The following is a 128,528-nucleotide window of genomic DNA, read 5'->3' as shown; positions in this document are numbered from 1 at the left end:
TTGTACAAAAATCTGATAGGGGGACAGCTGGCTGGCTGCAGACTCCGGAAAGAGTTTCAGTTCAAGTCTAAAGGCAGGCAGTCTGTCTTGCAATAACCCATAATGAAAAAGAATACATATATATATATATATAACTGAATCAGTATGCTGTACACCAGAAATTAACACAGCATTGTAAATCAACTCTACTTCAATTAAAAAAAATAATAGGGGTAGGATATAGCTCAGTGGTACAGAGAGTGCTTAGCATGCTCGAGGTCCTGGGTTCAAACTCCACTACCTCTGTTAAAATAAATAAATAAACAAACCTAATTACTGCCTCCCCAACGTTTTAATTAAATAAATAAAATAAGTAAAGGCAAGCAGTCTGGAGAACCAAGAAGAGCTCGTCTTGTAGCTGAAGTCCAAAGGCAGTCTGCTGACAGAATTGCTGGCAGAATTCCCCTTGGCTTGGGGGAGGTCAGGTTTTCGCCTTCAACTGATTGGACGAGGCCCACCCACATTATGGCGGGCAGATCTGCTTTACTCAGAATTCACTGATTTCAGTGTAAATCTCATCCCCAAACATCCTCACAGAAACATCCCAGAGTAATGTTTGATCAAACATCTGGGCACTGTGACTCAGCCAAGCTGACATCTGAATGTAACTATTACAGGCAGTAAATCTATATTCAACTTACTGAGGGACCTCTATTCATTTTCATTCCTCTCCCTGGATCCTGCGAGAACATCCACCAAGATCCACTCTGAGGGTATGCATCTAATGATGCTGAAGGATCCTGCTTTTATGTCCCATGAGTGCTAAAATATCTTGGGGAAACTACCAAGCCCAGCTGTCCCCTCTACGTCCCTTGGGATCCGGCTATGTTTCTGGAGCCCCATTCCGGCAGCCATTGGGCTCTCATTTTTTATTTATTTATTTATTTATTTATTTATTTATTTATTTGTTTGTTTATTTATTTATTTATTTATTTATTTATTTATTTATTTATTTATCTATTGGTCGGGGGAGGTAATTAGGTTTATTTATTTATTCTTAGAGGAGTTACTAGGGATTGAACCCAGGACCTCATGTATGATAAGCATGCGCTCTACCAGCTGAGCTGTACCCTCCCCCAAGGGGCTGTACCCTCATGACCCAACTGTGATGTTGCTTGGACCCTGACAAAAGTGGCCAATGTCCACAACAATGCCTCCCAGGACTCTGCTATACTTTTCCTTGGGTCCCACTTCTGTCCCACATGAAGATACCCCAGAATTCATTTAGATGCTCTCTGAGCCCTAATATAATGTTCCTATAGTCCCACTTTGAGGCTTGTTGGCCCATTAAGATGGCCTTAGGTTCCAACAGCCACGCCAGCATCCTCTCCACTGCATCTGGGGTCCCATCGCACACCTCACAGCTCTGCTCTAATAACTTTAATGCCAGTGCCCCTGGAGTCCCACAGGAGCATCACCAGAGGCCCCTACCATGTCCCTGGGTCTCTGATAATCTCAGGCTTCCACGCCCAAGCACCTTTGGTCCCTGATAGTACCCTGAGACCCAGTGATAAGGTCTTCAGGAGCCTACACTAACGTCTCCTGGAAACGGCCACCCCATCCCTGGAGTCCTGCTAAATCAGTCCTGCCTCATAGAACCACTGCCAGGACCACTCCGGGATTGTGACCAAGTGCCCTCAGCCCCAGGCCCTGCTCCCCGCTGCTGAGCCTGCGCTAATCCTTCTGTTTCCATCGTAAAGCCGAGCAAGCAGGGCTCCCCAGGTCCACTCCTGCGTTCTCTCTATTACTGTCCCTCACTGGGTCCTGCCCTATCCAGAATTTCCCCACGAAAGATAGATAGACAGACAGACACAGAGGGATAGGTAGGTAGGCTGGCAGATAGATAGGTAGATAGATAGATAGATAGATAGATAGATAGATAGATACATACATACATACATACATACATACATACATACATACATACATAGGAAGAAAAATAGGCAGATAGCTAGGTAGTCATGCAGACAGACAGACAAATAGATGGATGATAGAAAAGTAGAGATAGACAGAAAAAACAGAAAGACAGTTATACAGATGGACAAATAGGTAGGTAGGTAGATAGGTAGACAGACAGACAGACAGACAATTAGATAAAAACAATTAGACAGACTCCCTAGGACCTCCTATAACATCCCTACCAGGCAAGAAACCTTCAGCATTTCCCAGGAACTTGCTATCAGGCCCCCCACCATCCAGCTAGATTGCTGCTCCCTCCTCCTGAAATTCCACTAAAAGAGGGCCTGAGGTCCTGCTCCATGGCTCTGTGTATCCCCTTTTGATACCCTGGCTTCTACTCTAATGGTTAAAACACTCCTCTAGGATTATTCTCTACTGCCTAGGACCCTAAAACAATGCCCCTAGAGCCCTGATGACAAATCTATGGGTTCCTGCTGCCATGCTCCCAGGATCCAAGGGCACTGGCCCTTGGAGCCTTCCCAGTGGTGCCAGGTCCATCTGTAATGCTCACATCTGGCTCAACTCTCCCTCAGCTCCTGCTTTACCTGTGCCTGGGTATCTCCTCTAGGTGTCCTCTGTCCTGCTATAATGTCCCATTGGCTGTCACTTCAACACTGCTCAGGCCCCTAATCTATGGTCCTGCCAAAAAGTCCTTTGGCTCCTGATAACATGTCTCCAGAACCCTGCAATACTCCCCCTGAACGCTTAGAAGGCCCCCTGGATCCTGCTAAAATGGGTCCAGTCTTCCCTCATATGGCCTTGAGAGTCACCAAAATGACCTTGGGGCATCCTCTCAAAACCCTCTGGGCCCTGCCAGGACCGTATTAGAAAGTCTCCAGGACACTAATGAATTCATCTACAAGATAGAAACAGACTCACAGACATAGTAAACAATCTTATGGATACCAGGGGAAAGGGGGTGGGAAGGGATAAATTTGGGAGTTTGAGATTTGCAAATGTTAACCACTATATATAAGAATAGATTAAAAAAACAAATTTCTTTGGTATAGCACAGGGAACTATATTCAATATCTTGTAATAACCTTTAGTGAAAAAAATATGGAAATGAATATATATATGTATATTCAGGACGGGGACATTGTGCTGTACACCAGAAACTGTCACATTGTAACTGACTGTACTTCAGTAAAAAAAAAAAAAGAAAAAAGAAAAAAAAAAAGCCCCTAGCTTTATCGTGAGGTCTTTTTTTTTGTAGGGGAGAGGTAATTAGCTATTTTTTTTCCTTACTATTTATTTATTTTGATGGAGGTACTGGGGATTGAACCCAGGACCTTATGCATGCTAGGTATGCACTCTACCCACCCCACCACCATGAAGTCTTTAGAGTCCTGCTGAAACATACCAAGGGTTATTCTGTGGCCCCTAGAGCCATCAAAATGTCCTAGGGAGCTCTGGGAAAATTCCCACTGGCTTTTACCCATGTGTCATGCGTCAGCAGCCGTCCACAATGGACCTAGATCCTTGTGTTAGTGTCTTATGGCTTCTGTAACCAATCACCCAAACTTTGTGGCTTAAAACAACACAAATTCAGTATCTTACGGTTCTGGAGTTCAGACATCTAAATCGGGTCCACAGAGCTGTATTCCTCCTGGAGGCTCCAGGGGAGAATCCATTTCCTGGACTTTTCCAGCTGCTTGGGGCCCCCTACGTTCCGTGGCTTGTGGCCCCTTCCTCCATCTTTGAAGCCAGCATCTTCTCTGCCCTCTGACCTCTCTGTCCATCCTTATAACTCTCTCTGAGTCTGATCCTCCTGCTTTCCTCTTGTAAGGAATCCTTGTGATTACACTGGTCCCACCTGGATAATCCAAGATCCTGTCCCTTTCTCAAGATCCCAAATTTAATCACATCTCAAGTCACATCGTCACCAGATTTGGAAGACGAAGGCATAGACATCTTTGAGGGACCACTCTCCAGCCTACCACGGTCATAAAGGATGCCCTCTCTTGCCCCATTCTGAGCTCCTGTCCCTCCTGTTAGAATGGCCTCAGGGTTTAGCATGAGGCCTCTCAGAGGTCAGCCTGAACATTCCCGGTAATATCCTTCCTTCTTGCTACAAAAGAAAAAAGCCCTCAAAGTCCCTTAATGCCCGCTGGGAATCCTTGCTAAGTGTCCTGGGGTTCTGCTACATCTTCATGGACAATTTACAGCAACTGCAGGCTGTCTCCTATCTTATCCCCAAGGTCCTGTGCTCTAAGGGTCCCTGCTTTTGCCTTCGGGATCCCCTGGGGTCCTACTATCTTGTCCCCAGCAGCCCATCATAAAGCAATAGAAAACCCCAGCAGGACGGTAACTAATCTGCAGGGCCCAATGCCAAATGAAAATGTGGGGCCCCTTGTTCCAATTTTAATTCAAGCAACTTAATTTAATTCCATTTTCATTCAATGGAGCATTAAACCAAGTGCAGGTCCCTTCCAAACAACTGCTCTGGCTGCCTGGAAAACCCTCGCCTGAAGCTGCTTCGGTCCCTGGGGACCGAGGACTACAAATGGCCCCAGGCAGCTCTGCGTTGTCTCCCTGAAGGGCCATCTTCACATCCGCCTCTCCTCTCTGTCCCTGCACTGTAGTGCCCCCTTAGTGCCCCCTACTGACGCCAGAAGGCAATTACACCTGGGTTCAAAACCAAAGCCTAAAAACAAAACAAAAACTCCACAAATCCTGCCTCTTCCAGGTGGGCTTCTCTGAGTCTCCATTTCTTTATCTGAGAAATGGGTAATAATTGTACCTACCTCAGTGGCACAGGGCACATAGCAGGGCATGGGAGTAACCTGTTCCCCTTAATGCACCCCCTCCACGAAGCTGTTGAGGTCCCCAGCATCACACTAAATCGTAAACTCTCAGACACCAGCTCCTGGATCTGTCTTGCTCACTCCTGTCTCCTCAGGGGCTAAAACAAGAAAGCCTTTGCAGAATGAATGAAGCCAATAATGAATGACACTGGACTGGTTTGCTATGCCCCTAAAACTTTTCTCGAATGGTCTTAGGGTCCTGCAATTATGTTCTAGCAAAATCTTTTTAGTTGTTTGTTTGCTTTGGGAGAGAGGTAATTAGGTTTACTTATTTATTTTTATTGGAAGTACTTACTGCGCATTGAACCCAGGACCTTGTGCATGCTAAGCACGCGCTCTCCCACTGAGCTCTACCCTCCTCCCCTGTTCTAGCAGAGTCTATACCTACCCTGAAACAATCCGTGGGTTTCTGTTGCAATGTATCATAGAGCTGGCACTTATTATGTTAGACCCCAGGATTTTCCCCTGATGGGCTCAGGGTAGCGCTAAAATACGGCAGCAGGGCTGCTCCAATACACGAAGCTGCTCCAGTCCCATTTCTCCAGACTACTCACAGACCTCAGGGCCAGTTCAATGAATGCAGGTGCCAGCTACGCACATAACACCCCTGGGCTGGCTATATCATCACCTGAATATTGCAACCGCCAACGGGACCTGTTACAAGACCCTGAGGTCCCACCATAATCCATCACTCCTAGGTCCTGTTATAACAGAATACCACAGGGGGCTTCAACAATGCTCACCAGTCTGGCTATAATAGGACATTCCTGTAGCCTGCTATGAGCCATGCAAGGCCATGATTCATTATGATACAACCAATAACTGCCCATTAATAGGTCTGAAACCCGCTGTCATTGTAAACCCAGGACCTATGAAACTGCTAGTTTCCCTGAGAAATTGCATAGCCACTTAGTGGCATGCAATGGAATATTCCAGAAACATGATAAAATATTCTCAAGGTCCTGTGACAAACTACCAGGATTTGCTAGAGTAGAACTAGGATTCCACAACCATGTAACACCTCTGGGGCCACCTGCCAAAGACCCTGTCCTTGGGTCTGCTGGGCCTTTCTCTGACAATAGGCTCAAGACTGCAGCATAATCACTTCCCTAACAAGTGTCACTTACAAGGACTAGTTCTACCTCAATAACACGTGTGAGAATATCTCATTCTCCCAATGCGGTGGGGGGCAAGATTTTACAGATTAGGAGACTGAAGCTCTGTGGCTGGGAAGGGGGCTCACGTCCAAGGTCACACAGCTAATGAGCAGCAGGGCAGGAATTCGGGACAGAGCCTGCAGTCTCAGGGCTTACACGGGAGGTTTCTGTGCAAGTTCACTGCTTCCAGTTACTCCAGGCCTTGATACCCAGGGTTCAAGCCCGCCCCATGAGAATGTGGGGACTGAACTTTAGATGAATTTGTTCACTCAACTAAACACTTGTAGAGCACTTACAGCTGGCCTCAGACCCTGGAGATGCAGACACCCCTGCCTTCTTGGAGCTTGTATTCCAGGGGTTAACTGGTAAATCCATCAATATGCAATATACAGGATTTTCACCAGAAATACACGAATATACCATGAACAGGTCTGTTGTAAGACAATAAGGTAGGGAAGGGCGACTGCCAAGGGTGGGAAGTTTTGCCAAGTGGAAACAGGTCGTGAGGATGAGACTAAGGAATGAGGGGAGGGAGGCAGGTGGAAACCTGGGATTAGAGCTTCCCAGTAGAGGGCACAGCCAGTGCGAAGGCTCAGAGAGGGGAGCTAGTCTTGCGGGTGCAGGGACTGAGGGACAGTGGCAGGAGAGCCATGTAGGCAGAGGGGAAGGTCTGAGGCTGGGATCTGGGCTCAGCAATTGTGTCTCTAGCTGTCCCTGGGCTCTGAGGGCAGGGACAGTCTTCATCTCACTCATCAGACCAGAGAACTGGTACAGTCTGGGGGGCTTTCTCCTTGGTTCTTGCAAACTGACCCACCAGGCTTGTCAGGTGTCCCCTGATGCACAGCAGGCGCAGGCTGCACCTGACACTAGGCAGCCTGACAATGGGGTGCCAAGGAGACGCCCAGCAACACACCGCTGGGAGGAAACAGGGGAGCTGGGCTGTTGTTGTTGTAAACACGGTGGCCCCACCCCAAACGGAAACACCTGCGGGTGGGGGCTCTTGGAGCGGCCTTGGGCCTCGGATCCCTCTCTGTGTCTGTTCCCCCTCCTCTCCCTAGCTCTGTCTTCTGCCTCCATCTCTGTCCCCACCTCCCTGCTCTCTCTGGGTCCCGGTCCCCCTGCTGGGGGTCTCTACCCCTCCAACACCGGGTGGGGCGAGCTCACAGGCTGAAGCTCGGGGCGGTGCCCCCTTCTGACCTGTCCCTGCCCCTTCCTGCCCTCTTTGATGCGGCCCCACTTCCTCTGGCAGGAACCCCCGCCCTCACCGGGTAAAAAGAAGCCGCTGCGGTGGTCCAGAGGCAGCGTCCCTGGAAGCAGCGGCAGCAGCAGCGGCTCCTCTCTCCTCACGGCCCTGTCTCCCAACCCTTGTACCAGTGCTGTGCCTCAGTCCCTGGTACAGGCATGGGGGGCAGGGACCTGGGGACACCAGCAGCACAAGGCCCCAGGGGTGAAGTCAGCGGGGTGACTCCCGCACCTGCCTTCTATCTCTGTGCCTCCACTCCAGCTCTGGGGCGGTGGCTTGGGTGAGTGTCTTAAATCCCAGTCCTTGTCTCCCTCTCCTTGTTTTTCAGTCTGCACCTGCCACCCTCCTGCTCATCAACGCTGTGCTCTTCTCCTAACTCTGCCTGGCACTCCACGTCCATCTGTACCTGCTCCTAGCTGTGGTCTCCATCCCTGTTCAGCATCCAGCTGAGCGCTGTCCTGAATCTCTCCCTCTCTCTGACACTCAAGGTCTCTCTGCTCCTGACAGAACGCATTTCTGCTGTGACCTATAATCAAGCTCTCCCCACATCCCCTGACTCTCAAGGTCGCTGTGTCTGGCCATTAGAAGTCTCTTTCTACAATTTGCAGGACTCTGTCCCATTTCTCCCCACCTCCAATTTCTCTCCACCCCTGAGGCCCCCCACCTGCTCTGTCCCACCTCCAGGGACTTCCTACCCATTTCTGACTGGTGTGCGACCCCACAGAGCTGGGTTCTGGGATGGTCTCACTGTGACCTGCCCTCAAGGCCCATTTTCTGATACTGGAGCTCAGCCACTCACTGGGAGCCCAGGCAGAGATCCTGCCCCTTAGATGAGGTTGTTCATCTGCGAATGGGCCTGGTGCCTACTCAGGAGGAAGCGGTGGTGGGGTTTGCAGGAGGGAAGGTGGGTGCCGTGCCCGACTCCTTCCTTGCTGGGGAAGACAGTCCCAGGTTGAGGTCAAGACTCATGGTTCAGAAACCGGCAGTTATGAGCTCAAGCCCACCCTCCCCCAACCCTCCTGTGGCGGCTACTTCTTCCTCCCCCTCCCCATGGAGGCCAGAAAGGGCCTAGAGCCTAAAGAACCCAGGAACCTCCACCCTCCCTCACTTCCTCCCCAGAGACTTGCGGGGGGGGGGGAGCTCGACACCAGGTAAAGGTTGAGGCCTTATTTACTCTGACACTGAAAGGTGACAGGGACTAAAAGGCCCAGAGATGAACAGCATCTCAACGCAAGGTTTTGTTTACACCCAGAAATGAGAGAGCAGGAGGCAGGATTTGGTCCCTACTCCCATCCTTGGGCCCCAAAAGATGAAGGAGAACCCCCATCTTTCATACCAACCCCACTTAATTCCCAGGGACATCCCCACCCTATGGTAATGAGCCAGATACCCAGAGCCTGGCCTGTAACTGGGAAAATAACTTTATTTTGTTTGGTGCAGTGGGCAGAGGAGTCCAGTCTCAGAACTTCTGGAATTGTTTCTTGGTGCCTGCAGCCTTGGTGACCTTGAGCACGTTGAAGCGCACAGTCTTGCTCAGGGGCCGGCACTCGCCCACTGTGACAATGTCGCCGATCTGGACGTCCCTGCAGAGTGGGCCATGACTGTGTCACTGGAGGTGGGGGTGGCTCTGCCCCAAGCAGGCCCTGTCTCCAGGTGGAAGCCTCTCAACTTTGGCTCCACCAAAATCCACCCAAGCTCCTATTTCCAGTTCCCTCTACCCCCTAGTTGTTATTTACTGAGCACAAACTGTGTAAGGCACCAAGCTCAAAGCTCTGCAGAGAACGCTCCAATCCTTCCAAAAACAGAAAATCTCTATGTATTGTCTCCTTTTTGCAGAAAACTGGAGGCTCTCACAGATGGTTATGGTGGCTTGCTTACAGGAAACCTGCCCCTACCTCCACACGGCAGCCAGGGCGGGTCCCCCTTTTAATACCCAGGTCAGGTCTCATGACCTCCAGGCTCTTGTGTGGACCACCTGCTCCCCTCTGTCTGGGAGGGTGGCTGACCTGGGCTCCCGGGGAGTGGCCGTGCTCACCTGAAGCAGGGGGAAAGGTGCACAGACATGTTCTTGTGGCGCTTCTCGAAACGGTTGTATTTTCGGATGTAGTGAAGGTAGTCTCGGCGGATGACGATGGTCCGCTGCATCTTCATCTTGGTCACCACACCTGGGGGGATGGGGCAGATGCTGGGTCAGGCCCCGTGGGAAAGGGAGCCATGAGCAGGGCAGGGCATGCTGGGAATCGGGGACCCACTGAGCAGGGCTCCTAGAAGCCCTGCTTCTGGCATCATCTGTACCAAGCAACTTTCTCAGCAATGCCCGTGGTGGGCATCTGAAGACCATCGTGAAAACAGTAGACATCATCTGCCAGTGCCCCCAGTAACCAGGAGTCTGAGTGTCCCCAGCCCCTCCTCCCTCAGATCCAAGAATCTGAACCCAAGCCCCCAAAGGTCCTCACTCACCAGACAGGATCCGCCCTCGAATGGAGACATTACCAGTAAAAGGGCACTTCTTGTCAATGTAGGTACCCTCAATGGCCTGAAAGGATAAAGATCAGTGAGCCTTGCACAGTAGTTCCTTAAAAAGAACAGGGGGCGTGGCATCCGAGAGACAAACTACAGTTCCCAGCAGCCACGGGAGGAACCACTCGGACGTAGGTAGGGCAACTCGATTTGGGCACACGTGCAGGGACACAGGAGTCTCATTCTTTCTCCTGAGGGTCCCCATACCTCCTTGGGTGTCTTGAAACCCAGACCAATGTTCTTGTAGTATCGCGGTAGCTTCTCTTTGCCGGTTTCTCCAAGCAGGACCCTCTTCTTATTTTGAAAGATGGTCGGCTGCTTTTGGTAGGCACGCTCGGTCTACGGGAATGAAAAGGATGCTGGTAACCCTGGAGTAGGGACCAGCCTGGCCTGAGAGCTTCGTAAAACCCCGCCAGATCCCATCCTCTCCGGCATTTACTCCGCAAACGCTGGCCTCCAAGGCCGAGTGGCCCAGACGAGCGTCTTATTCTCCAATACACTCATCCAAATTTACCTCTAATTTAGACTCAACTCTGAACCCAGGGTTTCTTAAGCATTTACGGGCTAAAACACCTTCCACCGCCTGCAAAATTCACCCCTGAAAACCCAAAGATACAGAATCATCCCTCTAACATCCTGGACACCTTTCAGTAAGAATTATTCTCCAAGACACAAAAGACACCCACCCAGGATTCACTTATCTAATACTGGCGACCTCAGAGCTAAATACCAAGAGGACGGACTCCCTGGAATAGCCCTCAGGACTCAGTTCTCCCAGGATTTACCCTATGGCCTAAAGCCTCCAGAAGAATACTCTGTAAACCATGAGTTTAAAATAATTCCAATTCCTTAAAAACTTGAGCTTTAATTACATCCCAAGTGCGGAGCCCCCAAGATTTAGAAAGCCCTAATCTAAATTAACGTAAAGACACGCGCCCTCTGCTTGAATTAATCCCCGCGAAATCAAGGACGCCCAGAATTAACCCCGAAACTGGAGGGAGTCCCGCTCTCCAGGACGCGCCCCTGAAGACTGGAGCGGGCCCCACAGAGTCAGCGTCAGCCCCAAACCCGAACCTGAATGTCCGCCATCTTCCCGGCTGCCTGAGAAAAAGAAAGTCGCGGTTGCATCCGGGTTTCCTTATCGACTGCACAGGGGCGACAGGGGAAGTGACGAAATAGGGGGCGGGACAACACGGTTTGGGGCGGTACTCTGATTGACGGGCGGCCCTACCCAAGCACGGGATTGGGAGACTGCACGGACACTGCGCCCGGAGGCGAAGGGAAGAGGGGCGGGGAAGCGGCGGGCACTGTCTCGCGAGAGTCTTAGGACCTCGTTGCGGGCGGGCTCGCTAAGCACGTTAGGAGGGAGTGACCAGCCTTGAGCCTGTGTTATCGCGAGAGTCATCGGCAGTCGGTCATGTTTCTGCGGGGAGTGGGATCACGTGGGGCTTGGGACCGCGTGGCTGTGCTCGCGAGGGTTCAAACGCGTTGTGGCCGCGGCCATCTTTTTGCGGGGCGGGAGACTGGAAAATCTTAGCAGCTTTCATGCGGTGTAGCTCCGCCATCTTTGTGAGGGGCGGACGCTGCCCGTGAGTTTTCTATAGTTTAATGAAAGTTTTTTTCTTCTGTGACCCATTTCCTCCCCAGACAATGGTTTAGTGTGGCTGGGGGGCGGGGGGGCGAAGTAGGGGAAAGGCCTTCTGCTGATTGTAACAGCGCGGTCCAACAGTATTTTCGCCTATGATGGAAATGTTCTGTATCTGCGCTATCCAACACGGCTGTCACTGGAGTTTGAAGTGTGGTGCGTGCGACTGAGGACCTGAATTTTTAACGTTAATTTAAATTTATTAGATTTAAATTTAAATAGCCTCATGGGGCTAGTATGTACTGCGCTGGTCAGTGCTGCAGGTTTCTAAGTGCATACTAATTTGGTGTTTTACAAATTCTAGGAAAGCAGAATCTAGCAGGGTAACTGCCATGTGCCCAGCATTATTTTTCCCATTTTGCAGATGAGGAAATTGAAGCATAGTTACTTCAGGTTTCGCAGAAAATGAGAGGCAGAGATGAGAATTTAACCTGGGCAGTCTGGGTCCAGAGTTCTTAATCACCTACCTTTAAAGAAGAAACCCTTGAGTCCTTTTTACAGTCACTTCACACTTATTGAGCACCTATTGTGTACCCGGCCCCGTGCTGGGCAGTGGTGGCAACAATCCGGTGTCTCACACTAACACTGACAGCTGTCCACATCCTAACCTACTTGGACCTTGATGTGAGATTTCAAACTCTAGACCTTGGCACAGAAAGGTGTCTTATGCCTCTTTCCTTACTTAAGTACAAAAAGTACATGGCAAAAGATGAGTCTTTCTCCTACTCTTCTCCAAACACCCACACCCGATTTCCTTCTCCAGAAGCAATTGCTGTCATCCTGTTAATCAGCTTGTGATGTGTCTTCCAAACTATTCTACCTTCCATTGAATTTGTATGTGGACAGAGCAAAGTGCAGAACTAGAGGCAAAGCATGACCCATTCATTCCGCAAATGTTTATTGACAATCTAAAGGATGACTGCATTGTTTTGAAAACTTATTCTGTGCTATAATTGTGGTTGTACCTTTTTAGGACAGCTGCACTGTCCAATAACACAGCCATTAGTTACATGTACTTGTATAAATTGTAATTGAAATGGAAAAAAACTTAAAATTCAATTTTCCAGTCATTCTGTTCATATTTCAAATGTTCAGTAACCACAAGGCTAATGGCTTGCATATTGAACAGTGAAGATTTAGAATATTTGTATCAATGCAAAAAGTGCTCTTATGAACAGAAGGCTGGGTGCATATATGTATGTAATATATACGGTGTTTTAAGTTATAGTAACTTCAGAAATATAAATGCTACAAACTTTCAAAAATCATTTGGATGTTTAATTATTTAAATTTCTTTTACACTTGATAGCTTTGTGAACTTTGAATCATACATTTTAAATTGTTTCAGTCCCTCTGGGGGTAGCTTTAAGGACGAGGGACTTTTCATCTTTGAAGGTTTTAGAACATATTATTTAGAACTCCCAGTGACCTTGTATCAACTATATATATATATTTTTTTTTTTTTGAAGAAAAAAGTTCTGGAGTTTTTGTATGACTTGGAAAGGATTTATGATATTTAGCTTAAAAAAAGTAGGACCTAAAGTTACTGTCTACAATGTGTGCTAAATTATGTACAAAAGTAAACTTAGAAAAAAGCCTAGAAGGAAATGCATCACGTTGCCCTGGTGGTTTATATCTCCAGGTGGTGAGATTAGGTATGATTTCCTGTCTGGTTTGCTTAAATGCTCAGTATTTTGCAAATTGCTCAGAGTAGCTGGTGAGATTATAAGGGAAAAGCAAAGAAATCCTTCTTCACTCTAAAGGGGTGAGGGCCATTTGGAGATGTTTAGGTCCTTGGCTTCAAAACATTTTAGTTTTTGATTGAAGTATAGCTGATTTACCGTGTTGTGTTCTAACCATTTTTGATCACACCCCTACACTGTAGGAAGTGCATTCTGCTCTGAGACCTAACACACACCTCTCCGCCCTCTTCTCCCCGCCTTGCCTTCTCCTTTTCTAACGTTTAAGTCTTTTAACTCACCCTTCCTTCCTATAGATCCCCCCCCCCCTTTTTCATTTCTATTCAATTTCATTGTTTTAAGGCTGGTCACAACCCACATTGATGCTTTTGAATTGCAGTGAAGAGCCTTGGTGTCCAATAAAACTTCAAACCAACTGTGGTTATTCTGGGTTTGATGGGGAATAGTTCTCTGCCTGACAGATTTCACATACTGTTTCACAGCAGAAATGCAAACGCTGACCTGGATATCCTCACCCTCCCCAGTGAGCCTGGAAATGCCTACGAAAATGACATTCCCTTTCTATGTATTCCACACTCGAACCTTCTGAGAGTTAATGGTGGGTGTTTTAAGAGGGAAGTTTTACATTTTTAAGCCAAATTAATTTTTGGAAGGATCATGGCTTTGGTGGGGTTATGCTTTTGTTAAAGTTAAGATTTTAACTGTTTAGTTGCTTGTTTTCAAAAGCTGGTGAGCAGGAGCCCCAGGAAGGCTACGGATACGGATACCTCCCATTTGTAACATGGTTCTCAGAGAAAACCTAAGGTGGTGTCTCAGATATTTTAGGGATTAACATCTGCCCTGTGAACTGCAGTAAAATGTGTATTACACTCAGCTAGCCAAGTATTCCCCATTAGTCCCAAGGGCAGCTTGAGTCTTCCCAGCACAGGTCTGGGGAAAATAAAGATGGTCATTCTTGCTCATCATCAGGGATCTCAGACTTGATGGATGACTGAAAGGCTGGGCCCTGGCTAAGTGCTCCCTAATAATTCGTTTCAGGGACTCACCCCAGCAGATAACACACCTTGACACTTCTTTTGAGGGGGAGGTAATTGGGTTTCTCAGAGAACATACTGGGGACTGAACCCAGGACCTTGTGCATGCAAAGCATGTGCTCCTACCACTTAACTATACCCTCCCCCCAGACCTAAAACGTAGTTTTATTATTAGAAGGCATTAAGAACTTTAAAATCCCATTTGCTCTAATGCCTAGTTACCACTTGCAAAATACTTCTACTACAGTAAGCACAAGACTGCCCACCACAGCACAAGACTGGAAGAGCCCACATCCCACAGTGAGGGACAGCAATTCCCTACTTTGCAGCTGAATTAGTGAGACAACTTTCGGTAATCTGGGCAACACTATGCACTACAGGCCATGCTGAGAAATACCAAATCCCGTAGGCAGGCATCTCAAAGTACTTCCTTGGCACGTAAATCTACCAAGGTCAACTCTTCCATGAGGGCAGGTTCTAATCCATCTGTGGAAAAAGCACAGCCAGTTTTATTCTTTAAGCCCCCTTCCTTATCTTGCCAAGGGCCTGGCTCCCCTGGGAGCCACACACACTGCAAAGACGCCAAACTCCTTTAAAAATAATTTATTAGCGTTGAATCACAAAACACAGGGAAGACACAAGGGCGATGCCTGTGACCCCCTGGCTGCACTTCCCTTCCACAAACACCTCTGTAGACACCGGACTCCTGCTGCCCAAGCGTTCGCTCACGTCCTAACAGCTGCAGAGTATAGTAACCAGCCCTGTGGGAGGTTTAAGCAGACGTAGGGGTCCCTTCCAGTTAGTCTTCCAGCTCCCCGTTACCAGTCCTGATGCTGCACTGGTTGTTCCAACTGTCACAAATGAGTTGGTCACAGGCAAACTATGCCTACAGCCCTTAGAGCTCTGTAAAGTCTGAAACGGCCTTTCCTAAACAGCACTAAGGTCCGTCCCCTTGGTGTCCCCAGCCTTCTAAGCCCTGGGCTGCCTGTGGCACCTGGATGGCAGCCCCTGGGGGTCCCCACATCCTATGGCGGCGATGGAGGAAGGGCAGGCCAGGCCAAGCGTGAAGAATAAACAGTCAATTTTATTGGGCTCAGACTAGGAGTCCATGGGTCTTGAGGACCTCTGTGAATTTGTCGATTTTCTTCTCTATATTCTTTTCAGCCTGCTTCCGTAGCCTCTGTGGAGTTAAGAGGAAAGATGGTGAGTGGCTTCCCCCTGGGACCACCCTCATCCCGCTCCCAACCCTACACTGGGCCTTAAGCAGAGCCCTCCAAGAACATAATGAAGACCACCCCATCTGTGAAGTTATTAGCTGCCCGGCCCTGCCCAGGAACGTCATGCCCCTCCAGCACCTGCCACCGCCCTCACCATGAGCTGCTTCTTCTTCCGGTAATGGATCTTGGCCTTCTCTTTCCTCTTCTCCTCCAGGGTGGCTGTTACTGCCTGGTACTTCCAGCCAACCTCATGAGCCAGACGCCCTAGGTAGGCAAACTGGGGGAAGAAGGGACAACTTAAGCTGTAAGGAAATAAGCCTGGGTGACCACAGCTGACAACCTGTCCCACAGGATCCCATGTTTAGTCATCAAACTTCTCAGCAAGCTCAAGACAGAGCTACCCCTGAAAGGGCTCCCTGCCACCCCTGGCATCAGCTGAGCCATTGGCACTTTCGGCACTGCCCACAGTGGCATCCGCAGACCATCGTGAGAAAAAAGCCATCATCTGCCAGTCTCCAAGCTCTCCAGTGTACCCCCCCCCCAGGAAGCCTGTGGCCAAGTCCCATCACTCAGGAACCTGGAACTCACCTTCCGTGTGGGCTTCAGACGCACAACCTTAAGGGCGGCAGGAACCACCATCCGCTTTTTCTGTTAGGGAAGGAGAGGGGCTTAGAGGCCTGGAGTGAAGGACAGACAGGAGAAGGCTGGCTGGGGAAGGCGTCTCAGCCAGTGCTGTTTTCACGAGGCTCAAACAATGTAGGTAATTGCAGAACATCACGGACGCCTGATGCATGGACGCTGCTGAGGAGCCTGGTCTAGCTCACCTTGTCATAGGGTGGCGGGATCCCATCAAACACCTTGAGGCGGTCCAGTGCAGCCTGGCCTCGCTTGGTCTTGTGGGGCAGCATGCCTGTGGGCAGAGGACAGCGGGCTGGCTCAGGGGCTGTGCAAGGACCCCGCTGCCCCAGGCAGGCAGCCAGGCAGCCTCAGATGGTAGTGCATGTGGAGTCATCTCATGGTTGGGAAACTCGAACACGAGTGGGAGAAGTCCTCATCACCGGCCACCCACCTGTCACCACTCGCGGCCCTTGGGTCCCGCTCACCTCGCACTGTCCGCCAAAAGATGCGGCTGGGGGCTCGGAAGTGGTAGGGGCCGCGGGAGGGGTTGGTGTTCATGCGCTTGCGGAGGAAGGCCAGGTACTTCACTGCAAGAGTGGAGAGGGTGTGAGGCCTCAAAGGACCCAGCAGGATACTAACTCCTTCCAAGCCATACAACCATTAATTCCAAGGGCCTGTTCGGGAACTCAGACCAGCACCTTCCACCCCGGGAGAACTGAGTACAGCGCAGGCCCACCCTCTCCAGCCCTTGTCCGCAACTTACACTTGTTTCTGTAGAAATTGCCAGAAATGTTGATGCCCTCACAACGGACAACCACCACCTTCCGGCCTAGAGAGAATGGAAAATGAGGCAAAGGTTAGGAAGCCACTTGCCATCTTACTGCTTAAGACCCAGGAAAGAAACTGGCCACAATGCATAAAGGCAAGGGAACCTCCTGCTCCAGGTCACAGGGCAGTACTGGGCAGAGCTGGACTCATGCTTAATTTATTCAACAACAGAAAATGTTTTGAGCCCAGAGCCTGCAACCTGGGAGGGGTGTGCTGGCAGGTCTCAGAGCGGTGCATGGGGTTGATCTCACGGTCGTGAGACTCAAACGAAAGATGGTGATTTTTGCTCATCACTGACCCCGGATCTCACATCTTGGGGAGCTGAGGGCACAGGGCTGACTTACCCAGAAGCACCTGCTTGGCCACAATGGCTGCCAAGCGGCCCAGAAGATGGCCTCGGCCATCGAGCACCAGTACCTGGTAGAGACAGAATGAGAGGGCTCAGAGGCACTCAGAGCTTTCTGACTCCCCACCTCAAGCAATCATCCCTTCCTGCTTGTTTCACCTACCTCCCAGCGTGCCTGCTAACCAGACACCAGACCCAAGAACTAGGACCTAAAGCTATTTTACAGATGAGGTGGAGAAAGCAAACTGACTTGACTTGGGATTTCAGGGAGGAGCACAAGATACCAAACAGCCCCTCCTTCACATCTTGGCTGCATTAAGGGAAGGAATGTCTATGCCCAGATTATGTTTGTGGGTTAGAGAAGGTAAAAGGACCTGAACCGAGACTAGTACTCTGCCCACTGATCATCCAGGCAGAACAACTCATGATCTGTGTCAAGTTGTAAAGTCTTGACAAACTCTAATTCGGTCTTGGTTTCAAAAGTAGTTTCTAGCATGAATTTCTATCTTTTGGGGGGGGGGATTAGGTTTTTTTTAATGGAGGTACTGGCGATTGAACCCAGGACCTCAAGCGTGAGCTATACTCTCCCCGCAGCACGAATTCCAAAGCAAAGAAAACCGAGGTTCAGAGCAGGTGAAGATCAGCTGGGTGATCAAAAGCCCAGGCTAGCTCTGCTACTCACTACTTCTGCACCCCCGGGGGAACTGCTCATGTGAACACTCAGTCTCTTGTCAAGAGTGAAAATCCCAACTCTTACTGGGTGCTTGTTATACACACTGTGACTGCTGGAAGGCAGTGTAGAAGGCTACAGAATCTAAAGCCAGGCTTCCTGACGTGATTTTTGTCAAAACCCTCCAAGTCTCCATGCTTCAACTTCCTCACTTGGAAGATGATTACCCACCTCAGAAACACTGTAATAAATTAACTGAACTACACAAAATATAACGCTAAGCACCGTAAACGCAAGGACACACGTTTGGAGAAATCTACAACTTGCCTGGATTCAAACCTGATTTTCCTTCCTGAACCAGACTCATCACGTGCACACCTCTTGTAGACCATCCCCTCCTATTTTGTCATACAAGGAACCTGGGCACTCAGCTAAGCTGCTGCTGCTGCCTTGAGGGCCCCCTGGTGATTGAGGACAAAAGATGTCCCAGGACCGCGTAACATTTCATCAGTCCTTTGCTTCTAACGCCAGCAGGCCTTTAAAAACTCTATCAACCCCGCGTCCTCCGCCCCGGCAAAAAGAGTAATTCGTTCCTGAACGCCCTGTAGGCAGCAGCTCTTTCGACCTATTGCAAATATTTCATACCTAAATACCCAGAGGTGCAAAGGAACCCTGATGCGCATTCCCACGAGGCTTAAACAACTTGCGCCTGGGCCAGGGCGGAAGTACCCTCCATCTTGGCCAACCCTAAGCTCCTCATTTTCCCGCGGCCACGCAGCCGCCTTCCGCGTGCTTCCCCATCGCTGAGGACACACGGGTCAAATTCGGCCAAGGCCTGGCCAAAGTTAAGATAAATAAGGCCAAATTTTGAAGTAACTCTTCTTGTGCTGTAAGCCCCAACCGCTGCCCCTCGGAGGAAGAATAATGCCGCATTTTAGGCAGCCCAGGGCCGAAAGGCCGTCTCGACACCTTATATTACCATTTCGGATTCCTCTTACCCCCAGAGCTTTCCATTTTGCTCAGTTATCGATCCACAACACTCAGACGGGAGAAAAGAGGTCCAACCCCGGTCCGGCCTGGACCCCACCCGGCCCCACGCCGCCCCGGCCCGCGCGGAACCTGTACCTGCCCCTCCGCCATCTTCGGCAACCGCCGGGGAAAGAAGGAACCGTACCCGCAGGGTTTCTTATCCCTTGAAACAGGGGCGGAGGAAGTGACGCAACACGGCCGCCTTCCGTCTTTTCATTGGCCAGAGTGTCTTGCGCGTGCGCAGAATGGCCCCAATGGAAGGCGGGTCGTCTCCTGATTGTCCAATCAGTATCGTTCCCATGGGACCTAGGCGGCCATGGCTGTGCGGGGCGAGATCACGTGGGGGTAGTAGGTGGCTCTGCGGAGACGGAGCTGTTCGGTCTTGGTCGCCGTATTTCGGAGAAGCTCGTAAACCTCACGCGAGCTGCCCGCTGTATTTGCAGGGGGGCTGGGGCGGAAAGGCTGGAGAAGCGGTTGTTACCCTCTAAAACGATATTAGGCTGCGGGGCATGTGGTGACCCGCAGTGGGCAACTGGGCTCGCCCTTCATTGCTCAGCCTAGGCTTAGAGAGTTGGATTCGGGTGCCTGTTCGGTTTCCTTGTAACCTGGCTAAATCCCAAGCCGCGTCTGGGCCTCAGTAGCCGCACCTGTAAAACAGGTGGAGATAATCTTCCCTATGAGGTCTAATGTATGAAGGAATGACTTCCAGATGCCTGAGTGTTCCCCAAAGGAGCATCTCACTTTCTGGATTCTAGGCCTTTGCTTTGGTCGTGCCCCTAGCCTGGAATGCCCTCCCCTCCACTCCCACCTTCTAAAATCTGGCTTTCCAGATAGCTCAGGCTGGCTCGGGTACCTCCTCTGGGCTCCCACAGTGTCTATGCTACCTCAGTTAGAGCGTGTCATCTTGTTTTGGGGCTCTCTCGGGTCCGTGGCTTCTCCCCCAAGGACCAGGAACCCTGAGAGGCCTGGGCTGGTTCTGATAACAAGTCTGATCCCAGCATTGCTCTGTACTGGCCCGGGGCCCCAGAAGGCCTCAGAAAACAGATACTGAATGAAACATTGCATTAACTGAAAAACCAAGACCCAAAGTCAAAGTACCCCATTTACAGACAGGACTGACCAGAGCTGGTAGAAAAGGATGATTTATATACAATTTCTTGGGGACAAGGGCTTTGTACAGAGTGGGGAGGGTTGGGCCAGGGCCAGTGCTGGGTGCTGGCGTTGCCTCCATCCTGGGGAGACAGTGACAGAGGCAGTGCAGCCAAAGAAGGGTCCAGGCTCTAGCTGACTTCCTCCAAGTTCCGGCTCTGTGTCCTCTGACAGGTGACTCCTCTTTCTGGGTCTCAGTGTCCTTCTCTGTAAAATGGCGTAATAGATGACTCACTGGGCTGTTTGAGAATCCGTGGACAGAGGAGAGGAAAGCACCAAGCTCAGGGCTCAGCACAGACTCAATGCTAAAAACAACTCTACAGTGAGTGCTCACTGTGTGTTTGGGCATCGCTGTCCAAGAGAACTCTGTGATGACGGAAACATTTTTTAGACCTGAGATCTCCAATACAGCCAAGATACCAGCCCATGTGAATACTGGGCACTCTAATGTGGCCAACAAAACTAAGGAGTTGAGTTTTTAATTTTACCTAATTTAAACTTAAAAAGTGTGGTTAGTGGGAGAGTGGGAAAAATAGGGTGTGGATGGGGAAAAGGGAAGGGGAGACAACTTCTCAATGTATCACGGAAAAAGAAAACTAGTGAAAATTACTGCCCCAAACAAATGCGGCGATGAAAAATCATCCAATTGTGAAAACTGATCCCTGATCCCGTAACTGGAAAACTTCTGTATGTTTCAAACAACTTGAGTACATGAATTTCCTTATGTAACTGTAAACTGCATGAAATACAAATACAGAGCAAGTCTTTCTGATAAAAATTTAGCATCTGAATTGAGATGTTTTGTGAGTGTAGCATACACACCGGATTCTCAAGACTTGGTATGAAAAAAAGAATGTAAAGTATCTCAATAATTTGTTAAGGTATGGATTATATGTTGAGATGACAACATTTTGGATATACAGGGTGAAATAAAATATATTATTTAAAGTAACCTGTTTATTTTTATTTAACAAAGATGTGGCTACTAGAAATTTTAAAATCCCATTTGTGGCTTGGGTCCTATTTCTGTTGGACAGTGTTGCTCTAATGGCTTTGCATGGTCACTTGACTTAACTTTGACAATGCTATGGTAGAAGGACTATTATTAAAGTCTTTTGTACAGATAAGGAAATGGAGGCAGAAGAGTGAAAGGTACAGATGCTGGAACCAGAAGGCCCAGAGTCAAATCTTGGCTCTGTCACTCATGGGCTGTGTGACTTTTGGCAAATGATTGACCTTGCTGGTCCTTGGTTTCAGCCTCTGTGAAATGGGGATAATGATGGCAACAGCTTCTCAGTTCAGTGAGTTAATTTGTAGAAAATTCTAGCACAAGGCTGAGGCACTGAGGCACTCTCTGTATTAGCGATTACTGCCAAATGTTTCTTGTTAGATCCCTCTGGGTTGGTCAGGAACCCACTGGTGACTCCTCTCCTTCCTCCCTTCAGGCCCACCTGCCTCCTGCCCCAACACCTCTTTCCAGGTTCGCCTCCCAGGGCTTGCGGCTGCCCTGGGCAGGATGTCCCAGCTCCCTGGCTTTGCATTGGAGGCCTAGATATTCCTGTGCCATTTTTCAGTCTCCACCCCCATCCACCCCAGCCTGGGTAAAGTTGCTAGAACACCCTGAGCTTTTACACATGTGGAGGGCTTTGCAAAGGTGGTCCCCTCTGCCTGCTCCAGGAGGCCACTGTCTCCTGGTTTGCAGACGCCTGTATCCAGATACCTCCCCCGGAGGCCCTCATGCCCATAGGTCCCCGCTGAGCTCGAGGTCTTCTCCTAATCTCCCTCCTTCCCACCACGTTCCCCAGATCTGGGGTCCTCTGTGCCCGGTCCCCTCGTCCCCTCCCCATCCACCAAGCCTGTCAGTCTCCAGCCCCACCCCTCCTCTCCATCCCCATGGCCCTTGTCCCCGCCCTTGTCCTCTCTCCCTAGATCCTCATTCCAGTCTCTCTCTTCCAATCTGTCCCCCTCCATGGTGCAGGAGGGGTCTTCTTGCATTGGGAAGTGACCCAACCCTTCCCTGCTAACAGCCCTCCTGCGGGCACCCACCCCCACACCAAGTCCAGGGTCCTCAGTTTGGACAAGGATTCTCCTAGACGAGTTAGTGCTGCACCAGCTAGCTGCAGGGACAGCACCTCCTGGGGATCAGAGGCGCAGGGCATCTTGGCTCCCAGCCGCCTCCAAACACCCCTCCAGTCCTCCCCACCCCCTCTGCCCAGTCAGCTGGCTCACCCGCTGCTCCCCAGGGTAGGGTGTCCTCTGTCTCCTTCGCTGGTGCAGGCACCAGGCAGAGGCCAGCAGTAGAAGGGCCACCGGCAGCAGCAACAGCAAGAGGAGCAGAAGAGAGGCCTGAGGAGCCGGCAGGGATGTGGCCCCCAGGGCTCCGGGACTCCTTGGGGGCAGCAGGGTGGAGGAGTCTGCTGGGAGAGAGGAGGCTGGGTGACTGAGAAGATCCAGGCCAGGGAAAGGAAAAAGAGGCCTGCCTGGTGCCGGCTGTGTGACCTGGGGGTGGGGGTGGGGGTGGGGGTGGGGGGTGGGGCTGCTGGCCTCTCTGTGCCTCAGTCTCCTCATTTGTAAAATGGGGATAATTATCATACTGACTTCATAAGTTTGTCAGAAAAGTTAAATGAGTGAATATACAGAACGTGCTTAGAACAGTGTCTGGCACACAGTAACACTGCATTTTATTTTCTGATGGGACAAATATGTTTCAAGTGCTTCTGTATCAATTTGTTTCTTCCTTTTCTTCCCCCAGTAGTCTCTGAGTTCCACCAAGGCGACAGGAGCCGGATTGCCAAGACCTACTACTTAGTGCTCACTAAATATTATAGTATTTTTTAAAAATTTATTTTTTAATCTTTTTTTTTGTTTGTTATTGGAGGTACCGGGGTTTGAACCCAGGACATCATGCGTGCTAAGCTTGAGCTCTACTACTGAGATATACCCCTACCCCCAATAGTTTAATTTACATAAATTAAGTATCTGAGTGAATGAATGGACAGATAATAAAACATGTGAAATGATGATGGCTCACAAAGCCCCACTCCACCTGGCTGCTTTTGTTCCCTGTGGACCCTCACCCCCCACCTTCTTCCCCTCGCTTACCTGGTCTCAGCCCCTAGGCCTCTTCATGATTCCTTACACAGGTAGGCAGGTTTCTGCCTCAGGGCCTTTGCACTGGCTATTCTCTTATTCCCAATTTATAGTGACTTTCCAGCCAACCACCTCAGACTATGATTCATTCACCCTGTTTTATTTCATTATTATTTTTAATCTGGGGGGGAGGAGGTAATTAGGTTTACTTATTTTATTTATTCACTTCTTAGTTGGCATACTGGGGATTGAACCCAGGACCTTGTGCATGCTAAGCAGTGCTATACCCTCCCTGCCCCAACACCCTGTTTTAATTTGCCTGCACAGGGCTTGTTATCCTCAGATACTTTCCTGTTTAATGATCTGTTTACATGTTTATTGTCTGTCTCCTTGATTAGCAGGTCAGCCCCACCATGTACACAGACTCGGTCTTATTCTGTGCCGTGTCTCCAATGCCAGGCACCATGAAGATGGTTAATTAGTCTTGACTGAATGAATGAATGGTGATAAATATAAATACAAATGACAAAGCTAAATGTTAATGACTAAATGATTGGAAAATTTAGGGAGAAATGGAGAAAAATATAATTAGAATAGGAGGTTTTTAACTATTCCTCTCAGAACTTGACAGAGCTGGTAGACAAATATAACAAGGTCAGAGAGACTCTAAATAATACCACGATTGATAGGTGAATAGAATAAGGTTGACAGCATAAGGTAAAGTTGATACACACAGCTTCAACTCTGATCCCACCAAAAACAAACAAACAAACAAAATCTATTCTTTTCCTAAGACCATGTTCAGGTAAAAAACTGATCATCTACTTGGCCACAAAGAAAACCTTAGTTAACTGACAAAGTTGTTTTCACAGGGCAGAGTCTCTCCTTTTATTCCAATTAAGTTACTTCATTTGGAAACTTCAGTGCTGAGCATTCAACATGGCGGCCACTTGCCTCACATGGCAACTCAGCATGTGACCTGTGGCTGGTCTTGAGATGTGCTGTCCTCTGTGTAAAATACACACCAGATTCTTAAAGACTTAGTAGGGAGAAAAGGATGTGAAATACCTCATTAAGTAATTTTTTAAAAATATTGACTATGTGTTGAAATGGTACTATTGGGGGTTAAAATATATTGGATTAAAAAAAGGTATGGAGTTAGTAAAATTTGTGATTTAAATAACTATTTTAAAAAAGGTAAAATTAAATTCAATAACATCATTATAGAATACAGATTCCTGGTTACAGGGGTTTGGGATGGGAGTTTTAGGAGGGAGATAAAGTTCCATGAACTCACACATGGTTCTATGAAGCTACATGTGTGATAAAATTACATAGACACACATACACACTCTTTTAGGCACTGAATTGTGCCCCTCAAAATTTATATGATGAAATCCCAACCCCCCGTACCTTGGAATGTGACCTCTTTTGGAGTCGGGTCTTCAAAGAGATAATCAAGTTAAAATGAGGTCATTAATGGTGGGCCCTAATCCAATATGACTGGTGTCCTTTTAAGAAGGGGAAATCTAGACACAGAGACATGCATAGAGGGGGTGCCCTGTGAACGTGAAAATGGCCATCTATAAGCCAAGGAGAGAGGCCTGGAACAGAGCCTTCCCTCATAGTCCTCAGAAGGAGCCAGTCCTGCTGACACCTGAAAATTAGTAAACTTCTGCTGTTGATCCAGCAGTCCCACTCCTGGGCATATATCTGGAGGGAACTCTAATTCGAAAAGATATATATACTCCCATGTTCATAGAAGCACTATTTATAATAGCCAAGACATGGAAACAACCTAAGTGTCCATTGACAGATGACGGGATAAAGAAGCTATGGGGGGTGTGTGTGTGTGTGTGTGTGTGTGTGTGTGTATACACACACATATACATAGTGGAATACTACTCAGCCATAAAAAGAAAAATAATGCCATTTGCTGCAACATGGGTGGAACTGGAGATCATCATTCTATGTAAGGTAAGACAGAAAGAAAGAAAAATACCATATGATATCACTTGTTTGTGGAATCAAAAAAAAGACACAAATGAACTTATTACAAAACAGAAACAGACTCACAGACGTAGAAAATGAACTTGTGGTTACCAGGGTGGGGTACCAGGGTAGAAGGGGGTGGGAAGGGATAAATTGGGAGTTTGAGATTTGCAGATACTAACTACTATATATAAAATAGATAAACAACAAGTTTATACTGTATAGCATGGGGAACTATATTCAATATCTTATAGTAACCTATAATGAAAAAGAATATGAAAATGAATATATGTATGTATATACATTATGCTGTACACCAGAAATTGACACATTGTAAAGTGACTATACTTCAATTAAAAAACCAAAAAAACCAAAAAAACCTTCTGTTTAAATAGCCAGGTTTCTTTGTTACAGCAGCCCTAGCAAACTAACACAAACACACATGCTCACATATATAACTGGTAAACTGAATGAACTCTGTGGATTGTACTCATGTCAGTTTCCTGGTTTTGACATTGCACTATAATTAATGTTACCAAGAAAAATGTAACACTGGGATGAAGGGTGTCTAGGACCTCCCTGTACCTTTCTTTGCCCTTTCCTATGAATCCAATGTAAAAAAGTTTTAAAAATAAAACAACCAGGGGAGTGGGTATAGCTCAGTGGTAAAGCACATGCTTAGCATGCACGAGGTCCTGGGCTCAATCCCCAGTGCCTCCATTAAAAATAATGCTAATAATAAAAAAATAAAACAACCAATAATATGCTAAAAATAACAAATATTAAACATCCTGAAAAAAAGTTAATTTACCTTTTTCTTTTTAACTTTTTTTAACATGTCTACAAGAACATTTGCACTCAAATATATGGCTCTCTTTCTATTTCTATGGACGAGAAGTGCCTCAGAGAAACAGGCAGGGATGGTTGTTTCCTTCTCAGAGATGGGTAAACTGAGGCCCAGAGGGGAATGAACTTGGGAAAACATGCCCAAAGTCACACAGCTCATGAGAGCAGGGGGTAGTCTGGGGTGCCCTGGCAGAAGGGGTGAGGGGCTGTGAGGGGGGAAGGGAGGTGGGGCGGTGGGCTGGGGGCTGCTGGGAGACTTTACCTGGCTGACACTGCAGCTCCAGGCACCTGGAGAAATTCCGGCGGGTGATCCAGGGCTTCAAGGCCACCAGCTGCTGGGAAGTGTCCTGCAGGAGGTGGGAGATGTTGGCCTGGACGAAGCGAAGACAGCTGGGGAGGGGCTGGGGGCAGGGGAGGGAGACGTCACCACCGCAGCACACCCGGCATCACTTCAGGTCAAGGGTGACGCCTGGGTCTCAGAGAGAGTTTGGACCCTTGCTCCCCCTGGTTGCTGGGGGAAGCATCCTTAGCAACTCCCAGGACAGGACCCAGTCAGACCTGGACCCAGAGGGAGTTTAGATCACCTCCTTCTGGTTGTTAGAGGAGAGAACTCCTTAGCAAGACCCTTCCACTGGGCCTCAGAAATAAACTCAGAATTGGTGCATTGGGCCCAGACACCTCGCCATCCTCCTGCACTTAGAGAAGTGTTACTTCCCAGCATCGGGGGGGGCCCGGCCCACTGGGACTGGGGTTCCTGCTCCACCTCCTTGGGGTTGCTCCAGTCAAAAGAAATCTCCAATAACGCCTAGCAGACCTCTGCTTCCAATCCCTAGGAAAACATCACACTCCCCGCACTTGTCTCCCAAGTTCAGGGCTGACCTGGAAGGCACATGAGGTGACAAAGTATATCTCGGTGTTGACAGCCTCCAGTAGGTCTTGCAGCTGGGACCCAGCCACCGTCTTGAGCCGTCCCATCCAGCGCTGGGCCAGGACAAGGCGCCAGAAGGCCCCACAGAGCTCGTCCTGTGGAAAGACAGCCCTGGCGCTGGGTCCCGTGGGTGGAGGAGGCTGGGGGCTTGGACAGGTGGGGCTAGGAGAAAGAGAGGTTTGCGGGCAGGGACTCCAGGGTCCCAGGGGAGGAGGGGGCCCGGTAGGCACACTAGCCCTGTCCCCTAAGGGGTGGTGAATCTAGAATCTCTCCTTCCCACCTCCATCCCAGGCCCCTCCCTTCTGTGACTCACGTCTTGCAGGTTGGTGGCCACAGTGACTGGGTAATCGTGAAGCAAGTAGTCAGACTGCGGGAGAAAATGGGGTCAGCCTAGCTGCAAACAGGAGGAAATAGAACTCCTGGGACCCAGAGAGAGGGGGACAGGGACTCAGAGATGGGGGGTGGGGGTACCTAGAGAAAGGGATGGGGGGCGGATACTCAGAGAGAGGGGGACAAGGAGACACAGAGACAGAGCCCTAGACAAGGGGAACTCAGACCCAGAGGCAGAACCTGGGCTCAGAATGGGAGCGGGGAAACTCACAAGCTTGCGGATGGTGCTGTTGAAGGTGGAGGAGATGGGGCTGTGGCGAAAGGAGCAGTCCTGGGTCCTGGAGAGGCTAGGGCTGAGCAGCAGCAGCAGCAGCAGGGAGGTCTGCGGGCGGGCGCGGGGCGGGGGCGGCCCTCTGTTGGCTCCACACACGATCCCCTCTCTCGGTGAGGGTCCCCCCTCCAGCCCCCTCTTCCTTCTTTCCTCTTTCTCCTTTCCCCCCCGCTCATTCCATCGCGCCCACTTCGCGGCCCCTCCTCCGTTTGGCCCCCGTGTCTCTGACAATCTTTCCCTGAATCTCTCTCTGCCCCGGTCGGGTCTTGAGCAGTTTTCACCCGCCTCTGCTCCACCTGTCTCGCTCCCCATCGTCCCAACTTGGCCATCTCTCTCGGTTTCCACCCGGGACTTTCTCACCTCTGCCCAGCCTTCTGCTGTCCATGCTCATCTCTCCTGTTTCTCCCTCCTGGGTCCTATCAGCTCCTCCGTTTGTACCCACCTCGCTGTTTCTTCCCCTGACCCCTATCCATCTCCTCCCTCTCTTCCCGTCCATCTCCCTTACCTTTGTCCATCCCCTCCACCCCGTCACCCCATCCCTGTCCATCTCCTCTCACATCTGTCCACTCCAACTCTGTCCAGCATCTCCAACCCTGTCACCCCACTTCTGTTCATCTCCCCCACCCCTGTCCACTCCACCCCTGTCTACCTCCCCCAGCCCTGTCCCCTTCACCCCTGCCCGCCCCATCTCTGTCCATCTCCCCCATCTCTGTCCATCTCCCCTCTCTGCCTTTCCCCCACCTTATCCCTCAGGGATACGCACAGTTGGGTTCCAGGCTGGCGCCAGCACTATCATTTCTGCCGGGGGCCCCTCATGCCTGTGGCCGGATCTTGGAAGGGACAGAAGAGCGAGTCTCGGACCTCCACACCCCAGCCCCTTCCTCCTCGCCCGCCCCTTCACCTCCCCGCCCCTCCCTGGGTCCTTTGATGTGGCTAAGTTTCCGCCTCCTACTCTGTAGGGCTTCCTGCGTGAGCCACAGTTACGGTGAAAACTCCTCATCTCCCCTTCTAAGAACTCCGACGTCCGGTGCCCAGAATCCTCCCCAGGCCAGAGACCCAGGGACCCGACCCCCACCCCTCTCCATTCAGCTCCAGGAGGGGGACCTTGGCTCCGCCCTTCGGGGACCCAGAGCCCATGTCTCCTCACGCACCAGGCTTGCCCCAGCTGGGTGTGGAAGGGGTCGCGCCGGGTGACAGACGGAGATCGAAAGTGAAAGGAAATTTTGGGGGGAAATAGGGAGCTGGGGTGGATCTGGCTGGTGCAAGGGGCGCCACCTGGTGGTGACAGGTGGCAGTTGACGCCGTGGAGAGCGCCTCAGCGGAACTTGGGCTCAAAAGGGCTGTGGTTGGGTTGACCCCCGCGGTGGGACACAGAGAATCGGGAGCTAGGGCTCCAATGCGTATCTGTCTCCATCTAGAACCAGCGCACACAGGGCAAGAAGGAGGTCACCCTGAGTCCTTACTCTTTGCCTTGAAATCCCGCCCCCCCTACCCGTTACCTTCCACATTAAGATTAGTGGTAGTTTCATACTTTCCGGTGCTCAGCTTGTGACTCTCTGCCTCTCACTGCCCACTGACAGTCCAGTTTGTCAGCAAATTTGTCGGCCGACCATCAAAATGTATCCAGAATCTGGCCATGTCCCATCCTCCCCCACTGCCATCACCAAGGGCTGCTGCCACCACCATCTCCCACCTGAGTACCTCTGTTCCCCACTCACATCCCCAGCCTCCTGCCTCAGCTCTCACTCACTAGACTGTTCTCCATATGCAGCCCGAGGAAGCCTGTGAAGACCTAAGTGTGTCAGATGCCAGGGGAGGGTTTGGAGCAGAGGAGGGATGTGATTCATTTAACACAGGATTACATCCCTCCTCTGCTCCAAACCCTTCTCTGGCACCTGCCACACAAATCCAAGTCTTCACTGTGGCCTACACAGACCCACATGATCTGGTCCTGTCCCCTGTCTGCCCTCACCTCCCACCTCTCTCCAATCCAGCCATGCTGGTCTTCTCAATGTGTCAGAGGCAGGCACACTCCTGCCCCAGGGCCTTTGCACTGGCCGCTCTCTCTGCCTGGAATGCCCTTCCCCCAGATTCCTACGTGGCTCAATCCCGATCTCATTCAGGTCTTTGCCCAAGTACATGAGGTGAAGCCTTCCTCGACCACCCTTTTTCAAATTGCATCCCTTCCCAACACTCCGACTCATGTCTGTTTCGCTGTCTCCCTTATCACTTATCACCTTCTGACATATCACTGCAGTTGACTGATCTTTATTGTAGGTTGTCCCCATTAGGACATCAGCACCAGGAAGGCTGCGGTGTTTGTGTACCCTGCTGGATTTCTGGCATCTACAGCTGTATCTGGCTCACAGCAAGTGTTCAATCCTGTGTTAAATGAATGAACAATGGGAGCCTGGCCTCCTTCCTTCAGCGTTCTTGTTGTACGTTGGGGAATGCATCTGGTCTCTGGCTCTGTTTCCTGGGAGACAACCTCAAAATCCTTGGAATTTCCAGATAATTGATAGGAGTGTCTTTGGTATTCATGGGGGGCCCCCTGACCACACCTGAATTTATGCTAATGAGGTGACTCAGGATGGGGACTGGTCAGGACCTGAAAGACCAGTCAGGGGATTAGAGGGGTGGGGCTTTTTTTTTTTTTTTAATTGAAGTACAGTCAGTTACAATGTGTTAATTTCTGGTGTACGGCACAATGTCCCAGTCATGCATATAGATAAATTCCTTTTCATATTCTTTAGAGGCATGGGGCTTTGAGGCACAAGACCGCTCACCTCCAACCTCCTGGGAAGGGAAGGAAGGCTAGGGATTGAGTTCAATCTCTGTCTCCATCTTCAAGTGGCTTTTTCCTCTTCTCACTGTGTCCTCTGTTTATCTCTTGTAAGGAAACTTGAATTTTTATTTATTCATTCATTCTATTTATTTTATTAAAAATTTTAAAATGGAAGGATAGTTGGTTAACAATGTTGTGTTAGTTTCTGGTGTTTGTTTTCTATGTGAGTCTGTTTTCGTTTTGTAAATAAGCTCATTTCCCTCTCTCTCTTTTTTTAGATTCTACATATAACTGATATCATATGGTACTTTTCTTTCTCTTTCTGGCTTACTTCACTTAGGATGACAACTTCCAGGTCCATTCATGCTGCTGCAGATGGCACTATTTTATTCTCTTTTATGGCTAGGTAGTATTCCACTGTGTATTTATACCATAACTTCTTTTTTTGTTTGTTTTTATTTCCATTGCTCTAGGAGACAGATTAAAAAAAAATATGGCTGCGATTTATGTCAGAGCGTTCTGCCTATGTTTTCCTCTAGGAGTTTTATAGTATCTGGTCTTACATTTAGGTCTTTAATCCATCTTGAGTTTATATTTGTATATGGTGTTGGAGAATGTTCTAATTTCATTCTTTTACATGTAGCTGTCCAGTTTTCCCAGCACCACTTATTAAAGAGACTGTCTTTTCTCCACTGTATATTCTTGCCTCCTTTGTTGTAGACTAATGTTGTGGATTTATTTCTGGACTTTCTATCCTATTCCATTGATATATGTGTCTGTTTTTTGTGTCAGTACCATACTGTTTTGATTATTATAGCTTTGTAGTATAGTCTGAAGCCAGGGAGCATGATTCCTTCAGCTCCATTCTTTTGGCTTTGGGGTCTTTTGTGCTTTCGTACAAATTAAAAATGTTTTTGCTCCAGTTTTATGAAAAATATCGTTGGCAATTTGATAGGGATTGCATTGAATCTGTATATTGCCTTGGGTAGTATGGCCATTTTAACAATATTGAGCCTTCCAATCCAAGAACACAGTACGTTTTTCCATCTGTCTGTGTCATCTTCAATTTCTTCCATCAGCGTCTTACAGCTTTTGGAGTACAGGTCCTTTGCCTCTTTAGATAGGTTTACCCTAGGTATTTTATTCTTTTTGATGTGATGGTAAATGTGATTGTTTCCTTAATTTCTTTTCCTGCTATTTTGTTGTATAGAAATGCAACTGATTTCTGTATATTAATTCTTATATCCTGCAAGTTTACCAAATTCATTAATGAGCCCTAGTAGTTTTCTGGTAGCCTCTCTAGGATTTTACTTCTTCTTTTCCAATTTGGATTCCTTTTAGTTTTCTTCTGATTGCTGTGGCTAGGACTTCCAAAATGAGGTTGAATAAAAGTAGTGAGAGTAGACATCCTTGTCTTGTCCCTGATCTTAGAGGAAATGCTTTCAGCTTTTCACCACTGAGAATGTTAGCTGAGGGTTTGTCATATATGGCCTTTATTATGCTGAGGTACGTTCCATCTATGCCCACTTTCTGGAGAGTTTTGATCATAAATGGATGTTGAACTTTATCAAAAGCTTTTTCTGCATCTATTGAGATGATCAAAGGTTTTTATTGTTCAATTTGTTCATGTGGTATAACTTCTTTATCCAACCACCTGCCAATGGACATTTAGATTGTTTCTAGGTCTTGGCTATTGTAAATCATGCTGCTGTGAACACTGGGGTGGGGCATTAGAGTTTTCTCCAGATACAGGCCCAAAAATGAGATTGCTGGATCATATGGTAGGCTTATTTCTAGTTTTTATTTAAGGAATCTCCATACTGTTTTCCATAGAGGCTGCAGCAAACTACATTCCCAGCAACAGTGTAGGAGGGCTCCCTTTTCTCCTCATCCTCTCCAGCATTTATCGCTCGTGGACTTTTTAATAGTGGCCATTCTGATTAGTGTAAGGTGATACCTCACTGTAGTTTTGATTTGCATTTCTCTCATAATTAGCGATATTGAGCATATTTCACATGCCTATCAGCCATTTGTTATATCTTCATTGGAGAAATGTTTGTTTAGGTCTTCTGCTCACTTTTGGATTGGGTTTACGTTTTTGTTACTGAGTTGTATGAGCTGTTTTTATACTCTGGAAATTAAGCCCTTGTCAGTTGCATCCTTTGGAAATATTTTCTCCCATTCCGTAGGTTGTCTTTTCATTTTGTTTACAGAGGAAACTTGTATTTAGACATAGTGTCACTTGGATAACCCAGGATATCTTATCTCGAGATCCTTAACTTAATTAAATCTGTGAAGACTTTTTCCAAATAAGGTCACCTTCATATGTTTTGTGGGTGAGGATGTGGACATATCTTTTGGGGGCCACCACTGAAACCACTGGTTCCCCCAAAGCTGTTGCTCACCTCTGGACCTTTGCACATGTTGCTTCCTTTACCAGGGATGCTCTCCCCCCAAACACTTTTCTAACCTAATTAGATCCTCATCATCCTTCAAGACTGGACACAACTGCTAACCATCAGGGAAATGCAAATTAGAATGACAATGAGATATTGCCTCACATCTGTTAGGATGGCTATTATCAGAAAGGCAGAAATAAATGTTGGAGAGAGTGTGGAGAAAAGGGAACACTTATGCACTGTTGGTGGGAATATAAATTGGAACAGCTGCTATGGAAAAAGTTGTGCAGTTTCCTTAAAAAATAACAAATAGAACTACTTTGTGATCCAGCAATCCCACTTCTGAGTATTTATCCAAAGGAAATGAAATCAGGGTCTTAAAGAGTTATCTGCACTAGTTGTTCACTGGAGCAGTCAGTATTCACAATAGCCAAGATATGGGTACAACCTAAGTGTCCCTTGACAACTAGATAAAGAAGACATAGTCTATATACACAATGGAATATTAGTCAGCCAGGAAAAGAATGAAATTCTGCCATTTGCAACAACACAGATAAACCCAAGGGACATTATGGTAAGTGAAATTAGCCAAAGACAGAAACTGTATCATCTCACACATGTGAGAGAACCAGAGAGTAAAATGGTCATTGCCAGCAGCTGGAGGGCAGGGGAACTGGAGAGATGTTGGTCAAAAAATACAAATTTTAGGTATAAGATGAATAAGTTCTCCTCCTGTACTGTTGGTGGGAATGTCAATTGGTGTAGCCATTATGGAGTTTCCTTAAAAAACTAAAAATAGAGTTATCCTATGACCCAGCAATCCCACTCCTGGGCATATATCCGAAGAAAATTCTAATTTGAAAAGACACATGCCCCTCAATGTTCACAGCAGACCTGTTTACAATAACCAAGGCATGGAAGCAACCTCAGTGTCCATTGACAGATGACTGGATAAAGATGTGGTATACATACACAAGGGAATACTCCTCAGCCATAGAAGAAAAATGAAGGTTATTTGCAGCAACATGGATGGACCTAGAGATGATCATATTGAGTGAGTAAGTCAGACAAAGACAAATATCATATGATATCACTTATGTGTGGAATCTTTAAAAAGTGATACAAATTCTATTTATAAACCAAGTCAGACTCATGGACATAGAAAACAAACTATGGTTACCAAAGGAGAAAGGATGGGGAGGGGTAAATTAGGGGCTGGGGATTAATCGACACACGTTACTATATATAAAAATAAGTAACAAGGACCTACTGTAGTAGCACAGGGAACTATATTCAGTTTCTTGTAATAACTTATAATGGAAAAGAATCTGAAAAGAAAAAATATATATGTCTACATATAACTGAATCATTTTGCCATACACCTGAAACTAACATTGTAAATCAACTACACTTCAATAAAAATTTTTTAAAAAATGAGTAAGTTCTGAGAATCTAATGTACAGCATGGTGACTCTAGTTAACAATACCTTATTGTATACCTGGAAGTGGTTGAGAGGAGATCTTAAGTGTTCTCACCATCAATGAAAAAGGTAAATATGTGAGGGGACGGATGTGATAATTAACTTGATTGCTATGATCATTTCACATTGCATATGCATATGAAATCACTGTGTTGCACACCTTAGAAAATCAAATTGTAGAACTGAAATGCATACAATTTTTGCCAATCATACCTCCATAAAGCTGGGGGAAAATTCAGTGAAGATGACACCTTCTTTGGGAAGATTCCTGCCACCTCTCTTGCTCTCACCTCACACACAGACACACACACATTCAAGTTCAGAAGGGTGTCTTTGGGCCCCCAGACCACCCTGAGCTGCTTCTACTGTTACACAATTCTACATGTCACCTGCAGTTATGTCTGTGTGTCTTTCAACCAGATCTGAGCCTACCCCTCTTCTGCTCACAGACCTTCTATGGCTCCCTAGTGCCCTTGAGACAAATTCCCAGCCCCTGCCAATACATTGGTTTTTAGCTCAGTGAGACTCATTTCAGACTTCTGACCTCCAGAACTGTAAGACAACACATCTGCATTGATTTATTTAAGCCACTAATTTTGTGGTACTTGTTACAGCACTGACTGGAAAGAATACACCTCTCTCCTCAGCACCTAGTAATAGCTCACTCACAGCAGACACTCAATGGATTTTTATTGACCAACTGGATGGCTGCCTTGACTAGGAGCTCCTTCCCTTTGGCCAGAGATGATTGGACCAGAAGTGGACACCTCCCAGGCTGGCCAATGAGATTTCCCCTCCTGCAGATGTGGCGCTGAGTGTTCTCTGTGGTCTGGGGGTAGACAGACCTATTGCAGTTGGCTTTGGCTGCTTAAAGCAACAAGACTAATAGGAAAGGAGCCCATGGAATCTGGGAGGAAGTTATTAAACCACAGAGAGGAACTAGAACCTTCCAGGGACTTCCCTCTAACTCTTCATTCCTGTGTCTTTCCTGTCCAAAGGTCTAGAGATCCTGAGAGAAGTGATCTACTCTGCCCAGCTTTAGTCAAATACTAAAGGAGGCTGCCATTCTCATTTTCCCTGGGACAAAAAAATCAACCTCTAATTAACAGCATGTTTTGTGTACACATCACAGTCTACCCAATGAGGCTGGAACTATTAGCCCCAATTTACAGATAAGGAAACTGAGGCTCAGAGCCGTTAAGAAGCTTTCCTAAAGGCACATGGCTAGAAAGATTTGAATGAAGCAGACAGTTAGATATGAGACCCAAGAGATCATGTGGCCCACAGAGACAAGACTTGCCATGGCTCCTGTCTGCATTTGGGTTTCCAGGACCTGGGGCACCCAGCTGCGTGTCTTGCCCTGTCTTCTGTGCCTCTGTAGCCTTCCAGAAAATTCCCTTTTATCCTAAGCTAGCATGAGGGGTTTCCATGCATCAAAGAATTTTCAAACAGTGGTATGCTGGAGTGGTTTGGAGGAGCTGACTGTTAAAAACCCAGGAACGGTCAGCCTGTTCAATTAGCTGGAGTGTGAAACTGACATAGCGGGAGTGTTTACACCATGGACATTGGTCCAAGTTACTTACCAAGGCTTTTATTTTATTCCAGAGAGCTACTGTATTTTATTTTACACCTGCATAACCTGGATTCTGAGGCAATGTATAGGTAGAGGAAGCCAGGGAGCAGGAGCTGCCAGATAGAAAAGACCAGAAGAGACAAGAGTCCCTGTGGCCCTTTCCAAAGCTTCTCAGTATCCCCTTTATCTGTTCCACAAACACTCTTGTCCGGGAGCCAGCCCACAGGGCTGCTCAATCTCAGAACCGAAGATGGGCTTCAGCAGATCAGAAGTTGCTATTTCCTACCCCGCTCCCCTCAGAAGTACAGCCAAGATTGGTCAGAGTTTATTGGAGGGCATGGGAACCACAATAAGAGGAAAGTTCCAGACATCTGGCGTCGGTTGGGAGTGATCTCTCCTCCGTCCAAGATGGAGTGGAAGGCACTTGAGCAATCAGTCCCCCATGGGCAGCCACAGGGCTTTGGTCCGTGCTGCCCGCAGCCCCAGCTCTGGGCCTGCCCCCTCGGCCTCCTGATCCCAGGCCCGCGGGCAGCCTCTGTTCACCCACACCGGCTTGAGGTTTCCTGCTGAGGCCCACTCCACAAACTGGGATCCCTGGCGTGGAGACACGGGATCATTATTTCCACTGGCTTGGTTGCTAAGCAGCTGTTTCCTTGGCAACAAGGACTATCACTGAGGAGGGGCCTAAAGGCTTGACCTAGGCTCTGTGGCTAGAATGCTCAGCTCCTAGCAAGTAAACCTTCCAGATACTGAAGGAAACAAGGTTGACCTTTGTGGCTATGGAATTTCCTCCCTGTTAACGGCCCACATTCAAAGGAATGGGGCCTAAGGTTCTTGCTGACAAGTTCCCATCTGTTACCATCAGGCGGTTTAAGAGGGTGGACTGTGGGCTTCTGACTCTGTTGCTGCGGTGTGGTCCTTAGCAATTGGTTGTCCAATGTTAGGTCTTTGGGCTGGGCAGGATCTCTTGCCCTTGCTGCTAAGGAGATCCTCTTCCTTAACAACTGGGGTATAAAGGGGCAGGACCCAGAACCTGGTTGCTAAGGAGTAGCAACAGGGTTCTAAGGGAGTGCAGCTATGTTCCCAGAAAAGGAAGAGCTTGTTGGTGACGGTGAAGACACTGAAGATGGCAAAACAAAACGTACCTGTGCAGATCCAAAATACCACAGGGCCTGGATGTCCTGGTGCAAGGCCAGGCAGCGGGTCAGGTGGTCCCGATCCCCTGTCACCACATTCACCAGGCCTGCTGGCAACAAGGTGACCATGTCCTAGGGGATGGAAGGTGGGGATTATCCAGAGTTGGGAAGAGGAGAGTCAGAGACCCCTAGGGCACTGGGAGCAGGGTAAGGAGTGAGCATCATGGGATTGGCCATGGGGGTCCCAGAAGGAAGGGGATGGGGTCATGACTGGTGAAGGCTCACAGTCTGGAGAGAATGGTCATTGGGTCTATGAGTAGCGAAGGCTTGGCTGCTGGGATGGGGTTTACCATGGTTACCAAGGGGATGGGGTGAGAGCTGAGCTCTTGCAGGCCTTTGGGCACCTTTCATCCATCTGCTGCCCGAAGGGCTGTAGGGAGCAGCAGCAGACAGGCAGGAAGGCAGGGGACTGTACCTGGCAGACCTCCAAAGCAGGGATGGGACAGGCCCCGCTGGGCACCAAGACCACAGTGTTGCCATGAGCCAGGGCGGGGGCCAGCAGAGACACCAAGGCCAGCAGGGGCCACTTGTCCGGGCACACAATAGCCAGTACGCCCAGTGGCTCCCGAAGCTGGAGCACAGGGCCTCTCAGCTCTGCTACCTGCAGGGACGGGGGGAGGTCAAGGACGGGGCAGAGAAGCCTGACTGCCCTCTTCTCACCTCCTCTATCACCTGCCCTTTTTCTCCTCTCATCCCCAACTTCGCTTCTCCATAGCAACTCCAAAAATGACAACATAACCAGCTGATGGTTCAGGGCACAGACTCCAGAGCCAGATGCTGGGTTCAAGTCCCCGCTCTACCATGGACTGGGTGACCATGGGTGAGTTACTTAACCTCTCTGGGCCTCAGCTTCCCAACTTTAAAATAAGAACAATAATAGTGTCTACCTCAGAGATTTGCTGTTAGGATAGAATGAGTTCATATGTGTAGCGGTCTCAGAACCTGGCCTATAGGTTTGTTGGCATGTGTGTTTTGAAGCTTAATTGACTATAACTGACAGTCAGTAAACTGCCCACACTTAAAAGGGTATAGTCTCAGCCATTTTCATATATATACATATATACGCCTGTGAAGTCAATCACCACGATCAAGATAATGAACTCCACCCCCCATTTCCTTGTGCTCTTTGATAATCCTTCCTTCCTGTCTCTGCTTGATCCCTCTGTGCTCAGACAACCACTGATCTGCTTTCTCTCTATAAACCACTGTGCATTTTCTACAGTTTTCTAGATACATTTTCTAGACTCATATAGTCTGTACTCTTTTATCTGGCTTCTTCCATGCAGCATAACCATTGCGAAATTCATCCATGCTGTAGCTCGTTCACTCTTGATTGCTGAGGAGGAGCCCACTGGAGGCATGTACCACAACTTATTTATCTATTAACCTACTGAGGGACATTTGGATTGCTTTTTTTGCTGCTATGAATAATTTTGCTATAAACATTTGTGCATAAGTCTTTGTGTGGATACGTGCATTCATTTCTTTTTGGCTAAAAACCTAGAAGTTAAATTTACTTAGATAAATACCTAGGAATTAGTATGGATCATATACTAAGAGCATATTTAAGGGGAGAGGGTACAGCTCAAGCGGTAGAGTGCATGCTTAGCATGCACGAGGTCCTGTGTTCAATCCCCAGTACCTCCTTTAAAAATAAATAAATAAACTTAATTACCTCCTCCTGCCAAAAAATAAATAAATAAAAGAAAATACAATAAATTTTTTTTAAAAAGAGCGTTTTTAACTTAAGAAACTGCCAAAATGTTTTCCCAAGTGGTTGTCCCCTGACGTTTCCCCCAGCAGAGTGTCAGAGTTCCAGTTCCTCTACATCCTTGGTGACACTTGCTATGGTCAGTCTTTTGAATTTCCGCCATTCTAATAGGTGCCTAATGATATCTCAAGGTGGTTTGGACTTGCACTTCTCCAATGACTAATGACGTTGAGCATCTTTTCAAGTGCTTACTGGCCATCCATAGGCAAACATTTTTTTGAGCCCTCAGGCATTAAGAGCTCAGCCCATTTAGTTTTCAACTCCCAAGGTCAATACCATCATATAATTGCACATCATTTATGGAGGAGACCCAGGACAAATGACTAGCTGTCTTCCCATTATCTTTCTATATCGCTCTCCCTGAGTGCACCTGTGCTGTCACCTGAGTCACTGAATCCTCAGGCTCTCTTCACTGGACCTACCATATTTCATACCAACCTCGGAAGGATGTGTAGTTGCGTGTTATAAATGTAAGTGAAACAAAAATCACACCAAGCAATACCCTGTGCAATGCACTCTATATTTTCTGTCCTATTCTCTATCATTAAAAAAACAAACAAAAAACCCCCACCACAACAGGGCTATGACCCACTAAGTTGATTTTATGGCCCAGGAATGGGTCCCTAACAATAATCTGAAACACTACTCTATGAGGCGGGCTGGATGCTCATTATATAGAGGAGGAAATCGAGGTGCCGAGAGGTGAGACCACTTGGGCCTGGACCCCCACCCCCAAGTCATTCCATAGCCCTTGCTCTGACCCCCTCCAGACTGCCCGCTCTGTCTGCCAGCCCACAGACCCTTCTCACCTGCAGGGTACGGCCCTGGGCCTGGACGCGGGACCCCCACACCCGAAGCCGCCTCGCGCTCAGCTCCACCTCTGCCTTGGCGACCTTGAGCTCCACTCCATGCCTCTCCAGCCTCGCTGCCAGGGTAGACCCTCGGCGTTCCAGCGCGGCTGCCAGGGCGCACAGCAGGGCTGCTCGGGCCCCTGGCGACTGGCCTACCCAGCTGCGGGCGGACAGTGCACAGTTGTGGTTGGCTTCTTCACCCTGATTCTTCCCAGGTATCTCACCTCTGCCCACAGCCCCTACCCTGCGTGTCCAGACCCCATGACCCATCTGCCCCGGGAGGAGAGTGAGGGGCCCTACCCACATCCTATCAGCCCTGGGAGCTCAGACTCCACAGCCCACCAGCTCTCAGGGTCCAGACCCCGCATTCCATTGGCCCAGCCCTGGGGTTTCAGATTCCCCTCTCTGATACCCCATGATCCCTGGGCTAGCTCATACGACCCACACACTTACCTAGGGCCAGCCTGGTGAGCAGCCTCGACGGCACCTCGGATATCCTTGGCTCCGCCCTCAGCCACGTAGCCGTGAAGATTGCCCTGCGAATCCCAGATGGGCCTGGAGCTCCGGGCCCCAGGCGCCTGGAAGCGGCCCCCGACAAAAAGCCCATAGGGGGGTGCTGGGCTGGAGTAGGGTGAGGTGTGAGGGTGGGTCCTGGGCAGGGACTGCTCAGACCCCAGGCCACACCTCATTGGATGGACCCCTCCAATTCCCATGGGCCTCCGCGGGACCCAAACGCCTGGCCCCGTGACTCTCTGGGGGAGGATGTACTTTCATTTAGCAGAGCTGAGGCTCTCATCAGGCCTGGCGGGTTGGGGTGAGGCCATAAGACCCATAGTGCAATTCTCAGCGGGACTCAGGGACCCCTGGTTGGCTCTGAAAAGCCTCCCTCCAGTCCACGGGGTGGGGGGCGGAGCCTGCCACCACTTGCCCTCTTCCCCTCCACACACCAGGGATTCTGGGAGTCGTAGTCCCCAGAGCAGCTCACCTAGGCCCTGTTTCAGGCCCAGCTGGTAGGGTTGAAGGGACCACGAGGCCAAAGGTGTCGTAGTTCAGACTCTCAGAAAGGTAGGGCAGCCGGGCAGGGGTCCCTGAGGGCTGCAGGTACTCATACAGACCCTGTGGGAGGGACGGGGGCAAGAGGACATGAGACGTCCACACCGTGGCTGACGGTGTGGTGATGGGTGGGGAGAAGGTGCACTCACATCTGGGCCCCCGTGCCAAGAAGACCCACTCTCCTTGCAGCCACCTGTGGGCACTGCTGCGTCTCTGAGGCCGTGGGCATTGATCCAGACTGTGCCCACTCGGAGCCTGTGGGGAGAGGACATCAGAGAGAAAAACAGAAACTGGAGGAAGGGAGAGGTGATTCAGAGAGGCTGGGGTGGGGTGTAAGGAGAGACCCAGAGAGATGGGGAGACATCAAGAAAGAAGATGGGACTGTCCTGGCAGGCTGCCCCGTGTGCCAGTGGGTGTCAACTGACCCGTAGGCCAGCTCCAGTGCCTGCCCCAGTCTCTCGCTCCATACACTGGCACTGCCTCCTCGGGGTGTCCCGTTGGCCAATGCCAGTGCCTCCTTGGCTGTGCGGAATGGGGAGGCCACAACCAGAGGCCACGGCACCTGGAGGGGGTGACAAGGGAGCTCAGGTGGCCTGGCCAGCTCCTCCTCCGACACCCCACCCAGTGTAGGTTCAGCCTACAGCAGTTGGCAATCCCCAGACCCAGTCCAAATGGTTCCCCCAGGGGCCTCTGTAGGTTTGGTGCTGCTGCCCACGTCTGGCTGAGGATGGGAGGATGGAATAGGGTCTCTAGGACTCTGAGGGGCTCACCTCTGCCTGGGTACAAGGGGAGGCTGGAAGCAGGTCAGAGACCAAGGTTGGGGGAAAGAATGGGCTGTCTGAAGGCACACTGCCAGCCTGGAAGACCTGGGGAGAAAGAGAAATAGACCTCCAAGTCCACACCAGTCCTCTCCACTTCAAGGACCCACGAGTCCTGGCCCCCTAGCCCTTCAGACCCAGGAGTCAGATCTTGAGGTCCCTCCTCCCCGGCACCTCAGAGTCTGTGCCCCAGGCTCACCTGTGCACCCTGGCTCTGGGCCTCACGCACATAGCGCTGTGCCAGGTCATGTGCGGCAGCCCCCCGGGCCCCCATGTCCACGGCCCCGTCTAGCCCTCGGCCACCCCGAAGCCGTCCCATCCTCTCTTGGAGCCGCCTCATCGTCTCATCCCACACAGACTCTTGGATAAGGAGCCTGAGGCCCCCCTGTGAGGAAAAGGTGGGAGTCAGGGAGGGCAAATAGTGGGAGACATACAGATACAGATCAGAGGAGGGTCAAGGAGAAGTGGCCGAGGACACTGGAGATGCTCTGAGGCCCCAAACCCCAGGCAGGATGTGGATTTACAGAAAGGTGGTGGCGGAGAGTGGAGAGAGAGGTGGGGAAACTAGGATGTGGACGCTCAGAAAAGTGAAGGGATTCCTAATGAACAAGAGACACAGAGCGCCTGACTAGGCAAGGCCAGGAGAGCGGGGAACGTGGAGATTCCGAAACTTGAGGGGATGAGGAGTCCTGCACACGCAGTGGTGTGAAGATAAGAGTCTGGAAACACAAAAAACTGAAAATTTAAATGAACAAAGACGGGGGCCCCCAGGTCTGGAGACAGACATGCACGGCCCCCAGGAAGTGAGGGGAGACGGGTGCAAGGCTCTCACCCGGCTGCGGTCAGACCAGGCTGCATCCACGACGCCCTCCACGGCTGAGTCCACGTCCGCCGCCTCCGTCAGCAGCAGCAGTGACTCAGCCCCCAGCGCCAGGCCCAGCTCAGGACCCTTGCCCGCCAGGGTCCGCTGTAGGGCACGTCCTTCCTATGGGATCCATGCAGGGTTCAGTTCGGGGAGGAGCCTCTGGCCCTCCAGCTGTGTCCCTGCCCCTTTCCACCCCTGAAGATACCTCCACGGCTCCACAGAAGGCCACCTTCTGAACTCCAGGCTGGGAGGCTAGGACAGGCCACAGGGAGGCAGGGCCACTGATCACATTGAGGATTCCTGGGAAGGAGCCTAGCTCCCCTGCCAGCTGGGCCAGGAGGAGGGATGTCGGGGAGGCTGGGGGCACGAGGACCACCACAGTGCAGCCTGGGGAAGGCAGGCAGCTCAAAGATCCTGGAGTCTAGAACCCTAGGCCCCTCCTCCCTCAGACCCAGGGGTCAGGCCCCCAGCCCATTCCTCCCTCAGACCCAGGGGTCAGGCCCCCAGCCCATTCCTCCCTCAGACCCAGCAGTCCCAGCCCTCAGCCGATCATTTACCGACAGCCAGGGCAGGGCAAATCCTCCACATCATCTCAAGGAAGGAGAATGTGGGTGGCAAGATGAGACCAATCACTCCTGCAAGAACATGAAATGAGCCAGGGGCAGGTACTGCTGGATGGTGAGGAAGGAGGGGGCTGGGGGCTGGGACTCCTGCTTCTCACCTATGGGCTCCCAGCCTGCCAGCGCCTCCTCTTGGGCATATGCCTGGACTGCATGGTATTGGAGCAGCTGCTGGGCCAGCGGGACATCTCTGTCTCGAACTTCTCGAACAGCCCGTCCAGTAACCAGGGACTCCAGGGTCCATAGCAGCCGTTGGTGCTTCTGGATCATCTTTGCCAGCCTGTGGGGCAAGCATCAGGGATGGTCATTTCCCACTGCCCCTTGGCCTGAGAGTCCTGGAACACACCCCGTATACCTGAACTACAATCCCCTTTAGCACATGGGGGCATCTCCACTATTTACCAGGGGTGGAGGGCACCAAGGATTTATGGGAAATGTAATCTGGGAAACACTCAAAACTTGAGGGTGCTGTGTCAAGATCTTAGCCACCTGTAACCTTCAAAGGTGATAGAAAATTAAAGTTTAGCCTCTAATCTCAATTGTACTCTGGGAGAGTCTCAAGAATGTGCTGGAAAACAGTTCAGGGGACTCCACCAGCCCCAGTGAGCTGCTAAGAAATGGAGCCTGATGAGCCCCAGGGATATTCTTGGAAACAGACTTCGTCATTACTAGTCCCAGCAAACAGTGGGAAACGGATGTTTTAGCTGCTAAAGGCTCCAAGACACGCTGGGAATATGAGCCTTAGCTGCCAATGAATTCAGTGGGCTATTGGGAAATAAGAGTCTTTTTTCTCAAATCCTTCTCCACCTCCTGGGGTCCACAATTCAAATGCATCACCTGGTCAGATGTTGGGCCCGAATGGCTCCAGGGAGCAAGCTCCAGTTCTCCAACGAGGTCCTGGCAGCCTCCACAGCTGCAACCACATCCTCGGTCTGTGCCTGGAGGCAACTGGCCAAGTTCTCTCCTAGGGAAATGAATGCAGGGGCGGGGTGGCACCCAAATTGGAGGTGGGGGAAGCCCACGTCAGAACTGGAGGGGGCTGAGATTTCTGGGGCCCAGGAGCAGCCCGAAGCAGTAAAGCAGGTCTTTACCTCAACTCTGGGTCCCAGTTTCCTCATCTGACAAATGGGGATAAATCTATAGGTCTTTGCTCTGACTGCCTCCCACAGGCAAGGGAGGGATTTTAGTAGATAGTGACTTCAAAAAGTGTCCACAGGGACTCGGAGCCGTAAAGAGGATGACTGTTATTAAGAGGAGCCAGAAATCTCAGCCTCCTTCCCCCACCAGTTGCTCCCTGCCCCCCAGGCCCTGAGCAAACAGAGGTGTGGGTGGTGGTTATGGTTGGGGCCACAGACACCTCTCCCTTCCATATGACTGAGAGGGCACCTCATACCTGTGATGGGATCCTGGCAAGACACTGAACTCCTGTGTTCCGGCTTTAACCACTTTCCATTAACATAGTGACCCAAGTGCCGGTCCTGGGTGTCCAGCCAGGCCTGGGGAAGGCAGAGACAGCTTGGAAAGGAGTCTGGGAGGCAGCTGGGGGAGTCCAACCCCTACCCAGAGTCCTCTGGGAGGGGGACACCGGCTCCCTTTGACCCACCAGCCAATTATTTTCCTGAGTTATGCGATATTCCATTGTCTGGACAGACCACATTTTGTTTATCCATTCATCTGTTGATGAGCATTTGGGTTGTCTTTGCCTTTTTGCTGTTGTGAATAGTGCTGTACAAACATTTGTGCACAAGTCTTTGAATACCCATCTTTACTTCTTGGGTTGTACATCTCAAAGTGGAGCTACTGGGTCATACAGCAACTCTCTGAGTAACTTACACGGGGAACCACCAAACTGTTACCCACCACAGTGCACCATTTTACATTCCCACGCAACCTCTGAGGGATGTCCTGTTGACTTTTACATATGGAGAATGTGAACAAAGGATTAATAAGACCTTTTCTTCCCCATGGAGGAATGACCTTCTTGAATAGAAATGACTTTCTATTTCCCTGGAAACTTGATACAATTCAGCCGTGTTTCTAGACAACACTGACCCCCAACTGGTCCACTGGACTGGGAAAACTAGGAATATACCATACATATCCAGTGGAAAGCCAGAGCTCTGGGGCTTCCTGGAGAGCTCTGCATTCTTGCGATGGGTGCATCCCTTGCCAGGACCCTGGAAGAGATGCCCATGAGATTGTATCATGCGGCATCCGGTTCTCTTTGGGAGGTGGGGCTTTTAAGCCAGGCACCTCCTGCACCTACCTGTGTGATGGTGTTCCCGCCCATCTGGGCTGTCATCACTCCGGGGAGTGGTGTGACCCCTCCTGAAGACCCAGGCTTGATGCTGCCCTACCAGGTGTGGTTTATTTGGCTGTGATTTGTCTAATGGAGCCCAAGGCAATGAGGGCCTAGTGCCAAGTCCCTGGAGCGGGGTTTGAATCCTGGCTTCAGTATTTCTTTGTTGTTCAACCTTAGATAGGCTCTTATAATACCACGGCCTCGGCTGACCTATCTGGAAGATGGGGATAACCACAGTCCCTCCATATCTCACAGGGCTGTGGTGAGGATTAAATGGCTCAATATACATCATATGCTCAGAGCAGCACTTACTTAAGACTTTCTACTAATTTTATTCCCTTTCACCCTCTACATCTGCTTCCTGTTTCTCTCTCTCCCTGGTCCTGTCTTCCCTAAATCCTTGCTAAATCTAAGACACACATCCCACTTTTTCCTTCTGTAAACTGTTTTATCTTAGCATCCCTGACGCCAGTCTCCTGATTTCTCTCTATCCTACCAATGGCACCTTCTCATTCTTTCTTTAAAGACAATTTTAAGTAAAGTAAAAATTCAGCAAGAAGTTCCAAATTAAAAGACCCTCCCCAACCCCTACAGGAAGACACGTTTTTTAAATACTGGGGGATATATGGATATGAGCTGGGCATTAGATGGTATTAAAGAATGAGGATTAACATTGTTAATATGAAAATGGCATGGCAGTTATGTTCCAAAATGAATCCTTATCTGTTAGCAATGAAGATTCAAATATTTATGGGAAAATAAACACTCCAGAAAAAAAAAGAAGATACAACATTGGACTCAATGTTGATGACTGTTGAAACTGAGTGATAGGTAAGTGGAAGTTCATCATTTAAGTACTCTGTGGACTTGCAAAATTGTCCCCCAAAAGAAAAACAAAACCCCAAAAGAATGTTCCACAGGGTCCTGGCAGGCCACGTTAGTGTGAGAAGAGGGCTTGGAACTGGGAGACTGGGAACTCACGACTTGTCTAAAAAGACAGCTATTGGATCCAGATGATTTTTGTCAGGGAATGTGAGCCAGAGGTTGCCAAATATTGGGATTTTATTTTCAACAGATGCTAGAATCCAGGATGTTTACATAGACTTAATTGTCTGCTAATGCACATTAAAAAAAATAAAGTTCAGGCCAAAGAAAATTTGTTTGTTGGTTGAGTCTGACCCACAGATTGCAAGGTTGAGCTTCGAGAGAGGTGGAGGGGGGGTCTGTGGCTCTAGAATCCTAGGGCTCAGGTTCAAATGTCAGTTTTACATTTTTTAAGCTGTGTTGACCATGGGCAAATTACTTACCTCTTTAACCTCTGGGTGCTATGGCTAAAGTAATGACAATAATCCTGTAAGACAGCTGTTTTGGGGATTAAATGAGATCATGCTGAGCACAGAGACTGGTACATAGAAATCGCCCAATAAATCTCAGCTATTATCACATTATCGCTATTTCAGGATAGTCCATCTCTAATCAGCCTCGAAGTGTGGGAATTCTCTGTACTCCATCCCAGATCTTCTTATCTGAGTCTTCACTACATTTCTAGATAATCTCATAATCCCCAGCATTCAATTATCTTTCTACACTGGGGACAGGTAGGTCCTGGTCTCCAGACTTGAGGAGCCGACAAAAGTAGTATTTGACTCCTGCACATGGCCCAAGGCTGTCCCCTGGTCCCTCTCATTCTTACCACGTGATAACCAAGCCCATGGGCTTTCCCATCCTTTCTGTGACTATACTCCTTCTGAGTTCACCATGGTGGGGAGGGTGTGTAAGGAAAGGGACAGAGCCAGACCAGAGGCACTGTCCTTGCCCTCATAATGCCCCAAGCCCTGATCCTCCTGCATCTCTGCCTCCTCCCCTCCTCCCCAACACAGCCCACACTAGGCTCTGGTCTCTTCTTCCACCTGGACCACTTTTCTAACCTCCTCCTTTCTCCCTCCAGGGAAGCCCAAACTTTTCACATCTGGGTGTTAGAAGACCCGATGATATCACGACGGCCCCATGGGGGAATTCTGAGGGGGCTGAATAATTATACAAAATTCTACTTATATACAGGAATCCCAAGAGCGTTCTAGGGGACCGAGGGATCACGGGAGCCCCACGAGGTTATTCTGAGTAGCTGAAGGCAGTTACATAAAGTTCTGATGTATTCTGCGGTTGAGAGGTCCTGAGACTATAGGTACCCCACAAATATTGGGGTGACCCTGAGGAATCACGGAGGCTCCATTGAGGTCTCCGTATGATGAAGGGAGCCCCCCCCAGGAATTCCGGGGGACCCCGGGAGCCAAAGGATGGTCTGAGGAATCACGGGAAGTCTGCGCGGGTTCCTGGAAGATCACGGGGGCTCCACAGGAATTCTGGGGGTTCACGGGAGGTCCTGAAGAATCAAAGGACCCACTCGGGGGTTTCTGAAGAATTGGAGAAGCACCACCGGGAGTTTTGGACCGTGGAACACGACAGCTACCAGGACTCACGAGAACAGACTAAAGGGCTGAGCAACCATAAGGGCTCAAGAGGACGTCCTCCAGGGGTGGGTCCTAAGGAGTGGCGGGAATCACGGGAGCTGAGAGGGGCGGAGTTGCTGAGCTGTCGCGGTGGATCACGGGAGTCTGCGCGCAAAACGCGGCCCGGAGAGCTAGGGAGGGGGATGGGCAGCGCCGGCCAGGCAGGCCCTCACCAGTGCGCATGCGTGGCTCTCCGGCACGGGTCCGTACTCCAGCGTGGTGAAGATCTCGCGGGCGCGGGGCTCCGCTCGCGTCGCAGCCATTACGCTCCCGGGGAGCTTTCCACGAGCTGCGGGGCGCTGTGCCCAAGGAAACCTTGAGGTCCAAAGGGCGGCACCGCCCCCTCCAGCCCAAAAGGCGGGGCTACGGGAGATTAGAGCGTAACCCCGCCTTAGGTCCCAGTGACCCCTCCTATAGGTCCGTGGGGTAGTTTGGAGCATGCGCAGTCCTCAAAGCGGGGGAGTGGGGGAGGAGTGGGGAGCTGAAATGTGGGTGCCTTGCAAGTAGGATGGCTCCAGATCTAGAAGAGTGGCCTTTTGGTCTCTTCCCGCCACCCTATTCATATTGGAGGCCGAAAGTGCAGCTTTTCGTCCACAATGCAGTTACTAGAGAATCGAATCTACCTCGGGGACGAAGCGATTGTTCAGAGATTAGAAGGGAGTCGTTTAGGATGGACACTGAAATTAAGGTTTTTAAAGTGTGCCAGCCTTAACTGCCCAGTAACCTGGCCAGATGAGGCTGTCTGGAAGGAGCGTAAGTATGGCTTTAATCGACACAGGAAGTATGGCATTTAGAGACTCTCAGGATTTAGTTTTGATTGGTTGAGTTGAGAGGCGTGGCTTCAGACAGACTAGATTGGTCTGTGATTGGTAACGGAATGCTGTTGGCAGGTTTGAGGAACGAGCGTTGGGTTAGTAGGAAGTGTGGCCTACTCAAGTTCCTGGTTACGCAGAGACCGGAAGAGTGGCTGTCATTTACACGTTTGGCACAGAGGACTTAAGAGAGCGTTTAGAGATACTGGCTCCCAAGAGGTTTGACGACAGTATCTGGTCTGAGTGAAACTAGTCTCAGGACAGATTCTTAGATTTTCTTACAGAATAGTGGGTGTCGGGAGCCGGTTGAGGGCCCGGGAGCCGACTTAAGAGTTCGGATTCCGCCGATGGTTCCCCAGCATCGGGGTTACTGAGGACGCCTAGGTTTCTTCCCCAGGGCCATGGCCGACTCGAAGCTGCTGGTGACGGAGATAAACGAGGAGGAGACAATGGGCGCTGAGACGGCGCGTTTGGAGGAGCTGCTGCTTCAGGTGCAGACTGAACGGACTCCTGGGTCCCTGGGGATTCCGGAGGTTGTGGGGGCGGGGGGAGGAAGAGAAAGGGAGAGAGAGGGAGAAAGAGAGGGAGAGAGCGCTCGCGCGCTCCCTCAGAAATGGGACTACGGCTCCCAGAATGCATTAGGTAGGCAACAGGGCCTACGGGAATTGTAGTTGTTTAACTTCAAGTTTGCTAGGCACTGGAAGAAATCGGGGTGAGATCGAGCTTGTTGTTTGTTTTGGGGGGTTTTTGAGGGGAGGGAGGTAATTAGGTTTATTTCATTATTTTTAGAGGCGATACTGGGGAATGAACCCATGTCATTGTTCATGCTAAGCACGCACTCTGCCACTTGAGCTATACCCTCCGCCCGGCCCCGGTCTTATTCTTTGGGTTCCTCAAAGGAAGAAAAGGACATAGTAGGAGCTGTGCCCTCCATAGCTCATATACATAAAAATTGTTCACTCAACAAATGAAGGGGTTCTGATAGTACAAACGCCAAGCCTGGAAGTTGTTTTTCTTAACACAGGCCTCCAAGGAGCTCCAGCAAGCCCAGACAAGCAGACCAGAATCTACACAGATACAACCTCAGCCTGGTGAGAAAGGCAGAAACCCAAAGAGAGGGATAGAAGCCCAGAGAGAGAGGTGGACACAGACTGGGGGCAGGGGACATAGGGAGAGGAGGGACGAAGGAGACACAGTAATGGGGTACAGAGGCATTGGGGTGGTGGGAGTGAATGGAGACTGAGAGAGAGCAGGGAAGGGGACAAGATCCAGACAGGAGGGGGAGGACAGCATTGACTAGGGGGACAGAGACTCAAAGATAGAGTCAGAAATCTCAGGGGTGGGGTGGGGAACAGACCCAGAAAGTGGAGAACTGATGCTTAAAGTAGGGGACAGATCAAAGGAAGGATGGAGACTGAGGAAGGATGGATGGACACAGAGACCCATGCAGATGGTCAAGGAGAAACCCATTCCCACCAGGTTTCTGCATAAAGACCCACTCACTTGAAGGGAAGGTTTTCATCAACATCTGTCACTCTCCCTCCATCCCTCCTCCGGCTGACTTGACTGAGGATGAGCTGCTTCAAATGCTGGAGGAGGACCAAGCCGGGTTTCGCATCCCCATGAGTCTGGGAGAGCCGCATGCTGAATTGGATGCAAGTCAGTGCCTTCAGAGGACCCAGGAATCTGGCCTCCTTTCTTCCCTGGGATCCAAGAATCCAGGGCCCGGGACCCTCCTCCCTCAGGATCTAGAAACCCAGCCCCCTGGTCTGATCCTTTCCCTCATCGTGTATTCCTAGCCTCCTGGGCATCCAGCACCCACACTGGATAGTCCTGATTTGCCCACCTAGCCAGGCTGGCACCTCTCCCTGCCCCACCCCAGGGGGAGGGAGGGCTGGGCAGGTGTGCTACTTAACTGATCTTCTGGTCCTAGTCCCGGCCAGCTCTCACTCTCATCTGTTTGCCCCTCCACCCTTTTCCCTTGTCTCTATCTCTCTGCCTTGTCTCACCTCTTTCTCTGTTGAGTTTGTCTCTTTATCCTTGTTTTTTCTGTGCTCATATGTCCCCTGAAGCCTCCTGGAATGAAGTCTGGGCCAGTGCCCTGGGGAGAAGGGACTTATCAAACCCAGAACCTGCCCTTGAGAAACTCTCAGTCTTGAGTGACGGTGAAGGAGCCCCTCCTTCGATTTCAATATGGTGTGATTCTGTGCTGCGGGAGGGGTCCCACTGAGGGATCAGGGAAGGCTTCCTGGCGGAAGAACATCAGATAAAAGATTAGAAGGAACCAGAGGAGTTTGTCAGGCCAAGACAGAGAAGAGGGTTCTAAGCAAAGAGGACGAAGGGATCCAGAGATGGGAGAGAATGATTAAATTGGATTGGTCAGTAATCGAGAGTGATTGGAAGAAATTTAAAGGGATGAGGTCGCTGGAGAAGTGAGCTTCTCTACAGGTGGGAGACCACATGGGGTCCAGCACCAGGCTGAAGGCCTCAGCCCTACCCCTGTGGGCGTTAGGGAGCCTTGGGAGGACTGTGAACCGAGGAGAGGCAGGGTCAGCTCTGGGACTCAGCGGGGAAGAGACTGGAGGTGGAGAGGAAGCTGGTGTGAGTCCATACTGGCAAGTTCGTGTCTTGACTTCGTAATTGTCTCTGGGTCTTTCTGGGTCTCTGGCTGCTGGCCTTGATTGTGGTTTCCTTGTCTGTGCCTGGGCGGTGGGGGTCCCACGGAGGGCTGGGGGTCTCACCCCCTTTCTTTCCCCGCAGAAGGCCAGGGTTGTACTGCCTACGACGTAGCTGTCAACAGCGACTTCTACCGGAGGATGCAGGTTGGGGGCGGAGCTGCGGGTGAGGCCTGGGACGGGGCCTCTCCCTCCACTCGGTAGCCCTCCTGCATCTTTTCTCTCTCTCTCTCTCCTAGAACAGCGATTTCTTGCGAGAGCTCGTGATCACCATCGCCAGAGAGGGCCTTGAGGACAAGTACAGCCTGCAGCTGAATCCAGGTGAGGGGCGGGGCCTGGGCCACGGGGGAGGAGCCCAGAGCAGCTTAGGGCAGCCTTTGGGAGAAGTGGGGCCAGTGTGGGCAGGGAGTTTTATTAGCCCATGGACCATGGACTTCTGGGAGAGGGCTATGTGAGCTTAGAGTAGAGAGAGAGGGATGAGGCTGGGGATTCCAGATAAGCGGCGGGGTCTGGAAAGCCTAGGAGGGCGGGGCTAAGGCAGGCGGGCTCCCTCAAGTCAAGCTTGAGGGTGTGGTCAGATCCCAGGCATCCTTGGCAGAGGCCAGAGCTTCTCCCCTGAGGTTCTCACAGCGCAAGACCCCCTTCTTTCCCTCAGAGTGGCGCATGCTGAAGAACAGGCCTTTCCTGGGCTCCATCTCCCAGCAAAATATCCGCTCCCAGCAGCATCCTCGGATCCAGGAGCTGGGAAACCTGTACACGCCAGAGTCCCTGAGACATGAGGAAGGGTGGGCCTTCGATGGGTTCCCTCTCTCCTGTCTCCCCAAAATTCTTTGGAATCTCACCTTCAATCCTTCCTTCCCGTGGAGGGCAGTGTCCTGGGGCTCTGGGAACCCAGAGGGAGGAGAAACAGAACTCCCCCTGGAAAGGTGTCCTGTGGCCGTAGGGCTGGGAGGGAGGAAGAGGGAACAGCCTTGGCAAAACCCTGGTGGCTCTCCTCAATTCAGAGCCTTGTTCCTCCCCAGCCCTGAGAAGCCTCATCTGAACCTTTGGCTGGAAGCCCCTGACCTCCTTTTGGCTGAAATCGACCTTCCCAAACTGGTGAGTGCACCCTTGGACCAGAGCAGGAGAATGAAGTTGGAGAGGGTTGGGGTCTCGGAGAGGGAGTGATGTGGGCTTGTTGCCAGACCTGTGTGAGCTGGTTGGCGTTGCCCTCTAAGCACGGCTGCCTCCTCTGTCCCAGGGGGTCTTCAGGCCCACTTCCGGTGCTGTCTTGAGGATGCGCAGGGCATCGTAAGTGCTCAGTTGTGGAGACCTGTAATTACTGTGTCCTGCCTTTTTCATGAGGGATTAAACTTTTTAAATATGGTTTCTGGACACACGAGGGTTCTCTCTCCAGTCCGTGTACTTAACATCCTGTTGCTGGGGAGGGAAAGGTGGGCTGATTCGAATTTCACTGCATCCCTAGGATGGAGCTCTGGGGCTGTCGCTAGAGATGGGGGAGAATCGCCTGGTGATGGGGGGCCCCCAGCAGCTGTACTATCTGGATGCCTACATCCCCCTGCGGATCAACTGTGATGAGAGCAGGGCAGCCTTCCATAGGAAGAGAAAGGTACCTGAGAGGCCGGCGGGGGGGTGCAGGGAAGCAGGGACACTAGAGGGGCCTGGGCTCCTGGGACTGAGGGAAGAGGGGCTGGGGCTGGACTCCTGGGATCTGAATCCTCTTTCTCCTTTCTCTCTCCTCAGCAACTGATGGTGGCGATGCCCCTTCTGTTGGCGCCTTCTTGACCAGGTGGCTTCTATGTGGAGAGGAGAGGCTGTTGGCTTCTCTAAAATAAAAATAAAGATTTTGCATTTGTTCTGTGTCTGGCTAGGAGTACATGGGGAGTGGGAGGGAAAAGGGACATTGGACTGGAGTCCTGGAGTCCCTTAGGGGTCACTGCTCTATCTCAGCCCTCATCCTCTCCCTGGGATCGTCTCCCTGGCCTCCTGGCCTCCAGTCTCTCCCCTTATTAGTCTCCCACGAGGCCCCAGAGCTGACCTTGCCCCTCTCCTGTTTATGGCCCCTAGGAAAAGACTCCATAGGATCTGGTCCCCCTCGTGCCCCATTTTGTCTTCTTCCCACTGAGTCTAGTCAAACTGAACAGTGTCCTGACCACACCCATTTTTTGGCACCTCTTCTTAGTTTTGGCTGTTCCCTCTACTTAGCATCTTCTTCTCCACTACATCTACCCGGGTCTACTCCAGGACAACTAGCTGTTTGCCCTCACAGGGGACGTTTCCCGACTCCCACACTCGGTCATCCCTTTTAGTGAGCTTTCCCTAGAAAGCTTTTCAAACTTCAATCTTCCTCTGACCGTTCCTGGCTGAGTTAGAATCCTCCTCTTGTAGTCCCCAACACCTAGTGTTACTCTTTTTAGAGCTATGTCCACTATGGTGCGACAATGCCTGACACCTAGTAGGAATTCAAATAATTCGTTGAATTAATGAATGGTTGCCAACATCGTCTTCTTTCATAGTGAGTCCTAGGAAGAGAGGTAAAGGCAGGAGCCTCAGTAGTAGACGTTGGAAGAACAGCGAGGAGGTAGTGTGGCCGGGATGGAGTGAATTGGGTGGGGAAAGGGGGAGAAGAGGGCCAGACGAAAAGGTTTGGGGATGATGACACTGGGTAAGGTCTGTAGGGCCTCTGCGGAAGCGAACTTGGGCGCCGTGTCCACCAGAGGGCGCAACGCAGCTTCAGCCCATTGCCTCAGAGAACTACAACTCCCAGCTGCCCTCAGAGTACGCGGCCCTTCCGAAGCAAACGCTGAAGTCCAGCGGCCTCTGGGACTTGTAGTTTGAATGGAAACCCTCCGTGGGAGGCTTAAGCACTCATTCCTGGGTCCGGAAAGAGTGGGGCTGGGTCTTTTCTCTCTTCTTCGGTTTCCATGGTGATGGTTCCAGCGAAGGCCCGAGATTTGGCAGCGGCAGGGGCCCCTTCCCACTCCCTCCTCTTCACCATCTGCTCCACCTTCACACCTGGCGCAGAGCCGGGACCGCCGCCTCCGCACCCAGACCCGAAATTCTGCCGCCACAGGGTGGCGCCTGTGGACGGCTCCGCGGACTACTCCTCCCTCAGACCTTGGAGTCCCGGCCCCCGGCTCCCTCCTCCCTCAGACCCAGGAGTCCCAGCCCCCAGCCTCTCCTCCCTGGGAATCCGAGGTTTTCTCAAGCAGAGACAAAATTGTGACACCCAGAGATCCAGCAAAACGAAGCTAGAGGCGAAAAGCTGCAGCGGGCAGTGGCTGGCTGTTCCCCTCTTCCGTGGCGCCCACCCGCCGCGCCGGTTGCTCCCTCCCACTCCCTCGTGGACCTGTGCCACATCATGAAAATTTCATCCCCAGTACATTTTTGGCCCGACGCAGGGAGGCAATGAGGAAAGGAGCACCCTCCTGGGGCCTGGTTCTGGAGGTGAACTCAGCGTCGGGGAGAGGGGCTGGCGGAGAAAGGAGCAGGGCGAGACCTGCCAGCCGCCTGGGGACGGAGAGAGTCGAGGTTCAACCCTAGAGGGCAGGGCTGGAATTCAGGGGCGGGGTAAGAACTCAGAGGGCGGGGACAGATCTCAGAGAGGCAGGACAGATCCCAGGGGGAAGGGACTCAGTGGGTCGGGACAGAACTCAGACTGGCAGATTCCAGGTGCCGATTCCACGGGGTGGGAGCAAAAATCAGAGCATGGACAGATCCCAGGGGAGGGGACAGAACTCAGGGAGTGGAGAAATATCAAAGGGGGAGGGGATACAACTTCAAGGGTTGGGGACAGAACTTAAAGGACGGGGATATAACTCAGGGTAAGGAGGGAATAATGGCCAGCAACTGGGGGTGAGTATAACACTAGGGGATGGAACTCATGAGGAAAGAAATCAGAAATGAAGGAACTAGATGGGAGGATGCGCTTAGAGGGGAAATAGAACTGGAGAGACATGGAAACAGGTGGATGGGAGTCAAAGGCGAAGAAACTGGATGGGAAGAACTAGAAGGGACAATGGGCAGATCGAAATGGGGGTTGGAATCAAGGAGGGAAGGAATTCACTGAATGAGAAAAGAACCATCTGAGTGAGAGAGCTGGAACTGAGGATGAGGCAGGTTAAGGATGGAGTGCGGTGGGCAGGATGTGGAACTGGAGGGCACAGTAATTAGGAGGGATAGGACTGGGAGGATGAAACTCAGAGGAAGATGGAACTGTAGGGGAAGGAAATGCGGGGACGAAATTGGAACTAAATTTGAGGGGAGCAAATTTCAGATGGGAAAAGCAACTTGGGAAGAGAGAAAATCTGGGATAGAAGGAGCTGTGGGGGATGGATGAGGAGGGAGTAACTCCGGGAAGGGACAGCATTGGGGCCGAAGTAACCCAGACAAGTGAGTTCTGAACCCAGAGGTGTGGTCTTGGAGTCGAAGGGCGGGGCAAGAACCTGGATGGAGGTGGGCCGGGCTAGAACACAAGGGGCGGGGTCTAGAAGGGATGGGCGGGGCCTCTCCCTGCCCCATCCCGCTCCCAACGCTGAGTCCAGTGACAACCCCCAGGCACCCCGCATTCGCAGCCTCCTTCCCCCCGAGCGGAGCTGCGGGGCCCGCCGGGCCGGGGCAGACCCCGGGAACCCGGACGCGGCCGCCCGGGCCCGCGGGCGGGGGGATCGGCGGGGTGGAGGGGACTGGTAGCAGAGGCAGCCGCCATGGAGTTCCGCCAAGAGGAGTTTCGGAAGCTAGCGGGTCGCGCCCTCGGGAAGCTGCACCGGTGAGCGTGGTGGGGGTCCTGGGCGGGGAAGAGTGCGAGGGTCCGAGGAGGATGCTCATTCCCACCTAGGCGCAGACGGACAGCTGGACAGGCGATACCGATGTGTGGGGGACCACTCATCTGTCCAGTTTCCTCCCTCGGTTTCCGACGGCGCCGCTCTCTCTGGTCCAGTCTCATCCAGCATTTCTCTGCGCCCCACCACACCCCAGGCTCTGCTTTTTTCTCTGGGACTATATATCCCCCTCCTTTCAGGTCTCTGACTCCCTCCTCCACTTCTGGGTCTCCATTCATTTGTCTTCTCTCTGCCCCCTTTCTCTGCATCTCTGTCCCCTCTGTCTAGGTCTTTATTTCCTTTTATCTCGGAGTCTGCCCCTCCTCAATCTTCTACCTCCCCTCTCCAGGGTCTTTGACCCTCTCCTTTTGGGTCTCTGACCCTCTCTGTGTTTTATTCCCCCACCCCAGGGTCTCTCCATCTCTGTGTGCTTGTCAGTTTCTGTCTCTCAGAGAGTTTAATCTGACACTAAATCGGATTGGGGCCCTTTGGTCCTTGTCCTTGAGGAGAGTTAAGCTGGGAGGAAGAAGCCAGGGTAACCTGGGTCTCTGGTGGAGAAGGGAGTTGTAGGCCAAATATTAGGATCCTGGGGGTAGGACAGACTTCCCAAAGGATATAGGCTAGAGTTCAGAGGGACTTCCTCCCTGCCAAGGAGATGACTCCAGTGACCTGGATGACCCTCAGGAAAGTCTGGACACCTCTCCCAAGTCTCTCACCCCCAACCCCAGCCCTGGCTCCAAGTCAGAGAAATTACTCAGCTGCGGAGAAACCTAAAAATATCTGACCACAGTGCAGGGAGGAGATGGCCTCATCGGCACCATGCCCCTGCCACTGTTCCCTCAGACCCTTGGGTCCCCTTGGCCCACAGCTCTGACCCAATCTAATTGACCCTGGTTCATCTCACTAGACCATGCAAGTCGTTTTCCAGGTCTAATACTAGTTCTACTTGCTGCAGATCACCTCCTAGCTCCAAAGTCATCCCACCCTCTCATAATCTGAGAGACTGGAACAAGGCTGGACAGAACGGAGGGGGCCGGAAGTTGGCGCAGTGATGGAGAGGGGGTGGGGGAGCTGAGATAACCTCACCCCTTCTTTTCCCCATCTTCCAGCCCCTCCCCACCCTTTTTCTCACCTCCTTTCACGAGTTTCTCAAAATACATCAGTGTGAAGTCAGGAGAGGGAGAGAGACGTGTTGATGGAGGGGGCTGGAGGGGGTGCGGTGGCAGGAGGGATGTGTTTCTCGGGCCCTCTCCCTCTGTCTCCACTTCCCAGCTTCTCAGCTGTGTCTGGGTTCCTCTCAGTCTGTCTCTGCCTTACCCTCACCTCTCTGAGCTGCCTCCTGGGCCCGTAGAGACCCCAGAATTCAGGGCTCCCACCAAGACAGTCACCAAGGAATTTGAGCCCAGAGAGCGTTTGCTTCTGAATCCTGGGGTTCATTTGATGGTTGGTCACAGGGGAGAATGTCCTGTGTTGGACACAACACCCTGATTCCTTTTAATCCTTTAGATGAAGCTGGGGAAACTAGGCACAGTTGGTAAAAGAGGGAGAAATCAATGGATGGATGAGTATATATGGCGTTGTTTGGACCCAGGTCAGTCTCCCTCCCAAGTCGGTGATGGAGGCTGCAGATTTCCTCGAGATGTGTGATGCTGGAGTGGGTGGAGAACTCCCTCAGACCAGGAAACAGACAGTAACCCAGGGCGACTTGGGACAAGGACATGTGGGGGTTAGGGGATACTGGAGAGACAGGAGCCAAAATGCCTCCTTACTGAAAGCCAGGCCTTGGGTGGGGCGATGCTGAGGCTCAGGAAATGATTAGGTCCCATCACTATTCTTGTGTGTGACCTTGGACATGCTACTTCCGCTTCCTGAGCCTCAGTTTCCTTAGTTGTACAATGGGAACATAAGAGAGAACCAAAGGGACATAAGGGGACAGAGACCTTGGGAGTGGGGGACAGGGAAGTGGACTGAGAATCTGAGAGAAGCAGAGGAGAGACCCAGAGAGAGGGAGGTTGAGACGCAGTATTCCTTTTGGTTACCTGCCACCTAAGCACTGCTTTTCCTCATCGCCAAGTCCCTAGATCTGAGTTCCAGGCATCCAAAGAGGGAATCCCCATTCAGGTTCTCCCCTCTCTGATCTTGTCCTCTGTGAAGCATTGGGGCTGCCTTCATTTCTGCATTCCTGGTTCTCTTCTTCTGAAATGATAATATCCCGTTGAAGTTCCCACTTTGTAACTTCACATTCTACTCTTGTCCCCATTTTATAGATGCGGGATACTGAGACAGCCCCCTTCAGTTTAGAAAGCGTTGATCTGAGACCTGACATGTCCTAATATTAACACTGAATTTTAACAATTAAATTTCAGGGGCTGCAATCATGTCTTGAGTTTCAGGGTAGGAAAGCATCTTAGAGCAACCTGGGTGTGAGAGTCTAATCTCATTGGCTGACATGTTCTGATGGGAGGGGGCAGAACCTACCACCCTGCACTGTTCATTCTGCGGGCTTCCATTCCCCTCTCTCTGCCTCCTTGTCCCGGGCCCTCCCCCAGGGTCTCATTCCTCATGTCCCTAGGTTCTGTCCACTCTTCCCAATCTCTTTCACCCCTCCCCAAGCCACGCCGTTTCTTAACCCCTCCCCCACTTCCTTAAGTTCTAGGATGGGGAGGATGGCTGTGTTCTCATCTCTTCCACCCGCCTCCTCCCAGACCGTCTGGCTGTTCTTTCCTCCCCCGTCCCAGTCTCCCTCGCCTCCATCTGTTCTAGCCCCTTCCTGGGATCCAGCCCGATTCCCTGGCTGCCTACCCGCCTCAGAGTGGGGCTGCACCTCACAAATCACGTCCTCAGCCTGTCTCTCCTCAGTCTCCTAGTCTCCATCTTTCCCTCAGCACTCTGGCTCTCTGCCTCTGTGTTTTGTTTCCCTGGTTTCTGTCCCCCTTGTCTTTGGGTCCTTCTCTGGGTTTTTGTCTCTTTCCTTTTTAGAGTCCCTGTTCTGTCCCGCCCCCTTCTCTTGGGGTCTCTGCCCCTGTCTTATTCTCTTTCTGTCTGGATGTTTATCTCTCCCTCTCTAAATATTTGTCCCTTTATCCCTGGATCTCTCTCCTTCCTTCTGTGTCTGTCCCTCTTTCTCTTGGCCTCTGCCCCACCTCCCCCATCCCATCTCTGTCACCAGCCTCTGGGATCTTTCCACACCTGTATCAGGGTACCTCTTTCTCCCTGCAGCCTCTTTCTGGACTTGAGGTGGCCTTCCAAGTACTCTATCCGTCATCACAGACTCAATCCTGGATCCAGAACAGGCGGGGGCGAGAGCCATGCTGGGGACTGAGCCAATCCCCCTACCAGGGCCATCTGTCCCTTGCCAGGGCACCACCCGTCGCTCCCCCTCCCTACCTCCTAGGCTGACAGCCTGAACTCAAGATTCCCCAGGGATATCCGACTAGGCTGCTAGATTCCAGTGCCCTGGATGTCTCCCCACCCCTGATTCCCTGGGAATGGGCTTCCAGTGGCTGAATGGAATCAGCTGGATGTCAGCCCCACACCTGGGGCCCAGAAGCAGCAAAGGGCATGCCACAGGGGGCAGGGGAGGAGAGGGGTCGGTATATATAGCAGTCGTGGCTGAGAAGCATCTGTTCTTTTGACACCTTTGCTGAAGCATCTCCTTAGCGCCTTTTGCTTCCTCAAATAGACTCACATCTGGAAGAGGGGGCTGGAGAGAGTCTCTGGGCCTTGAGGTGGGGGCTGGTGGAACAGGGTTTTGGATTGCAAAGAGTAGCGTGGGTCTAAAACAACTGAGTCAAGAGGTGACTTCTTGGGGGAAGAAGGGAACTGAGGAGTTCCATATCTGAGTCTGAGGGAGGAAGGGGCTGAGGGTGTGCATCCTTGGTCTGAGGGCGATTGAGACAGGAAGTCCAGATTCCTGGATCCTGGGGGGAGAAGAGAGTTAGGGGCCTGACTCCTGGGGAAAGAGGGAGTGCGAGCGTGGAATCCAGTCCTGAAAAGTGGGAGATTTTTCCCTGGACTCCTGTGTCAGGGGGAGGGGGCAGGGGGCCTGGAAATCCGCGGCTGACTCTTACTGCCTCGTAGTCTCCTGGAGAAGCGGCAAGAAGATGCAGAGACACTGGAGCTGAGTGCTGATGGGCGCCCAGTGACGACGCAGACCCGGGACCCGCCGGTCGTGGATTGCACCTGTTTTGGTCTCCCTCGCCGCTACATTATCGCCATCATGAGCGGTCTGGGCTTCTGCATCAGCTTTGGCATCCGCTGCAACCTGGGCGTGGCCATCGTCTCCATGGTCAACAACAGCACGACCCACCACGGAGGCCACGTGGTGGTGCAGGTAGCCCAGGGCGGGAGCTACCTGAGGCTGTAGATAAACCTGCCTTCGCCCTCTGATGACGTCACATTCGCCCACGCGAGGCCTAGGCCACGCCCCCTCCGCACCGCAGTCTGAGTAGCCCCGCCCATTTGTGCTGCCCCCTCAAATCTACATCACCGCAGGGCTTGCCCTTTCCTAAGCCCCGTCCAGATCTAAATGAAGCCCCGCCCCTATTTATTTCAAGCCTCTGATTTCAAATGGGGGCGGAGAGGAAGAAGAGGAGGAAGGGAGGTCGGCTCAGCATTATCTTCCCTTTGTGTTGCCCCTGCTCCATCTGGGGCCTCACAGCAACGTTGCTTCACCTGCATCACACACCTGTTCCAGTGTCGTGTCTTAATCCCAGGCTCATCTCAGGCTCCACCGTCAATATTGATTCTGGCTTTTCTGAAATTCCTCCACTGATTAAATCCCTCCCCTATCTGCTCTAGCCATTGTCTAAAGCCCTGTCTCATCTCAGACTTTCTTCTTATCTAATTTAAGTATAGGTCATGCCCCCATTCCCAGCCTCAGAAAAAAATCCTGATTTGGATTGTGTCCTATCCGCCCCTTGTTCCCTTCCAATCAGGCCCAACCCTTTGGCTACTTCTTGTCCCTACCTAGACCCCATACAGGTCACTCCGCAAACGGTTTGGAAATTGGTTAGAAGTGGAAAAAGAATCTCCACTCTCGTGTATGGGCCCCTAGACATTCAGGAAGGGATACTGAGGCAGGAAGCACTAGGCTTCTAGGCAGCAATAGGCCGCGTTGCCAAGGTAGTGCGGCCCTAGCAACATGGAGGAAGTGAATTGTGGTGGATGGCTTGAGGTTTGATTGGCAGGTGTTTTGACTGCGAGAGGGAATCTTTGTTGCTGATTGGCCAAGAGACTGTCTGTGGGTGCTGATTGGTGGAGAAGCAGAACCTGGCAGAGCGGCTGGTTTGATGCGCCTTTTGGTCCACAGAAAGCTCAATTCAACTGGGATCCAGAGACTGTTGGCCTCATACACGGCTCCTTTTTCTGGGGCTACATTGTTACCCAGATTCCTGGAGGATTTATCTGCCAAAAATTCGCAGCCAACAGGTACGGAGTGGGGTCTCAAAGTGGGCAAAAACTGCAGCGTTGTGGTGGGAGTTAGAGGGTGTGGTCTTGCTTTGGGGACTGACTCCGGGAAAATGGGAGGATCCTGGGTTTGGCGGCGGGGCCTTAGGGAAAGGCGAGGTTTGCGATTGTGGAAGTTGGGAGTCACAGAGGAGGTGGGGCGTGGGGTTCTGGGGGTGCAGGGCCTGGTCTGCTGTGGGAGGAAAGAGCAGAATCCTAGGCTTGGCAGGATACTTGGACTCTTTTCTCGAACATGGACTCTTCCTATCAGGGTTTTCGGCTTTGCTATTGTGGCTACCTCCACTCTAAACATGCTGATTCCTTCGGCTGCCCGCGTCCACTACGGTTGTGTCATCTTCGTGAGGATCCTGCAGGGGTTGGTAGAGGTAAAGCCCTGCCCACTATGACCCCGCTGCCGTTACAGCACCACCTCTTCTCGTTGACTTTGGTTTTCTCCTCCCTAGGGTGTCACGTACCCCGCCTGCCACGGGATCTGGAGCAAATGGGCCCCGCCCTTAGAGCGGAGTCGCCTGGCGACAACAGCCTTTTGCGGTGAGAGGAAGGGGCTGGATCCAGACCTGTGGGTCTGAGGATGGAAGGGCCTGGAGTTCCGACTCTTAGGTCTGAGGGAGGTGGGGGATTGGGGCTTGGACTCCATGGTCTGAGAGTGGAGGGGACTGGTGACCCAGACCGACGTGTCTGAGGGAGGAGGGGCTGTGTCCCAGAAAGGCCAGGGCTGGGGATCCGCACTACTGCATCTGAGGAAAATGGGATTCTTCTCCATCCCGCATCCTCCCCTTTAGGTTCCTATGCTGGGGCGGTGGTTGCGATGCCTCTCGCCGGGGTCCTGGTGCAGTACTCAGGATGGAGCTCTGTGTTCTACGTCTACGGTGAGGGGCCCGGACGCCTGGGTCCGGGTGGCGCTGGGGCAGAGCGAGGCCGGTCGTCACCTCGCTTCCATCCCCCTCCTGACCCCCTCAGGCAGCTTCGGGATCTTCTGGTACCTGTTCTGGCTGCTCGTCTCCTACGAGTCCCCGGCCCTGCACCCCAGCATTTCGGAGGAGGAGCGCAAGTACATCGAGGACGCCATCGGCGAGAGCGCCAAACTCATGAACCCAGTCACGGTCCGGGCCCAAGCCTGCAGGGCGGGGGCGCGGTGGGGCGAGGAGGGATTCCTAGGCACGGAGGCAGGAGAAAAAGGGGCTTCAAACCCGCACTGCTTGTAGATCTTGGTGGGTTTCTGTGGACTCTTATTAGAGGAGATGTGATGGGAACGCAAGGTGGGTGGCGTGAGACGGCAGGAGGCGGGGTTAAAAGCCCCAGGAGGACGGGATTGGTAGGCTAGGTCGCGAGCTGGGCGTAACCACTGATGGGCGTGGTTAAACCTGCAGAAGCGGATTAGGATGCAGGGTTTTGCTTAGACTTTGGGGTGGGTGAGGGTAGAATTAGGGGGCGTAATTGTATGGAAAGAGACTCTTGGGTCCACAGTTATGGGTCTCTGAAGGTGTTCGTGGGGTCCAGACACCTGCGAACCTGAGGGCTACTGTAGAGTCGGGACCTGCATCCCTGGTGTCACTGTGAGGCTAGGATGCTAATGTTCCCTCAGGGATTTGGTCAGGCTGACGACCCTGCATCCCTGGAGGTTTTAGTGAGGTCGGAAACCTGGGTCTCTGGGACTACAGTGGGATCCCTCAAGGGACACGGGGAGCACCCAGCCCCGGTCTCTGTTTTAACTGCTCCTCCTCTCGCCCACCACAGAAGTTTAACACACCCTGGCGGCGCTTCTTCACGTCCATGCCAGTCTATGCCATCATTGTGGCCAACTTCTGCCGCAGTTGGACATTCTACCTGCTCCTTATCTCCCAGCCCGCCTACTTCGAAGAAGTGTTCGGCTTCGAGATCAGCAAGGTTGGGCCCAGAGGGAAGGGGAGGGCCGGGGGCGCTGCGGGGGTGAGGTGAAAGGAGAGGGGCCTGGATCCCAAGGGGTTGGCACGAGGTTCAGGGAGGAGCCAATAGTGCCTGAACAGGGTGGAGATGCTGGGCGGGCGGCCCCTGAGCTCTCCTCCTTGTACGCCCGCTGGCGCAGGTGGGCCTGGTATCAGCGTTGCCCCACCTGGTCATGACCATCATCGTGCCCATCGGCGGCCAGATCGCCGACTTCCTGAGGAGCCGCCGTATCATGTCCACCACCAACGTGCGCAAGTTGATGAACTGTGGGGGTGAGTGGGGCGGGGCCTGGACCTGGTCTGGGATGTCCTGGAAGGAGAAGAGCGCGATGGGGAGGATCTAGGGGGTGGGACCATGGGAGAGTGGGGGCGGAGTCAGGGGCGTGTCCAGGGGCCTGTCCGAAAAAGCGGACCCCGGTTGAGACCCGCCTGGCTGGAACAGAATCTCAGGTGGCAGACTTGGAGGCCAAGGCGTAGAAGGGCAAGACAGGTGTGACTGCAGGTGGAGCAAAGGAGAGACCATGCTGGGTCTGGAAGGGCGGGGCCTATACTAGGCTGGCCAGAGTAGGATGGTAACCGGGTGATGAAAAGGAGAACCTGGAGAGACAAAGGTCTGACTGTAAGGAATGGGGACAGAGAGGAAAGGTGTGAAGATGCACAGGTGGAGCCTGGACCCTGTGTCTTCAGGGTGTGGCCTAATCAGTGGGTAGAGCCATGGAGGACACAGCTGGGGTTGTTGGAGCCTGTGCGCCCAGTCAAGGGCCAGGCATTGAGGAGGTAAGGGCTTGGTTAGGGCAGGCGCGGGTGGAATAGGGGACAAAGCTAGAGACAGGCCTGGAAGTGGCCAGAAGGGGGCGAATAGGGGCTAGCTGGGGCTGGAACAGGTCTGGAGAGGTGGTCTGGGGCGGCCCGTGCTCAGATGAGGCGTCCCTCCATAGGCTTTGGCATGGAAGCCACGCTGCTGCTAGTGGTCGGCTACTCGCACTCCAAAGGGGTGGCCATCTCCTTCCTGGTCCTCGCAGTGGGCTTCAGCGGCTTCGCCATCTCCGGTGAGAACCGCGGATCCGCAGCTTGGGGGACTCTGGTCTGCTCTGTGGGGAACTTCCTGGTTCAGGAAGGGAACCTCCCAGCCTCGCGAAAGGTGGATCAGAAAGAGCGGCGGGGAAGCGGGAGGTTAGTTAGAATCAGGCGTGACGCGTCCTGGCTCGATTCGCCAGGGTTCAACGTGAATCACCTGGACATCGCCCCGCGCTATGCCAGCATCCTCATGGGCATCTCCAACGGCGTGGGCACGTTGTCGGGGATGGTGTGCCCCATCATCGTGGGTGCAATGACTAAGCACAAGGTCCGTGCGCCCGCCCTGACCCACTTGCCCTCCAAATTTGTGTCTGGTACCCTCCTGACATGCATCACCCTCTCTGGGCTCCCTCCCTGCCCTCTCTGGGTCTCTTTAAGCCTCTTTCTGTATCTCAGTCTTCCTTTCTCTGGCCTTTCCTACCCTGTACCTCTACCCCAACCCCCTTCCTCCTCAGGTCCTCTCTCTACCTCCTGTTTCTCTGTCCTCTGACTTTACCTCCCCAATGTCCCCCCACAGACTCGGGAGGAGTGGCAGTATGTGTTCCTCATTGCCTCCCTGGTGCACTACGGGGGTGTCATCTTCTACGGGGTCTTCGCTTCCGGAGAGAAGCAGCCGTGGGCAGAGCCTGAGGAGATGAGCGAAGAGAAATGTGGCTTTGTTGGCCATGACCAGCTGGCTGGCAGTGATGAAAGCGAAATGGAGGATGAGGCTGAGCCCCCCGGGGCACCCCCTGCTCCCCCTCCCTCCTATGGAGCCACACACAGCACAGTTCAACCCCCAAGACCCCCACCCCCTGTCCGGGGCTACTGACCATGTGCCTCCCACTGGATGGCAGTTTCCAGGTCCTCCATTCCACACATCTCTGGCCTGAGTTTACAGTATCAAGGAACCCCAGTCCTCTGCGTCCTGCCTCAGGCCTAAGAAGCACTCTCCCTTGTTCCTAGTGCTGTCAAACCCTCTTTCCTTCCCATTTGCCTCTCAGGGGTAGTGAAGCTGCAGACTGGCAGTTTCAAGGATACCCAAATTTCCCTAAAGGTACCCTTCTCCACTTGTTCTGCCTCAGTGGTTTCAAGTCTCTCCTTTCAGGGCTTTATTTGAATGGACAGTTCAATCTCTTAATCTCTCTTGTGGTTTTGGGCACCTCCCCATTTCTTTGAACCCCAGGGATTTGGGCTAATCCCTGAGATTACTCAGCCTGCCTCTTCTTTCAGAAAAATTCAAGGTTTTCCTCTAGAAGTTTCAAATCCCTCCCAACCCTATTCTGCACTTCCCAGGTTGGCTTAACTAATCACCCATCCCTGCCATTTAGGGATTGATTCTCACCAGCGTTTCTGAGGGGAAATGGCAGTTTCAAGCACCCTCCCACCCAACTTTTCACCCCTCTCTCCACCAGCAGATTCTGCTGAAGCACCAAATTCCCCAAAACCTTCTCCCTAGCTTAGCACAACGCCTAGGGAAACAACCAAAATGATGGTTTTAACAATATGCCTCTCTACGCCCCCATGCACTTTTTCTGACATGGTTTTCAGGTCTAAATAGCGGCTGCACAAGTCCATCTACTCTTAAGCTTTGAAGCCACCACCATTGAACTTTCCCATGGTGGTTTCAAGATGCTCCTTCTTCCCCCTGAATCTTAGCACTTTATTCTCCTGGGTGGTTTCAAACTACCCTCATTTTCTCAGTGGCCATTTGTTGTCCCTCAGGGGCTGAATGACTCCAAATCTGGGATCCCTTCCCTCTCAGACTCCCCTATTTCGGCTTAGAATTTGGGGAACATATATAGAAGTCACAGAATCCCAGGAAAGGGACTGGGGCTGGGGAAGGGGGTGTTTTACCCCGGGCAGGGTTGTGTCTTTGTGTGTCTTGTCTCTGTGACTGTAAATCCTGCCCTGCCCCTCTCCCAATAAAATGCTTTGTTGTACACACCCAGTCGTCACTGGCAGTGGGAGTCACAGGAGTCCAAACCCCAACCCCCTCCCGCCTCAGACCCAGGAGTCCAGGCCTCTAGCCTCCTCCTCCCTCGTACCTGGTATCCTAGGACCCCAGCCACCCTCCTCCCTCAGGACTCAGGCCAGAGGAGTTGTCTAGCTGTGGGAATACGTGATTTATTGTGCCTCAGACTGTGTTCTCTGGTCACATCTAAAACATCTCTGATGGACCCTCTATCCTAGAGGACCACTATGTAGCAAAACGGGCCAGGAGGACAGAACCTCTGAATCTTTCCTCTATTTGGGGCTGGCCAAGGTCTGGCCAGGCTCACACGAAGTTGTTGGGAAGCGTGGCGGGGGAGAGAGGCTCCAGGAGCTGGGGGCGGACCCCGCGAGGCGGCGGGGGCAGCTTGGGCGGCAGCGGAGGAGTGGGCGGCGGCTGCTTGGTGGCGATGTGTGAAGGAACCCAGGCGTCCGGTGCATAAAAGTAGAGATCATAGGGGTCCTTCGGGGCGTCCAAATGCATAACTGTTGGGAGCAAAGGAGCAGGTCACCCCTAGGCTGATAGGGGGCCCATCCCCTCTACTGCACCGCTGGCCAATGTGGAGAATGGGGAAAGGATTCTGACCATCCATTGGAGCTGAGTTTTCAAATGAAAGAGCCTCTGATTAGACTAAGGGGCGGGGCCTGCTGCGCTTCATGAGGGGCGGGGGCGGGGCTTGTAGGGACCCGTGGCCCGGAGTCTGCTGCAACTCTCTCCTGGGCTGGAGGCAGAACCGGATGTGTTTGCGTGAAGTTTTAGAGAATTGGAGGGCAGGACCTGACCGTGGAGGGGTTAGGGCTTCTATCGACCTTGGGTGGGGACCTGTACTTTTAGGTGGGCGCCCTAAAGTGCCAGGCGAAACCAGGTTAAAGAAACGCGCAGGCTTTTAAGGAGCAGGACGCTGCAAGGGTGACTCACCCGGTTCATCTCCATCGTTCGGAAGCCGGTGGTGTGCGAAGGGCCGGTGTCGAGCCGCCCGGCGGTAGAGACACCACAGCAGCAGGAAAATGCTGATAAGTAGCCCTGTCCCGGCGAAGAATAGGCAGAGGGCTCCGCCTGCCGCGCCCCGGGGACGCCCCACCAGGGTCACGCCTGAAGGAAGGAGGTCCAGGAACTGAGGAATTTAAATTCCTAACCCCCTCCTCCCTCAGACCCAGGAATCCAGATCCTACCTTCCTCCCTCCGATCTAGGAGTCCTGGCCCCCAGCTTCTCCTTCGTCAGACCCCACAGTACCAGCCCTCAGCCTCCTCCCCTCTCAGACCCTAGAGAGGGGCCTTCAATGCCCCCCTCATCCTTTCCACCTAGAAGTCTGGCTCTCAGGACCCTCCTCCCTCGGACCCAGGAGTCTGGGTCCTAGCCCCTCACCGGTCTCCTCCACTCGTTCCACCACGATGATAGTGTTGACTCTCTCACCTCGGCTGCGCCGTTGGGGGGCCCGCGGAGTGGCAGGGGCCGGCTGAGTGGGGGGCCCTGGAGGAGCAGGGGGCCCCGCAATCCGGGCTGAGGGAGAAAGGCCGTCAGGCCCTTTAGGACTAAAGTTCTGGGGGGCCTTCAGCTCAACTGTCCCAGGAGAATCTGAGGTGGGCAATTTGAGGGGGTCGATCTGGGTGACTGCAAGTGTTTCTGGGCTGGGTTTCAAGGGCAGCTCATTTAGGGCAGTAACTTCTTCCCTGAAGGGAGCGGGTGTTTCTGGGTGAGGATTAGTGGAGACCTCAGGGTCAGAGGTCTTGAGGATCTCTGTTGCATCTTGGTAGGGGGTTGTGGGAAATTCAGTTGGGGGAATTTCAGTGGGATTGGTGTTGTGGCTTACATGGGATTCTGGGTGGGGGATTTTGGTAGGGTCAGGTTGAGGGGTCTGAAGGAATTCAGAGTTTGCGGTCTCAGTGGTGTTAGGATCATAGGTTTCTGGAGATTTGGGTCCAAGAGTTTTGGTGGAGTCAGGATTTGGGGTCCCAGGGGCTTCTGTAGGTGAGATTTCAGTGGAGTTAAGTTTGGGAAAATCTGGGGATTCTTGGTGTGGAGTGTGAGTAGGTTCAGGGTTTGGGGTCTCAGGAAATGCTGGGTGTGAAGTTTTGGAGGAATTAGGTTCAGAGGTCTCAAGGGATTCTATGTGTAGAATTTCAGTTGGGTCAGGTTTGGGGGTCTCAGAAAGTTCTGGATGTGTCATTTTGGAGGGGTTAATTTGGAGGGTTTCAAGGGATTCTGATATTGAGGTGTTGAGTGAGTTAGGTTTGGGGGTCTCAGGAGACTCTGGGTGTGGGGTTTCTGGGAGGTCAGTTTTGGGGGTCTCAGGGAGGTCAAGATGGGAGGGCTCAGGGGAAACCGCATGAGGTGTCTTGGAGGGCTCAAGATAAGCAGTGCCAGGGGATTCTGGGTTAGGCTCATCGAGAGTGGAATTTTCAGAAGCATGAGGGGAGGGCTGAGAGGGGTGGCCCATCCCTGGGAAGTCGGAGCCCGCAGGAAGTGAGGCCAAAGCGGCAGCTCTGGAACCCATCTGGGCGAAGAGGAAGACGAGAAGAAAGAGGATCGGGCTGAAGGATTTCATAGCTCTGGAAGGCACCTATAGCAGCAGAGGAGCGGGAAGGAAGGGGTTAAAACCCGAAGCAGCCCGGGAGCAACAGCCGTCTCCTGAGGCCACGCCCACGCCAGAGGCCACGCCCACTGGTCCTTGGGTAGCTTCCAGGCCTAGCTAGGCGCCAGGGAAAGGATGAGAAGCAACTCCCTAAAGGCTGTGGGGCGGCAGCCGCTGTAGCTAAGGGAGACTGAGGCGCGGGGCTTCTTGGGAGTCGTAATTTCCTTACCTGTTTCCCGGATGGGGTCTCGGGAAAATTGGGAAATAATGACACCTTTCCAAGCCCCCAGACCTCCTTGACTTCGACTTCGAAGGATTTAGACCTCTGAGGGGACACAGGATCCCTTTCTCTCCTAGGACCCTGAGGACACCTTGACTCAACAGTTGTTTATATTAGAGGAGGCTCAGAAGGAACGTCTGGGGGCTGGGGGCCTGATCGCCTGGATCTGAGGGAGGAGGGGTACTGAATGCCTGGAACTGGGGGAGGAGGGAGACTCCTGGGTTATGGTCAAGAGGGCTTCTTGGGGTTCAGACTCCTGGTTCCCAGAGGGTGGAGAGCACTGTGGGTCTCAATTCCTAATTCTTTAGAAAAGAGAGGCCTGAAGGTTCAGATGCCTAGAATTTTGAAGGAGTAAAGCTTGGGGGACTGGATTACAGGGGAGAAGGAAATGAATGTCTTGAACTCCTGAGTCTTGAGTTAGAAGGAGATTGGGAACTCTGAGTCTTGTGTCCTCCAGAGATAGGGGTGTAGAGGTCTAGATTCCTCAGTTTTCAGGAGGAGAGAGCTGTGGGGCAGGACTCGGGTCTCTGTTTATTGAGGATGGAGCTGGGATCCCAAGGTCTCAGGAGCTGGTCTAGGGCAGAGACATCTAGGTCTGTGGTCAGGTGGGGGTGGGGCCAGCAGACACCCAAATGGGATAGAGTCACTTGGGGTCCTGGGGTCTCTTACCTGCTCCAATGGGGTCCAAGATAAAAACAGGTGAGCAGAGCTGGGTACAGAGATCGGCAAATGCTGTAGAATGGCTCTGGGAGGGGAAGCAGGGGGTGGGATCCCAGGGGCACAGGTGATGCACCTGACCCCTCCCTGGGGATCCAGGGAGCCTAGTGACAGGCTTGGGATTTTAAAGGAACAGCAATAAAGGACAATATCTGGAGTGGGGAAGGGACTTTGGGGCTGGATCATCAGTGGAGGGATGACCCAACCAAGCTATCTTCCCTGAGAAACCAGGTGACCCAGCTCTGCCCTCTCCTACACCCAAATCCAGGAATCCAGGTCTCTGGTAACCTCCCACTTCTAGACCCAGAAGTCAGGACCCATAGACTTTCCCCTCGATCCAGAAATCCGGGCCCTGTTCTCCTCCTCTCTGGGGAACTAGGAGTCCAGGTTCCCACATCCTGTCAACCAGAGACCCAGACTCCCCGACCTTTGCCTAACAGTCCATTGTATAGAGAGCACCCTCTTAAGAGCCAGTGTTAGGAGCCTGAGAAGGGCTTGAACACATCCTTAGGGTAGTCAGGATCATTGTCTGTCTCTTCGCCCTCTTGGAGGCATGACTAAGACTTTCCTGATTTTACTTGTCACTATACCTGCCTCCACACCTCCTACCACACGTACATTGTGCCTTCTCTTGCCGCGCTCCCCAATCCCCTCACTCTTTCTGCTTCTCTCCCTGCCTGGATTTATCTCTGGACAACTCTGTCCAGGATTGCTGTGCTTCTAGCTCCTTCTGTCATTTTGAGAAAGCGCTTTTCCTCATCCTCCATCTCTAGCTTGCTCTCGTGGTCCCTTTCCCTCTCTTTTCTCCTTTTCTCTTCCTTTCTTCCTCTGTTGCTCTGTTTCTCCTCTCTTTCCTTTTCTCTGTCATTCTGTCTTTGTCCTTCCCTCTCATGGTTACTTCTCTTTGTGTCTCTGCTTCTCCCCATCAGTCCCTCCTCTGTTGCTTCCCCTGTCTCTGTTCTGTGTCTCTGGCTTCTGCTCTGATGGTCCTTCCGCTGATTTCTATTTTTATCCCTCTGACACACCCCCCTGTGTCCACTTCTCTGTCTGTCTGTCTCTCCCCCTCCCGATTCTCCTCAGGTCTCAGCTCCTGGTCCCAATTAGTGGGTGGCCGCCAAGGCGGTCGCGGGGCCCCCACCCCCGGCTCCTCATTACCGCTGGCAGCTCCTAATGAGCTGGGGTGGGTGCTGACCCGGCGCCCCTGGCCCCCTGGTCTGCGTCATTGTCCGCTGCGGGGGCTGTGGAGGCGATATAAGGGGGCTGCCAGCCTCGGTGCTTGAGCCCACTGCGCGGTAGGGGACCCATCAAACGGGCTGCGGAGGGTGGTTGGGTGGTGGGGTCCGGGGTTCTGGGCCAGGATACGGGCCTCAGTGAGCTCTTCCCTGTCTCTCCACAGGTGATGGAGACCCGCCAGGTACCCAGGAGCCCCCGGGTGCGGCTGCTGCTGCTGCTGCTGCTGCTTGTGCCCTGGGGCCACCGCACTGCCTCAGGAGTCGCCCTGCCGCCCGCGGGGGTCTTCAGGTACTGGCGACGTCCAGGTCTCCCAGGATGGTTGGGGACTCAAAGAGATGGAAAGAGACCCAAAGAGAGTGGGGAACAGAGACTCAGAAAGGGGGACAGAGACCCAGAGAGAGGACAGAGATGGGAGGTGGACAGGGAATATGCAAGAGAAAGAGATACAGAGAGATTCTGAGAAAGGCTTTGGAGAGACTTGAAAGGAGTCAAAGCAGGAACGGATTTGTTCCTTGAGCAACGTTTATTGGGTCTATAGTGTGTGCCAGGCATGAGCTGGGCCCTGGGGCCAGACAAGGGTGTCAGCCTGGGTCTCTGTACTCAGAAAGCTAGGAACCTGGTGACCGCAGACACCCACACAGAGAAAGAGAGAAACAAGGAGACAGAGACCGAGCCACTAGAACAGGTCTTCCAGTTGGACCGCAGGGAGGACAGGCGGGGCGGCGGACGGGGGGCCCGGACAGGCGGTAATCGCTCCTCTCCCTCTCCCGGCAGACTCCGCACCCTGCGCCGGGCTTGCATGTATCCGACCGCCCCCCAGTCGCGGCGGAGCCTGGCGCTGGCGGACGATGCGGCTTTTCGGGAGCGCGCGCGGCTGCTGGCCGCCCTTGAGCGCCGCCACTGGCTGAACTCTTACATGCACAAGCTGCTGGTGCTGGACGCTCGCTGAGCGCTCTGCCCGCCCCACCTTAATAAAGACCCTGCTGTGCGTCTGGACTGCGCCTCCTGTGTGTGTGCGTGAGGGCGCGCGCGCGTGTGTTGGGTGGGGGGAGAGGGGTGTTTCTGTTTAGGGGCGGGCCCTGCATCCGTTACGCTGGTGTCTAGCCCCTCAGTTCCCGCTGTTTTCTCATCTTTCCCTCCACTCATATTCTCTGTCTCCCTATCTCCCTCTGCTCTGCACCACCGGTACCCTCGGCCCAGCTCTTTCCTTTCCTCTCACTCTGTGCCTCTGTCCCTCTCCCCCAGCGTACCTGTTCCTACCCCACCCCGGCGTCTCTGTCCTCTCTGGGATTCTATCTCCTTCTTCTCTTGTTCTCTGTAAACTCTCAGGTCTCTGTTCCCCTCTGAGTCACTGCTCCCTTCTCTGGGTCTCTGTTGCTCTCTGGGTACCTGTCCTCTCTGAGTCTCTACACTTACCTTTCAACCTCCTGGTTTCCCGGCCCTCTGGGGATCTCTGTCTCCTCTCTCTACTCTTTTCTCCTCAAAACTCTTGCTTCCATTTTTAATCACTTTCTTTTTTCTCTGCCTGACTACTTAGTATCTTCCTTTTCTTTATTCCTCTAGGTCTCGGTCTCTTTCTCCCAGCTCTCATTTTCTCTGAATTTTGCTTTTTCTACTCTCATTTCCTGACTTCTCTCTGGGCACAGTGGAAATACCGGGGGGCTCTGGAGATGCATCTGCCACTCAAGACCAGGCTTCCCTAAATCTAGCTGTGTGATATTGGCTTCTAATCTTCGAGCCTCCTTTTCCTCATTTGAGAAATAACCAGATACACTATGAGACTTAAGTACAGAGCCTGTCACGGAGCAAAATGCACTATTAGAAAAAGGTTTCCGCCTCTCTCGTAGCAGCCTCCAGCAGTTTCTTCAGGGTTTTCTAACGGCGCCGTTCCCGGGAGACCAACGGGGCGCCAGGTCTGGGCGGGAGGAGAGGAGAGAGGGGCAAGCATCAGGCGGAAGGATCGGGCGGAGACAGCGAAACACCTGGGCCACCCGTGAAGGAAGCGAGGAAGCACCCAATCAGAATCTACCTCTCTCGAAGCTCTGCCAGCCCTTCAGCCCCGCCTCTCAGTGGCGACCATGGCAACCCACTCCCAGCCGGACGCTGAGGGTTCTGAACTGCGTTCCCAGGGCGCAGCTCGTGCGGACCACGCTCTGGTTGGTCTAGAGAAGAGGCTGGGCGCGTCGGTGTAGGGAAAGGGGGCGGGGTTGAGGCCTGGTGATTGGCAAGCTCTCCCATAATTTGCATTTCCAAGAGGCGGACCGCGTCCTAATTGGCCCTTAGGCTGTGGAGTGGGGCCTGTTTCCCTGTTACTCAGATACACCGAACAATGAGTAACTGTACTCCTCACGACCAACTAGAGTTGGCCAAATTTTACAAATAAACAAGACTGAAAGTCAGGAGTAATGTCCCCAAGTTAGTTAGCGCTAGTAAAGGACAGAGGATAATTGGAACCCAAATCTGTGCAACTTTAGAAGAGCAGACCATTCGACGACTCTCATGGAGAACTAGAACTAAAATGTTATGAGCAGTTACTATATGCCGGGCACCCTCCCAAATACTATTGTATTGGCTCTTTCAACCCTGAGGGGAGTCTCATCCTGTTTGCTGAAGGGCCTGTGCTTTCTGTACTTCCTCCCTAGATCTCTTGCCTAGCATTTGAGGCTTTTCACAAAATGATGCCCAGAACCCCTTCCCTTCTCACTCTACTCCCCTCCTCAGAAAACTTCAGCAATCACCACAGCTTCCACCACCATCACAGCTAATAACACCCAGACCCCCATCTCCAGACTGAGAGCACAAGGCTCAGTACTCCAGCCACTTCTTGGAACCCTGACACTCACTCCATCCCACATGAGTTCAGAGTGTTCCCTAAAACCCACTCCTTCTCATGGGTTCCCCATGTTGGGAATGGCTCCACTGTCTACCAGTCACCGAGTCAGATGCAGGTGCTGTCCTTTCCCCTTCCTTCTTCTACCTCCTTCATAGCCTGTCAGTCCCTGGCTCTGCCTTCCTGCTCTGCCCACTTCTGCCTTTCTCTTCTTTCCATCCATGCACCCGAACCAAATCAGGCCTCATGCTCTCCCATCTGGACTACAGCCCCAGCTTTCTCCTCACCTCCTGCCTCCAGCCTCATTCCATTATCCATCCCCTATACAGGTTCAGAAGGTCTCTTTCGCACCCAGAGGTGATTTTACCCCTTCCCTGCTCACAGTCCTTTCCTAAGCACTTGGCAGTAGAGTTCAAGCTGGTGTTCAAAACTCTTAATGGGCTCTTGCCTACCCCTCTATCTTATTTCTCACGACTCCAAAGCCTCAAGTCCTTCCCTGGCTTCATTTTTTTAAAATCCCAGCAACATGGTGCTCGTGCTCCCCATGGCTCTCTACATTCAGAGGCTCTTTTCCCTAACCTGGTTTTCACGTATACCTCTGTCTGTGACATCCTTCCCTGCCTCTACTCACTAAACCTTACTCATATTTCAAGACTAAATGCAGATGTCACTTATTTGGGAAGAAATCTAACGTCCCAGGCTGGTGCTTTTTCCGAGCTCCCACAGAGCTGGCAGCTACCTCTATGACTGTCTTTAAACAGGTGCAACTCTGTCCCTCTCTTGCTCAAAGCTCTCCCAAGGAAGTCTCTGCAGTGTTGAAACTCTTGTATATTTTAACCTGGGTTTTGGTTTCATGGGTGTTTACATGTGCAATAATTTATCCAGCTGATACTTAAGATTTGTCCATTTATCACTGTATGTAAGTTACACCTCAATAACAAAGTAAATAACCAAAAACAAGTAATAAAACCTCCCCAAATTTCCACCATCCTTGGGAGAAAAATCAGTGCTCCTTGGCTTGGCATTGGAGGGTCTATTTTTCTGCAGATTTATCTTCTAAGGTCTAGCTGTGGCAAATAGATGATCACTAAATTTGCTGGGTGAACAAATGGCACACCACTGGTCCCTTTCCACACACACTGGTGTGTGTCTGGCCCTCATCTCTTTCCCTCTTTCTGCTGGGAGAGATGCTCAGTCTCTCAGCTGCCCTTGCAGCTAGTGGTGATTGTGTCAAACAGTTCTGGCCAACAAGACACAAACACAGGTCTGCTGCTGGCTCTGAGAAGGCTAGTGCTTGTCTTTATACTAAGGAGGGGACGTGTCCCCTTCTCCCTGAAGATATGACATATGAAGCTACAATACCTGTCATCTCCTGAGCACGAGGGAAGGGGCAACAGAATTACAGCACAGCTGTCCTCCTCCAGACTTGTTTTGTGAGGCAAATATAAACCCTGGTGCTTAATCCATTATTGGGTGAGTTTTGCTATTGTTAAGAAATGCAGTTGTCAACATCAAAAAACCAAGAGACTTCTCATGAAAACCCAATACAGGGGTGTGGATCCTGGAGCACGATCTGGGGTCCCCATGGTGGGGTAATCCCAAGTCACAGTGTCACAACCATGGGAATAACAGTAAAGAAAAAAAAACCCAAGGAATTCATTGAACTAGATGCTGCTCTGAGGTAATGGGGAGCATGGCTCACACTGGAGGGGGCTGGAGGTAGCACAGCTGGAGGTGGGGCCAGGTAGGGGGTGGGGACTGGCCCAGCAGCAGGATGGAGAGCAGCAGCAGCAGCAGCAGCAGCCCCAGGACTGGCACAGGGATCAGTGGGTGCCTGGAGACCCTTCTGGGAGGCAGAACAGTGCTTGGGGGAGCCCAGGAGAGCCCATGGTGTCCCAGCACTGGGCAACGTCCTGATGTCTGACCACCACCCTCCTTCTGGAGATACCTTGGGGTGAACCTGAGCTGCTGGGGGTGCAGGGGCTGCAGGCAGAGCTGGCTCCAGACCGGCCTCCTGTCTGGGACCAGCTCCTTCACCACTGGCACCAGGGCTTGCTGCAGATCTGGCTCTGAAGGGCAGCTGATGGGGAGAAAGGAAGGCAGGATGATCGTGCTGGACTTCTTCTCTGCCCCAAGTCCCCTCCCAGGTCCTTGGGTCCCGTTACCTCGCAGGAGGGCTTCCTGGAATGTCTCCAGGTTGTGAGTCTCCCAGAGGGATGGGGAGATCCATCTGAAAGGACAAAGGAGACAAACCTGAGACTCTGGATCCTGGACTGGGAGAGGTGCTCAGCCCACTGGACAGAAATAACCACATGGAAGAGTGTGGAACACAGTGACTCAGTGTGTGAGCTTCACCAAGACACACTGCTGCATTGCGGTCCCAGCTCTTCCAGCTTCCTGCTGTGTGTCCCTTGGCAGGTCACCTGACCTCTCCAGGCCCCATCTGCCCCATCTGCCAGACAGAGGTGATGACAGCACCTACTTCACAGGGCTGAAGTGGAGAATGAATGAATGAATGCAGGCAAAAATAAAAAAACCAGGAGATGGGCTCAGAACTGTGCCTAGCAAACAGTGAGTCCTCAATAACTATGTGAGCTACTCTATATTATTATTGCCATTTTCTGCCTGATTATGGAAGTATCCAAGCCTCCTGAGGGCAGAGACCCCATCTTCTTCAGGTGCCCAGCCCTGGGCTGGGCCTAGTTCAGCGTGGACACTCCTTGGGTCCACTTTCCTGCCCTGCACCAGGTCCAGCAGGCACTTTAAGATTAAAGCTCCAAATATTCCTCCAGGGGCCAGGCCCAACTCACTTCACCACCTCATCCCCCGTGTCTTTCTGAAAGGGCTCCCCTCTGTAGGTCTCAGGCTTTCCCACCACGCCTTTGCTCTGTGGATGACGACGACGATGGGAGTAACAGCACAATAATAAATAAAGAGCTCCAGGAACCGCAGTCCCAGTCACTGTCTTTACCACTGTTACCTACTGCACGTCTGCTCTGTGCCAGGCCCTTTACCATGTGATCCTTAACCCTCATCCCCACCCATGCTGAGAGCTGGGTAAAGATCATCGTTACACCAGCCCTGAGGAAACTGAAGTGGGGCCCCCGTCTCCATGGAAGGGAGCACGGCGTGGCCATCTTGGATGGTTTGGACCCCGACGGGTCCCAGGTGCCTGGAATGGAGGCTGGCACACCTTTGGGTTCTCACTTTCCTATCTGTGGACTGCGGGCTTCTGACTTCACCAAATTTCCTTCCTTCCCTCTTCCCTTGCCTGAGAATCGGAATTGTCACCTGCCGCTTTGAGGAGCAAAGGAGCCAAGGTGTGTGGTGCTGGGCGGGCAGCTGTGACAGGTGCGGCGCCCCAAGGGAGTTCCGGGGTTGGCCAGGGCGGATCTGGCCCTTCTCGTGTGTGGGCGCATATGCGTGAGCATGTTCGCAATCCGGGGGTGTGGCCACATCTGCGAGGCCTGTGGAGTAGCGGCTGCAGCCCTGCATCGCGCTTGCTTGGGGAGGGGGGTCCCCGGGGAACATTCTGGCCACCCACTGGCCTGCAGCCTCCCTCTACAGCACTGTCTGCTCTCATTAGCTACAGCGAGGGCTTTGTTATTTCTTGGCCAAACGATTTTTCTGTCTGCTTGGGTGGAGTGGGGGTGTGGGCAGGGGCTGGGGAGGAGCTGTGACTACAGCAGCCTCACTGGAGGGCCTGGAGTGGATGGTGCTGGGAAAGCTTACCCTGACCCAGATCTCCACCTCCTCCTCTTCATCTCTTCTGGGCAACCTGGGGCGACAAGAAAGTCACTGCAAGCATCTGTCTCCCCTGCCAGGCTCCCATTCGCCCCTTTAAAGCAGGGGTCTTATCTCAGAGGGGCACTATGGATGGACCTGGAGGCTGTTTGGGAGCAAACTCTTGCCTGTTGGTCAGTGCCTGTATTTTTCAGGGGAATTTTCACCAAATTCTCCAAAGAGTCTGTGACCCCTAAAGGGTCAGGGGACTCTTCACCTCACTGGCTTTCTCAGCTGCTACTTTAGCAGCTGAGCCTCCAGTGGGAGCTAAGGCTTCTGGTTCTCACTGCCCCAAACATCGGAGACTCAGACCTCTCCGAGACCCCAGGGCACAAGTAGACCTCACCCCCTGCACCGTCTTCCTGCCTGGTGGGTGGGCCACTTTCAGTGAGTCTGTCTTACTGGGTTTTCTCTGAGGACTGAAACTCCAGCTCAGACTTCCTGACTCCAGAATACAACTGTGAGCCCCACCCCTTCCCAAATAATTCCTCTTAGAAGTGCAAGCCCCAGCCTCTGAGCCTCCTATGGCCTCTTTGGGGTCTCAGACCTCAAGCTGCTCAGCTTCAACATCACTTGGAGACCCAGACATTCACATCTGCCACCACCTTCACCGGGGACCAGGGATCCAGCCCTCCAGCTTTGGCCACCGGCTTTAGATCCAGCACCCTCAGGATACAGTTGTTTCCTCAACTCTCAACCAACAAGGCATCCAGGCTTGTAGGCCCCTGGTTTCTGCCCGAGTCAGACACGCAGCTATCTGATCCCCTGAGACTTCTACTCCAGGACCCGGGAGGCTTGTCCCCCAGCCCCTCTCAAGGTCTAAGCCCTCACCCCTGGTCACCTCTAGGGACCACAAGATTCACTACTTCCCTCACTCTCAGCTTCGCAATCTGTGGATCATTCTGCCCTTGCCCTCCTTCCCCCACCGGAAACTCAGATGTCCAGCCCCCACACTAGTCCCAGTCCCCGCTGCAGTTCAGCCCCGTCTTCCTTCCATTCCCTGGTGACGCAGGAGGAGGTCACAGCTCCAGGCCCCAATCCCGCCCAATCTCAGCTTTCCCAGACAAGTCCAATTAGAGGCCGTGTTAGGCAGCCTCATTAGTTTCTGAAGCCAGGAGCCTGAAAGAGGGAAGTGGGGGAGAAGGAGGCACCACAGGAAGGCCGAGGCCCCAAGGAGGAGGGTGGGCCCAGACATCTAGCACTTTCTCTATCCTCAGAGGCTGCACATGAGCCTCATAACAGTTGTGTAACAATCCCAGGGCAGGGCTCACACCACCCCGTCACAAAGTAACCGAGCTGGATATGAATCCAGGCTGTCTGATTTCAGAGCCCCTGATGGAATCCCAGCTGTCTGGGTACTCTTCTGGGGCTCAGTCTGGGTCTCCATCTCAGGCCTCCCTGCAGGCCTTGGGAGAAGTGTGTTTAGTGACAGTGACTGAGCTGTCCCATCTGCCTGACACTTGTCTTCTTCTTGTCTCAGTGTCTCCTATATGAATACTGCTCCTGCAGGACCCTATGCAGCGCCTATCCCCAAAGCTTTTCCCATTCCCCAGGTAGGGTTAGATGCTGGAAGTCCTCCTGGAAACATCTGGGTCAGGGTCTGTCTCCTCCCAAGACCAGAAGTTACTGAGGGCATGGCTAGATCTGACTCATCCTGGTTCAAAGGCCCAGGGTCGCCTCAGCGTCAATGAATGAGTGAATGAGTGACTGATGCAAGATTCCCTAGGGCTCTTCCAGGTCTTGTCCTCTATCCGTTGGAGAATCTGGCATCACTCTGAGGCAGAGGGATGGCTCAGGAGGACCAATCTTCTTACCACATTGATCGCTCTTTCCTTCCTTCAGGAGGGTGTGCTGGCTCTCCCTGCAAATTTCTCTGCGGGAAAGAAAAGCTTAGCTCTCCTAGGCTGCAGCACCTGCAGGGATTCACCACCTGCTTCTAAAACTTGCCCTTCTCTTGGGCCCCTCTTTGAGGGTGGCTCTGTCTTCCCCCCAGGAGCAGAAGCCAGGAACCGGACAGTTATTCTGGACCCCACCAAGCCCCTTTCTCCTTCAGGACCCAGGAGTCCAGGTCCCCCTAAACCTCTCACGTCCCACAAGCCCCTCACACTCATCTGGGCCCCAAAGAGGCTCCAGCGCTTCCCTTCCAACCCTCTTCTCCTCCCAGGTTCCCAGTCTTGAGAGGGCCCCACCAGCTGCTCTCCCACAGGACCCATGTCTCTCTCCGTTTTCTCTGGAGACATCCATCCTTGCCTGTGGCTTCAACCACCAACTCAACACTGTTTTCTAAATACATCCCTGAGCTCCAGCCTTGTGCACCCACTGCCCCTGGGCCAGTCCCTCTTATCTCTCAGGGGTGCTCACATCATGGGGTCGCTAGGTTAGTTCAGCGTCTTTTTCTCCCTTCCCAGGACCCAGTGCCCCCAGCAGCTCTGTCTCTGCCCATCCCTTTTCCTCCATCCCGAGGCCCTGGCCTGGCTCAGCCTTCATCCTCTCCCTCTGGACCTCTGCCCCAGCCTCCTCCCTGGCCTCCCAGCCTCCAGATGGTCCCCATGTGGCCCCAGAGGAATCCTTCTACATCCAGAGTTGACCTGTCCCTCCCTACTCACAGCCCTCCTGTGGCTTGATGGAGAAAAGCAGTCTCTCAGCTTCATTGACAGGGACTTCCTTTCATGATCTGGGTGGCTGGCCTCATCTCTCACTAGTCCCCAGCTGCCCTCTACTCACCAAAGATGATACGTGGTTTCAGGCTCCCATATCCTTGCATATACTGTTCCCACTGCCTGGAAAGCCTCTCCTTCCTCACACTATTTAACTTCTCTCTTTTTCTTCAAAATAAACTCAAGTGTCAGTTTCCCTGTGATACCTCCTTCCAGCTCCTACCTGACATGGGTACTCCCTTCTCTGGGCTCCCAAAGGGCCTGCCCCCTCCTCTAGCACATCCATCACCCTGCTCTAGGACGGCCTGTTTGCACCATCTCTCTACAAGGCCTTGAGCACTAAGGGGCCCAGGCCCTGAGTGACTCTGCTCTGTGTCCCCAGGACCCAGCGCAGGCGGCACCTGGAGGCTGGAGTCAGTCTTCCCCTCCACGAAGCATCTGAGAGCTTGCAAACAGCAGAAGCTCACTTTTATTTCCACTCCCCCTGAGGGATGTGGCTGTGTCCCCCACAAGCTGTGTGAGCTCTTGGAGCTTCAGTTTCCATGAGGAACAGGATGAGGGGCGAGGATGTCTACCTTGCAGAGACAGTGGGAGGGTCAGTGAAGAATCCAACAGGAGTGCTGGTGTTGAAGAGAAACAGACGCTTCTCTCAACCCAGGGAAAAGTGAACAGAGAAAAAAGTTTCTCCTTTAAGGATGGTGAATGGCTTTGAAGTAGTATTTTCAAGACAATACAGCGTTGTTTACAGACCTGTTAGCAATATTTTTTTTTAAAAAAGAATTCTGGCACTAACAGATTAAAATCTCTTTTTTCTGTTGTGAATACTGAAGATGAGTTGTCTCAGTTATTTCCAATAATGTTTGAAACATTGTTCAAGTAATTATGGAAGTCATAAAACAATGACTATTGTTGAGTTTAAGATTTCATAGTGGGCTTGCTAGGCTTTTCTTAGAGGTATTTGTATTTGAAAGGTAAACGCTTAATGTACCTTCACGGCGTGAGGAAGAACAACTCACTTATTCCCTTCCTGCTGTAGTACCATTTTAAATCAGGTAGTTTGTGGGTTTGCTTTGTTCACTTTTGTCTACCACACCAGCTGGCCAGTCCCTAGAGGGCAGAGGTGGTGTCCTGTCTGACTTGCGGCTCCATGGCCAACACCCAGTAGGCCCTCAGTCAACATACGCCTATGGGATGGGGAACAGAGAAGGCACATGGACTCTCAGGCCCCTCTCCCAGCCCCTGGACCCCATGGTCTTGGAGCCCCTCCTGTGCTCACCTGCCTCCCAGTTGGGGCTTCAGGTGGAAACTCAGCCTCCTCATCGGTCTCATGGACGACCTCCTCCCACTGCCACACGCCACACAGAGGGTTGGAGAGATCTGTAGCTGCCACTTCTTGTTTCTGGGAGAAAAGAAGTTGTTTCTGAGGCCAGGAAGAATCAGATTAAGGCAGAAGACAAGTCAGAGGTGGGATGGAAATGGGCTGAGGTGTGGAGATGGGAGGTGGGAGTGAGCTGGTGTGAGGCTGGGTTTGGGAGTTGATGGGGGCAATACCTGGGAAGGGTTTGGTGCCTGGACCAAGGAATGGGTTTCAGATGAGGTTAAGGACTGAGATAGTCTTGGGGGAACTGGGGTGGGGTGAGAGTCAGGGTTGGGTCAGAGTTGTGGCTGCTGGTGGGTTGGGGTATTTTGGGGGTGTCAGGCCCACCTGCCAAATGGCCTGGATCTCCACACCCAGCGATGGTGGCAGCAGCCCGGTCCAGTCCACTCTTCTCACCTGAGCCACTTCAGGCAGCCTGGCCACACAGTCAGGAGGGGGAAGGCTGTCTCTGTGCCTGCCCACCACCTGTCAGTCAGCCTATGCTGGGGTTGCTACCCAGTCCACCTTGTGTCTGGAGGCTGGGGGTTCCTGTCCTTGGGCTCCCCTCTGGCCTCCTCCACCCTCAACATTCCACTCACTCATCCAGCCCCTTGTGGGTCTGACTCAGCTGCTCCTCCAGGTGTGAGATTTCCAGCTTCAGCTCCTGCAGAGGAAGGAATGAGGGACCCCTGGCTCTCTGTTTTCCTTCATCCCCCACCCCTGGTCTCCTCTTCCAAGGTCAGTTCCACTCCTCTGACTTCTTTGGGCTCTTCCAAACACATATTGCCAAGGGAGAAGGGGAAGAAAGCAGTGACAGAAACTCAGGAAGCCAAAGAGAGTCAAAGAGCAACAGGAACCTTGAAGGTAACTTACCAGCCAGGGAAACTAGAAAAAGGAAGCCAGAGATGGAAACACAACGAACAAGGAGAGACACAGAGAGGCAAGAGAACACATGGGGAGTAAGAGACTCTAAAGACAAGGGACAGAGAGAGGAACTGCCCCAGAAGACAGACAGACTAGACCCAGAGAGAGGCAGAGAGAAGAACCTAAACAAGCCAGGCAGAGACACAGAAATATGAGGGGAAAAAAGGAAACATAAGGAAGACACAGAGAATGAAAGTAGATGGAAGATGGAAATAGAGTGAGAGAAAGAGAGGAAGGAATAGAGAAAAAGTGAAAAGGCAGAGAGACAGGAGAGACACACAGTCAAACGGTAGAGATGGTAGAAACAAGATGTGGAGACTCAGAAAAAGATAGAGACAGAAAGAGGCAGCAGATCCCAGAGATGGCAAAAGAGCAGTGGGGAGAGTGGGGCCAGGCCGGTGGGTTACCTGGGTAGCGGTTTTGTACTCCTCCAGGGTCTTGGCCAGACTCTCCATGTGCCGAGTGCGCTGGGAAAGCCCAAAGCTTACTGAGACTCGGCTCAATCCACCCAAGACACTGAGGTCAGTGGTAGGGGGTGAGCAGGGTGTGCTTGGGGGAAGAGCTAGGGCCTGAGGGAGAGCACCAGTTTCCCGGGAAACCCAACTCCTCCAGGCTGCTTATCCAAGGATTAGAGCCAGGCAGGACTTCCCTTTCCAGATTCAGGGCAGGAGACACATAGAAGGCAAACGTTAATCCCCGAGACCCCTCACCTCGGAGAGGATGGTGTCTCGTTGGCAAATGAGGCGTTCACACTCGTAGAGCTGCCGCTGCCGGAGGAAGGAGCCCGTCCATCTGTCTGGCCTGTCCTCCCCTCCCATCTCACTCTCCCGCCCCCTCCTCTACCTCCCTCCATGTCTCTGGACATCAGCTACATTGAGGGGATTTCAGCAGAGCTGCCCACTGGCCCTGGGAATCTGATGGCTTGATGAAAGTCCCTGACCTCACCAGGTCACAGGGGCTGAAACTGGTGAGGTAAAAATGGCCTCAGGGGTGATGGGAAGTTGTAAAGGCACTAGGGAGGGGTAGCACCTTCAAAACATCCTTCTCTATGGCCAGCTCCTCACTCCTCTTCTTCACTCCATCCCGCTCTGCCAGTAGCTTCCCGTTCTGGAAGAAGGGACCCCGGTCATGTTCACTTCAGCAAATGGCCATGAGATATATATATATATATATATCATACACACACACATACAGACACAAAATAATACAAATATCTTTTATATAATGATCACTCATAGCTGACCATTTGCTGAACACCTGATGTGCATCGGGCCTCATGCTCAGCACTTTATATGTTTTAGCCCATTTAATCCCTCCAACCATCCTATGGGATCTCAGCTTTGATTTGCAGATGGAGCGGGTCCTCCATCTGCAAAAATGGAGATAAGATGTGAGGATTAAATGAGCTAATAATTATTGCTAACATTTACTGAGCACCTTGCCAGTGTTAACTCATTTCTTATGCCCTGTTTTAAAGATAAAAGACAACTGAGGCACAGAAAGGTTGAGTAACTTGTCCCAGGTCACACAGGTGGGAAGGAATTCATGCAAATACACGTTAACATACGTTAATGACCACAAAGCATTTAGAACAGTACCTGGCATAAACCAAATGTCCAGTAAAGGTTACATTAAACATATTTCTAAAACTTTGTATTATGAATTTTAAACCACCAAAAGTAAAAATAACAGTATGAGGAACCCCCTTTACCCATCATCACCCAGCTTCAATAAATATATACATTTTCCCTGTTTGTTTCTTCTCTGTCAGGTTTTTTTGTTTGGTTTTGTTTAACCAGATTATTTCAAAGCAAACCCCAGGCATCACATAATTTCACCTGTTACTACTCCAGCATTTATATGCCCTACTAGAGAACTTTTTCTTTAGCAAAACCACAATGCCATTATCAAGCTTAACAAAATTAATAGTAATTCCTCAGGATCACTGCACACCGAGTGCTCTTTCTTGGTTTTCATTGTCTCACAAGTGTCTTTTCACATAAAGATACAAACAAGGTCCACCATGGCTTTTGGTTGAAATGTCTCATTTCTTTCCATCCGACAGTGATCCCCTACCTTCCCAATCCTAGCACTTTTTTGGGCACTTCATTTGTGGTAGAAACCAGGTTATTTGTCCTGTAGAATTGGTGCATTTGGATTTGGTTTACTGTGCTCTCATTTCCTGTGTAGGATGTTAACCATGTTCCTCTTGCCTTATTATTTCCTATAACTTGTGGATAGATCCAGGGCCTTGTCTAGACTCTTGTTCAATTTTTTGGCAAGAGTTCATAGGTGCTGCTATACGCATCATACCGTGCGTTCAGGAAGAATGTAAATTCTGGCTGTCCCAACTATGAATGTTTACACTGTCATCCCCAATTTTACAGAGGAAATTGTGCAGTGGAGGGGCTAAGAAACTTAGCCAAGGTCATACGGAGAGTAAGTGGACTCAAACCCAAACCTGATTCCAAATCCTGCACTTTTAACTCCCAATCTCTCCTCTGAAGCAGACTCAGCCCTGAATGAGAACAGGGAACCAGCTTTGTCCTTCGCCTCAAGTTGCTCATCACTAGAGGTGGAGACTGACACAGAAGCAAATATTAACAAGGTTGAAGAAGGTTCTGAAGAGGCCTAGGGCCTGGGTCCTGTGGGAGCCCAGGTGAGGGGCTTTGCAAGAAGGCAGTACTGGGGCTGAGTCCTCAGAGCTGAGGAGAGTTATCTGGGAAAACAAGGGGCCAGGAGAGGGCAGCCCAAGCCAGCCACAGAATGCGGCCCTGAAAATAAAATGGACCAAATTCCAGTCTAGAGTTTCCAGGCACCAAAAACCTAGTGAGTTGCCCTGAGTTTCAAAGTGAGGCGGTCACTGGGGGAAAGCATTTCGGAGCACGGAGGCAGTCTGACTCCCCTTTGCCACACCCCTCCTCCCAGTGCCCCTGGGGATACCAAGGCCAGCTCCTCCCTCTCTACAGCCAGGCTCAGCTCCAAGTCCTCCATCACCTGCCCTCCCTCCCTCTCAGTCTCAGTGGGCCTGGGCTGCCAGGTGAAGGGCGGAGGAAGGACGGGCCAGGAATGCTGTGTCAACATCTGTCCACCTGGTTGGGATTTGCAGGCTGGATCCTGGGCCTCTTGGCAGGGAATCTGGTTACTCAGCCACTCCTGCCTTCTTCTGCAGTAACCTGAGCCCTGCTCTGTAGGTTCTTGTAGGAAAGCTGAGTGTCTGAGTGTCCCTTACTCCTGCATTATTCTACTGTAACTTGAGAACTCAATCTATAGATGCTCTGTAGGCAGCTGCCGGGGAGGGGGAGGGAACCAAGAATAGCTTGTTTATCGAGCGCCTATGATGTCCCAGGCGCTGCTCAAGGCACTTGCCCTGGCAGCAGGCCCTCTGGACCAGGAGGAGGCAGAGACCGCTGGCTGCCATTCACCCTGCTTATTCCTTCTCCTGCTTTCATTGGGGGCTCACTCTCCACGTGGACAGAGGGGTCCCAGCCCCAGCCCTGGAGGTGAAATCAAGATGGAAATCTAGGCGGATTCAGGACACCAGGCTGGTTAGCTAATCCAACAGCCGTTCTCACCCTGCCCTCACTCATTTGTCTCCCACTCTGCAGGCTGAGGAAGGTCAGATATTCTCCCAGCTTCCCTTGTCATGTGATCCAGTTTGTCCAGTGAGATGTAGGAGAGGTCTGCTGGTGTGGGGGTGAAGTGGGGGTGCTCCTGGAAAAGTTTTTCCTTCTTATGAAAAGAGAGAGCATAAGAGGAGCATTCACCCCTCTTTGTCCTGGTTTGAGGGAGAACATGAAGTTTGGAACTGTTGCAGCCATCTATGATTCTGAGGCCACAGGCAAACAAGTCAAAAAGCTGCCAACCTAGCCCAGAATCTTCAAAATCTCTTGTTAAGTAAACGAGTGTCCTTCAGACTGAAGCTGCCATTTCTTCAGCATTTTCTTCCTTGGAGCTGAAAGTATTCCAGCCACTGCTGTGTTACCCATGCCAGGGAGTCGTTTGGCTATAATCATTTGATGTCACTTTCGCCAATGAGATATGAGGGAGGTTCTGCCATGGGGCTTCAGGGCAAGTTTCTCCTTGTTCTTAAAAAGAGATGTTCTGGAAGAAATAGTCACATCCTGTCTGCATCCCATGCCTCACACCATGACAGCCAACCGGCAGTGAAGATTTCCTTTGCCCCAAGAGAGGGAATTTTCATGGAAGAGCCAGAGCACAATGTGGAGTATTTTTTGGTTTAAATGTAAAAGCCATAATACAGATGTAGGACAAAGAGATTTGGGGGGATAAGGCAGAATGAGTATTATTGCCTGGACTGGGCAGTGATCCTTAGGGCTGGGGGAGGGGTTTAGGAGAATCGAAAAAGAGAACAATAGGATGAAAATGGGCCCTGAGCCAGCCCCAAGCTGTGAGGGGTGGAGAGGATGGATGCAGTTGAATCACAGAATCCCTGGGACGTCTGGGAATCTGAGACAGGTGTTTCCCAACTCACTCTCAGAACTAGCAAGGTGTGTGAATTATAGAATAGAAATGGCTCTGTAAGGAGATGAGGCACAGAGGGCCCCGTGAGGGTGACAAAGAATTATAGGAAAGCAGCTAAAACTCTTCTGTGCCCCTGGAAGGGTGTGGAGGACCCCCAGCAGCACTGGTGGGTTGTGGGGTCCAGATGAGAGCCACCACCACTGCAGATGCAGTGAGGAGAGTACGTCAGAGACCAGAAGGCAATGTCAGCCTCCCAGTGGATGCTAGTGTGCAGTGGTGACTAAGGCTGAGGCCCAGATGGAACAACAAACATCAATCTTGTGACCAGTAGGGAGAATAGACATTGACTGAGGAGCACTGAGATGCTGCGAGGGTCTGCAGCAACTTAGATGCCACCTTGTGTACGTGGAGGGGTAGTAGGGGGGTCAGTGATGAGTTTCATCATCAATTGATCAGTTTCAGTTTCCACCTAAAAGGACTAGGTGGGCCCAGAATTAACTAAGATGATGTTTTCTGTCTCAGATGGAATACGGCTTGAATTAGACATGAGGTTGGACTTGGCCAGTTCATGTTATGTGCTAAGCTCTGGACTAAAATCACCCATTTAATTCCCACAACAATCCTATTGAACAGATACCCTTCTGCGCTGTTCTTAGAGAATAAAACTAAGGCTCAGAAAGGAGAAGTCACATGCCTAAAGATTGTCTGTTTTGTAAGTGGCAGAGATGGGATTTGAACTCAGGACTGACTTTAGGGCCTGTGTTCTTTCCGCTATTAATAATACTAATATATGAACAACATTAGCTAACTTTTAGTGAGCTCTTCCCATGTGTCCTGCCTTGTTCTTAGGACTTTACAAGCATCCTCTATTTAAATATCATACAATCCAACCAGGGAGATTCCATTATGATGCCCATTTTCACAGGTGGGGACACCAAGGCACAGAGAAGGGATGGAATGGCCCATGCTTATGGAGACAGCCTCAGCATAACCAGGCAGTCCGCCCCATGCCCCACATTCTTACCAACTGTGGCAGTTCTCACATGTAACGATGTGACCTTCAGGGACATTCATACATTATTGGGATTCTAGGGTCTCCCTCACCAAACTGAAGGGTGTTTGGGGCAGCAGGGGGTAGGGTGGGAAGATCCTGAGGACTGGGGAAGGGGTGGGGATGGGTGCTGGGTCTCAGCTCACCTCCTCGTGCAGAGTCTCCATCTCAGCTACCAGATGCTGCTGCTCCTTTTCCTGACCAACCCGAGAGAGAGAACAAAGGCTTCTTTTCAGAACTCCTTGCCCCCATATTGCCCTTTTCCCACCCTTAGGAACACAACTCAGGCCTGGACCATTGAGGAACAGGGCTGAGGAATAGGTCTGGGGACCCCTGATGGCTCCCCTTTGTCACAAGAGGGATGGCAAGTAGATCTGGACCCAAAGTCTGGGGTCAGCGGGACCTGGACTGAGGGAGGAAGCCTGGGTGGCCTCTGCCCTCTCGCACTCCACACTCAGGCTCTGTTGCTCAGACTCTGAGAAAGTGGGAGGAAAGAATGCACCTTCATGCCCCTTGCCCCAAACCCACCGTCCGCCGGGCCTGGGCCAGAAGGTTGCGATTCTGTTCCTCCAGGCTCTTGGCCAGAGTCTTCAGATCCTCCAACTCCTCATCCACAGCCTTGGCAAACTGCAGAGCCTGCTGGGTGCTGAGTTGGGGCAGGGCAGGTGGGTCACATGAGAGAGAGGAAGACAGAGACCACAGTGATAGATCCACTCAGAGAGATGGGAGCAACAAAGAAATCCCAGAGACTCAGAGAAAAGGAAGGAAGGAGACTGAGTAGTGGGGCAGAGACCCAGTTTCTGTCTAATAGACTGAGTGGGAGCAAGCCTGGGGCTGCGGGCAGGTGGGACATGGGGGTGAGGGAGGGCGGGCTGGGGCCAGGCGCACCTGCGGAGCTGCTTGCGCAGGGCCAAAATCTCCTCCCGGAGGCGTGCAGACCCCTCCTCGGCCGTCTCCACACTGCGCTGCAATTTGGCGTTCTCCCCCACCAGGCGGCGGTTGCTGAGCTCCAAGTCCTCCAGACTGCTCAGCAGGTCAGCTGTGGTGGGCCTGAGGGCAGGGAAGGTCCAGGGTCACTGCCCACAGCCCTGGCCTCCTTTCCCCAGGTCAGGGTAGGTGTTGGTGAAGGGAAGATGCGGCTTTTGGAGAGAAAGAGAAACAGGAGGGAGGCTACCCTGTTCTTCCTGTGCTCTTGGCACAGCCCCTGTCCCTCACCCACTTTCCCGAGGGACCCAAAGCCCTAGGCCAAGCCCCGGGCCCCAGGCAGGCAGGAAGTCACAGGGCAAGGAGAGGGCAGGAAGGGGCCTGAGGATAGGTACAACTCAGGTCTGGGGTCTTCGCCTCCGAAGCTCTCCAGGTTGGCTGGATCCTCAGCTTCTGGGCATCCTGGAGGGAGACATAGAGGGTGGTGGGCTCCCAGGTGACCTTTGATGTTGGGGTACTCCAGGACTATGGCCTTGGTCCTCCTTTAGCCTCCACCTTCACATTAACTCTGGGTGATTCCACCTGCTCCTGGGGCTGCAATTACATCCACCATCCAGAAAGGACTCCTGCTCATGGGTAACTTGAACTCAGGCTGGATCTCCTCATGGCCCCAACCACCCCACATTCATCATGCCCTACCGTGGGCAGCCCCTCAACTACCCTAAACCTGTTTCTCCTCTCAGTACCCCAACTCACCCACCCAGACACTGGGCTGTCCTGACTCCCTCACTCCTTGCCTTCTTCCCCGGACAGCCTCCTCTCGGTCTTCTAGCCTCCAGCCTCTCCCTCCTGTCCTTCCCCGCACTTGGCTGCAGAAGGGTCTTTCCTTGTTTGGAGCTGACCTGCCTCTCCCCTGCTCACAGCCCTCTCTTGGCCCCCAAGCCCGGTTGGAGGAGGTTGAAGAGAATGCCAAGAAGGCTGTATTTTTTTGGCTTTTGTTTTGTTTTTGTAAGAGTGGAGAAACACAACATCAACACTTTTTTATGGAGCACCTCCTATGTGTGAAGGCTTTGGGGTAGAATGGTGAGCAAACCAACTAACCAAACAGCGTGGCAGGTAACTAGTCAGATAATCAGATTTCTGCAGGAAAGGAATGCAGGTCTGGGCTGAGTGAGCCGAAGAGTAAGGGCCCTTAGCCTGCAGCATCCCAGAGCTTCCCCACCAGGGCTTCCCCACCAGGTGTGCAGGATGAGGAAAGGCCTGGTCGACAGTTTAGGTTGAGAAAACAGCCTGAGCCAAGGCTGGAGATGAGGCAGGTGAGCAGGCAAGGCCAGAGGGACTGCAAATGCAGGGACCAAAGTGCAGGGAGGGGCCGGCTTGAGGACCATGATGGTGATGGTGGGAGGGGCCTTGTAGGCCTCTGTAATGGGGTTGGTATTTGGAGAAGGAGCTGGAAACAACCTGTGAGGAAGAAGAACCAAACTCAAAGCTCAGGGAAGGTAGGGACACAGTCATGGAGTAAAAACCAAAGCCTAGAAAGCCAAACTCCACAGCTCCACGTTAGAGCAAATGCCTCTGGTGTCCCACCCTATCCTTTGCTCTGCCCCCAGGTGGGAAGTCCCCCCCACTGTCTGACTCTGAGCCTGTGTGCTTCATTCTATATATAGCAATCTCACCAGATGGCCGTTGCTGGGAGGTCAGGGCTCCCTCGAAGGCGGTCTCCTCTTCCAGCTCTAATCCCCTGTATCAAAGGGATGAAGCTTCGAGCCCCCTGCAGCCACCACCCTCGTCCTGACCAGCCACGGGCAGAGGGGTTGGGGGTGGCGGAAGGAGGGGCCAGATCAGGTGAGAGCAAGCACCGTGGGGAGGAAGGTGAGGCCAGATGGCAAGTGCCTGGGGCCAGATGGAAAAACAGGAGGGGTGAGGACTGGGTTTGGAGGAGGGATGGGGAGGGGCCCTGCTCTCCTCCTTCCAGCCCCTTTTATTTCTGCCCCACAGACTTCCTCTGCCTCCCCATCGTAGGTACTTTACCCTCAGCCCCTCTGCCCCTCCCCCAACCCATCTCTTTACTTTTCTTTCCTCATCAGCCTCTTTCCAGCCACAGCAGGTCCCTGTGCCCATAGGGTGCTGGCTGTAGTAAGCAGAAATGAGGTTAGATCTTAGGAAGGGTTTCCTGGGGGAGGGTGGAGGTGCAGGGACTCACCCATCCAGCTGACAGGCAGCGATCCAGTCTCGCATGATGACTAGGAAGGTGTCCAAGTCCACGGTGGCCTGAGGGCCTTCCCCATTGGGGTCCAGGCTGCAGGCTAGTGTTTGGAGGCGCGCATCCTGGGGGCCCCGTCCCGTTACAGCCTCCAGGTAGGCTAGTACATGGGTCACAGCCACGGTGCCTAGGGATAGAGCATGCTATGAGGGAGACTGGGGCAGGTGAGGGGTGGGGGATGGGGATGGCTTTGAAGTGGGACCACTGGCTGGGCTAGTGGCACCCCTGCACCACGGCCAGCCGGCTGAGACTCCTTGGACAATCCCTTTCCCTTCTTCTCAACTATTTCACATAGAAATGGGGCCCAGGCATCCCTACCTCAGAGGGTGGACGCGAATACCAGCTGTGCCCTACCAGGCTCACCGTGGCTGACCTTCTTCCCTCCTCAGGCTCCAAAGCCCCACCTTCCTCTGTCAGTGTCCCCCAAGTTTTCCTCCCCACACTGTCCTTGTCCTGAAAGGCCTCCATCCCCTTAGCTACTTCCTTCCGGAAGCTTCCCACACTCACCCACTTTCAACCTAGCCCATTGCTCTCTCTGTGGCTCCCGAGATCCCAGCCCCCAGGCTCCATCTCTTTTTATTCCTTGTCTCTCTGACCTGTCCTTTGGGGATCACAAGCTTCAAATGTGGAGTTGAGTATTTGCTCCTCTAAGCTGAGCAGAGTCCCCAGGCTCCCCTCTTCCGGCTTGTCCCAGAGGTACACTGAGGAGACAAGAGAGCCAGCCCACCCGTGAGGAAGGAGGATGAATAGAAGTGAACTAGTCCTGGGATCCTGCGGAGGGAGCAGGAAGCTTTGGGTGGGGGCACGCAATGTGAGAGTCTTTGAATTACCTCCCCCCCTCACCCCCTGACCTGGGGATGTGAGCCCTATCTTTCAGGCCAGGAAGTGTCCCCTGCTGTCTAATCCTTTGTGTCCAGACCACTCAGGAGCCCAGATACCAAGTACAGCCTTTCCTCCTCTCTTCCCCTGCTTCCCAAGCTCGGCTCAGAGGGGGCCAGGGGCGGAGGAGGGCAAAGAAGAGAGGATTCTGGGAGAAGCCGAGGATGAAGCGGGGCCCAGGAGCCAGGAACAATCCGATAATGCGCGGGCAGCGTGGATCGATCTTGCCTGCAACATCTCCGGTCTCCTAGCCCTCCTCGGGGGGCTGGGTCTCTCCTCACATCCTCAAGGCTGGCGTCATCCGAGCCCCGGCTAGGGGCTTGAGACAAAGGGGGATGGGGCGATCCAGCCAGGGTGGGTGGTGAGGGAGCAGTTAGAAGCCCAGTTGCATGACTGTGGGCAAGTCTGTTCTCCATTTGTAGCCTCAGTTTCCCCACGAGTAAAATGGGGAAGTGATCCCTTTCCTCAGCGATGGGTTAGGTCTGTGTTTGTGAAGAGCTCTCTCACTCCACACACACACAATGTGAATATCCTGGGGTCTGTTTGTCCACTGCTGTATGCATTGTGCCCACACATAACAGGCACTCAATAAATGCTCCAATATACAGGAGGAGCCTACATTTCCCTACCCCAGGAGCCACTGGGCCAGTCAAGCCTCTTTTCTAGGGCTGTAAGTAATCTTTGAGGCTCCCTGCCCTGCTCTTGGATAGGTGGGTGTAGCATTGGCCCAAGCACAGGGTCTGGCAGACCCAGGGGACAACCCGGGCAAGGAACTCAGCCTCTCTGAGCCTCAGTTTCTTCCTCTGGAAAATGGGGAGGGAGGGGTGTTTTCCCTCCTAGAGTTGAAATGAGATAAAAATCTAGAAAAGCCCAGCAGAGGGCCTGGCATGTGGTAGAAGCTCAATAATAAAATTGAACATTTATTCAGCATTGAATAGGTGCCAGGCGTCTTTTCAGCATCTTGTATGAACCATGGTGGCTGGTATTATTAGCCCCACTTTACAGATGAGGATACTCAGGCACAGAGAAGTTAGGAACTTGCCCAAGGTCACATATTCAACATACAAGTGCCCTTTCTCATTCCTCTAACTCTTCAAGGATTCTTTACAGTGAGCTAAAATTCGGCCACCTCGGGTTTGAATCCATGCTCTTAGGGAAGGGGAGCAGGAACCTACAACTGGGGGAGACACTCCCCTCACCAAGCATCCCGTGTTATGGAGGAGGGGGGCCCAGCGACGTCTGTCTGGCTCCAGATGTCACGGGCTCTGAGGATCTGCATGTATCTACAGTGCAGATGTGACACTGCCTCCCAGGGCCCCTCAGGAAGATGTCACTCTGTCTCTCTCCGTTCTCTTTCTTTCATTTCCTTCCTCAGTGTCTCTATCTCTCTGTGTGCCTCTGTCCTGTCCCTTCTCTAGTTTTCTCTCTGGCTCTTTCTGTCTTCCTCCCCATCTCTCTGTCCCCTGAGTCCCGCCTCTCTGTCTCCACGTCTGTGGCTTTTCTTCCCTGTCTCTGCTTCTCTATGCTTCTTTTCCCGTGTCTCTGCAACTCTCTGCTCCCCGAGCCTTCTCTCTCCTTCTGCTGTCTCTCTGTCTCTTTTCACCCGCTGCCTTCCTCGGTCTCCATCTCTCTCGGGTGTGTCCCTCCCTTCCTATCGTGAGCCTCCCAAAGCTGGCTCAGCCCTTGCCCATGGGTTCCTTGGTGGCCGCGCGCCCTCTGCTGGTGCAGATGAAGTTTAGATGCTGGTCACTCGGTCCCACTGCCCTGACTTCCCAAACCTGGGTGTTGGCCTCCTACCTTCCTATCTGGAGAGACTTCTGAGGCCAGAGTCCAGGTCTGCAGTCTTGAGAAAAGATGCAGGCTCTGCTGCTGGACGCTAGGAGGCTCTAAGAAAAGGGCCCTGCCTCTCCTCTAGGCTGGGATCCTCCTCCCCATCAGATTGGGCTCTCTCACTTAACAGGTGAGCTTCAGAAAGGACAACCCAGCGTCTTCCTCCTGAAGCTGTTTTTGCACCCATTTTGTCTGCATCCATCCAATCACTCAGGGACTTAGTGATTAGGTTCCTATTACATGCCAGGCATTATTCTAGGACAGCGTAACCAACAGGGCAGACACTGGCCACAGTTGTTCTTGAGACCTGAACAGTATTGAGTGTGAATTGAGATGCTCTGTGAGGGTAAAGCACACACCAGGTTTTGAAGACTTAGTATGAAAAAAAGAGAAGAACTCCAATATATTTATACTGTTTTGGATATATTGGGTTAAATAAGATCTATGATTGCCATTCATTTGTCTGTTTCTTTTTTCTTTTAATGTGGCTACTAACAGAATTTACAACTATGTCTATGGTTTGCACATTGGCCAGTGCTGCTCTAGGGACAGGGAATAGCAGAGTGAATAAAACCGAGCCTGTCCTGTGGAGCTCATGTTCTAGTGAGGGAGACGGAGTCTAAAGAGGCAGACAGTACATGTTAGTGCTATGAAGAAAAGTAAAGTGGGAAAGGGGAGAGAGGGTGACAGGGCAGCTGCTTGATAGAAAGCAGAGATCTGAGTGAAGTGAGGGGTGATGCTGCCAGTCCCTGGAGAAGGGCACTCCAGGCAGGGGACACGGCGCACACAGAGGCTTCTACTCTTTCCCAGTCAAATGAGATCAGGTGTCCAGGCAGGTGGGCACACAGCAGGAACTTAATCAAATGATCGATACCTCGCTCCCACCCTGCATCAAAGTGGAGGCTCTGCCACCCCTAGCCACCTCTCCTAAGTCCCCGAGTCACAGCCTGGTGCCTCATATGCCCTCTGCTCCCTCCTTATCCTCCCGCTGGACAAACAGGGAACCAGCCACTTACTTTTTGTAGCCGGACCACCCGCCTGGGCCTCTGGCAGGTCCATGGGCCACCCCTGCTGCTCTGCAGCTGCTGACGAAACTAACAGCCTCTCTCCATCACTGGGAGGGACTGAAAAAGGACTGGCTGCTCCAAGAGCTCCTGGAAGGACAGACAGGGAAATGGCCTCTGCAGACCAGCCACTGCGCTGCCCCACCTGTGCCCCAGGCCACTCTGGGTTCTCAGAACCTGTTTGCCCACCCCTGCCTGGACCAGAGCAGCTCCCGCTCAGACCTGTTTTATGGATTGGAGGTGGGGGCTGGGAAAATGGGGGCCCAAGGAGTAGGCGGAAGAGATCAAAGTAGGGCTGGTGGGTGGGGGTCACTGCCTCCTGCCATCCCTCCTGTTTATGAAGTTCCCCAGCCCTGTCCCTCCTACGCTGTCCCCTCCTCTCCTTCCCTAAGGCCTGGATCAGGCTTCAGCCTCTCCCCCTGGGCCCTCGTCCCAGCCTCCTCTTCAGCCTCCTGGCGTCAGTCTATCCTCACAGGGCCTCAGAGCTGACCTGCCCCCCTTCCTCAGTGTTGTTCCATGGCTCCCCAGCACCCTGGGCAAAAAGCCTTGACCTTGGACTTGATATCTAAGGGTCTGCACGGCCTGGGTCCACCTGCCTCCCCCACTCCAAATCCCACTTGCTGCTTCAGCCACTCTAAACTACCTGCTGTTCCCCAAACTGGGCTGGCTGTTTCCACCTCCCGGTCTCTGGCTGGGACACCCTCCTCCCCAGCCCTTCGTGTCTTAGCTCACATATCCCCTCTTCTGGAAAACATTTCTGAACGAGATGCTGTTTCTGGGGTCCCAAACCGCCCTTAGCTACTGACATTCTCGCTACGTCCATCTGTATTTGGAGCTGATAGCCTCCCTGGCGAGCCTCCCCTATCTCTCTCCTGCTCCCAGCCCTCCCATGGCTACCTAGTGCCCTCAGGACTAAGTCTCAGCCCCTCAGGCTGGTGTGGCACAGAGTGGTCCTTTCAACTCCTGGCTTCTTTTTTGTCACTTTTCGCTCCGCTGGCTGACCTCCAGGTCCCTCACTCTCATCACAGCTTATGGGGATTCAGCATCTGCCCATGGTCCTTCCCAGCCCAGGTCACACTGCAAGCCCCCTCGTCCCCCGTCACCACAGCAGTTAGGGACTCCCTCCCCTGTGCCCTGACAATGCCCTGTCCTGCCTTTGTTACAATCAGCTTGACCACACGACTTTTGGGCTCAACTCCAGGACACCTTCCAGAGTGAAAAGGGCACTCTTAAAAATGACAACAGACAACAGTGATCTTCAGGCCGAACGGGGCACACTGGGGCAAATGTTCAACATAGGGTTGCCTGGGGCCTGTCTGTCCTCACCCCATCCACTCAGCCCCTCTTTACTCACCAAGGACTCCCCACACCCTGCTCTCTGTGGCTCCAGTTGTGGAATATACTCTTCTTGTCAGCTTTTAGAAGGTTCTAGAAAAAGGGGTCTTTAAAGAGAGACTCTTCCAGGGTGTGGACAAGGATGGAGGATGCAGAATGAGGCTGAGTGGGGAAGGGTGTCTGTGAGCGAGGGTGCTGACAGGCACTGGGAGCCTCTGACAAGGTTTGAGGGATAAACTCTTGGTAAGGGACCGAGGGAGGCCCTGGTGGACCTTGGGGGTCTTTGGGAGATTCTAGCAGGAGGAGGAGTCAGGCAGGAATTCTGGGGACTTTAAGGGGGTCTCTGACTGGATTTCTGGGGAGTCTCTTGGTTTCTGAGGGGGCATCTCTGACAGGATTTTGGAGAATCTGACAGGAGTTTTGGTGGGTTTGACAAGATTTCTGAGGCTCTTTGGCAGAACTTTTGGGGGCCTCTGACAGGATCTGGGTAGGGAGTGAAACGGGATTTCAGAGAGGGAGGCTCTGAGGGAGAAGTCTGATAGGACTCCTGAAAGATTCTGACCAGATTTCAGGGGTCACCTATTAAGATTTCCTGGGGGGTTCCTTTCAGTATTTCTGAGGAGATTTGGTTAGGATTTCAAAAAGATTTCAAGACTTGGAAGGCCCTGACACTGGGGACTCTCTTCTATGATAAAAATCTGCCAGGATTTCGGGAGGGGCTCTGACACGGCTACTCCAGGGAACCTCGCCACGGCCAACGCGCACCTGCGGTCACGTCCCAGGCTCTGGACACAGCTGAGGGCCACGAAGGAAAAACGGCAGTTGCGTTGTGAGGAGATTAGCGTGCGCTCTTCCCGCCAGAAAACGCAAAGAGCGCGGAGCGGTACCGAGGGGTCGCGCAGCGTCTAAACCACCTGGGATCCACGCCCGACGCAGGCGCACTCAGGGGCAAGGCGCGCTCTGGGCTAGTCGGTTACGGGAAACAGCGAGGCCGCGCATGCGTAGGGCTGCCCCGGCGCGCGCCCAGCCTGGTGGAGCGGGCGCATGCGTATTGTTCTAGCGGGCGAAGACTGAAGGGGTTACAGCTAGGAGGGCACGGCGGGACGGCTGCGTCTTCTTTGCCTTCTCAAGCTTCTGTGAAATGGGCCCAAGCAAGGGAGAGTTGGACTAAGGGACCTCTTGTCTATCCCCCACTTCTTATCAGCCACAAAGACGTGCCCTTTTTGCCCTCTGTTCCGTGCCAGGCTGCCGGTCACCGTCACAATGATGTCCTGCCCTGTCCTGCCCTGTCCTGCCTTGCCACTCCCGTACCTATTTCTAGTCATCATGTATTAACAGGTCTCCTAAGGATTCTTTCCAAAACCGTTTTATTCATCCTTTTTAGGAGAGACTGGAGGAAAAATAGCCTCAGATTTCCAACTAGAGAGAGGAAGAGAATTACATCCCAAATTGACTCCAAAGGAGAGGCATTTGGGATAAAAGATGTCCCACCCACTCAGCCTCTTTGCTAGCCCCGACACAGAAAAAGAATCCTTTTGCATTTTCTGGTACATCCCACCAGCATTCATTTAGCTATTACTTCCTCAGAGAGGCCCTCTCCTGATGCACTGTCTCTCTCTGTGCTTACGGTTTTTAGTGGTCATCGTGACAGTCTCACCACATGACATATTCTATATTTGTGTACTGTCTGTCACCCCTCACTGGAATGTGAGTTCTTAGCAGTAAGAGGCTATTTGAGAACTAGAACGTGTCTGGCCCAATATGGGAGCTCAAAAATTTTTTTTGAATGAATGAAGGGACAGAATCCATTCCTCTTAACTACTGGGCAGTGTAGAGTGATAATAAGGCTGTAGTCAGACTTCCTTGAGTTTGAATTTTGGCTCTGTCACTTCCTACCTAAACCTTGGCACAATGGCTTACCCTCCCTGAGCCTCAGTTTTCCTCCCAGAAATGGAGATAACAATTGCTTCTAAGGTTACCTTGAGGACTTAAGGTGGTAATCCTTGATAATTGATAGTTATTATTTTGGCTATTAGATGGTGGTTTATTATAAGACCTGGGGAAGAACCTGTTCGGCAGGTGATGTGGTGAGTGGTGAAGTGTGAGATATGGAATCAGACAAATCTAGTGCCATTGCTGTGTGACTCTGGCAAGTGATTTCACCTCTCTGAAGCTCAGCTTCTTTTCTAAAATGGAAACAAATTATATCCACCTCATGGGGTCTTATGAGAGTTCAATAAGAATGTTTGCCAAGTGTTTTCTTAGTACAGGCTGGTAAGTGGTGGATCCCGCTAGCTTGACTAGTATACTTTCATTTTATTTTTTCAGTATTTCTTGTTTCTTCTTCTCCTTCTTCTCCTTCTCCTTCTTCAGATCTAGGTAGTTCTGTAAAATGTGAAACAATTTTTTAAATTAAAAAAATTAAAACAATTTTATAATACAGCTGTAATGTACATAGAGTGCTAAATCTCAAATTACAGCTCAATTAAATTTTGATAGAGTAATAAATTAATGGAACCACTCATATAAGAAAACAGTGTTGCCTGCAGCCCAGAAATCTTCTTCACACCTCCTCCTCCTCGTTACCCTTCAGAGGTGACAACTTTTGATTATGACTTCACTTCCTCAACTTTATGAGATTCATTATGTAACAGTAGGTCATTCATTTCACTACTGTGTAATGTACCATTGTATGTATATGTCACAATTGAACCATTTTACTCTTTAAGAAAATTTTCTGTTATTGAAGTATAGTTGATTTACAATGTTGTGTTAGTTTTTGGTGTACAGCATAGTGATTCAGATATATATATATATATACACACTGCTATATAGTAGGCCCTCATTATTTATTGATTTTATATCTAATAGTTTGTATCTGCTGATTCCATACTCCTAATCTATCCCTCTCCCACCGTTTCCCCTTTGGTAACCATATGTTTTTTATGTCTGTGAGTCTGTTTCTGTTTTATAAGTTCATTTGTATCATTTTAGATTCTACATGTAAGTGATATCATATGGTATTTGTCTTTCTCCTTCTGACTTCATTTAGTATGATAATCTCTAGGACCATCCATGTTGCTGCAGATGCATTGGTTTTTTCTTTTTTATGGCTGAGTAGTATTTCAATCCCAGGGGACTTGATTCTGCCAATAACCTGAGTGATCTTGGAAGCAGTCTTCCCAGAGCCTCCAGGTAAGAACCCTGCTGGCCTTGTGAGACCTGCTCAGAGTACCAGCCAAGCCATCCTGGATTTCTGACCTGTAGATCAGTGGAGAGAATACATTTGCATTGTTTTAAGTTGCTATGTTTGTGGTTATTTGTTGTGCAATAGGCACTAATGTTGCAGTAATGAGAAACAAATGCAGAGGCAGAGTGGACGGGCAGGACCGGAGTGGAAGAGTTGGAAGTGGGAGGGCAGACAGAGCTGGAGGTGACACAGCTGGGGACTGAGGGTTTGGATGGAGCTGGAGGTGACAGAGTTGTTCAGTCAGAAGACAGACAGCATTTGAATGAGAAAACTGAGCCTGGAGACCTAGAATTTCAGCCAGATGGCACGCTCCAGGCTTGGGTTAGGGGGACTCTCTATGGCTTGAGGCTTGGGGACAAATCCCAAAAGGAGACAGTGCTGCCAGATGTAAGAAAATGTTTAATTTCCATATGGTGATAGGGGTAGGGTCTAGCGGGGGATGCATGCAGGTACTCCCCACTCCCCTCCCCTATAGCTGCTGGGAGGGCCTGAGGATATACAGGAAGTGGGTCTTGCGGGCAGGCAGCTTGGCATGAGAGGAACTCTGGGTCCCCTCTTCAAGGCCGTCCTTGCTAGTCCCCTCTCGGAGCCCATCCCGGATGGCCTGCAGGCGGTGTCGCTTCTCACTGAGCCAGTGGCTGCTCTCCTGGGCATCCTGGTGGGACCTCCGCCGTGGCAGCTTCATGATCCAAAAGGCCACTCGGCGGGGATGGAGTTCTGGGTGGGAGTTGTCCATCACCTTTGGGATGGGCACCTGGGCTTCCTTCTCCTCTATCTTGGGTACCTGGCAAAGAGGGACAAAGAGAATTTTTCAAACTCCAAATGACAGACTCAGGATGTACAGACTCCCCTGGCATATTCAAGCCACTTTTCCACCTATGAGATGGTTTGGGAATGAAATCTCACTTTGCAGTATATAAAGCACTTGGGTTTATAAGCGCTTGAGAATTAAAAATACTCTGAGGTTTATAGATTATGCTGGGATTGAAAACACATTTTGGAGGTTTTGAAAGCACTTTAGGATTAAGCATCCTCTGAGGTTTAGAAAGCAGTTTGAAATGTACAAAGCATTTTGGGATTAAAAGCTCTTGGCTTAATAAAGAATCAGGACCACAATTGCAACGTGGGATATCCCTGATTGAGTCCTGGATCAAAAATCAAATCAGCTCTTATGAACAGCTTTGGGTCCAGCAGGGACATTTGAATGTTGATTGAATGTTTATTCGGTCCTTGCTACTCAAAGTGAAGGCTGCAGACCAGCAAGAGTATCATTTGGGAGTTTGTTAGACATGCAAATGAACGGGCCCCACCCCATCCAGACCCACTGAATCAGAGTTTGCATTTCAGTAAACTGAGGATTGGGAAGCCCTATAGGAGATAGTTATGGGTAGAATTGTGTTTCCCCTGCCCTCCAATTCATATGTTGACATCCTAATCCCCAGTAACTCAGAATATGATCTCATTTGGAAATAAGGTCATTGTAGTTTTCGTTAAGATGACATCATTAGACTGGGTCCTAATCCAATATGACTGATGTCCTTATTATGCAAAAGGGAAATTTGGACATAGACAGGCACAGAGGGAGAACCCCATTCTAGGATGAAGGCAGAGATGGGGATGATGCATCTCCATGCCAAGGAACGCCAAAGATTATCAGCAAACCACCAGAAGCTAGGGGAGAGCCATGGAACAGATTCTCCACCACAGCCCTCAGAAGACACCAGCCCTGGTGACATCTTGATCTTGGGGACATCTAGCCTCCAGAACTGCGAGACAATCCATTTTGTTGTTTAAGCCCCACATCCCCATCTGTGGTACTTTCTTATGGCAGCCCTAGCAAATTAATACAAAGAAAATAGTTTGCTATCAATGGTAAATTTCTTGGGTGTAAAAATGGCACTGTAGTCATGCAGAACATTGCATTATTCTTAGAAGGTGTCTGCTGAAGGATTTAGCGGTGAAGGGTCATGATGTCAATAATTTACTGTCGTATGGTTCAAAAAGAAAAAAGTAAAAATAAAGTCAGTCCGGTAAAATGTTAACAAGTGGTGAATCCAGGCTAGTGGTTCTCAACCAAAGTCTGAGACATTTTTGGTTGTCACAACTGGTCGGGGTGGGGTGCTACTTCTGGCTAGTGGGTAGAGGCAGTGATGCTGCTAAACATCCTATAGTTCACAGGACCACCCCCACAGCAAAAATCACCCAGCCCCAAATGCCGGTGGTGCTGATGTTGACGAGCCCTGCTCAGTGGAAAAGGGGATACAGATTAATTGTACTGTTATTTTCAACTTTTCTGTAGATTTGAAACTTTGAAAATAAAACACTGGGAGTGTGTGCAGGAGAACTATGTGGGTTTGCCAAGCACTTGGGAGTTCTTAAAACTTTTTAGGATCAAAAAATAAGCACTTTGAGTAGGGGAGGGTATAGCTCAGTGGTCGAGCACATGCTTAGCATGCATGAGGTCCTGGGTTCAGTCCCCAGTACCTCCATTATAAAAAAACAACCTAAGTACCCCCCCCAAATAAAATAAAAAATGAACATTTTCTTACTGGAATCACTCTTAGAGGTTTACAAAGGTAAGATACTCAAAGCATTTGGGGTTAGAAAACACTTAGGAATCACCTCTTGAAGTTTACAAAGGAAAGATTTACCAAGCACTTTGGGACAGATTGAAAAACATTTGGAGGTTTGCTGAGTTCTTTGAGATAAAAACACACTTTGAGGTTTGCAAGAGTGAATCTTACCAAGCACTTGGAATTAAAAGCACTGTTTGGTTTACAAAACCCCCTGGGGTTTACTAAGCAAGTGAGGATGTACTCATTTCTGAGAGTTGGTCAGTCTGTTTTGACAGATGACAAAACTGAGGCCCAGAGAGAGGAAGTCCAGCACAGAGGGAACGGGAGAGTCAAGTCATCTTTACCTTGTAAACTACAGAAAACGTTTGGGCTTGGACACTTTGTGCGGGGGGCATGACCTAACCTTCCAGTCACCCTCCAAGCTCCCCTTTTCTGGCTGGATGGATGCCACCACCTTCTCTGAGATCAGCACCTCTCCTGTCTTGTTGTCAGTCACCTGTGAGGACAGGAGGAGAGAGTGAGGACAACATTGCTTTCCTCCATTACCTTCCTCCTGACAGATACTGCAGCATGAGGGATCATGGGGGAGACTCCGGGAGGAACTTCCTGGCACAGGCACCTTGTCTATCTGGAGGTGGCTGGAGAGAGTATTGCTCCCCAGCTGACGCTCCTGTTTCTCTTCTTGGTGGTAGTTCCTGGGGAGGCCCTGGACATCAACAGGGGCAGAGAAGAAGCTATCCATACCCCGCAGCAGGTCATCCTGGGGTGGGAAGACCAATCGGTGAGCTACTCAACTTTCTGACTCCCCAGGGCATATGCAGCCTTGTCAGGATGCCCTTCCCTCTCCGTCCTCTGACCCTTAGGGCCTAACCAGGTCACCCCCTGCCCCCATCTGTCCTGTCTCTATGTCCCACTAGTTTCCTATTCCTGTCCCTCACCAGTCTTCTGTCTCTGTCCCCATCCCCCTCTCCTCCTGTCTCTCTCCACTTCTCATCTCTGTTCCACCTCCTTCTCTGCTTGTCTCCATCCTTCTCTTCCTATCTCTCCATCTCCCTGTTGCACTCACTCTGTCCTTTGACTCCCTCTCTTCCTGTCTGTCCTTCTGCCTGGCTGCATGCAACCCGTCTCCTACTCTGTCTCCCTGAACCCCCTCTACCCTTTGGTTACCATCTACCCCTGTTCCTCTTCTTTGTAAGTCTTCTGCCCCCCAAACCCGTGCCGTCACTCACTTTCAGGAAAAGCCGGGTGAAACCTTGGAGTAGACTCTGGAGGCCTAGAAAACCCGAGGAACTCTCCTGGGCGTCACCACCGCGGATCGAGGCTGCAGTACAGGGGGGCACCGAAGCAGAGGGGAGCAGCAGCAGCAGGACCAGCGGGTGCCACATTGCGGGGCTGGCTGGGAGGCTGTAGCAAGATCAAGGGTGAGAGCCCCCGCCCCCTAAGTGCCCACATCCCCATCCTAGACCACGACCCCTTCCTACCCACAGAAACTCCTCACACACCCCCACCATTCCCCTTCCCTTTCTCCTCTAACTCCCTCCATCATGTTAGGCCCCGCCCCTCCTCCCAGGCTCGGCTCTTCTGGGCTCGGTCTCATACATGGATCTTATTCCTCTCCTTCGCCCACATTCATATTCAGATCTCATTCCTCTTCACCTTCTCCCACGACCCGCCCCTTATTTTGGGCCCCGCTTTTATGCTAGACCACAGCCCTGTCACCGTACTCTCAGACTCCGGCCGTCCACGGACTGTTAAATCCAAACAGTTCTGGTCTCGAGCACAGGAGGGATACCTGGAGCGTTGAAAGAGCTCGCGAGCCCTACACTCGCCCCTACTGTCTGACCACGCCCCCATCTGCTGACCTCACCCACGAGCCGGGCCGTCTATTGGATAGTCAGGCCCTTAAGGGAAGAGCCACGCTCCTTAAACCAGAGCCTGGCGTTCATTTCAAGTTCACACCCTCATTGTCAGGCCACGCCCCTGTCGGTTGACCTCGGCCCTGGAGACCCAGGTTGCCCATATTCTCTGATCATGACCATTGTGCCCGAGCCTCGCTCCAATAGCAGGTGGTCCCGCCCCTCACTTAGAGCCACGCCCCCGCACCTAGGCCACGCCTCTGTGCCCCAGATCTTTCCCCCAGTGCCCTCAGTTCCATTCCTAGGCTCCTTCTGGTCTTGAAATACCCGAATCCGAACTGTCTTTCTGATTTGCTCATTGTTAAGTTTTGTATCTATCTATCAGAGTTTCTCCCTGTCGCTTCTCGTTTTCCCTGGGTTTTGAAAAGATTAATGCGCTCAACAGAAGACAACGTAAGGACGCTGAACCCCGAGTCCTCTTTGGTTCCACTGGAAAGCTCTGCCCTCTCAGGAAACCTTAAATCGAGTCCCATGGAACCCAGATTCCGGGCTCTCTTCTTCCTCAGGACCCCAGCCCCTCTAGTCCCGTGAGTTTGAACATTCAACTCATCTTTAAGAAACCCCTCATCTTTAAGGGACATCTTTTAAGGGACCCTCATCTCTCTCCTGAGGCACCCAGGCTCTCTCCTGGTCCTGGGACAGCCGCCACCTCTAGTCCAATAGTGTGAGTGGATGCGGGAGTCTCCACCTATATTTCCAATATTGGAAAATTGGGAATTTTCAATAAACTCCCAGTCGTCTTGCCCACAACCCTTAACCCTGATGAGGTCACAAGGAAACCAATCAATGAAAAGAAATCAATGGAAATCTGTCAAAAACCCATCCTGACCAATACCTCAACCCTAAAAAATATACTTGAGGCTGAACAGGAAGGATTCTTTTGTGTTCCTAGCAATCTCTTCCACATCTCCAACACATGAACTACACCAGAGGGTAGCCAGGAGTCCAGGCCCCTAGACCCTTCCTCCTCCAGACTCAGGAACTATGGCTCCCAGTCTCCTCCTCCCTCAGATGTAGGTTTCCTGGCCCCTATCAATCCTCCCTGAGACCCAAGAGTCCAGAACCCCAATTCCCCTCCTCTCTCCGGGATCCAAGCATCAGAATCCCGAAGTTCTTACCAGGGCCCAGTTAGACTTCACCTCTCTTTTAGCAAAGCAAAAATCCTCCCCTAAGCTGTCACCGTCGGATCCCTATTCCCGCTGTCCGGCGCCCGGACCCGCCCCCCCCTCCAGTCCCTCCCACTTTTCCCAAACAAAGCTCCCGGGCAACTTTCTCCCTCGCTGCGCCCCGCCCGCCCGCGGCTCCCCAGCCCCAGGCCGGGAGGTAGGAAGGCGCCGGCGGGAGTCGGGGATCCTGCTTTGGGTTGTGTGAGTTGGGGTGGGAAGTTATGCGTTCTGAGTTGAGGTGTTTGTTGGGACTATCTCTGAATTGCTGGCCGCCTTCTTTTTGGCGGGGGGAGGGGGGCAGAGGGGCCGACTTTGCAGCTCGTGACCGAGTCTAAGTGTGGAGTTGGAACTTTCGCCAGAGTTAGGGTGTGTGTTGATGGGTCTGAGTTAGCGAGTGTGCTCCTGGGAGTGGGTGAGGTCTGGGGGCTCTGGTGGGTGTGGGGGGTCTGAGTGTCTGTGGAGGTGTCGGTTTCGAGTGAGAACGAGCCCCATGCTTGTTTCTGACCGAATTGATTTGTGTGTGTCATTTGTGTGCGCCGGGTCCCCCTTAGGAGAAAAGAGGCCTCCTGGGTGGACAAAGATGGGCTACGGTGCTTTCTAGATCTTCAGTCTAGTCTCTTCGGAGGTTTGAGGCCTGGGGCGCGAAATTAGTGGGGACCTTTCTGACCGGCTCCTCCGTCCCTTTGTCTGGCCACATGGGGGAGAGCTGGGCTGGGATTTTGGTCTACGGGGGTCTTGAACGCCGCACCGCCACTGGGCTCGGCCTGGGGTCTTTGTCTTCGCCGGGGCTCCGGGGTCCGAGGGAGGAGGGGGATGGGAGCCGGGACTCTGGGGTCCTGGGAAAGCTGTGGAAGACGGGGAGCCCCCAGGGAGGCGGGATCTGACTGTATTGGAAAAAGTTTTCCCCTGTTCCCGGCCTCCGGAAAGTCACTGGGAACTTGAGTTGGATCCAAGCCCATGGCCGGGGAGGGGGGGGGAGGGGAGGGGAGGGGCGGGCCCGGGGGCTGAAGGGGAGGCGCCCTCGCCTGCCAGCCCCTCCCCTGATGGGGGTTGTGGGAAACTGGGGGAGGGGACGCCTGGGCCCTTTGTTCTGGCTCTCCCGAAGGCAGGGCGCCCCTGCCTCTGAGTCTGTGGTTCTGTGGGTCTTTCCTGGACTTGGCTTGAGTTTCTGCCCTGAGCCTCTGTCCCTCTCTCTCTGGGTGTCTGTCCCCTTCTCTCTGGATCTCTGGTCCCCCTCACTCTGGGTGTAGATCCCCCAACACTCCGTCTGTGTTCCCCTCTCTTTGAGACACTGTCCCCCCCACCCCGAGTCTCTATCACCCTCTCCCTGGATCTCCCCTCAGCCTTACAAGGGCCTGTGCCCCTCCTTTTCTAGCAGCTGCTACTCACATCCCAGCACCTGTTCTTGGGGTGGGACTGAGATGATCTCACCCACACCTCCCTCCCTGCAGCTAGGCCCTGACTCCTGTCTTCTTTAAACCAGTAATCCATACCCAAAGTTGCAGCCTTCCTGGGCCCTGGGCTTTATTCTGGGGTCTCCAAGACTTCATTACAACCCAGGCTTCCCTGAAAACACAGAGGAGAACACTCTCACTGGAAGCTTCCCCAGAAATCCAGCCTTTTTCTCCTCCAGGACCTAGGAGTCCTGGCCCCCAGTCTCCTGTTTCCCTTAGACCCAGGACTTCAGCCCCCTCCTTTCTCAGATTCAGGGATCCAGGTTCCCCCAGCGTCCTCCCTCGGACCCAGAAGTCTGGATTCCCAGCCCTCCCCACCCTCTGGGTGGGTCAGGGGAACCTTGCTGAACTCTGTGTTCCTACAGGCCCAGATGGGGGAACCCCGAGCTGGGGCCCCCCTGGACGATGGCAGCGGCTGGACAGGAAGTGAGGAAGGAAGTGAGGAGGGAACTGGCGGCAGTGAGGGGGCTGGGGGAGATGGGGGCCCAGACGCAGAGGGTGTCTGGAGTCCAGACATTGAGCAAAGTTTCCAGGAGGCCCTGGCCATCTACCCACCCTGCGGCCGGCGGAAAATCATCCTGTCTGATGAAGGCAAGATGTATGGTGAGTCCATCCCTCTTTTTTGACTTGGCCCCAATGGTTAATAAAAATATTAAGCAAAATCTGTGGCACTCTAAACACCATTCACGTAAAAGCACATTGTATTCTCACAAGGACTCAAGTAGAGCTAAAATCACCATTTACACAGAAGAGGCACCAAGAACCAGCAAGGCTAAGTGACTTGCCTGAGGCCACACAGAGCTAGTGTGTGGCAAAACGAGGATTTGAACCCAGGCAGCCTGGCTCCAAAGTCTGTAGTCCTAACTCCTGGCTGTGGACCTCTAGGAACTGTTGGTTCTCCTTCCCTGATGTACTCTCTGTTGGGAAGTTCTCTTGAAGGTCTAACTCTGCTCCGTCTTTGATTCTTCAGGTCGGAATGAGCTGATTGCCCGCTACATCAAGCTGAGAACGGGGAAGACCCGGACTCGCAAACAGGTCTCAGGACTGACTTGTGGGCGTCTGTCTGGGGTGGGCTTGTATTCTCGGGGCTGTCCTATGGTAAGGTTCAAGTTTGAGGAGGAACTTGTTTAGGTGCATTTGTCTCTCCTCTTGGCACCTCTGTTGATGTGCTCTAACTGTGCCTATTTTGGTGTTAGCTGTTGCATTAGAACCAGAGGGTAAGACAGACCGAATGAGTGAAAGAATGTAGGATGGGGATGGGGAATAAGACCTGGATTTGCTGAGTCTGGGGAAGATTAGTAGTGTTAGTGAGAAAAGAAGTTATGGCACCTCTGTGTTCTAATGCTCCGAGACAGCTGGCCCTGTCTGTGTGTTTGTCATCTTTCATGTTTTGGCAGCTCTCTGGGGCGCCTGGAGGGAGGGAAGGGGCAGGGGACTCAAGGGGTGAGTGGCTGTGGCCTGAATCTGCTTCCCTGTCACTCCCTTCAGGTCTCTAGTCATATCCAGGTTTTGGCCCGAAGGAAATCGAGGGAAATCCAGTCCAAGCTCAAGGTAGGGACCGTGGCAGACACCCTGAGAGGGAGGCAGAGACCCTCAGAGAGGGGGACAGGGACCCAGAGAGAGAGGGACAGAGACCTGGATAGAGAGGACAGAGACTCAGAGAGAGAGGGCAGCAGAGATCCAGAGAAAGGGGGACAGAGAGACTCAGGGTAGGGACAGAGATCCAGAGATGGGGACAGCGAGTCACACAGAGAGGCAGACAGAGTTGGGGAGCAGAGACCCAAGGTGGGGGTTGCAAGTGGCCTTGCAAGGGTGGAGGATAGGGACCCCAGGTAGGAAGAGTTTCATAGAGCGAGGTGGATGGAGATTCAGCTTAGGACAGGCGAGAAGGATGGGGCATAGGGCCTCTTCTCTGGCTACTGCTGTCTTCGCCCTCCCTCTCCTCTCCTCTCCCCTTCCTGATGTCCTCATTGCCTTTTCCCTCTTGTGCTTCTTTGTCTCCTGGCTCATCTTCCCACTTCCCAGTCTGCACGGGGCCCGCCTACACTTTCTGTGCCCAGGAATCTTCATTTCCTTTTGGAGATTTTCATATCCCTTTTCTTTCTTTTTTTTTTTTTCTCATCGTCTGGATTTCCTCTTCCCTCTTGGCCTGAGACTCTCATTTTCTGCTCCTCTGAGGGTGGGGTCTTTTTTGCCTCGTTCTCACCACTTGGGGACCACCACTTCATGTCCTTTTTGTACCTGGAAGCCTCCCCTTCCTTTTTCTTTAAGGCTGAAAACCTTCACTTCCGGTCTTTGGTCTTTTCTGGACCTCGCCGTTCCCCTTCTGTCCTGTCTGGGCTGGGAAACACTCCTTGTCTCTTCCCTCTGAGTCTAAAAGTCTCATTTCCTGTTGCCTGTATATTCGGAAACCTTCACTTCCTGCTCTTTCTGGACCTAGAAACTCTTGTCACTGTCTTTTATTCTGGACATGGGAACCCCTCTAGGCCTGGTCTTCTCTACTTTCTGTTCCGTATTCATCCCTTGCTCAGCTCAGGGTGGCTGGGCTGTAGGGGTTGGGAGGGTAGGAAGGTTGGGGGTGGGAAGTCCAGGCCTCATTTCCTAAGTCATGTTTTCTTTCCTCCTTTGGCACCCTCCCCCTCCCCGTGGGCAGGCCCTGAATGTGGTAAGTCCTCCTGCCCATCCTCCCACCTGCTCCCCTACCCAAATTCCTAAGGAGGCCAGGAGGGGCAGAGGGCTGAAGCAAGAGGGATTTGGACCCTCCCCCAACCCTTTGCCTTGACTCCCCAACTCTGTATCTCCCCAGGCTCGCCCTGCCCTGTCATTGTCCTACCTTTCCTGTGTTGGCTGGGACGCCCCATTAACATGGACCTCCAACTTTTCCTTCAGGACCAGGTTTCGAAGGACAAGGCTTTCCAGACAATGGCCACCATGTCCTCGGCCCAGCTCATCTCAGCACCTTCCCTGCAGGCCAAACTGGGTCCCGCTGGCCCTCAGGTGGTCTGAGTGGGGGATTGTGGGGCTCAGGGCTAGAGGGGTGGGGTTGCAGTTTCAACAGGAAATTGACATCCACCTTCTTTGTCTCTTCTTCAGGCCCCAGAGCTTTTCCAGTTTTGGTCAGGGGGCTCTGGGTCCCCCTGGAATGTTCCAGAGTAAGTACTTCCTATTCTGACTCAGCACCTGCTCCCTCTCCCCAACACTCCTCCCTACCCTCCACCTTTCTCACCCCACCTTTCAGTTCCCAACTCCCTTGTGAACACAGATTCTGGAACCACACTATCTAGATTTGACTTCCAGGGAGGAGGCTGGGGCATTGGTCCGCGGAAGAGGACTAGGTCTGAGCTGGGAAAGTGAGGAAGGAATGCGGTAGAGAGAGGCAGGAGGAGGAGGGATGGGCTGGGGCCTGATGGGATGAGAAGGAGGGAGGAGGCGAGGACAGTGCTTGGGGTCTGGCTGGTGACTAGGGTTGATGAGACCATCCAGAGATGGGCAACCTAGGGGAGGAGCCAGTTTGGGGAGGAAATGAGCTCAGCGTGGGATTTGATGAATGTGAGGGGCTGTTGGACATCTATGGGGATAGTAGCCTCCTATTGGGAGTGTCTGGGCCCCACAAGCTCATGGGAAAGGCGGATGTAAGTCCAAAGTGTTGGAAACCTCTGGAGGTCCAGAGGGATGAAGGGAGCCCCCGAGGCTCATAGGAAGGCTCATTCTCATCCCATCAAGGTGGTTCTTGGGCCTGAGGTGGAGCAGGGCTCCTTATCTTCTCTCAAGAGTCAGAAGGAAGAAAATTGGCGCCTTTTCAGCTCTGAGAGAGCACTGAAGGTGACAGGATATGTTTCTAGCCTAGAATAGAAACAGGCCCCAGAAGCTCATGGGAAATGGAGTTTTCAGTCCAGAGAGGTGACAGTGGATCCAGGCTAAGTGGGCGTTGGCAGGACAGTGTGGCCTCAGGATGGTGAGGCACGAATATTGAGGGTATTGCCAGACAAAGAGTAAAGTGACAGGCTGTGGGATCCAGCCTGGTAGAGACGAAAGTTCACTGGGGGGGTGCTGCTGGACGGGGACACAGGAAGGGGTCAGAACAAGTCCCTGGGGGCCAAAGGAGCCACAGGTTTACAGGGGAAAGGGTTGAGCTGGAAGGAGGGGTGGCTCAGCAAGAATTGCACTGGGCATTAAGGTCCTACCTTTCATGGAATGGATAGTCGAATGGGGGCGTCGAATGTTAATGAAATCATCACCAGTGTAAGCACAAAACTGAAGTGTGTCCTGGGGTGTGAAGAATCTGGGGTGAGGAAGAGCATTCTGGGCATTTCTCTGCGGAGGTAACACTGAAGGATGAGTAGGACTTAGCCAGGTTTATAATGGGGTTGGGAAGCGTTTAAGCAGAGAAAATAGCACGTGCCAAGGCCCTGGGGTGCAAAAATTTGGTGAGTTCCAGAAACCTGAGAGAGGTATTAAGCCATTGGCCAGTCAGTCAGATGTTTATTGAGCACCTATTAAGTGCCTGGTACTCTGCTTGGACAAGTTAGACAGAATTCCTGCCTTCATGGAGCTTACATACTTGGAGAGGGGAGGAGACAGACAATAAACATGTAAATAAATAAGAATTAATAAAAGAAGAATAAATGTGGGAAATAAAGCAGGGTATATATGCTCTATTTAGACAGGGGCATGAAAGGCCTTTCTGAATAGGAGGCATTTGAGCAGTGGCCCTAATGGGTAAGTGGGGAGGGTACTGGAGTCTGGATTTCAGAATTGGGATGGCAAGTATTAGGTTAAGGCCAATGGGAGTCGAAGTCTGAAGGTCTGTGGAGTTTGTGTCTTTCTGATCCTGATCTTTTGACACTTGACCTCTTCTTGACCTCTGACCTCCAGTCCTAACTCCCTGACCTCTAACATCTCAGTCTCCTCACCACCATCTCCTGGGCTGCCTGTAGGTTATTGGCTTCTAGAACCTTGTTGTCAGATTCTTAAGTCACTAGCCACATGTAGTTATTGAAATTTAAATTAATCGAAATTAAGTAAAAATTCAGTTCCTCAGGCATTCTAGCTACATTCATATTTAGCAGTCACATGTATTGGACAGCACAGATAGAGAACATTTCCATCACTGAAGAAAGCTCTGCTGGACAGCTCAGCACTGCTTTATAGTCTTTAAAAAAAAAATTATTCCTAAGTATTTTATTTCTTAATGGAGGTACTGGGGATTGAACTCAGGACCTCGTGTATGTTAAGCACACACTCTACCCCTGAGAGCTATACCCTGCCTGCACTGCTTTATATTTTGTTGTGCTACTTTCCCAGCCTGAATTTTGGCGTGGTGTCCTGCTGGTCATGTTTCTCCCCACCCTCCCGAGCCTCCTGCCTCCTCTTTCTCCAAGTTTTCTAGTTTTAGTGTTTTCTTCTCAACTCTGGGGGCCCCATTTGTCTTCTCTTTCTGCCATATTGTGAGAGGTACCAAAATCTCATCAAGACCACAGGCTTTGTGGTTTGGACTGACTTGGGTTTGAGCCCAGGCTCTCCCGCGCCCAGCTCTGTGATTTTGAGTGGGTCAGTTGACCTCTGTGTGCCTCAGTGTCCTACGCAAAATGAGAGGAGCAGAAATCACCTGACCTCATAGGCTGTGAGGCTTCAATGAGATCTTGTACACAGCATGCTAGCACACGGTCTGGCTTGCTCTGGCCCTTCAGTCAATGTTAACTGGTAGGATTATCATCTTTTCTTCTTGCTGACCCCCAGCTTCCTTTCTCCCTCAGCGTGAAGCCATTCTCACAGGCACCGTTCTCCTTGTCACTGACTCCTCCATCTACTGACCTCCCAGGTAAGAGCCTGTTCTTCACCCTCGTTTCCGTTTCTTCTCAGCCCCAGATGCCTTTCCTTCAACCTTCCATTAATCGGGAAATACATTCTTACTGGGGTCCAGCTCTGGAGCAGAGCCTGTGAGGGTATAGAAGGATGAAATGCAGAATTTGTAGTGGTTAAGAGCATGGCCTCTGTAGCCAGATATCCTGAGTTGTTGTTCTGTCACTTGGCTAACCTAAAGGACATTGGGGAGATATATTCAATAAGATTCTTTCAGCTGTAAATGACAGAAACCCAAATCAAGCTGAATAATCCCCCTAAGAAAGAAGTTTATTGGTTCAGGTAACTGATATTTCAGGATTTATGGCTTCAGGCATGGCTGGATCCAGGGGCTCAAATGGTAGCATCAGGACTTGCATGGTTCTGCTTTCCTCTGTGGTCACTTCATTCCCAGGCAGGCTCTGCCCACCTGGTAGCAAAGATGGCTTCCAGAAGTCCATGCTGATGTGGTCCTAAGAACTCACATTGGTGAAAAGGAACTCTCAGGTTCCACAGGCTCATCAATTGGGCATGCCTTTGGCTGCAAGTAACAGAATACCCAAATTAATAGTGACTTAAATAGTAAAGGCTTTAATGATTCCACATAACAGAAAGTCTTCAGGTTGTGGGGGAGGGTGCAGCTCAGCCACAGAGTGTGTGCTTAGCATGCACGAGGTCCTGGGTTCAATCCCCAGTACCTCCATTAAAAACAAACAAACTAATTACTTCCCCTCACCAAAAATAAAAGTCTGGAAGTGGGCTGCTCCTGTGCTGGCTCAGCAGCTCTGCACTACTAGGACTGGCATCTCTATAGGTCTCTTGGCCTCTATCTTATTATCCCAAGATGGCTGTGTGGCTCCAGGTATCGTATCCCAAGCAGGACTTGGCCAGAGCCAAAAGCTTTCTCCTCCCAAAGTTCTGTCTTTTTTATTCAGGAAGAAACTCCTTCCCAGAAGCCCCCCAGCAGATTTCCCCTAACGTCTCATTGGCCAGGACTGTGTCACATGGCCACCTCTAGCTGCAAGGGAGGCTGGGAAAGTGAGTATTTAGCTTTTTCAGCTTCTAAGTGGAGGCAGGCAAGAGAGAATGGTGCTTGATATATTCAGTAAACGTTAGCAATTTTTATTGTTTTTTTTTTCTTTCTCTAGGGTACGAGCCCCCCCAAGCCCTCTCACCCCCTGCTTTGCCCCCACCTGCTCCATCACCCCCAGCCTGGCAGGCTCGGGCTCTGGGCACTGCTCGGCTGCAGCTGGTGGAGTTCTCGGCCTTTGTGGAACCACCGGATGCAGCTGATTCTGTGAGTGCAATTTTGGGATAGTCAGTGGAAAGTTTTGGAACATCGAGGGTTATTGGAAGGGAAAGCATAAAGCAGTGGTTCTCAAATTTTAGCATGTATTAGAATAATATGGAGGGATTGTTAAAACACAGGTTGCTAGGCCTCAGCCCCGGAATTTCTGATTCAGTAGATCTGGTGTAGGATCTGAGAATTTGCATTTCTGACAAGCTCCCGGGTGATGTTGATGATGCTAGTCCAGGGACCACACTGAGTAGAATAGAAGAACTGGAATATTGTGGGGTCATGGGTTGGGAAGGCCAGAGAAATCCCCTGAGGACACCATTCATTCATTCAATAAACATTTTTGAGTGCCTACTGTGTGCCAGGCTTTGTGGTGGATAGTGGGAACCTGGAAAAGAAAATATGTTTCTAGGTGCAGGCTTTTCTAGCCTAGGATGGAGACAGATGCCCTATTAGTCAGGGTGGGCTGACTGTTAGGAGAAATTACCCCCAACTCTCAGGGACTGAAAACCATATAAGTTTCTCACTCATTAACATTTCAATGTGGGTGTTAGCGGGAACCTTCCACATAGTGATTTGGGAAATCCAGGCTTCCATTTTATGGCTCAGCCATTTTCTAGGTCTTCAGAAGATGGTGCTGGATGCTCTGCATCTGGCTGGCAGATGGTAGAAGGGAGAGAGTCAAGAATTGTTCAGGTTTTATGAGTCTGGTTTGGAAGCAGAAACTATTGGGTCTGCTCACATCCCATTAGACAGAACTTAGTCATGTGGTCATACCTAACTGCAAAGGAGCCTGGGAAATGTAGTTTAGCTGTGTGAAAAGGAACTAGGGTTTCTGAGCACAGCAGTCTCTGCCACAGCCACATAAACCCCAATTGCTGTATATTGTGGTCCGGGTAAAACCTAAGTCAGAGTAGGTTAAAACCCTCCAATCTCACTTGGAACAAAAATTCAAGTCTGTTCAGTTGCCTATAAGGCTCTGCACGATCTGACCCTCGTTTCTGTTCTGCTCTTACCCACTGCCCTGTCACCGTTGTTTACTCGGCTCTGGCCACCCTGGCCTCCGTGCGCTTTCTCATGCATGCCAGGCCCGCTCCTGGTTCAGGGCCTTTGCATCTGTTGTCCCTGTCTCTTGATGCGCTTTCCCAAGATATCCCTATTTTCTCCCTCCGTTCATTCAGGCCTTTGCTTATCTTCTTAGATTGGCTTTCCCAAACCACCTTATGGAAAAATGCCAGCTGCTATACTCTTGACTCCCTTACTATGCTTTCTTAGGATTTTTTTTTCTCTCTCTCTTTTTAAAAAAATTTTATTTTGAGGATTTTTTTTTTTTCATAGCGTGTATCTCTCTCTGAAATTTCATGGGATGATTTTTAAAATTTTCTGTCTCTGACAGTAGACTGTGAGCTCCAAGTCAGGGACTTTGCCTTGTAGTCCTGGGATCTGGAATAGTGCCTGCACACAGTAGGTCTCTCCATAGATGTTTGTTGAATAATGTGTATGTGCTGGGATAGGGGAGGCTTCCAGGAAGAGGCAGATTTGGATGGACTCGGGCCTGGAAAGAGGGAGTGAGGATTTATGTTGGAAGAGAAGAAGGGGAATATTTTTAGGGTGTGGACAAGAAGTAATAAGAATGGGAACAGATGGGAAGTCCTGATGTGGGCTGTATGGATCCATCCATTCATCCACACATCCATCCATTCACAGAACATTCATGTTCAATACAGGGCTAGGTTGAGGGAGGGTGGGCTTTGTCCTAGGGGCACTGGGGAGCCATGGGAGGATTACGAGCAGGGGAGGGCTAGGGTCAGCTCTGGAGCCAGATGAGTGATGAACTGGAGAGGAGAGAGTGGAGGCTGGGAGGCCAGGGAGAAGGCTAGAGTGAGGGAGGGAGAGGAGAGGGCTGTGGGGATGGAAAGCAAGGGATAGTGTAGAGAATTGGGCAGTAGGGACAAGGCTTAGGGACTGAGGTACTGTGGGCATGAAGAGGCAGAAGAGAGTGAGGACAGTGCCTGGGAGTTGGGCCCAGTGGAACAGCTAGCAGAAGCTGTGGTGATGGTGACAGGGGTGTGGGTTGGTGGGCAGTGATGGCTGGGGGTCCAGCCCATTTCCCACTCCTCATCCATGGCTATCCCTCCTCAGTACCAGAGGCACCTGTTTGTACACATCAGCCAGCACTGTCCTAGCCCTGGAGCGCCCCCTCTAGAGAGTGTGGACGTCCGGCAGATCTATGACAAATTCCCTGAGAAAAAAGGCGGTCTGCGGGAGCTGTATGATCGTGGGCCCCCTCACGCCTTCTTCCTGGTCAAGTTCTGGGTGAGTTCCGCCACCAAAACCAAGAGTGCTCGTAAATCACGTGGCTTTGTAGCTCAGGCCCCTGGCTCTAAGGGAGACAGTCAGTCTCAGGACCTACCAGGTCAGCCTGGGCCTTATCAGTCCTCATTGCTCAGAGTGTCAGCCCCCTTAGTAACAAGGAGCTCCAAGGAGTTTTGTTTGCCCACAGGGTGGGATGGATGGGACCAGCGGAGGCGTAGGGACCTCCAACCTCCCCAGATCCCACTAGATTTTGTGACAGCCAGTCATGGGACTGATATGGCCCTGGGGATTGGCTTGTGACATTTTACACTTGCCCGTGCCCCACCTGGGTGCACCAAGCCTCGTCACAAAGGAATGGCCCCTTCCCCTTAGCGGATGAGTCCTGGAGTGTTTGTTTGGTCTCTAAAGAGAGGACAAGGCTTTGCTGGGTTCCACCAGACCCTGTTGCTAAGAATGTCTGGCCTTGAAGCGATGGAAGGGGCTGGGGAGTGGCTTTGTAAAGTCCTGTAGCTAGTTACCATTTACTGAGCACTTACTATATATAGGCCCTCTGCTAGGTATGTAATTGTGAGTAAGAGGGTCCATCTTGGGTCTTTCTTAGACTTACTTGGTTTGGTGTCCAGTACAGTGACTGATGCTGATGCTATAGGGGTTCAATAAATGTTGTGAAGGTATAGCGGGTGTTAGCTCTTGTGGTAACCAGGGCTGTTGAGGGATCTACATAGTCTCTGAAAAGGAAAGCCCATAGCTCCTGTGGTTATAAAGTATTCTGGTACGTGGAGTGGAGCCTTGCACTGGCTCTGGGGATGTGCTGCAGAGCTTTTAGGCCTTAACAAACTTAAGGCTTAAGAAAGGGCTTAAGAAAGGCCTCACAAGGTCCCAGGTCTGGAGAGCAACCCTTCAGAAGCCCAGTTTCTGAAGGGATATAGGGGAGTGGCTGAGAAGGCCTTCGGTTTTGTCTGGCTTCACAAGGACCTGTTCCCAGGGTGATGGATGGAGTCAGTCCTCTGAGGAGACTAAACCACCCTGGAAAGTGACCTGGCCTAGTTAGCAACTAAAGTTAGAAAGAGGAAGAGAGATGCCTCCCAGGAAGGTGGCCAAGGGGCTCTGCCAAGGGTGCGATGGGGTCTGGGCTTCATTAGGCCCCTCTTGGCCTACTTGACTGTCTGCCCCCTTGGCTGTTGGGGTCATGGAGGGGGTCTGACCTCTGAAAATCAGCTGAAAGGGCCTGGCAGAGTTTTCTAGAGAGGAGTCAGGCTTCCCTAGGCCTCTCCAGGCTCCCTAGCTAGGGAGTAGCCACTGTCTTAGCAACCAGGGTCACGAAGGGGTCTGAGGGAGAGCCTCTGGCTGCTAGGGAAAAGCTGCCCTTGGAAGGGGCTGAACTCCTGAGTTGGGAGCTTCAGGAGAAAAAGTTGAATTCCATGGCTTCTTTGGTCGTGGTGATGGTGATGGTGGAGGGTTACTGGGAAGAGAGTGTCAGGACCATTTTAAGGACCCCAACTTCTCTAATATGTATGGAAGGAAGGGTGAGTCTTCTCCAGAAGCTGGCCCATGGAGAGGTAGAGACTTTGTTGAGAAATAGAGGAGGGCAATGGGAGACACCAGGTCATGCAGCAGAGTTAGTTCCCACTTTAGAAGAGTCCCCACCGTGTATAAGGGACGTCCCCTCCAGCTTACCTGTGCCTTCCCATCCCCCAGGCGGACCTGAACTGGGGCCCGAGTGGCGAGGAGGTGGGGGCCGGCGGCAGCAGCAGCGGTGGCTTCTACGGCGTGAGCAGCCAGTACGAGAGCCTGGAGCACATGACCCTCACCTGTTCTTCCAAGGTCTGCTCCTTTGGCAAGCAGGTGGTGGAGAAGGTGGAGGTGAGGCTGGAGGGGTGGAGCTCTGGGCGAGTGAGCGCCCAGCCACCTGCCACTTCGGGGATGCAGACTAAATGGACCAGGAGCCACGATGGCTCAGGCAGTTGGGGAGCTGCATGGTGGGATGGGGGGGGTATCTTGGCCTCTTTAATACATGGGCTTAGAGCTAATTCAGAGTTCCAAAGTCACCTGTAGGGGTCACTGTGAGGGTTTAAAGATACTATGTGGAACAGATATTTACAGTTACTAAGATTCAAAAGTTTCTTGTTTTTTAAAAAATTTATTTATTGTTTGTTTGTTTATATTTTTGGGGGAGAGGGAGGTAATTAGGTTTGTTTGTTTGTTTGTTTGTTTGTTTGTTTATTTATTTATTTATTTATTTATTTATTTATTTATTTATTTATTAATGGAGGTGCTGGGGATTGAACCCAGGACCTGTGCACACTAAGCACATGCTATACCACTGAGCTAAACCCTCTCCTGCAAAAGGTTCTTATTGATGTGGGGGAGTCCTTGGGGCAAGGAGGTTCAGGGGCAGGGGTCACTGACGACTTGAGGGGTCTCGTCTCATGGAAGGGTCTTTGGAGGGTTTAAGAGTATCTGAGGGCCTGGAGGTCAGAGGAGTTGAGATCTTTGAGGGTTCAGAGCACAGCTGTGAGAGGCTGGAGGGTTCCCTGGTTGCAAGCTCAATGATCCTGAGTTGGGTAACTGAGGGTTCAGGGTCCCATTTCTGGTCACTGTAGATGGGGCAATGGAGGGAAGATGGCAGTGGGGAGTGGGTATGGCATCTGAGAGGCACGGAGTGCCTCAGTTCTTGAGGTAACTCCACTGTCCTCCCCACTCCTTGCCCCCCCTGCCCCCGATTCAGACGGAGCGTGCCCAGCTGGAGGACGGGAGGTTCGTGTACCGCCTACTGCGCTCACCCATGTGCGAGTACCTGGTGAATTTCTTGCACAAGCTGCGGCAGCTGCCTGAACGCTATATGATGAACAGCGTCCTGGAGAATTTCACCATCCTCCAGGTGATGCACTGGGGCTGGGCCTGAGCAGGGCCCTGATGTGGAGAGAAGTGCCCACAACAGACCCTCAGCCCGGGGACCCTTCACCTGGGGAACTGACACAGTGTGGACCTCACACTTGACCCTTAGCTTAGCGGACACCTTTGCCCAGGGAACTGATATGGTGGGGATTCCACAGCATTCTCTTATTAGGGGATTCCTTCTATACTGGGGAAACTGACCTGGAGGACACCCCACAGTGGATCTTCAGCTTAGGGGACCTCCTTCACAGGGAACCTAACCTTAGCCTAGGGGACATGATATGGTAGGATCCCTTTTAAGTTGGGGAGTGTGATATGGTGGGACCCCCTTGATACACCATTTGATGTGAGGCCCCTCACTGCTGACCCTCAGACTTGGAACCTGGCATCTTGGGCATCCCCTCTACCTGGGGGAATGTGACAAGGTGGGGACCCATTTCCTGGGTATCCCATGACACCTCAGGGAGGGCAGAGTGTTCCCTGCCCTCCCTTCCAAGCATAAACCCTTTCTGGCCTCCTTGGCAGGTGGTGACAAACAGAGACACCCAGGAACTGCTGCTCTGCACCGCCTATGTCTTTGAGGTCTCCACCAGTGAGCGGGGGGCCCAGCATCACATTTACCGCCTGGTCAGGGACTGAAGGGGGACCCCAAAAATGGTTCATCCCTGGAATACCCTCCTCCTAGGAAGGACCTCCAGCTTTCCTCATGCTTCTTACTTGGGGAGGGGGCTGCTCCCTGTTAGGACCTTAAAAGTTGGGTGGTGAGTTGAATGGGCTGGGACGAGAGGAAAGGATGGATCCTGATATTGGGACCTCACAGGGATGTCTGGAAGGACAGATCACTCCAGAGCTTTAGACACTGGGGACAGGAGTGAGACAACCCCTGGGACAGCACTGGTTTCTGTCTCTAACAGGTGCCCTCCTCCTACTCTGTTCTGGATGTTTCAGAGGGCCCTTGTTACACATTGGCTTGTCCCTCTCCGGTTTTCAGCACCCACCCCCTCTCCTTAGCATCCCCACCCCCTGACCCTGATATCGAATATTGAAGGTTAACATTTTCTGTTCAAGAGCTGAGCCAGGTGGGCCCTGGAAATATTTTTCTTTTTTAATATAACAAGAGATATTTATAAGTGGGTGTTAGGGTTTGTAACTTTTTCTCAGCTGGGCAAGCAGTGGGGTGAGGCTTTTTAATCTCATGCCCTTTCTTCTAAGTGAGCCATGGGGCTAGACTGTTGCCTCCCTCTTCCCTCACCCCAAAGTGTGTTGGTTTGTGTTTTGACAGAGGATAAAGCTATTTTACCAAAACGCAGGGGATTTATTTGGAGTTTGGGTGAAAAACAATCTTGTGGGAGGTGGTAGGCCGACAGATGAGAAAAGGAAATGAGGTATTAGGGGGCAGGAAGCTGGTGGCCGGAAACCCCAGGTCCCGGGGGAGAGGTGACAGTGGGGCAGGCAGATGCCTGGGACCCCCAAGGGAATGGGGAGGCAGGGCTCAATGGGTGGGGCGAACTAGGGATTAAACAAATATTTACATGCAGCAGGGAACTAAAAGCCCAGGGCACTTGAGGAGGTCGGGGTGGGGCTTCGGGAGGGGCGGGGCCTAGCGGTACCGAGCGAGCCGGTCGTAGATGTGGTCCAGGTTTCTGCACAGGAATATGGAGAGCGCCATGAAGCTGAGCTACAGAGAAAGGAGACGTGGTCAGAGAGGTCGCGGGTTTGCCGAGGAGAGCAGAGGGGTGGGGTAATGGGGGGTCCCAAGGGAGGAAATTTAGGGGCCTAGGAGGTGGGGCCAGGGGAAGAAAATAAGGCCCAGCGAATTGGGCGGGGCTGCGTTATGGGAGGTGTGGAGAAAGGAGTAGATAAAAGGTGGGCGGGGCTCGAGAGATACTTGACCCTGGTTGTGAAAAACCGGGTCAGGGACCAGAGTTTGGGGGAAGTTAAGAGCGGTGGATCGGGTTGGGTAAGGGAACCTAGCTGCGTCTATCTCAAGTCTAGAGTCTTAAGTGAGATTCGGAGCAAGCCCAGGGTCCTTTATTCCGGAGGCTCATTTGTCTCCCCCTCCGTCTCGGCCTCTAATTCCACCTCGGCCTCCACCTCTTTGCCCGAGCTCCCGGTCTCAAGTTGTTCCTCGTGTTGATCCCAAAGCGGCCAGGGCCCCAGAGCCATGGGCAGCTTGCCCTGCGGGGCCTTGTCCCCCCAGTTGGGGCAGGCATCAGCCATACCCCAGCCACCCCACACACTGCCGCTACGCCCGCTGCTGCTCAGCACACCATAGTGCCCGCCGCCGCCATCAGTGCTCGGCCCGGGCCCGGTCCTCGAACAGTAGGCATCCGGGACCTGCGGCTGGGGTTCCCGGTGGAGCATGCTGCGCGGTAGTAGCAGGGTCAGCCCTGCCACACTCACCTGCGGGGAAAGGGGAGGGATATCGCGGCCAACAGCAGGAGGCTGATATGCCAAGGAGGGCCAATGGGAGCCTGGGAGGAAGGGCGGGAACGCCTGCTCCCTGCGTGCAACCAATCAGGGCTCACAGAGGCTAGGTCTCCTTCCTCGTCCAGGCCCTATCAGGCATGTGCCTTTCTCAGATAATGTTTGGACGCGCGACCTGGGGCAGGGTCATCTAGGCCAATCGTGATTGGGGGCGGGACCAGATCACCTCAAGGAGACCCACGCCAAGACAGATGCCCACTATGGAGATGAGGTTGTTGTGCAACCACTTCTGGAGGCTCCACTCGCAGCCCTGGGGATGTACGGAGAGGTTATTAGGTAGGCTTCTTTTTGGGATTTGCCATCAAGCCTGGGCTCGCTGTTTTCAAGCCCAGCCTTAACCCCTCTTTCAGGCACCGCCCTCACTTCGCTAGTTATCGGGGTTCTCTAATTTCTCCGTTTCACCCCGTCCAAGCCTTCCCCTCCCCAGGCATCAGCGTTCCAGATCCTGTCCTTCTGGCTAGGCCTTTTCTTTAGGCCCCGCCCTTCCAAAAGACCCTGCCCCTGGTACGGGCTCTACCCCTGTAGTATGGCTCTTTCTTGTAGCCCCACCCTACCGGCATACCCTTCCTATGTCCTGCGGGTTAGTTTACGGGGGACCACGCCCCTCCCGGCAGCACTATGCCACCCACAGTCCTCTCCCCTTTCTTGTGGTTCTTGTTCCAAATCCTACCTCTCGGTAGATGTAGCTGTTTGCAGGGACCACGCAAATGTCTGCATTGTGTCGAGGCGGGGCCGGTGATCCGAGCCGGCTGAACTGGGGGAAGGAGATCATATCGAAGATTGCGGAGTCGTTGGTCGCTGATGAATTATAGCAGGAGCAGGGCACGTGGGGCACTTCCGACTCGTTTCTCTTCAGGCTGGGGATATGGAACCAGTCCTGAGGAGAGTTCCAGCCGCAGCAGCGCAGCTGGGAGAGAAAGAGTCAGAGGAACAGCGACTAGAGGGATGCAAGATGATTTAGGGGATCAGGGGACTGGGTGATGGGTATGAGGTCATACTGGGGAGCAGAGGACTAAGTGGCGGGTGCAAGGTGGGGTCTGTGGGCTGCGCTGGGGTCAAGACGGCCAGGGAATATTAGGGGAACATGAGGTTTGTAGAGACGAGTCGCGGCAGGGTGGGGAAGGGCTGAGGTTGGGTGATCATGCTGTGGACTGAAGATTGGGTAGGCAGTGCAATTCAGCCTCAGGTAGGGGAAAAGTGGATGGGAGGGCGGGGCCGTGTGAGTGACCAGGGAATGGAGTCTCACTTAGGCCAGGTTCCTTGGGAACCAGTCACTACTGGGCAGGGAGTAGGGGTCACGCAGGGGCCTTCCTTGGGGCTAAGGGTGGAGTCTTATCAAGGCAGAGGCTGGAGCCAACAGGGTCTGGGAGCTGGGGGACTGCGTCACATTGGGGCCAGTTGTGTTATCATCTGGGGGTCGGCCACGACAGGCCTGGCAGGAGGTGGTGTAGGTGGGTAGGGTTATATTAGGGTCCTATGCCTAGGGGCCCGGGTCATGCTGGGGTGGAGTCTCCTCGAGGCAGAGGGCAGAGCTGCGTCAGAATCCCAGAGCTGGAAGAGAAAACCCGGTGGGTGGGGGCCTCACGCACCTGGAACTGCACGTAGTCCCAGCTCTCCTCTGCCGCAGTCTCCTCCGGGTGGGCGCGGTAGTTTTGGATCGTCTTCTGCACGACGTCCTTCACTTTCCGCTCCAGCTGAGAGGCCGAGAGTGAGGGTGGACCCTGACGCATCTCCCAACCGCCATCTGCTCCAACCCACGCTAGCCACCCCGTGCTTGTCTCAGTCTCAGGTGGTCCGTAAGCATCTTCGTGTCGGCCTGGGTTTTTCACCGGATGGGAAAGACTGTCTCTGTCCCTCAAAATGTCTCTCTTTGCCCGTTTCTACCGTCTGTCTTTTGGTTTCTCTGCTATCTCCCGCGATCTCTCGTTATCCGAGTTATTTCTCTCTTTATCCGAGCCTTCAGTTTCTCCCGAGTGTTTTCCCTTTTTTCCTGTTTTCCTTTAGATCTCTGTCTCTCTTGGTATGTCTGTCTTCCTCTGTCCTTGTCGGGGAGTCTTTCTCTGACTCTCCCTGTCTCTGTCTTCCTCTCTGCCAGTCTCTGTATCTCTCTGTCTCTTTTCTGTCTTGTCTTCTGTCTTCTCTGTCTCTGTTTTGTCTCTTTGTCCATACCATTCCCCTGTCTGCCTTTGTTTCCATCTTTCCACCTCCCACACCCCAACGCCCACCCAGTAGATGTGGGAGGGGGAGGGGGAGAAGGCGGCAAGCTCACCTGGACCCACTGAGTGGAGATGAGGATTCCCAGGGTAATCTGCGTGGCAAACAGGAGCAGCAGTGTCCCAAAATACTGGGGGTGGGGGACAGAGTGGAGAGGTCAGATTGAACCCCTCCCCAGGATGAAGGGGCTGTCAGGGCTCTCTCTGAGGATGGGATGTGAGTGGTCCTAGGGATGGAGAGGGGACGGGGCACTCACCAGGCCCAGGAGGCAGCGGAACTCCTTCAGGGCCCCCACACAGCCCAGGAGGGCCAGGCCCATGGTGAGGATTCCTGAAATGGCCAGGGCCTTGGACCAGATCTGCAAGGGCATGAAGGACAATCCTGGGGGAGGTGAGAGGCAGTGACGTTGGGCTCCATGTCCACAGCTTCAGGCAGCCCCATTCCCCAGATATGCACCACCCAAGTCAGGGACCAGTAGCCTGGGGAGCCTCTTTCTGGGCTCCCGGCATCCTTTTCTCTGGGTCTCTGTTCCTGTCCCACCTTGAATCTCTGTTCCTCTCCTTCTGGGATTCTCTCCACCTCTCTCCTCCTCACTGGCCCTCTCTCTCTTTAGGCTTCTGTTCCCTTCTTCCTGAATCTCTGTCCCTCTTTCTTCCTGTTCTCTGTCTCTCCCTCTTGCTCTCAGTCTCTCTTTCCTCCTTCAGCTCCTCCTCAACCCCGATAGTTTCAGTCCCATCATTTAAGTGATTGAATCAGTCTCCTAAACCTCCCTGAGGCTGAGGGGATACTGATACCTATTTCCTAGGATTGTTTTGAGGGATGCATGGGAGGCATGTGTTCAGTCTGATCCTCTCCACCAGGCAAACACTGATTAAATCTGAGCTATCAGGATTTTGACTATTCCCCAGTTACTGTTTCCCCAGAGTTATTATTAGTGTTACACCTGCTCTTCTACCTCCTTGCTGTGTGACATCCAGTAAATGACTTCCCTTCTCTGAACCTCAAGAGAGGGGAGGTTTATGGAAGGCTCTGATGCGTATCTGCACAATATCTGACACATAGGAAGTGCCTGAGAAATCGCCATTATAATTGGTGTGCAGAGGAAGAAGCTGGGGCTCAGAGAACTGTGGCAGTAGCAAGCGGTGAAGTGGAGCCTGGGACCAGACCAGGGAGCTGGGCACCATGGGACTGACTGGGACAAGGGAGGCCCCAGGAGGCCCCATGGGGGGAGGCCCGGTTCCTGCTGCTCCAGGAAGGCCCTCCCAGACTGCCCCGGCCCCCTTACCCACAAAGGACACAAAGCTGGTCTTGTCGATGAGTATCCAGATGCCGAAGCAGAAAATCAGGCTGCCTAGGACCTAGGGAGAGGAGATGAGGATGTGGCTGCTGGGCAAAGCAGGGGGTATAAGGTCGGGTGTCGGCAGCAGGGGCTGGGGCCTGGGCTGGGGAGCCAGCCAGGAGGCAACTCACGAAGAAAAAGAGGTTGAAAACGAAGAGGAGGTACTTGATGAGGCTGAGGCAGCCGTCCTGGGCCGACATCTTCTCCTAGAGGGGTGAGACAGTGGGAGGGACAAGACTGAAGAGGTGTTGCCAGTAGGGGACACAGGCTGAAAGACAGAGGCCGTGAGAGAAAGAGGACGAGAGAAAGGAAGAACTCAGAGAAAGAGGAAGTTTCAGGGTGGAGCCCCACCCCCTCCCTCCACACATGAGATGACTTTCTTCTCAGTCTCCATCCCCGTGTCCCTCACCGGCCCCACTGGGATGCGCACACCAGTACCTGACGGGCCTTGAAATCTGTGGGCACCAAGGACACACCAGGCAGGCCATCCCGAGTCTCCATGGCTCAGAACAGGGGACACACTGGGGATTGTGATCTACTTGCACTCATCTACTCTGGGCACCAGGACCCCAGGCTGGCCCTGGACAGCAGCCGACCTCACAGGCACTCTGACCTCACCGCTTGCTAAGCTCTGCCATCTCTGCGTCCTCTCTGTCCCCACTGCCCAGTCCTCCCAGTCTCTTGTCCTCCCACTCTAGGTCTCTGTTCTTTTCTCTCTGGATCTTTGTCCTTCTCTTTTCCTCTAGGTCTCTGTCCCCCACCTTCCCCGGGTCTATCCTCTCCCCATCTGGATTTCTGGCCCATTCTCTCTGCATGCCTGTCCTCCTTTCTCTGTTTATCTACCCATCCCCACACCCCCACTTCCCGTCATTGTCCCTCTCTCGGAGTCTGTGTCCTGTTCTTGGCAACAAGTGCAGATCAAGGTGATCCTGTGCGCTGGGGCAGGGGCTGGGCACCTGGGGGAAGTGAAAGTGCTGCTGGCCCCAAGCGGGAAGGTCCCCAGCAGCCCCGAGGGGTGACTCGGATGTGCCAAAACACCCGGAGCGGAAGCTGAGCTGTAGGCAGTTCTTCCTGCTTCTGCAGTGGGGCCCCAGGAGGAGGCGGCTTCTCAGTAGTCATGATTGAGCCCAGGACCTTGGCCGTTATATCTGGCTTTGCAGTACCTGGTCGTCTCTAGGCATGAGCTGTGCTCCCAGTGGCCTCTGAGGTCTCCCCTGATGCCCCTGCAGGCTCCTCACTTTTGTCAGGTCCCAAATTCCTCCCAGATTTCGGGCATTGTGGATGTTCCTACCATCCTGACATCCACCCAGGCCCTGGAAAACCAGACCCTCTTAGAGACCCTCTCTCTCTTCTGAGAGATCTCATCCACTTTTTATTTTTCCATAAAGGATCCAAATGTAATTTATTTTCTTATTAATGTCATCAAAAATCAATTCATATTAATAGTATTCTGATTTTTGCCTCTGGGCTTTCTTCTCCCCCCAGATTTATTGAGGAATAACTGACACATATAATGGTATATATTTAAAGTTTACAGAATGATGACTTTATATCTATCTAGGAATGATTATCAAGCTCAAGATTAACACATTCATCATAATTAACACATTCATCATCCCTCATAATAAACTTTGTGTGTGTTTGTGTGTGTGTGGTGAGAATACTTAAGTTCTACTCTAAGCAACTTTCCAGTATACAATACTGTATTATTAACTATAGTCACCATGCTGGACATTAGATCCTCAGGTTAGAGCTTCTTTTTCTTATAAATTTATATGCTTTGACCTATGTCTCCCCATTTTCCCTACTCCCCAGCCCCTGGCATTCACCATTCTACTCTCTGTTTCTAAGAAATTGGCCTCTAAAGATTATATATCTATCTATCTCACATTTTCTTTTTTATTTTAATGGAGGTACTGGGGATTGAACCCTACCACTGAGCTATACACCTCCCGCAATCTCACATTTTCTTGATCCATTTGTCTGTTGAAGGACATTTAGATTGCTTCCACACCTTGGCTATTGTGAATAATGCTGCAATGAACATGGGTGTACAGATATCTCTTCAAGATACTGATTTCATCTCCTTTGGATATATACCCAGGAGTGGGATTGTGGGAGCATATAGCAAATATGGTTCTATTTAAAATTTTTTGAGGAACTGCCACACTGTTTTTCATAGGGGCTGTACCAATTTACATTCACACAACAGTGTACAATGGTTCCCTTTCCTCCACATCCTCGCCAATAATTGAGATCTCTAGTCTGTCTTTTTTGATAATAGCCATCCTAAACAGGTATGAGGTGATACCTCATGGTTTTGATTTGCATTTCTGTCATGATTAGTGATGCTGAGCACCTTTTCATATATCTGTTGGCCATCTGTATGTCTTCATATATCTGTTGGCCATCTGTATGTCTTCTTTGGGAAAATGTCCATTCAGGTTCTTTGCCTGTTTTCAAACTGGATTATTTGCTTTTTTGCTGTTGAGTTATACGAGTTCTTTATGTAACTTGACTATTAACTCTTTATCAGATGTATGATTTGCAAATATTTTCTCCCATTCTCCATTGAAAAGGTTGCCTTTTCAAAGTATTGTTTTCTCTGCCATGCAGAAGCTCTTTTGTTTGATGCAATCCTACTTGTTTATTTTGGCTTTTGTTTCCTGTGCTTTTGATGTCTTATCCAATAAACTATTACCAAGACTAACTTGACAAAACTTAAGGAGCTGTTTCCCTGTGTTTTCTTTTAGAAGTTTTACAGTTTCAGGTATTACATTTAAGTCCTTAATACTTTTTGAGTTAATTTTTCTGAGTGGTATACAATAGTGGTTCAATTTCATTCTTTTGCATGTGGATATATGCTTTTCCCATTGTGTGTTCTTGACACCCTTGTCAAAAATTAGTTGACTGTACATGCATGAGTATATTTCTGGGCTCTCTGTTCTATTTCACTTGTCTATGTGCCTGTTTTTATGCCAGTACCACATTGCTTTGATCACTGTAACTGTAATATAGTTTGAAACCAGGGAGTATCATGTCTCCAACTTCATTTTCTTTCTCAAGATTGCTTTGGCTATTCAGGGTCTTTTGTAGTTCCATACAAATTTTAGGATAGTTTTTTTTGTCTATTTCTG

General features: G+C 51.8%; 12 protein-coding genes and 5 non-coding genes across 33 annotated transcripts; 4 read left to right on the top strand and 13 right to left on the bottom strand.

Moving 5' to 3' along the window:
- Positions 1 to 8,610: 8,610 nt before the first annotated feature.
- On the bottom strand, positions 8,611 to 10,932 carry RPS11 (ribosomal protein S11). Its single transcript, XM_010993186.3, has 5 exons — positions 10,800 to 10,932; positions 9,933 to 10,064; positions 9,666 to 9,741; positions 9,241 to 9,370; positions 8,611 to 8,788 (listed from the first exon to the last, which is right to left on the bottom strand). Exons 1-5 carry the CDS (start codon positions 10,851 to 10,853, stop codon positions 8,665 to 8,667), a joined length of 516 nt encoding a protein of 171 aa, XP_010991488.3. The 5' UTR covers positions 10,854 to 10,932; the 3' UTR covers positions 8,611 to 8,664.
- On the bottom strand, positions 9,482 to 9,572 carry LOC116155004 (small nucleolar RNA SNORD35). Its single transcript, XR_004139039.1, has one exon. It is a non-coding gene; the product is annotated as a small nucleolar RNA SNORD35 (small nucleolar RNA).
- Positions 10,933 to 15,168: 4,236 nt separating the features above from the next.
- On the bottom strand, positions 15,169 to 19,029 carry RPL13A (ribosomal protein L13a). The gene is made up of 8 exons (XM_010993187.3): positions 18,909 to 19,029; positions 17,112 to 17,184; positions 16,703 to 16,768; positions 16,425 to 16,526; positions 16,146 to 16,231; positions 15,910 to 15,969; positions 15,476 to 15,598; positions 15,169 to 15,284 (listed from the first exon to the last, which is right to left on the bottom strand). The coding sequence occupies exons 1-8, from the start codon at positions 18,921 to 18,923 to the stop codon at positions 15,198 to 15,200; spliced, it is 612 nt and encodes a 203-aa protein (XP_010991489.1). The 5' UTR covers positions 18,924 to 19,029; the 3' UTR covers positions 15,169 to 15,197.
- Positions 15,744 to 15,831, bottom strand: LOC116155003 (small nucleolar RNA SNORD35). Its single transcript, XR_004139038.1, has one exon. It is a non-coding gene; the product is annotated as a small nucleolar RNA SNORD35 (small nucleolar RNA).
- Positions 16,037 to 16,107, bottom strand: LOC116155073 (small nucleolar RNA SNORD34). Its single transcript, XR_004139100.1, has one exon. It is a non-coding gene; the product is annotated as a small nucleolar RNA SNORD34 (small nucleolar RNA).
- Positions 16,302 to 16,386, bottom strand: LOC116155071 (small nucleolar RNA Z195/SNORD33/SNORD32 family). The gene has a single exon (XR_004139098.1). It is a non-coding gene; the product is annotated as a small nucleolar RNA Z195/SNORD33/SNORD32 family (small nucleolar RNA).
- LOC116155072 (small nucleolar RNA Z195/SNORD33/SNORD32 family) lies at positions 16,985 to 17,068 on the bottom strand. The gene has a single exon (XR_004139099.1). It is a non-coding gene; the product is annotated as a small nucleolar RNA Z195/SNORD33/SNORD32 family (small nucleolar RNA).
- A 909-nt stretch (positions 19,030 to 19,938) lies between the features above and the next one.
- FLT3LG (fms related receptor tyrosine kinase 3 ligand) lies at positions 19,939 to 28,736 on the bottom strand. Of its 6 annotated transcripts, none has more exons than XM_031459096.2 (8): positions 28,630 to 28,734; positions 28,242 to 28,308; positions 27,419 to 27,529; positions 27,131 to 27,184; positions 26,769 to 26,912; positions 26,152 to 26,290; positions 22,191 to 22,378; positions 19,939 to 20,168 (listed from the first exon to the last, which is right to left on the bottom strand). In XM_031459096.2, the coding sequence occupies exons 2-8, from the start codon at positions 28,272 to 28,274 to the stop codon at positions 19,956 to 19,958; spliced, it is 882 nt and encodes a 293-aa protein (XP_031314956.1). In that variant the 5' UTR covers positions 28,275 to 28,308; positions 28,630 to 28,734; the 3' UTR covers positions 19,939 to 19,955. The 6 variants fall into 6 exon arrangements, with proteins under 6 accessions (XP_031314956.1, XP_031314957.1, XP_010991491.1 ...); XM_031459097.2 differs by having other exon boundaries at positions 26,152 to 26,236; XM_010993189.3 differs by having other exon boundaries at positions 22,191 to 22,375; positions 28,630 to 28,733.
- Positions 28,737 to 35,718: 6,982 nt separating this feature from the next.
- On the bottom strand, positions 35,719 to 48,070 carry ALDH16A1 (aldehyde dehydrogenase 16 family member A1). Its single transcript, XM_010993195.3, has 17 exons — positions 47,876 to 48,070; positions 44,284 to 44,386; positions 43,728 to 43,854; positions 42,992 to 43,170; positions 42,828 to 42,905; positions 42,476 to 42,657; positions 42,238 to 42,390; positions 41,605 to 41,790; positions 41,358 to 41,453; positions 41,013 to 41,149; positions 40,737 to 40,842; positions 40,520 to 40,650; positions 39,988 to 40,155; positions 39,493 to 39,694; positions 37,328 to 37,513; positions 36,862 to 36,984; positions 35,719 to 36,310 (listed from the first exon to the last, which is right to left on the bottom strand). The coding sequence occupies exons 1-17, from the start codon at positions 47,963 to 47,965 to the stop codon at positions 36,149 to 36,151; spliced, it is 2,409 nt and encodes an 802-aa protein (XP_010991497.2). The 5' UTR covers positions 47,966 to 48,070; the 3' UTR covers positions 35,719 to 36,148.
- A 30-nt stretch (positions 48,071 to 48,100) lies between these two features.
- On the top strand, positions 48,101 to 53,045 carry PIH1D1 (PIH1 domain containing 1). 3 transcript variants are annotated; one of them, XM_031459094.2, is made up of 10 exons: positions 48,101 to 48,119; positions 48,912 to 49,005; positions 49,539 to 49,605; positions 49,994 to 50,173; positions 51,275 to 51,336; positions 51,429 to 51,510; positions 51,845 to 51,974; positions 52,212 to 52,287; positions 52,655 to 52,798; positions 52,933 to 53,045. In XM_031459094.2, exons 2-10 carry the CDS (start codon positions 48,916 to 48,918, stop codon positions 52,972 to 52,974), a joined length of 873 nt encoding a protein of 290 aa, XP_031314954.1. In that variant the 5' UTR covers positions 48,101 to 48,119; positions 48,912 to 48,915; the 3' UTR covers positions 52,975 to 53,045. The 3 variants fall into 3 exon arrangements, with proteins under 3 accessions (XP_031314954.1, XP_031314955.1, XP_010991495.1); XM_031459095.2 differs by lacking the exon at positions 48,101 to 48,119 and adding an exon at positions 48,180 to 48,455; XM_010993193.3 differs by lacking the exon at positions 48,101 to 48,119 and adding an exon at positions 48,531 to 48,733.
- Positions 53,046 to 55,690: 2,645 nt separating this feature from the next.
- Positions 55,691 to 66,406, top strand: SLC17A7 (solute carrier family 17 member 7). Its single transcript, XM_010993196.3, has 12 exons — positions 55,691 to 55,957; positions 60,090 to 60,342; positions 61,321 to 61,439; positions 61,729 to 61,843; positions 61,922 to 62,009; positions 62,261 to 62,347; positions 62,439 to 62,581; positions 63,216 to 63,365; positions 63,544 to 63,676; positions 64,342 to 64,452; positions 64,621 to 64,748; positions 64,998 to 66,406. The coding sequence occupies exons 1-12, from the start codon at positions 55,896 to 55,898 to the stop codon at positions 65,289 to 65,291; spliced, it is 1,683 nt and encodes a 560-aa protein (XP_010991498.3). The 5' UTR covers positions 55,691 to 55,895; the 3' UTR covers positions 65,292 to 66,406.
- A 303-nt stretch (positions 66,407 to 66,709) lies between these two features.
- GFY (golgi associated olfactory signaling regulator) lies at positions 66,710 to 68,998 on the bottom strand. The gene is made up of 3 exons (XM_010993197.3): positions 67,819 to 68,998; positions 67,371 to 67,544; positions 66,710 to 66,937 (listed from the first exon to the last, which is right to left on the bottom strand). Exons 1-3 carry the CDS (start codon positions 68,996 to 68,998, stop codon positions 66,738 to 66,740), a joined length of 1,554 nt encoding a protein of 517 aa, XP_010991499.2. The 3' UTR covers positions 66,710 to 66,737.
- A 2,423-nt stretch (positions 68,999 to 71,421) lies between these two features.
- PTH2 (parathyroid hormone 2) lies at positions 71,422 to 72,226 on the top strand. The gene is made up of 2 exons (XM_010993198.3): positions 71,422 to 71,543; positions 72,030 to 72,226. The coding sequence occupies exons 1-2, from the start codon at positions 71,422 to 71,424 to the stop codon at positions 72,202 to 72,204; spliced, it is 297 nt and encodes a 98-aa protein (XP_010991500.3). The 3' UTR covers positions 72,205 to 72,226.
- Positions 72,227 to 75,722: 3,496 nt separating this feature from the next.
- Positions 75,723 to 97,590, bottom strand: KASH5 (KASH domain containing 5). 5 transcript variants are annotated; one of them, XM_031459089.2, is made up of 21 exons: positions 97,403 to 97,590; positions 96,657 to 96,744; positions 95,255 to 95,392; positions 92,126 to 92,230; positions 91,470 to 91,656; positions 90,943 to 91,007; positions 89,662 to 89,728; positions 89,231 to 89,392; positions 88,871 to 88,988; positions 88,489 to 88,539; positions 83,836 to 83,913; positions 83,517 to 83,573; positions 83,214 to 83,273; positions 82,482 to 82,546; positions 82,231 to 82,318; positions 81,802 to 81,924; positions 79,683 to 79,741; positions 77,818 to 77,863; positions 76,251 to 76,315; positions 76,034 to 76,165; positions 75,723 to 75,931 (listed from the first exon to the last, which is right to left on the bottom strand). In XM_031459089.2, the coding sequence occupies exons 3-21, from the start codon at positions 95,295 to 95,297 to the stop codon at positions 75,784 to 75,786; spliced, it is 1,719 nt and encodes a 572-aa protein (XP_031314949.2). In that variant the 5' UTR covers positions 95,298 to 95,392; positions 96,657 to 96,744; positions 97,403 to 97,590; the 3' UTR covers positions 75,723 to 75,783. The 5 variants fall into 5 exon arrangements, with proteins under 5 accessions (XP_031314949.2, XP_031314946.2, XP_010991501.3 ...); XM_031459086.2 differs by having other exon boundaries at positions 75,723 to 76,165; XM_010993199.3 differs by having other exon boundaries at positions 75,723 to 76,165; positions 96,657 to 96,730.
- A 2,527-nt stretch (positions 97,591 to 100,117) lies between these two features.
- On the bottom strand, positions 100,118 to 105,576 carry DKKL1 (dickkopf like acrosomal protein 1). Of its 2 annotated transcripts, none has more exons than XM_010993208.3 (5): positions 105,498 to 105,576; positions 103,693 to 103,867; positions 103,083 to 103,223; positions 102,867 to 102,959; positions 100,118 to 100,671 (listed from the first exon to the last, which is right to left on the bottom strand). In XM_010993208.3, exons 2-5 carry the CDS (start codon positions 103,846 to 103,848, stop codon positions 100,357 to 100,359), a joined length of 705 nt encoding a protein of 234 aa, XP_010991510.1. In that variant the 5' UTR covers positions 103,849 to 103,867; positions 105,498 to 105,576; the 3' UTR covers positions 100,118 to 100,356. The 2 variants fall into 2 exon arrangements, with proteins under 2 accessions (XP_010991510.1, XP_010991509.1); XM_010993207.3 differs by lacking the exon at positions 105,498 to 105,576 and adding an exon at positions 104,188 to 104,323 and having other exon boundaries at positions 100,123 to 100,671.
- A 91-nt stretch (positions 105,577 to 105,667) lies between these two features.
- On the top strand, positions 105,668 to 120,656 carry TEAD2 (TEA domain transcription factor 2). Of its 4 annotated transcripts, none has more exons than XM_031459082.2 (13): positions 105,668 to 105,702; positions 107,365 to 107,602; positions 107,970 to 108,034; positions 108,488 to 108,550; positions 109,653 to 109,664; positions 109,889 to 109,996; positions 110,093 to 110,151; positions 112,756 to 112,820; positions 113,989 to 114,137; positions 116,280 to 116,453; positions 118,152 to 118,277; positions 119,182 to 119,334; positions 119,877 to 120,656. In XM_031459082.2, exons 2-13 carry the CDS (start codon positions 107,371 to 107,373, stop codon positions 119,988 to 119,990), a joined length of 1,320 nt encoding a protein of 439 aa, XP_031314942.1. In that variant the 5' UTR covers positions 105,668 to 105,702; positions 107,365 to 107,370; the 3' UTR covers positions 119,991 to 120,656. The 4 variants fall into 4 exon arrangements, with proteins under 4 accessions (XP_031314942.1, XP_010991514.1, XP_010991512.1 ...); XM_010993212.3 differs by having other exon boundaries at positions 118,152 to 118,316; XM_010993210.3 differs by having other exon boundaries at positions 105,690 to 105,746; positions 118,152 to 118,316.
- CD37 (CD37 molecule) lies at positions 120,646 to 126,368 on the bottom strand. 2 transcript variants are annotated; one of them, XM_031459084.2, is made up of 9 exons: positions 125,830 to 126,368; positions 125,523 to 125,597; positions 125,338 to 125,410; positions 124,309 to 124,433; positions 124,108 to 124,182; positions 123,428 to 123,532; positions 122,509 to 122,745; positions 122,005 to 122,088; positions 120,646 to 121,029 (listed from the first exon to the last, which is right to left on the bottom strand). In XM_031459084.2, exons 1-9 carry the CDS (start codon positions 125,890 to 125,892, stop codon positions 120,952 to 120,954), a joined length of 915 nt encoding a protein of 304 aa, XP_031314944.1. In that variant the 5' UTR covers positions 125,893 to 126,368; the 3' UTR covers positions 120,646 to 120,951. The 2 variants fall into 2 exon arrangements, with proteins under 2 accessions (XP_031314944.1, XP_064345590.1); XM_064489520.1 differs by lacking the exon at positions 125,830 to 126,368 and having other exon boundaries at positions 124,309 to 124,410; positions 125,523 to 125,574.
- Between the last annotated feature and the right edge of the window lie 2,160 nt (positions 126,369 to 128,528).

This window comes from Camelus dromedarius, chromosome 9, assembly GCF_036321535.1.
Source record: "Camelus dromedarius isolate mCamDro1 chromosome 9, mCamDro1.pat, whole genome shotgun sequence".
NCBI classification, from domain to species: domain Eukaryota; kingdom Metazoa; phylum Chordata; class Mammalia; order Artiodactyla; family Camelidae; genus Camelus; species Camelus dromedarius.
The sequence above is the reverse complement of the archived record's forward strand: the minus strand, read 5'-3'. Positions and strand labels throughout refer to the sequence as shown.

What these genes read in the sequence shown, in the direction of transcription:
- SLC17A7 (XM_010993196.3), top strand. Translation starts at nt 55,896, where the DNA reads ATGGAGTTCCGCCAAGAGGAGTTTCGGAAGCTAGCGGGTCGCGCCCTC. An exon ending in GAGGCCACGTGGTGGTGCAG is followed by an intron (nt 60,343 to 61,320) that starts GTAGCCCAGGGC and finishes TTTGGTCCACAG; the next exon opens with AAAGCTCAATTCAACTGGGA. An exon ending in CAAGTTGATGAACTGTGGGG is followed by an intron (nt 63,677 to 64,341) that starts GTGAGTGGGGCG and finishes GTCCCTCCATAG; the next exon opens with GCTTTGGCATGGAAGCCACG.
- PIH1D1 (XM_031459094.2), top strand. Translation starts at nt 48,916, where the DNA reads ATGGCCGACTCGAAGCTGCTGGTGACGGAGATAAACGAGGAGGAGACA. An exon ending in ACAGATACAACCTCAGCCTG is followed by an intron (nt 49,606 to 49,993) that starts GTGAGAAAGGCA and finishes CATTCCCACCAG; the next exon opens with GTTTCTGCATAAAGACCCAC. An exon ending in TCCCTGAGACATGAGGAAGG is followed by an intron (nt 51,975 to 52,211) that starts GTGGGCCTTCGA and finishes GTTCCTCCCCAG; the next exon opens with CCCTGAGAAGCCTCATCTGA.
- RPS11 (XM_010993186.3), bottom strand. Translation starts at nt 10,853, where the DNA reads ATGCAACCGCGACTTTCTTTTTCTCAGGCAGCCGGGAAGATGGCGGAC. An exon ending in GGAAGATGGCGGACATTCAG is followed by an intron (nt 10,065 to 10,799) that starts GTTCGGGTTTGG and finishes TCATTCCCGTAG; the next exon opens with ACCGAGCGTGCCTACCAAAA. An exon ending in CACCTTTCCCCCTGCTTCAG is followed by an intron (nt 8,789 to 9,240) that starts GTGAGCACGGCC and finishes CCCACTCTGCAG; the next exon opens with GGACGTCCAGATCGGCGACA.
- FLT3LG (XM_031459096.2), bottom strand. Translation starts at nt 28,274, where the DNA reads ATGATAGTGCTGGCGCCAGCCTGGAACCCAACT. An exon ending in TCACCTCATGTGCCTTCCAG is followed by an intron (nt 26,291 to 26,768) that starts GTCAGCCCTGAA and finishes CCCTGCCCCCAG; the next exon opens with CCCCTCCCCAGCTGTCTTCG. An exon ending in GGAGCTGCAGTGTCAGCCAG is followed by an intron (nt 22,379 to 26,151) that starts GTAAAGTCTCCC and finishes CCTCTCTCCCAG; the next exon opens with CAGACTCCTCCACCCTGCTG.
- KASH5 (XM_031459086.2), bottom strand. Translation starts at nt 95,297, where the DNA reads ATGGACCTGCCAGAGGCCCAGGCGGGTGGTCCGGCTACAAAAA. An exon ending in GCTGCCTGTCAGCTGGATGG is followed by an intron (nt 91,008 to 91,469) that starts GTGAGTCCCTGC and finishes CCTTTGATACAG; the next exon opens with GGGATTAGAGCTGGAAGAGG. An exon ending in AAGCCCCAACTGGGAGGCAG is followed by an intron (nt 79,742 to 81,801) that starts GTGAGCACAGGA and finishes TCTTTCCCGCAG; the next exon opens with AGAAATTTGCAGGGAGAGCC.
- PTH2 (XM_010993198.3), top strand. Translation starts at nt 71,422, where the DNA reads ATGGAGACCCGCCAGGTACCCAGGAGCCCCCGGGTGCGGCTGCTGCTG. An exon ending in CCGCCCGCGGGGGTCTTCAG is followed by an intron (nt 71,544 to 72,029) that starts GTACTGGCGACG and finishes CTCTCCCGGCAG; the next exon opens with ACTCCGCACCCTGCGCCGGG.
- TEAD2 (XM_010993212.3), top strand. Translation starts at nt 107,371, where the DNA reads ATGGGGGAACCCCGAGCTGGGGCCCCCCTGGACGATGGCAGCGGCTGG. An exon ending in AGACCCGGACTCGCAAACAG is followed by an intron (nt 108,035 to 108,487) that starts GTCTCAGGACTG and finishes CACTCCCTTCAG; the next exon opens with GTCTCTAGTCATATCCAGGT. An exon ending in TCTTCCTGGTCAAGTTCTGG is followed by an intron (nt 116,454 to 118,151) that starts GTGAGTTCCGCC and finishes CCCATCCCCCAG; the next exon opens with GCGGACCTGAACTGGGGCCC.
- CD37 (XM_031459084.2), bottom strand. Translation starts at nt 125,892, where the DNA reads ATGGAGACTCGGGATGGCCTGCCTGGTGTGTCCTTGGTGCCCACAGAT. An exon ending in CAGATTTCAAGGCCCGTCAG is followed by an intron (nt 125,598 to 125,829) that starts GTACTGGTGTGC and finishes TCACCCCTCTAG; the next exon opens with GAGAAGATGTCGGCCCAGGA. An exon ending in ACAGCTACATCTACCGAGAG is followed by an intron (nt 122,089 to 122,508) that starts GTAGGATTTGGA and finishes GTACATCCCCAG; the next exon opens with GGCTGCGAGTGGAGCCTCCA.
- DKKL1 (XM_010993208.3), bottom strand. Translation starts at nt 103,848, where the DNA reads ATGTGGCACCCGCTGGTCCTGCTGCTGCTGCTCCCCTCTGCTTCGGTG. An exon ending in GCCACCTCCAGATAGACAAG is followed by an intron (nt 102,960 to 103,082) that starts GTGCCTGTGCCA and finishes CTGTCCTCACAG; the next exon opens with GTGACTGACAACAAGACAGG. An exon ending in GCTTGGAGGGTGACTGGAAG is followed by an intron (nt 100,672 to 102,866) that starts GTTAGGTCATGC and finishes CCTCTTTGCCAG; the next exon opens with GTACCCAAGATAGAGGAGAA.
- RPL13A (XM_010993187.3), bottom strand. An exon ending in CTTTTGGCGGACAGTGCGAG is followed by an intron (nt 16,232 to 16,424) that starts GTGAGCGGGACC and finishes CTCTGCCCACAG; the next exon opens with GCATGCTGCCCCACAAGACC. An exon ending in GGAAGAAGAAGCAGCTCATG is followed by an intron (nt 15,285 to 15,475) that starts GTGAGGGCGGTG and finishes TTAACTCCACAG; the next exon opens with AGGCTACGGAAGCAGGCTGA.
- GFY (XM_010993197.3), bottom strand. Translation starts at nt 68,998, where the DNA reads ATGAAATCCTTCAGCCCGATCCTCTTTCTTCTCGTCTTCCTCTTCGCC. An exon ending in GGAACGAGTGGAGGAGACCG is followed by an intron (nt 67,545 to 67,818) that starts GTGAGGGGCTAG and finishes TCCTTCCTTCAG; the next exon opens with GCGTGACCCTGGTGGGGCGT. An exon ending in GAACGATGGAGATGAACCGG is followed by an intron (nt 66,938 to 67,370) that starts GTGAGTCACCCT and finishes TGCTCCCAACAG; the next exon opens with TTATGCATTTGGACGCCCCG.
- ALDH16A1 (XM_010993195.3), bottom strand. Translation starts at nt 47,965, where the DNA reads ATGGCTGCGACGCGAGCGGAGCCCCGCGCCCGCGAGATCTTCACCACG. An exon ending in CCCCTTGTACCCAGGCAGAG is followed by an intron (nt 41,150 to 41,357) that starts GTGAGCCCCTCA and finishes CACCCCCTCCAG; the next exon opens with GTGCCGTGGCCTCTGGTTGT. An exon ending in GGTATTTTGGATCTGCACAG is followed by an intron (nt 36,311 to 36,861) that starts GTACGTTTTGTT and finishes TCTCCACGCCAG; the next exon opens with GGATCCCAGTTTGTGGAGTG.